General features: G+C 49.1%; 2 protein-coding genes across 3 annotated transcripts; both read left to right on the top strand.

Moving 5' to 3' along the window:
* The first annotated feature begins 13,550 nt into the window (after positions 1-13,550).
* On the top strand, positions 13,551-51,730 carry MYT1 (myelin transcription factor 1). The gene is made up of 21 exons (XM_047852648.1): positions 13,551-13,605; positions 14,595-14,625; positions 20,814-20,876; positions 21,564-21,811; positions 23,126-24,052; positions 25,777-25,911; positions 26,466-26,556; positions 27,591-27,704; positions 30,345-30,559; positions 32,004-32,128; positions 32,656-32,925; positions 35,819-35,973; positions 37,003-37,065; positions 37,177-37,245; positions 41,914-41,976; positions 42,340-42,423; positions 46,496-46,717; positions 47,771-47,862; positions 48,499-48,602; positions 50,674-50,817; positions 51,175-51,730. The coding sequence occupies exons 1-21, from the start codon at positions 13,551-13,553 to the stop codon at positions 51,313-51,315; spliced, it is 3,411 nt and encodes a 1,136-aa protein (XP_047708604.1). The 3' UTR covers positions 51,316-51,730.
* An 11,774-nt stretch (positions 51,731-63,504) lies between these two features.
* Positions 63,505-86,326, top strand: PCMTD2 (protein-L-isoaspartate (D-aspartate) O-methyltransferase domain containing 2). 2 transcript variants are annotated; one of them, XR_007150890.1, is made up of 7 exons: positions 63,505-63,631; positions 68,296-68,626; positions 72,780-72,882; positions 74,140-74,311; positions 80,181-80,304; positions 81,447-81,536; positions 83,467-83,599. XR_007150890.1 is itself a non-coding variant. In XM_047852649.1 (6 exons), the coding sequence occupies exons 2-6, from the start codon at positions 68,320-68,322 to the stop codon at positions 83,844-83,846; spliced, it is 1,086 nt and encodes a 361-aa protein (XP_047708605.1). In that variant the 5' UTR covers positions 63,505-63,631; positions 68,296-68,319; the 3' UTR covers positions 83,847-86,326. The 2 variants fall into 2 exon arrangements, 1 of the variants encoding a protein (XP_047708605.1); XM_047852649.1 differs by lacking the exon at positions 81,447-81,536 and having other exon boundaries at positions 83,467-86,326.
* Positions 86,327-133,239: the final 46,913 nt, after the last annotated feature.

The raw sequence follows: 133,239 nt of genomic DNA, 5'->3' as shown, positions 1-133,239 counted from the left end.
TGATCAATAGTTGTGTACAAAACTTTGTGTGGATGTATGTTTTCATTTCTCCTGGATCTGTTTCTTGGAGTGGAATTGTTAGGTCATATGGTAACTCCGGTTAATATTTTGAAGATTTGTCAGACTGTTTTCCAAAGTAATTGTGCCATTTTGTGTTTCCATTGGCAATGTATGAGGATTTCAGTTTCTCCATATTATCTCCAGTACTTGTTATGGTCTTTTTTTTTTTAATTATAGCCATTTTAGTGGGTGTGAAGTGGTATCTCATTGTGGGTTTGATTAGCATTTCTCTAATGAGTAGCTACTGAGGATCTTTTCATGTGCATATTGGCCATTTATATGTTGTTTTTGGAAAAATGTCTATTCAGATAATTTGCCCATTTTTAAAGTGTGTTATTTGTCTTATTATGAAAATTTAAGAGCTCTTTATGTATTCTGAATGAAGTTTCTTATCAGATATATGATTATAGACTCTATGGGTTGTCTTCTCACCTTATTGATGGTATTGTTTGACATCCAAAAGTTTAAACTTTAATGAAGTATGACTTACCCATCTTTTCTTTTATTGCATGCTTTTGTGTTGCATCTGAGAAGCCACTGCCGAACCCAAAGTCAGGAAGATTTACTATAATGTTAGGCAAGAGTTTTAGCTTTTACATTTAGATCTAGATCTGTGACTCATTGTGTGTTAATTTTTGTGTATGGTGTGAGAGGGGTTCAATTTCATTGTTTTGGTTATTCTATGTTCCTTGAATTGCCATATGAATTTTCAATCAGTTTGTCAGTATTTGCCACCAAAACAAAACAGCTGGAGAGGTGAAAAATGGTCAGATTCTGGCAAGATTCAGTAAATAGCAGTGGCAGGATTTGGGACCCAGGATGATCCCCAGTGATTGTGCTCAAGGAGCTGATTACTGAGACTGGGGAAGGAAAAGCTTGAGTCCTGTGAGAAGGTGTTATGAGCAGGGATGGAGTTGGAAGAGGAGTCCATGGCATGGCAGATGGGCAAGTGAGGGGAGCAGCAAGAACATTTACGGTGATGGAATAGAAGCTTGGGATACAGGGCAAAGTGGGGAGGACTCATGGGTCAAGGAGGGAGGGATGTGCAGGACAATGGGGATGTGGCATAGACATTAGTGGTGACCCTCCACTTGCTGTAGGTGGAGGACAATTGGAGTGGAGAGTGGGGAATAAAGTCAGCAAATTTGAGTTCCTTAAGAAACGTGGTTGTGAAGGGGGTGGGGATGCAGAGGTAGTGGGGCTGGGGTATGGAGTCCAGACAGATTATGTTCTTTAAACATGGATGCCTCAAGCTTCTGAAAGGTTGAAAAGGCCCAGGAAGGGTCCAGGTTAGAGGGAGTGATCAAATATTCAAGAGGAATATGGGACATGGTTGATACTCTAGGGACCCTTTAATCAGTAGTGGGAAGGAGAGGATATCAAGCCCAGATGGAGAGATTGGCTCAGCTGGGATGCAAGGCCTCCCTTCCTATGTTGGGGATGGAGAGGGGACAGAGAAGGGCTGTCATGAGGGGCTGACATGTCCCACTAAACAGTGAGAATCTCTGATGAGTTTGTGTTCGTGGGGGTGGGGGGACATGGGAGAGGCCAGATGTGGGTTGTCTCCATGTGAAGACACTTCCCTCTTTACAAGCTGGGTGAGGAACAGGTAGGAACAGCTTCTGGCTCCAAAGGCTGCCTGTGGTTTACCAGACACAAAACCTAATGTGAAGACTCTGAACACATCTAGGCTTTTTGCAATTACCACTTGACCCTTTGCTCAGGCTTCTTGTCATCTGTTCTTATTTTGGGGTGGGTGAGGGTGCTCATAGTTTGGCTTCCTACATCACTTGCCTGAGGAAGGTGTCAGGCTGTCAGTGGTTTGGCAGGGCTAGAGGGAGAGTAGTCCAGGAAGCCTCTAGGAGGACATATCCTCCCTCCAGGAGTCTGTGGGGTTGGAAGTGGGCACAGAACACCAGCGTCTGGAAGGAGAAGTGGATGCCATCTGTGGGTTCCTAGATGGGCCACCTGGGGGTGTCCCCAGCTGTGGGAAGGAGAATGTGCTCTGGCTCTAAGGTTTCCTGCTGCCTTTTCAGGGGCCTGGCTGGGCTGGCTGCAGGTCTGCAGTGTTCTCAGTTGGGGTGGGTGGGTGTCATTAGTAGAGGGATAGACCTGGCTGTTGCCTGGGTCATGGCTCTAGCCTAGTAGAAGCAGAGGACAACTGATGGGTCAAGAGATTTTCTTCCCTGAGGACCCAGATGTATCTGCTAACAGGCCATGTTACTTTCCGGGGCTTATCTGTCTGCCAGAGTCCCATAAAAGTGAGTTTGGGGACTCTGTAGAGATAGATGTTGGGGCAATACAGAGCGGGCAGGGAGCACAGTGCCAGGTCCTAAAGATGGGTCCTGGCCAGTGACACTGTCCTTGCCACCTGCTCCTAATCGGCTTGTTTGACATCTGTGTCTATGAGTAAGGTTTCAGAAGACCTCATTAGAGACCCAAGAACCCAAAGAAAGCACCCGTCTTGAGGAGAATGTCTTCCTCACTTGCAGTTCCTGGTAATAAAGGAGGTGATATTCTCATGCATTCACTACGTGCCAGATGCCGAGGGGCCACTTTCTGCACGTGCTCTAAATCCCCTAATGCTTCTTCCCTCTGCTTCATGTGCAGGTGAAGAAGGTGGCTTGCAGGTCAGGTGTGGAGCAGGTCCCCGTCCATCCCCGCTGCCTTCTGAGTGTCCACTGGCAGCATGACTTCTAGAAGGGGCATCCTGATGGGACCCCTGTGTCTCTGTGCAGGGCCTTCCTCTGGCTTGGAGACTCTGCAGTTGTCTCGTGTGGGGGGTTCCATGTGCTGCTTCTGTGCAAGCTGGGGAGCTGGTTGTTCAGTGTGTCCAGACAGGAGGGGTGTTGTCTGTGGTAGGGCCCAACTACACACAGCCCCCAGCAGGGGGCAAAGGGGACAAAGAGGGCCTGTGGCCGTTGCCCAGCAAAGGAGAAGCACTGCCATACTTTACGGGGCTTCTAATAGTGACAATAGTTTGCTGCCAAAAATTCCCCAGGAAAAGGAAGGAATTGCGTCAAGGTAAAGGTGGGTTCTGGTAAATGAAGTTCTGACCTTGGGGTGTGTACGTCTTGCTTTACTTGGCTCTGTGTCCTGTGGGTGTGGGCTAAATGCATCACTAGGATGCTGTTTGGCTCTCTTGCCCAGAGGAGGCAGGAGTGGGTGTTTAGAGGTGGTGATGCTGGAGCAGATGTTCTGAAGACCCCTAGTACTTTGCCTGAGCTGATGCATGGCTGCAGAGAATTCCATGGGTCTCTACTTCCAGACCCCCAGGGGCAGGTGAGAGTATCACAGAGAAAACTAGAGGCCCCTTCACAGAGACTTGCAGTTCATCTTGGCTGGGCTTCCCTGGGAAGCAGGAGAGACCTAGGGCAGAAAGAGCTTGGCCCTGCTCAGCTTCTCAGGTACCCTGCTGGGATATGAGGAGCAGAGAACAATCCTGCTTCTGCCAAGATCTTAGGATCTTATGTCCTTTCCTCCAGCTGTCAGTGAGACGTGCCCCAGTTACCTCATATTTTTACATATGTTATCGTGACAAGAAATTCCACTTGAGCCTTGCAGATCAGCCCCGTGTGCAGGGTTCTGCAGTGTCTTCTCTCCTGGGAGGTATGTGTATAAAGTGAACCCCACCTACTTTGTGACCTGGGGTCTTCCAGCTTCCACTGCCACCAGAGATGCAACTAAAGTGTGACAGGTGATTCTTGATTGCCTCCTAAATTTCCTCTCTCCCACCCCCTGGGGATGCTTCCTCCTCCACCCTCACCTGTTTGTTTCGGCATCCTCTTTGTGAGTTCAGGGCAATCCCCCACACTCCCAGCATAGGTTTGGGAATGTGAATACCCCACGGGTGGCCTGGCCCCACTTCAGAGTGTGCTCATGACTGCTGGGCACCCTCCTGGCCCCAGGAAGAGCCTTACTGCTCACACTTCCCTGGTCAAGGCCAGTCCTCGCAGGGTCCCCTGCAGGTGACCCAAAGCTTAGTGAGGGGCAGGCACACAGTAGGTGCACACAGTAGGGGTCAAATCCTGGTGGTTTTACTCATTCCTTTGAAGACCTTGCATTAGGCTGTATCCTTGACAACCAATCTGCTTCCCTCTGTGTCTGTGCTCCTTGAGGTCACAGGAGGCCCTTTAATGGGATGGAGACATTTTCAGACAAGAGGATGCTCTGGCTGGAGCCACAGGGCTGTCTGGGGCAGGAGTGGTGGAATTTTAGAAAAACAGCATTTGGAGTGCGCTCGTGAGGGGAGAAAAGATAACGGGCATGACAGCACTGTGCTGACCTACCTTCAGCAGAATCCAAACTTACTTCTAGAGAGAAGCAGAGAGCAGAATGCAGAAATACTCATTTCCTGTTTTTATTGTTGGTTACTTAATGACCTTCCTTTGAAAAGCTGCAGTTGTAGAAAGCTAGTTGTCATGGAAACAGGGAGTGCCATGCAGGGAATAGGCATTTCTTTGTCATGTCCAGCTGATGCCTTCAGCCTCTGCTTAAACACATGAATTTATGTGAGAAATTAAATGTCGACTGGAGACATTGCCCTGGAGAGAGGCAGAAAGGAGAGGAAAGATGGCGAGGACCAGGGCAGAGGGAAGGCAAAGGAGGCAAAGTGTTGGACTTGCACCAGCCCCCTGGTTGGAGTGGCTGCTCATGGAAACCACACCCACTGGAGGCAGGTTCCAGGAAGATGGTGCAGGAATGTAGGGTGCTAGGAGCCTCTGAGCATCCCAATCATAGACCAGTTTTCTTCAGAGAGCTCCTGTCCCTTGTCCCTGGAACAGCCACGGGGCCGTGACATTGTGTGTCTTTCTGATGGATTCCAGAAAAGAAGGTTTACATTAATGCTTTGGAAAAGAGTAGTCCAGGTTTTCCCTTTTCTTCCCTTGAGCTGGCACAGCTGCCTTCATTAGGTTTTCTTTTTCTGACCCTCAGAAAATGAGTTCCGGGGTGAGCTGCTGAGTCAGAGGTGGACACAAGGAGACAAAGCCAGCAACTGCAAGACCTCGAGGCTCCTCCTGGGCAGACGCAGCAAGGTGAGGCACCTGGAGGGCAACCCCTGCCCTGCCACACCTCCCCCCCCCCCCCCCCCCAGGTCTGGGCAGGGGTCCTTCTCATTTCCAGGCATGGGCATGGAAGTGACTTTCAGTCTGGTCACATCAGTCTAGAGAGAGGGTAAGTGGGGGCTAGGACCATCAGTGATCTGGTCACTGTAAAATTAAAGGAAGAAAAACGACTCTGAACAGAGTAAAACTAAAATATGACAACAGACTGTCACCTCTGGCCAGGTCCCTGCTCTGGATCTGGTCATACCTGGGCTGCGTCCATAGCTGTTGCCCAGGTAGGCTGAGAATCCTTGGTAGACTTTCTCCTTGGTATGTTGATCATGTTTATTTCCATCTTCCCAAGTGGAGGTAGATGGTACATGCCCTTCTCATACCTGCCACCACTAGAATTCAGTGATGGAGGTGACTCAGGGTCCCTGCCTCCCCAGGGATGCTCCCAACCCAGGGTATCCCATATGCCTACAGCCACACCAAGCCTCCAATTCCAGAACTTCCCACGACATACTCTGGATGAAGCTGGATTTGCAAGATCTGGTGACCCTCAGAGATGGAAGTAAAAGTGACAACAGGCTTGTGGGCATTCCTTCCCAGACCTCAGATTCTGGTCTCTCCTTTTGCTGACATGGATATGGTCCCCAACAAAGATCCAAGCCATGATGCAGGCCATGGCCACCCAGATGTGATGGCCCAGGGAGTAGTCTGGAAGGGCTACAAAGTTTTAGGTGGCTACTTCACTTGAGGGTGCTTGTAGTTTGCTCTTAAAACCCAACACTTTTCCTTTGAATGTGGTGACTAGAATATATATTCTAATGGGTCTCTTGTAGCACCCTGTTAAGTACTTCCATTCCCACTATTACTCCTGTAGGGTTATCACTGCTATGCTGAGCCATGTTGGAGCCTGAGGCAAAAGGAAAAGTCAGTAAATGTTGATCCTATCTTTCTTTACATTTTTAGTATTTTGTACATCATGTATTTTGATGTTTTGATGTTTTAAAGTATCGCATTAAACTGTTATTTATCTTGTTTTTTTTTCCACCTTAAATTTGCCTTCTTCATTTGCCCCTTTCCAGCGCTGAGCATTCAAACAGAGATATTGTGACTGACAAAGTTATTTGATGTGAGGCCAGGGGCTCTGGATAACATGTATCTACAATTGTGGGATCTGTGTAAGGGACAGATAGGAAGGTTGCTGTCCCCCTGTGGCTCCAGCTGACAAGTGCAGAGGGTGTTAAGACCTGCTGTGAGCAGCCTGGTGGCCCCTGCTCAGGCTTTCCTGGCAACACTGGCTGTTTCACTGTCTGTTTCTTTAACTGCCCCATTAGAGAGTCTTACTTCTAGTTTGGGCCTGAGTTACTGTTCTGAGCAGAGAAGCTAAGATGCCGGACAAGGAGGGAGGATGTTCCTTTGATGGAGCGGATTTCCAGAAGGACTGTAGGGTGGTATGTGCTGACTGAGGAGGCTGGGGAGGCCAAAGCATGGGAGCAGTGGAGGCCATGGGAGAGCAGAGTGCCACACAGCAACTGGGGACTGGCTTTACATGGTGGGGGTGGGGTGGTGGAGCCTCAGTTCCTGGAGGGTGGTGGGAGCAGAGGAGTCCCGTGTGAGTGGGTGGGTACTCATGGCTTGGTTTGCTGTGTGCCTCTGGCTTCAGCACCAGGCAGGTGGACAGCTCAGAGATGGGCTGTGAAGGGGCTGTTAGAAAAGATTAGGTGGTTGTGGGTTTGGGGAAGGTGCTGGGCGTTGAGCTCTTTATTTTTATTTTTTAACTTAAGGAGAAAAGGAATAGGTGTTGATGGTAGGTACTTAAACTTCCTCCTGACCTTCAAGAATGAAACATTTGGGCCCCAATCACATAATATTGAATGGAGGACTCCAGGTATGAATCCAGGAGAAGGTTAATTGCATGGACGCTTAGCAGCCCTTCCTCCTGACAAGGGAGGGAGGTGCCACTGGGCATGGCCTTTCTGGCCTGCTTCACTGGATGTTACTAGATTCCTACACTTGGGTAGGTAGATATTCCATTTATGTTGAAGCTTTTTCTTTTTTTTAATGTTTACTTATTTACATTTGAGAGAGAGAAAGAGCAAGAGAGCACAAGCAGGGGTGGGCCAAAGAGAGGGAGACAGAGAATCCAAAGCAGGCTCCGAGCTCTGAGCTGTCAGCACAGACTCCAACACAGGGCTCGAACCCACAAACTGCGAGATCACGACCTGAGCAGAAATTGGACGCTTAACCGGCTGAGCCACCTAGAGGCCCCTATGTTGGAGTTTTAAACAGATGGACCCAGACATGGCTGCTTTATCAGAGTGTCTACTATATAACTATAATTTTCTAAAAATTTATTTATTTAGTTATTTTTAATTTCCAGTACAGTTAACATACGGTGTTATATTTAAGGTGTACAATGCAGTGATTCAACAATTCTATGTGGTACTCAGTGCTCAGCACGATAAGTGTACTTTTAATCTTCTTCACCTATTTCACCCATTCTCCCCCCTCCCCCCAATACACCTCCCCTTTGGTAACTACCAGTTTGTTCTCCATAGTTAAGAGTCTATTTTTTGTTTCTTTGTCTGCATATAATTAAAAAAATTTTTAAATGCTTATTTATTTTTGAGAGACAGAGAAAGACAGAGTACAAGTGGGGGAGGGGCAGAGAGAGAGGAGGACTCAGAATCCGAAGCAGGGTTCAAGCTCTGAGCTGTCAGCACAGATCCCGACAAGGGGCTTGAACTCATGAACCATGAGATCATGACCTGAGTTGAAGTAGGATGCTTAACCAAGTGAACCACTCAGGCACCCCTGTTTGCATACAATTTTTAATTTGGGGTTGGAGTGAGCCACAATTCCCTGCCCAGAGATGTTAGGAGAACCCCTCCCAAGACATGTGCTAGATAATGCTCCATGGGTTATCCTTTCTACAAACCAAGGCAAAGTCTGCTCTATTCAGCTGCCAGTAGGTCGAACAATGGGTGGGCGTCAGGAGAATTTCAGACATGCATTTGGACACCCCCAAAGAGGCGACAGAACTATAATTTCAAGGAACCAAGGGTGCTGTGGTAGCCATGGTGGGGAGCAGGGGTGTGGGCATGTGATTTAGCCTCACATATCAGAGAATGGAAAGCAGAATGTGTGCAGAGGGTTCCTGAGGTAGTAGAACCTGTACACCTTTGAAGAAGAAAGCTGCTCTTCGGGCTGACTCTTGATCTGTCATACAGGTATGTGCTCGAAAGAACAGGAAGCCAGGAAGATTGTGCAGGTAGACAGCAGCACATGGGACTGACACTGGGGGTTCTGGAGGATTCTATTGGAAAGCTTGATGGGGAGAAGGAGCAAGGAAGACACTTTAATGCTGCTCCCAAATCCTTCAGTGAAGCTTCATCTCAGTGTTAGGTACATGGATCTGCTGGAAGGGCTTCATAGTGGTGATGTGTGAGTTGGGTTGGCATTGCCCTTGGCTGTGCACAATTGAGAGAATAAAACAGCCCATATTGCCCCCCCCTTCCCTCCCCTGGAGAAAGGGGACACTGGCAGATGCTGTTGGAGCCAATATGGTAGGTGACAGCCAGTTCCCTGCCACGCCCCTCTTATGTCCCTCTGCCCTCTGCATCCCATGTCACCCCTTCCTTCCAGGCAGGTTTGCCTGTGGTCTCCTGGGAGTCAGTGAGTGCTCCCCTCTCTTTGTCTAGGTCTTCCAGCAGGGAAAACACCAAAATCCTCCCACAGAGACACTATAATCCATATAATCTTGTGGATTTAAAAAATTGTCCCAAGTCCAGTCTAATTTTCCAGCTTTGCTAGCTGTTGGAACACATTCTAAATAAAATGAACACTAACCTGTCTCTCCCTCCAGTCCAGGGGTGGGATGAATGTCCCCAGTGGTCTCAGGGGGTCTGGACCCCACCCAGCTTCAGGGTCTGGTCCCTATTCAGCCCCTTCCAACTGCTCCTGGCCACATTTTGCAGTTCCGGGATCTCAGACATGTTTCCAACTATTGTCATTCATCTTTTCACCTGTCTGTCTGTCCTTACATAATATGTGCTGAACAGTGAATGAAGCCATGGTACCTGGCTCTGTATAGGAGAGGCAATGGCCTTGAAAGCATGAATGAATGAGCTTATTTCAGACTGAAGTGAGGGCCATGAGGGAAATGACAAGGCACAGAATGGAGAGTGAGGGGGAAAGGGTGGGAAAATGGAGGTGCAGGCCTGACTGTTGAGAGGCCACCCAGGGATGCTTCCTGTTTCCCAAGACTGGAGTACCTCCCACCCTGAAGCTATCATCCCTAAGACCCTCAGGTCTTCACTGATTCATTGAGCCTCCTCACTCCCATCCAGGCTCCCAAGTCTAAGCAGTTCCCTCCCTCTTGAGCTCTACCCTGCCACCTGGGTGCTGAGGCTGGCTCTCCTCCTACAGGGGCTGGGGGGGGGGGGGCGGTGCGGCAGGAAAGCTTCAGCATGAATTCTGTTCTTTGGCCCTTAGCCATCCATGCAGAAGGGCAGGGATACGGCATAGGGTGGAGAGGAAGGAAGCTGGAGTTGTGAATGCCTGGGAAGAGCCAAGAAGAACTGAGAGAGAGAGAAAGAGAAGAAGAGAGGGAGAGGAAGGATGTAAGAGAGAGAAGAGGGAGGGGCACCCCTTCAAGACCACCACGGATGCTCCTGAATGTGGGGGTGAGGGTGGGGCAGACCTGATCTCTGAGGGTAAAGGAGAAGATCGGTACGAAGTCTGTTAAGCATCATTGCACACCTCATGAACAATCTATGACTGGATATTCTCGGACATTGAGAGTCTGCTCTCTCTGCTTTGTGACTGGCTGTGTGTCTGGGTTCTGAGTGCATTTCTGACAACCACAGCCTAAGAATCCAGACAAACCCATAGGTTTCAAGGCTGCATAATTACTGCATTTGCTTTTTTGGTTCCCAAGTTTATAAATGTCCAACTTAAGGAACTCAGTTTTGGCAAGGGTGCTATGCAGATAGGTCTTAAAAGGGGCTGGTCTTTGTAGCATGGTGTTGTGAGAACCGTTGGTATTTAAAAAGAGCATACCTGATTAATCTTGACTTTACAAAAAAATACATTACAGAACAAAATAGTAACACCTTCTTGAATGAGACCCATTATATGGTACTAACAAAGCAAGTTAAAAGGAAGGGTGAAGAGACAATTCTCTTTGGTTAATGGATGTGGCAAAACAGGATGTATCTGCATTTGTAAATTATTCTCCTCCCATAGTTTTCCTATTGAAGAGGGAACTACTGAAATATTTATTAGAGTGGAGTGATGGTTTAAGGGGCACAGGGAAGCTGTTAGACATGCTCCTGGTGGCAGAATGAAGTTGGCTTATGGAAACAGCGCAGACAATGTTCTTGAGAGAGATCACTGCCCCACAGTGAGAGTGGGGGTTGAGGTTGGCTTGGCTGTGACAAGGGGACCTTCTCACCCTCCAGGTGAGAGGCCATTCAGTTATTTCTGGGCTGTACAAAAATAGGGACTTGATTGGCTTGTGCTTGGAACAAATGGTTTTTAAAAATAAATCAGTGAACCACTGGGAAGTGTCTCATTGTCTTTGCACCAGTGAGTGGCCTGTCTTTGTGTGACGAGGGACAGAGGGCCCTGGGGGGCTGCCAGTAAGCCAAGCAGCACAAGCCTCGGCGGTGCTGGGCTGTATGGGCATCAGTTCTCTGTCTACAACACAGGGCGTGAGGCCAGAGGAGAACCCACCTCTGAAGTCTTTCAGTTCTCCAGGAAGGAAAACAACGTAAATCGTAAATCAAGTGGAGCTGGTTTTATCACAGCTTTGCCCAGATGCTTCCGAGGCAGCCACCACTGCTAGTTTCAAACGGCTCAGAAATCAAAGTCTCCCTGCTTCGTTGTTGATGTCCCACGTCATCGGGTCTCACAGATTCATCCTCATATTAAAGAGCTAACCCATTTTTCTTCCTGTGGTTGAGTTTTTTTCCCCCCCTTTAAAATCAAAGCTACATGCACCGAAGAGAACTTCTCACTTATTGACCGTTTGATGCAGATAAATTGCAAATGGAAAGGTGCTCAGCAAAATGAATGCCACAGCTGTTAGCTTCATCAATGGGAGCTCGCAGTTTGCAAGCAGCGCCCATTACGCATCCCTGCAACTCTCTCTATTCTCTGCTCTTTGAATAATTTATCTGCAGGAAATCCAAATTGCCAAGGCACGCTTTAACCTAGCAGAATGATTGCCAATTTCCTTGGGAAAACTGACAAAAAAAAAAAAAAAAAAAAAAAAAAAAAGCTGTAGATTGCATTTCAGCTGAAAGCAGGCGCCCGGCAATCAGACGCATTAGCTCCATTGTGCGGCCTACATCGGAAGGCATTGCGCTCGGGCTCAGTGCAGATGACATTTGAAGGCTCATAAATGTAATGAAGTCCCTTTGACACCTGCTCCTCTCTTCACTTTAAATATGAGTCATTGGTCCACGGGGAACCTCTGCTTTAAAAATAGAGATTATAGTAATTGTCTTCCAAGCTTTTGGAAGGCTGTAATAAACGCAGAGCTCATGGCACCGTGGCTCTGCAGCCTGGGGTCGACAGGTTGCATAAATTACCCCAGGTTTTGATTTTTCTTCCTTAACAAATCACATAAATCACTGCATGTTAGTGCCACTGGGGGCAGGGGGGAGGTTCACTTTGCGAATTTTGTCGTACCTCTTGGGGGGATTCCTTCTCTTTCTTGGAGGGTGGTACCTCAGCACTTGTCTCTTGCAGGTCTTGAGGCCCTACAGCCCCACTTTTGTAGCCCTTCCTTGCTTTCTCCTGCTTCTCTTCCCTCTGTCTGGCTTTCCCTTTGACGACCTCGGCTACGGCCTGGGACAGGTGGTGAGCCCTGTGGGCCCTGGCTCTCCTGGAGCCTCCTGGGGCCCCTGGGGTGCCTGGGGTTCATCCTGCCAGGCAGAGGTCCCTCCCCACCGGGCCTCTCTCCCTTGGAGACAAGGAATATTTCAGGGGTCCACCCATCTCCTGCCTCTTCATTACATATCTGCCCAGATTTATCTGGGTGACCTATGTACAGGATGACCTGTAGCCCCTGGGGGCATCCCCCACCTCAAGCCTCTCTGTGACCTTTGTCCCCAGGCTTCACCCTCCTTCAGGCTCTCCCTCGACTCCCTCATGGGACTACACAGGCAGTGTTCCCCTTGGAAGTTAGCAGGGGGCAGGGAATGTGGGGTATACTGATGGGCTCGGGTGGGGTGGCCAGAGGATATGAGGGGTTCTCCACTGTGTGGGGTGCCCCATCCCCCTTGGGAAGCTCTACTCACCCTCTCCTGGGAGAAGGGACATCCCTGGGAGGGTGGACTGTGGGTCCTGTCCAGATGGCCCCTTGGCCTGCATTCCTGTTTTTAACCGGCTTTCACCTGAGACTGCTTCCCACCTCTAAAGCTGGGCTATATGGTACAGTGGCCACGGGCACTTAGCATGTGGCCGGTGACACTGAGATGTGCTGTGAATCCAGGAGACATGCCGGGTTTCTCAGAGTTAGCACAAAACAGAATCCAATTCATAATTTTTTATACTGATTACTGTTGAAATGATGTTTTGGATAGGTTAGGCTAAGTAAAGTTTACTATTAAAATCTGCTTCATGTTTCCTTTTCATTTATAACATGACTATTAGAACATTTACAGTGGTGTCATAACTTGCATTTCGTTTCCCCAGGGTGGTGGTGCCTTGGCGGCCCCTGTACCTCTCAGAGCACACGCTCATGGAGTGTAGGAGCACACACTCATCGAGCATAGGAGCGCACACTCATTGAGCGTCCCGTCTCACATTAGGGAAGGTCTGCTCAGGCCGCCCGTCCTTGGGCTCTCCCTGGGACGGCACAGTAAAAATTGAAGTCATTTATTTCTGGACACTTTGTGGAGGCCTGTTCTAGTCCCAGCCACCTGTTTCTAAGAGGATGATCCCAGTGTGGTAAGGCACTCACTCCTGTGGAAGCCGGGCTCTGGGGCCCAGTGGGTGACCTGCCATGGTGCCTTAGCACCTGCCACCCCCAGTGAGTGCTGGGTGGAACCCTCAGCCTTGCCAGGAGGCCATATTCTATGAGACCCTAACATTTATGAAGAGCTGGTGGGTGGGGTAGGGCTCCTGCCCGAGGTTCCTGCTCTGGTGTGTGTGGGGCAGTGGGAGGGCTGGGAGCAGGAGGCAAGTGACGCCCCCCCCCCCCCCCAACCTTGACTGGTGGTCTCTGTCCTGAAGCACCTCCCCTGTACCTGTTGCTCCTGGTCTCAGGCCTCCCCCTCCTCGGAGCTCACTCCTTGTCTTTCTGTGTCACAGATTCACCTTCACCAGTAAAACTGGAGCCAGAAAACGGCTGGAGGTCCAGTGTGGCCCTCGAGGGGTGGTTCTGTGCTGGGTTTCGGTTAACATCACAGTTGTTTTTGCTTGCAGATGAGCTTAGAACATGAGGATAAGCGGGCTCGTACGCGATCCAAGGCCCTCCGAGGTGAGTGCCGTCCCCTCCCAGCTGGGTCTGGCTGTGAGTCCCAGGCCCTAAAGCAGTAAATGTCACTTTCCTCAGGAAAACAGAACCCTACAGTGATGACCAGGCCCTGGGATGCTCCTCCCCTTACGCTGGGCAGTTGGGGTCCATGGTGTCTGGTGGCTTCAGGCCTCTTCAGCCTCAAGGTGCCTAGGAGGGCTGCTGTGGGGTCCAGACAAAGCTGCCTGGGGTGGAGGTGAGGAGGCAGGCAGTCCCACAGAGTGGGGAAAGCAGAGCTCGCCCAGCAGACCTTTCTGTTTGGAACTGAGATGCTGCCAGGCTCCTGTCACCAGCCTCCTTGCCTCCCAGGACGTCAGTCTTGGTGCTGGATGGCCATGGGCAGTTGTCAGATTTAACTGGCAGTGGGGTGGGGAGACAGGGAGCCAAGGCCCTGCTGAACCCTTGGCCAGCCTCACCTCCCTGACTCCATGAGCACACACGGGCCAGGGCTGCGTGTCCCCGTGCGTGGGTGGCCTTCACGGAGGGGCTAGAACACTGAGCTTCTCAGGTGAGCTGCCCAGTTGGACCCTGGTGCATGTTGCCCCCGGTGGCCTACATCACTGAGGGACCAGCCGCTCGGCCCATCTGTTCTCTCTGTCCAGCTTTATCTGCTGGGTCAAGTTTCCTGCTGGAAGCTGACTTCTAGCTGCAATTAGAGAAAGGGAAACCATCCTGGCCCCGAAGGCCCAGAGAGCCTGTATTAGGTGGGGCGTCTGACCCAGTCTGCAAAACTACCAGCCTCTCGTGGGGAGAGTCTGGCACAGCATCAGGTTAGAGGTGGCAGCTCGCTCCACTGGACCCTGCAGGACATACCAGGAGGTCAGGAAAGGACGGGGTTTCATTCTCACTGGGATTGCCTCCGCTTTTTATTCCATTTGTGCCATGAGGGCGATGTGCCTTTTCAATTCGGACTCCCACATGTGTTTCCCTGTTTCTCTCTTTCTCTCACCCAGTGCCCCCAGAGCCCACAGGTGCCGACCTCAGGTAAGAAAGGCTTTCTGCTAGCTCCCAGCATTGCGCATGCCTGTGACCCCGAACACCCAAAATGTCCCACACTGGGCACTTTGGACTGACCAAGCACACCCCTGAACCCCTTTCCTCCTCGCCATGAGTCCAGCTATCTTCACCTTTCTCGGCCCTCCCTCCACCTCTGTCCTGGCCCTACCGTGCAGCCAGCCTCGACACAGGGGCACAGATACGCTCACATCTGGTCACCACCAGGCCCTGGTAGTCCCCACGGTCCCCAGCCAGCAACAAGGTGCTGTGTTAGTGGGCTTTCACAAATGCTTCTGTGTCTGGTGGTTTGGCCAGAGTTGAGGAAGCTGGCTGTCCAGGTCCCAAGTTTTCCGCTGACTCTAGATGCAGACAGTGTTTTTGTGTGTTGGTGATCTTGTAATGGCTTAGCCCTGTGACTTTCCAGATTCTAGGTCACGTCTCACAAGGCATGAGCACCCTGAGGAGGAAGGGAGGACAGCCTACTGCGGAGATTTGCTGGGTCAGGGCAGAGGGGCCAGGCTCTCCTCCCCAGAGGTCGACTTGCCCTCACCTGCTTGCTTCTGTCCTGGGCTCGGCTCCTGGGGCTGTGGGGGGTGGGGGTGGGGGAGGCCAGAGAGAAAGCCACCCCAGTGCTTGTGTGTAAGGACTGCTCCCCCAGCACCACCCACACATCCTTTGGACTCGCGACTCTGTGGGCCTGGGTTCTTCTGGTGCCAGCCCTCAGTGCTGTTTTGCTCAGACAGCGCTGATGATGTCCTGCAGCCAAGAAAATCAGCCCCTAGTTCTCTCCACCTTTTCTGAGGAGGGGTAGTGCCAATGTGTTCTGGCTCAAACACGAGAGAAGAAAGGGAAGTGATGTTGTTGAGGGTCCCAGTGTGTCAGGTGGGCACCAGGGGCCCCATTTGATTTTCACAAAGTTCCTGTGAGACGAAGCCAGACTTGGACTGCAGCTGAGGTCGCCTGCCAGAGGCTCATCCTTGGAGGAAGGAAGGGCTCCAAGCCCACCCTCTTTCCAATAGCAGCTCTGGTGCTGAGCACACCACAGAGCCCCCAGTGCCCCCCGCACCCTGAGACAGTGGGCAAGGACTGTATCGGCTTGGTGCTCTGTCCATGCCCAAGGGCCACGGTGACAACCATACCCCAGGGGGGGTTTCTGTGATCTTCCAGACTCCCAGCTGGGGACAAACAGAACAGTCTAGTTTCCGAGGGTCAGTGATGTTCCTTCCCTGCTCTCTCTGCCACCAGCCTGGAACAGTTCTTCCTACGTAACTGCATCAATCCAGGGCATCAGCGCTTCTCAGTTCTTAGGGGGAAAGAGTCTCACTAAACTGAACAAGCCTGGGGCCAGGACTGTCATCGTCGTCTTCTTCTATTTCTTCTTCTAAATTTATTTTTATTAAAAAATTTTTTTTCAATGCTTATTTATTTTTGAGAGACAGAGAGACAGAGCATGAGCAGGGGAGGGGAGGAGACAGAGGGAGACACAGAATCTGAAGCAAGCTCCAGGCTCTGAGCTGTCAGCACAGATCCCGACTGGGGGGCTCGAATGAACTCACCAACTGTGAGATCGTGATCTGAGCCGAAGTCAGACACTTAACCGACTGAGCCACCTAGGTGCCCCGTCTTCTCCTCCTCTTCCTCCTCCTCCTCCTTCTTCTTCTTAATGTTTATTTATTTTTGAGAGAGAGACAGACAGAGCATGAGAGGCGGAGGGGCAGAGAGAGAAGGAGACACAGAATCCGAAGCAGGCTCCAGGCTCTGAGCTGTCAGCACAGAGCCCAACGTGGGGCTCAAACTCATGGACTGTGAGATCATGACCTGAGCCAAAGTCAGACGCTCAACTTACTGAGCCACTCAGGCACCCCAGGACTGTCTTATTCTTCACCAGACCTGTTGACGAGTGGCTTTTGCCAGCCAGGGAAAGGCGAGGACCCCAGAGTGTCCCAGCATCCCTCTAACTGTTGAGGCTATAAGTTGGTAACAGAAAGGAAGGGGCACAAAGGGAGGCCACATACTCAGAGCCCAGGTGTGTGGCGATCTCTGCTATACCTGCACAGCATAGTGTTGCTCTTAGGACATGGTTCCCAGGGCTATTATTGTCCTGTTTGTGAAGTGGGGAAACCGAGGCTCAGAGGGCTAAAGTTTGTCCAACCACAAGAGCTGAATCACACACTCCACTGCTCAAAGCCCTAGCCTCAGTCACAGGGTGGGAGGGTTAGGGTGGAAAGGCAGCCAGACCAGGCCGATGGAAGCTGCACAGAACACGCTTTCCCTGAGCACAGGATTAGCTCGCTGGAGGGGAGGTGCCCTCTCTGATGGGTGGACCAGTGGATGGATGTTCAAAGGGGCAGGGGCACAGGGTGAGAGCTGGTTTCCAGGAGGAGGTACCACTTCCCCTGGGCCGTGTGACGTTCAGTGGGGACATCTTCAGGACAGTGAAGGGGAGGAGGCTGGGCATAGCACCTGAGGAAGCTCTGGGGTTTGGTAATAGCGGTTAATTTTGGCAACAGATGAAGTTATGGCGGCAGTTGGAAAGGCAGATCCAAAGGGCTAGGTATTCTCTCATAATTCTGCAATAGCAGAACCAAAAATGACTCTGAAAATAGATTTGTTTTGAAATATTCTCAGAGAGGACCCAGCTAGTGCATGGGAGAGGGTTGCGTGAGCACCTTCATTTTTTATGTGGTCTCAACCTATTTACTTGGTGATAGTGAGACCCTTATATTTTTTAGTGGGGAAACTAGGGACAAACGCATTGATGTCTGCTAGCAGCAAGGTCTTCGGCAATTCTTCCGGTTTTGGGGAATGGCTGTTTGGAGTGAAATGGAGGGGTCTATGCCAAAAAACTGCCCATGTCCTGCCGGGAAGGTGCCAGTCACTCCTGTGTTCACAACCGTGCACTGGCCGTGAGCTACACGTGGGGTTGTGATCTGTGGTGCCCTCGCGGCTCTCACCCCTTTATTTGCATGTCAGCCGCTCTAGGCACCTTTGCGCCACAAGAATGGGCAAATGCTGCAAGCCAGGACTTCTTCCCCCTCTGGCACGGCAGCGGCTGTGCTGCACAAGCAGAAGAGACCCCCGTCCTGGTGAGGTGTACACGAAAGACGCCAGCACAGGGAGAGAACTCGCTGGGACCTGGAAGAGAAACGTTGTGATGTTAGACGAAGTCATGCAGCATCACTGGAAGGGGTGCTGCGTTAGGGTGAAGCTCCACTTGGGGGCTCGCCACACGGATGAGGGAATGATGCCTCCCAGAACTTGCTGCCATCCCCTGCTCCGGTCTGTCTCTTCCCCAGCTCACGCAGAGCTCCCAGGAAGCTGCTTGTTCTCGGGGCAGTGGCGTGGCGGCTGTTGTGATGAGAGCAGAGCAGAAGGTTGGCCAGGAGTGGGTGAGGCTCTCATCGCCTTCTCCTGCCTCTGGAGCCCACTTTGCTGCTCCGTGCCCTGAAGTTAATACCGAGCGCCCAAGAGAGAGCAAATGGATCTGGTGTTTTTCCCCTTCACGTTAGTAAAGAACCAATAGACACTTCATTTGTGTCTTGGTCAGGGCCCATCTGCCGTCACACAACCTCAGAGTGACTCTGCTAGAGGCGACGGCTAGTGTGAAGTTGGGGCACCCAACTCCTTTGCAGACGGAAGCGGTTGGACCCCTTCTGGAGCCGCCTCCAGGTTCCAGGAGAGTTGCCCATCTGTCACCACTGCACCCTGGTTCCTGCCCAGCCCACTTGACCTCAGCTGAGGGCCTCCTGTGAGCCAGTGGTCAGCTCCTGCCTATGGGACAGATGGGAGTGGGGGCGGAGTTCTCCACCTGTCTCCAGGGGGCTGGAGGGAGGCCAATCCCTTGGAGGAACGGGAGCTGAGTGTGGGGCTCCAGCTGGGATCTGGCTCCTCCTGGCCTCGGCCTCGGCCTCGACTTCCCTTGACACCTGTTGTCTATGTTCAGACACCTCAGAGAGGTGGCCCGGACCCTGCTCAGTGCTGACTGTGAGTAGGCAGTCTGTGAGCCTTCCTGGCCATCTCTCCGTCTCTGCCACACTCAGGGAGCCTGGGGGGTTCAGGGACAGGGTTTGGCTGGGTCTTCCTCATCCCACATGCTGGGAAGAAGCTCCAGATGCCTGGAGCTGGTGCTGCTTCCACACTCTGGCCCTGAGCACCCTCTGGGCCTCAGCGACGCCACGCTGGGGAAGCTTGTAGGGGAAGCTGTGTGAACTGGGAGGCATAGGCTGCTGGCATCGCAGCCCCTGGGCTTTGGTCAGGTCTCACGTTGCCCTTGTTGGACGTTCCCTTGGCTGCTGCGTGGAGGGCAGGAGCGTGGGGGTTCCAGCCTCTCCTCCCAGAGTGGCCCTCACCTGCTCCACACATGTGGGCTCCCAGCCTATCCTGCTCCATTTAGGCTGGAGGCCAGGACTCTTCTGAACTGGCGGGTGGAGGTGTGGCTTGGAGCTGGTGACGTGTTTGGGGGCAGTGCCAGTGGCCTGCAGGCCTCCATGGCAGCTGTCACATAATTGCCTGATTAACTCAGTGATTAATCGGCTAATTGGGACCTCAGCTTCAAATCCCCAATAACAAGGACCTTTTGTGAAAAGTCTCAAAGCTAGCTCTTGAGAGAGTGAAAGCAAGCATGGGGCATAGATTTTAGAATAGACAGGCTGGGGGCAGCGCTAAGTCCTGTCTGTCTGGAAAGGAAACCCACAACGAAATGTGGCACGTCTTCCCTCCCTGTCTCCCATTCTCTCCCCACTTCCTCCCTTTCCTCCTTTCCCCTTCTTCCCTTTCTCCTTTCCTTTCTAACTTTTAAACGCATGAAAACCAGCACTGAGATCAGCCATGGTGGCCATGGGCTGCAGGGAGGGCCTCAGGGACACTGTTGCTTCCCCTTGCTACCCCGAGGGCTGTTGGTGAGCTCAGGGTGGGTGGGGCTCTGTCTCCACAGACTGTTCTGTTTCTCCCCGACCGGTTGATAAGTGTGGCCTGCGTGGCTACTCGGGCCCACAGTGCTCTGCAGTCAGGTCCGTGATCAATCAAATTAGAAACTATCAGGTGTGTCTAGACAGAAGTCTAGGGCCATGCCCCTTCTGGGGCCCACCCCATCCTTCCCTCGCAGGATCTGGGAAAGCCTGATCTGCGGTGGGGAGCTCTGACCCCGTGATGCCAATCCTAGATCTAAAACCTAAAAACAAGGTCTTCCTGTCTTGGGCACCTGGGGACGGCCCCTCCCAGGAGGAGCTCAGGTGCCCCTCCTCTGGGTGATCTCCCATGATGTCTCTGTTTCTCCGGGCATCAATTTGCCATTCCGGACAATGAGGTGATGGCAGCTTCTTGCAGTCTGTGGCTTGTGGATGTGCTCAGCAGCCCACAGGACCGTGGCCTCGCATGGAGCTGACTCTAGAAGAGGGTTGGGTGGCGTACCCTGTGCCCACGATCAGAAGTTTCCAGAGCTTTCTGTGGTTTGGTTCAGTGGGGAGACAGATGACAGTGGAGAGTGGGGAACTCCTGGGGGCCGCACCTTTAACCGCATTTCCTGGCCCCCGGGGGGGAAGCACGAGGCCCAGCAGCACCCCCACCCACATCTGATGGCAGTCTCTGGGTCATCAGCCTTCCTGGACTCACCTTCCTGCACCAGGCTGCAGGTTCTGGAGGAGGGTCGCAGCTGGGGGCCCGTAGCTTGGGCCAGGCCTGGATATTTACATAGAGCCGTTCCTGCCTGGAGGTACTTGCTTACTTTGCCAGGCCAAGGGCATGCCTGGCAGGGGCTGCAGGCCTCACAGCACCAGCGATGGCCATGGAGAAGCCCAGTGTTTCTGCTCTGCCCTTGGGCCAGCCTCAGGTGCTGGTTCTGGGGGCGCCACAGAGGGTCCTGTGTCCCAGCTGCTTGGAAGCCTGCAGTTCGCCTGCAGTGGGAAAGACTTATCCACAGAAAAAAGAAGCCATCTAGGAGGCGCCGATGTTGGAAGTCTTGGTCTCGTACATACAGATCTTTAATTAAACACACTCATAAAATTGTAATGAACCATTCGTTTATTTAAATGGGGTGAGTTATTTCATTAATTTTTAGCAAACTGCAAGCAGCCATTCTGAGACGCACTGTTTGGAGACAATCTTCTGCTCCTCAGGGTGAGGGCCTGGGGTGGGCGGGTCCTTCCACTGAGTGACCAGTCCTGCTTGTCTCCCCCCAGCTGCCCCACCCCAGGGTGCACCGGCTCAGGACACATCCGGGGCAAGTACTCCAGGCACCGCAGGTAAGGTAAGGGGGTTCCTGGGAGAGATGTTGGGCTGCTGGGGAGCTGGAACCCCACTCCTGGCCCTTTGTAGATCTAGAACCTTCCATTTCCACCTGCGGCTGCTGAGGCCGGTGTGGTCATGGCACGTCATACCGCAGTCTCTCTGTTGGGGGCTGTAAGGCTGGATGAGTCCATGGGGGAGAGCTCAGAGCAGACCTCGTACACACTGATGACCCAAATGACCTGGTTGTCGCTGTTGTCATCCTGGGGTGTCAGCTTGACTTCAGTGGGTGAGGGTGTGCAGGGTCTGGAGGTGGAGAAGGAAGGGCGCCGGGGACCCTGCTGACCTGCTTGGTGGGAGGAAGCGGGCTGTGTCCGACAGAGGGTGTGAAGCAGAGCTGCCTGGGGCCAGTCCCCTCCCCCTCCCAACAGGGGGTGCCGTTGGGATGGGACTGCTGAGGTTAGGTCTCATGAGAGAAGCAGGAAATAATCTAAGTTTTTAATGTGGACAATTAATGTAAAATTTTAAACACATCAGCCTGCCAGTCTTGAATGTGGGGCTTCTGGCTTGGGTTGGTGATGAGACGCAAAGACAAACTTTCACAACAGGGAAAGGGGCTGCGGAGGGTGAGGGGAGGAGCCAGAGGGAGGACCCCCCAGGGGGTGTTGACAAGGTGGCCCCTGGCCTGGTCTCCTTCCTCCCAGTTTGCAGAGCTGCCCTCTGGCCAAGAAGAGGAAGTTGGAGGGTGCCCAGCCAGAGCACCTGGTGTCCAAGCGGAAGTCCCACCCCCTGAAGCTGGCTCTGGACGAGGGCTACAGTGTGGACACCGACGGCAGTGAGGATGCTGAGGTGAAGGACGCCTCTGTTTCGGATGAATCGGAAGGAACTCTGGAGGAGGACGAGGCTGAAATGTCAGGACAGGAGGAGATTCATCGTCCTGAACCAGCTGAAGGTGCTTTGTGGCTCTTTCTCCCCTGAAATAAAGGGCGCTTAGTGTGGCCCTGGAGAATCACAGCCTGTGAGTGGGGAGGGGGCCCACTCTGAGTCAGTGAAAGGGCTGCCGAGGAAGCCATTCCTGAGAACAAGCGAGGTCTTGTCCTGACATTTGTTGGGGCTTCCTGGAGAGGGGCTGGTACAGGGTGCTTGGGGGGTCTGTGGGCGCATCTCTGTGCGAACACTGTGTGCATGACTGTGGATGTGTGCCTATGTGCATATGAGAGATGGATGGACAGATGGACATGGGCTGTGCGTCTGTGCTTGGGGGAGGGTCTCATGTACAGCAGAGGGGGATAGACCCCACTCCACTTGGCGCTGGGAAAGAATAGCCTGGGGGTGGGAGTGAGGGGTCTGCTTGGCATCAGATGAGACTCGGTGGGGGTGCCCAGGGAAGCCTGGAGTGGCAGGGGGAAATGAAGGGATTCCTTGTTTCACTTTCTTCCCTGTGGGGCTCAGCAGCACCAGCCTCGTTGGGGCACCCAGACTTTGGCAAATGCTGGTGTAAAAGTGTCCATGTCCCCCGAGAACGCCGGCAGACTACAGAACCCTGGGGGTGGGACTGAGACCTGAGGTCCAAACCCCCCAGCACCCCCCACCCCAAAGCTGCCTGTGTCTTCTGAATCTGCAGGGTCTGAGATGGGGCTTTATTTTGTTTTGGAGCCAATTCAGGGAGAGTCCTTACACCCACCTCCCTCCCGAGTCTTCGGTTGTGTCTCAAGCGGTGTGTGGCCCCAAGGGCTCTAGGTAGAAAGGACTAGCTTGCTTGCTCTCTTACCGAGGAGTGAGTTTGGGGTCTGGGCACCGGCCCTGGCTGGGCTCCTCTGGGAATGGTCAGATGGCAGGGCTATCTCCTGCACCCTGGACACTCCTGCCGACTGTCCTCCAGGACCTGTGTGTGGTAAACACCTGCTACGTCATAGCCATGGCAGTTAAGAGGTTCAACTTTGAGTCTTTTGAAAACACAAATTCATTTAGTACTTGTTAATTATGGGGCAATTAAAAAAACCCGATGGTGCTTTAAGCTCCATCTTATGAGATGCAGGTTTACTTGATTTGAGAAAGTAAACATCGAGGGGAGGACCATTAGTAAAACATATTGGAGTATTCCTCAGCTTCAAAGACAGCAGTGACTACTCCATCTAGGACTGAAAATAAGTTCACCGTGTCTCCAGGTCCAGGCAGAGGGGCTGGCAGAAATGACCACAGCCCCAGGCTGTGCTGGGACAGCCTGCCTCTTGTGCTCTTCACACTTGTTCCCGATTTTGTGCAGGAAGGAGCCCTGTCAAGCCCCACTTCGGATCCAACCCCATCAGCAGCCCCACGGGCCCCACCAAGGGCAGCTACAGCAGTTATCAGGAGATCATCGCCACTTCTCTCCTAAATTTGGGCCAGATTGCTGTAGAGACGCTAGTTGGGGAGGATTTGGGTCAGGTGGCCAAGCCGGGCCCCGGTGTTGTGCACCTGGTGCAGGAGGAGACCGAAGAAGGGGCCACCAGTGATGAGGGGGAGAAGGACGTGTTCATCCGGCCAGAGGATACAGAGGAAGTCATGGAAGTCACCAGGGAACGCTCCCAGGAGCTGGGTCCCCAGTCTGGGGAGGGCATGGTCAGTGAGGAGTCAAGCAAGATGAAAGTCAACCTGGGTAATGAGGAGGAGGAGGAGGAGGAAGAGGAGGAGGAGGAGGAGGAAGAGGAGGAGGAAGAAGAGGAGGAGGAAGAAGAGGAGGAGGAGGAAGAGGAGGAAGAGGAAGAGGAGGAGGAGGAAGAGGAGGAAGAAGAAGAGGAGGAGGAGGAAGAAGAGGAGGAGGAAGAGGAGGAAGAAGTAGCCGCTCCCGATGTGATCTGTCAGGAGGATGCCCCCCATGCCCCCACCCAGAAGGCCCCGGAACCCCGGCACCCAGCATCTCCCAGCCCCAAGCCCGAGTACTCTGTCATCGTGGAGGTGCGCTCTGATGATGGCAAGGACGAAGACTCGCGCTCCCAGAAGTCTGCAGTCACTGATGAGTCAGAGATGTATGACATGATGACACGTGGGAACCTGGGCCTCCTGGAGCAGGCCATTGCCCTGAAGGCTGAGCAGGTGCAAGCCGTCTGCGAGCCAGGCTGCCCACCCACCGAGCAGGGCCAGCCGGGCCCTGGTGAACCGGGCAAGGTGGTGAGGCCTCTGGATGCCGCACGGAAGAACTACTGCAGCAAAGGTAGGGCTGGAGGCCCGGGCCTGCACACCCACCCTTAATGCCTGCGTCCAGGGTTGTCCCCAGCAGGCCTGGATGCGGGCTGAGTGAGAGGCATGCTCACACTTCTCACAGAGGGCGATCCAGAGACAGACACAGGGCTCCAGGTGGGAGGAGGAGCGTGGGAGGGACAGTGAGCTGGCCCCAGCACCTCAGGCACAGCCCGGGGGGCCCAGCTGGGTCATGGAGAGACACAGGCAGACCCTGGGGGGACACACCTGGGTCATGAAGAGACTCGAGTGAGCCCTGGGGAGCCCCAGCTGGAAGACAGGGGGGGACACAGGGCCCAGAATTTCTGGGAATCCTCACGTGAGACAGGCCTGGGGCAGATACTGAGGGACACAGGTCTCAAGGGGACACCCTTCAGAGTGGCACAGGTGTGGGGGACAGCTGCTTGGGAGCCCAGATTCAGGCCAGCACAAGTCTTGAGGGAACACAGACACAAGGAGACCTAGGTAAATGTGATACACATTTAGGGACAGGGTGTTGAGGCCTGTGTAGGGTATCAGCCTGAGGGTGGTGGGCTTGGGGACCACAGATCAGGGCGGATATTGGTGGGACACTACTGGGGAGTGGCATGGCTAGGGGACACAGGCAGAGTGACAGCCCGGGTGCAGGTGTTTGGGTGATGCAGGCCTGTGGGACATTGGGGGGACCCAGATGCAGGGTGCCTTGCCTTCAGGGGTAGAGTTGAGGGCGCGGGCCCAGGGGACAGAGCCTCAGGGTGAGGCAAACAGCGGTGCTGGAAGCACCTGGCAGTGGGCGAGATGCGACTGATGTCGAGGCACCGCCACAGCGCGAGCCCGGCTAGAGCCCGTGTGGCAGCGGTAGCAGCTCAGGAGGCAGGCTCCGGGGATCATTTGTGATGACCCTGCCTGCTAGGTTGGTGAAGGTCCAGCTTCCTGCCTGTTTGAATGTGAAGAGGAAGAGCCAGGGGTCCTGCACTTTAGAACCCGCTCGGGTTTCTGCCTCAGCCGGGGTGGGCATTCTGAGTGTGGTTGTGTGAGTTCTGTGTTCTCCCCAGGGGAACCGCTCCACCTAGGAACTTCTCTGGGACACTGGCTGTGCTCTGGGGATCATCTGTGTCCTGGCAGGTGTTCCCTTCTGGCCCCCACACTCAACAGTGACCTCTCTGGGCTTGCAAAGCCTAGGTGAGGTCAGCAACTGAGCTTTGAGTTTAAGTTTCTGCCCAGGCATTTATATTAGTCCTGTGACTTTGGGCAAGTTAACTTCTTTGTCCTTGTCACTTTGTCAAATCCAAAGGACATATCCTGGCAGGGACCTCGTCACATCTTTCACCTCTCTGTGCAGAGGCTGGACCTCAAGGCATGGGGGCTCTTGGAGGCATGGCCCCACCCTGAGTGGGACTCACACAAGTCAGGAGGAGCAGGGAAAGAGGGCACCAGCTGCTACCTGGGTTGTCCTCTTTAAAATGCTGCACAACTTACTACATGTTTGGGCAGTTTACAAACTTACAGTTTGGGCAGCTTCTGGGCTTTTCCATGAGGACAGTTGATGTGGACCAGTTTCTTCAGAACTAGCTAGCCATCCCCTGGTCCCTCTCAGGCTCTCGGGCAGTCTGGCCACTCTCCTCTCTGGACAGCCAGAATGAAGAGTCATGGCTGTTCTGTCCTCCTCCCCACTTGGCTTTCTGGCTACCCTCTAACCGATGCCTCTTGTGTGTTTAGATCCCTCCAGAGCTGAGAAGCGCGAGATCAAGTGTCCAACACCAGGCTGTGATGGCACTGGCCATGTGACAGGGTTGTACCCTCACCACCGCAGCCTATCTGGTTGCCCCCACAAGGACAGGATTCCCCCGGAGAGTGAGTAGCTATGCACAGCTCAAGCCATCTCTGGTGTTTGGATGATGTAGCCCCCCACCCCCACCCCCATCCCAGGGCCCTGTCCCTTTGGATTGGCACTGTCCAGGTGCCCAAACTTGAGTCCTACATGGCCGGGGATATGGAGTGTGCCCATTTACCTACCTTGAGATGGCAGCCAGGGTCAGGGCCCCCAGGAGGGCCTGCCACAAACACAGGTACTCGGGAGGGAGGAGGAGCCAGCAAGCCAGGGAAGAGCCAGCCATCTGTGCTCTGAGGGTCACGAGGAGAAAGCCTAAGCTTTTTCACTCCTAAGCTAGAGGCAGTAATTGTGAGCATTCATTTCAAAGGGTGACTCACAGAACAACCAGGGGGTTTGAAGGCGAGGGAAGCAGGGGCCACAGCGGGAGGGAGTGTGCCTCGACTGGGCTGAGGCTTGGGAGCCACTCTGGGTTGCTGCTCTAAGTTGCCGCCCTGCAGAGTTGGAGACTTCAGATGGGGCTCCTCCATGTTCCTTGGTGGAGCTCACCATCTCCCTCTCCCTGGTTCTCTTCCAGTCTTGGCTATGCACGAGAATGTGCTCAAGTGCCCCACTCCTGGTTGTACAGGTCAAGGCCACGTGAACAGTAACCGCAACACGCACAGAAGGTACTTGGGCTGCGCTGGGAGTGGCGAGGGCTGTGTGGTGGGGTGGGCGGGGCTGTGGGCCGAGCCCTGGCCTGGGATGGGTGCAAGGTTGGAGCAGGCCCCTTGGTGGGGAGTCAGCGTGGCACCCAGAGGCATGGTCGCTGTGGTGGGGTCCTGAGAGACCAGAGAGCGGCTGCAGGGATGGGTATGTGCTCTTCAGAGAGGCCTGCTGCCTGTCGGGAAAGCCGGGTGGAGGCTGTGAGACGTTTGGGAAGCTTCTGCACTCTAGCTTTTGCTCGTGGTGGGCCTTGGCTGGCCAGGACCGAGCTCTGGGCTACACTGTGGCTTCTGAGACCCAGGTAGAAGCGAGACTCCCATGATGCACTCAGGGTTTAGCCATCTGCTGTTTTCCACAGTGAGAGGTGACCACACCCCCCCACCCTTGCCTGGAGCGCCTTGGGCAGCAGGGCTGTGATGGGATGTGCTCTCACAAAGGAGGCGAGAGCTTTTGAGTCACTTCATTGAGAAGAGGCTAAATTCCTGAGCCCTTTTGTGACTAGTCACCTTTCCAGCAGCCGTGGTCAGCTCTGTCCTGACAGATGAAGTTGCTTCCCTGATGTCCCAGGTTGGGTGCTTCCCTAGGAAGGGCTGGGGCCTCTTGCTGTGGCCCTGGTACAGTCTGTAACCTCTAGGGTTAGCACCCAGGTTGTGTGGCCCATGGGGCCCTGGGCTTCCCTGAGTTGAGTCAGAGACGTGTTGGCATATCGGGGGAGAGCAGGGAGGTGAGAGGCAGACCCATTGCCCAGACCTGCCTAGAGGAGGTGCCTTTGCCCAGAGCCCTGAAGGCTGTTAGGATGTACTTTGTCTGTGTGCATCATTGCTTAGAATTTCCCAAAGCAGAAAGTGACTGTGCAGCTGCTACCTTGAGGGCTTGAGGACAGGCCTGGAGAGACAGGAGCCTTCTCTGGGCTCCTGCTGGTGTCTGTGGGCTTCTGGGCTTGGACAGGCAAGATCTGAAGGAGAATGCTCAGCTGCCCTCCTTGCCTTTTCTCTAGTTTGTCCGGATGCCCCATTGCTGCTGCTGAAAAATTAGCCAAATCTCATGAGAAGCAACAGCCGCAAGGGGGAGATCCTTCCAAGAATAGCTCCAATTCAGATCGGATCCTCAGGTGAGTGAATTGAGCCACACAACTGAAGGGGCTGCCTCCCAAAATGGTTAGAGGGGGCTTCCCACACGTGCATGTGTGTGTATGTGTGCGTGTGTGAGTGTTTATGCTTGCATGTGTGTGCATGTGCATGTGTGTGCTGATGCCCTCAGCTGCCCTCGGGGCCTCCCAGAGGACAGTTTCTGGGCACACACAGGACAGTGTCTGACATCTGCCCCCCTCACCGGTGCTTCGGCTGTGGCACAAACACCCACGAGGCTGCCCCTGCCTTGCTCTCCCCAAAGGCGTCTGATCTCACCGCTTGAGATTACTCAGGGATTTGTTTGTGGAGACGCTGGTCCTGTCTCCAGAGGGCAGAGCACACCAGCCGAGGGTCACTGCTGTCCAGAGCACCGGAACTGCTCCTTCTGGCTGTCTCACTCCAAGGAAGGACCATAAACCAAGGGAGAGAAGTGGGTGCATGTGGTACCCTTCAGAGCATTGGCCCCAGAGGTTCTGAGGCAGCAGTGGGCCTGTGTGTGTGTGCGTATGCATGTGTTCACGTGTGCACACGTGTGTGCGTGCATGTAGACATGTGTCAGCAATAAGGGGGCTCCTGAAAGAGCACTCAGAATGCATTTGCTTAGCATTCCTGCCATCCATGTGACCCTGTGAAGCGGGTACCACAAGTAAGGCCAGAGTCTCGGGAACTTGCCCAAGGTAACACCTACTGGCTGGGGGAGTTGGCACTAGCCCCCGGCCAGCTTGGCTTCAGGGTCTTGTTCTTCAACATAGTTCTCTACCCGTTGGCTGATTCCCTTACCCCACCCCTCACTGTCCTCTCTCAGTGGACACGCTGCTTCCTGTTTCTCTGAGGGACTAGGATTCATACATTCTTCCCCTTCCTCAGTTTTCCAGACCACAGTTCCATGTCTGCCTCCCAAAGGAGAATGTGGGAGATGAGGGCCACTGTACCCTGAAAAGGCCTAACACCTGGAAGTCACAGACATGGGCAATAGCATGAACCCTGGTCTGGAGAGGGACCCGCCTCCTTTCAGGGCCCGTCCAACCCTGGCGTGTGCCTGGCAAATTCTCAACCAGAGGAACTTGGCTGCCCGCCTTGACCTGCTCTGTGGGTCCCATGTGTGGAGTCTCTGGGCGGGGCCAGGGCCGGGGTCGGGGCCTCACTTTCCTGTGCTTCCGTCTATGCGTGTCTTTGGCCCTGCACATCCAGTTGGCTTCTGTCCACCTGTTGGCTCTTAGGATGGTTGGAAGCGGCTCTTACCTTCATCCTGTAACTGCTCTTTCCAGCTTCCTGCCATTTACTATCTCGATTCTTTTCCTGCCTCAATCTAAGTCACTGGTAACATGCCAAACCAGCAGGCAGGTGAGGCCCAGTGAGCCCAGGGTGGGGGGCAAGGAGGCTCCAGACATGGTGGCTGTGCCCCCAGGAAGTCTGACCTCCATTTGTTTGCCTGTAAAAGTGGGCAACAATGTTTTCTTGTGGGTTTCGAAAGTATCTCATGAGGCTTGAACAAGATAGTGATGTTTTGCTTCCCCGGGCCGTGGTGAGGAACCTCTCCAATGGTCGTGATGGTGACCAGGATGCAGAAGCCTTCTGTTCAGGTTCTGTTCATTCTGCGTGGCCATGTTTCTGGGTGTCACGCCCTGGGGTGTGGGGAGAGCCTTTGCAAATCTCTGCTAGTGTCACAGACACTGAGTCTTTGCTGTGGGATGGAGCCTTGGCCCAGGAAGCCATGGTACCAATGTTAAATTTAGGATTCTCTTTTCTCCTGGGAGGTGCCTGAGCACACTCCAGTAACTTCTTCAGATGCTACCAGGCCCTTCCACCCTCCTTGGGGAAGGAGAACGTGCCCATGCTTGGGGGTATCTGCTTTTCCAAGGTCCAGACTCAGAGCTGGTCTCTTCATGGTTGCAGGTCTTTCTGTCACCAGGCTCCTGTTTTGGGGCCACATGCAAGTTCTTGTAGTACTCAGCCCCTTGAAGACCTCACCATTGACCCCTTCTTAATTCTTGTGATCCACTCTTTTCAGACTGAAGTCATTTCTTGGTTCAGACTCTTGGTTCATCTTGGTTCAGATGATGAACTGAATGCCTGCAGTGGCCTTTTCGTTCCTGTCCTTAACTCTTTCAGCCCCACCAGGGCTCTTCTCAACTGCCTTCGAGCAAAGGGTAGTGAGGGCTAAAGCTGAGCTGGGCCCTCCCTGAGCCTGATTCTCAGAAACACACCCCGTCCCCTCTAGATGCCCTGACTCCCTCCTCACTGGGGAGCTCTGTTATTCCACCAGGAGAATTCTGTCTAGGTGTGGCTAGCCACCATCCTAGGGATGCCCCCGTAGGGTTGCCTGCCAAGGACTCATACCTCTTGTAGCAGAGCAGTTTGAAACCTGCTCTCCTAAGTTCTGGGGCAAAGTCTAGGGCCCTCCCTCTCTGGCTAATGCCGTCTGCAAGGGCACATGGCATTGTTTCTCCAAGGTTCCAGTTCTTCATATAGATCAGGTCCCAGGCACCGTTTAGTAGAGGGACGTGGCGGAGGGTCTCTATGCACAAAGGGTTCTGAAGGGTTCCTGCCCAGGCTGTGGGATGGGGCATGGGGTCCCTGAGCCCTGTCCTCATGGTTCTGCACCTCTATCCGCACCTCAGGCCCATGTGCTTTGTGAAGCAGCTTGAAGTCCCTCCGTATGGAAGCTACCGGCCCAGTGTGGCCCCTGCTACACCCAGGGCCAACCTGGCCAAGGAGCTGGAGAAGTTCTCCAAGGTCACCTTTGACTACGCAAGTTTTGACGCTCAGGTTTTTGGCAAACGCATGCTTGCCCCAAAGATTCAGACCAGCGAAACCTCACCTAAAGCCTTTAAATGTAAGTAGGGGAGATCTGCTCCTGGGAGACGCAGGGTTTGAGAGATGGGGGAGGAGGGATCCCCTTCGCCAGGAGCATGTAGGGAATCTCTCCCCTAGGAGGCCCTAGCTGTCCCAGTGTCCACTGAGGTGGCTTTCCCAGGGTCTATATTTCCCCCATGTTTCTGCCACCATGTTCCCCATCAAGCTTGATGTATCTCTTCACTATTTGTGAAAAAAACAAACAACTCCCCCTCCCCCAAATAAAAAACAAAAAACAAAAAACAAAACAACCCAAGTCCTTTATGGTGTGCATGTCCAAAGGCTTGAGAATAACTTCCTTGATACAGTCCACTCTGCAGGGGCTCAGACAACTCAGCCAGACTGTGCTGAGCCTGGGTGCCTGACAGAAGCTATTCGCTTTCCTGCATGTGGACCATCTTGCTGGATACAGTGTGTTGTGTTAGCCACAAGTGTTCTGGATACTTGTAACTAACAAAATGCATTCCTACAAACTTTTGAGAAAAATCCTGCCTTACTGTTTTGGTTTCTCAGTGTACTAATCTGTGGGTTGCAAGCCCCTTAGCCCTGGAAACACATATGAAATGGAAGTGTGCCCATGAGATTGGAACTGGCATCTCGGAGTGGGTATTTGGCCCTGAAATGCAGCAGTGAGGAGTTTCTGTCATGTTAATAATGAAAATCCTAACTGATGCAGCTGCCAGCTACAGTGTGGACACCTCTTCCCCTTGTTAGGGCCAGGGGTTTCCTGCCACCATGTACAGGCAGCAACAAACACTCACAAGGAGCTTTTCGTATATCTGGAAACTTACTGGTGATATTGTGATATCAGAAATGTCATGCTTGAGAGTCACTTTATGACTACCGTACAATTTCTGGAAGAGATAACATTTTATGTCCTCATTTGTCACGTTTATTTGAACAGTAATGTTACTTTATTGAAGTGGTATTATGGGGACACCAAAATCAGCCTTTTGAGATGTTGTGACAAAAATTTTTCTACTTGAGCGATAGTCCCATACACTCCTCCTCTTATAGAATTCTTTCCTGTCTCAGGAAGCATTCACCAATAGACGACTTGTATTTGTTTGAAATAAGAGGGATGCTGGAATGTCTTTGGAAGGTTTTGTTCTTTCTGCCCAAATTTTAGATGAGCCAGAAATAGCGTCCTCAGTACCCTATGGGAGGACGAGTAGGAGTGTGTTGTGGGCACATGTGACTGGGACAAAGACCCTGCCCCAAGCCCCTCCACGTAGCCGTACCCTGTGCTCCCCCAGCCATCCCGAAGACGCCCTCCCCCCAACCCCCCCGCCCCACCCGTGTCTGTGTGGCCACCATGCATTCAAGTTCTTTATCAGCCTGGTGTTGTTCCCTTTTTGCAGCCAGACCTTTCCCAAAGGCCTCCTCCCCCAGGCACAGCCCCAGCACTTCATCCTCTTCTGCAGGCTTCGACTACACGCATGATGCTGAGGCTGCACACATGGCCGCCACAGCCATCCTGAACCTCTCCACGCGCTGCTGGGAAATGCCTGAGAATCTCAGCACGAAGCCACAGGACTTGCCCGGCAAGGTTGGTGTGTGCCCTACAAGGAGCTCTGTCTGAGACAGCGGTGGGCCGGTGGGATTCACAGTCAGGACCGTGAGCCTACACACAAAAGGTGCTCAGGGACACCCGGTGTCCACCTGAGAAACTTGTCTTCCTCCCGGTCGTGGCTCCTGATGACCAGAGGGGGTTAGATGGGTTCCCTCTGGGAGCTCTGGGTGCCGTGCCTGAGGAGGACCAAAGGGCTCTGCACACACACGTTTCCTCGCGTTGCCCCCGCGCCTGGATGTCGAGCGCCTGCCCGTGTGTGATCATGCTCACCGTGTCTCAGGCGTCTGGGTTTGTGGTGTTAGCAAGACCTGAGAGGCAGTGGAGGCTCCTCCGTGTGAGGTGCAGGGAGGGGCAAGTCAAGATTCTTGCTTCCCAGAGGTTCTTCTGTTCTTGCGTGGCTCTGCTTCCTTCCAAGGGAAACCCTGTGCCGGGCATTCTGTAACGCTGACTTAAAGTGCCAGAAGGCACACGTGGGAAGCACAGACCCACCTTCACAATTGCAGGCTGCGGACATCGAGGTGGATGAAAACGGAACCCTGGACCTGAGCATGCGCAAACACCGCAAGCGGGACAGCGCCTTCCCCAGCAGCGGCAGCAGCGGCAGCAGCCCTGGCGTGAAGTCCCCTGATGCTTCCCAGCGCCACAGCAGCACCAGTGCCCCAAGCGGCTCCATGACCTCGCCCCCGTCCAGCCAGGCTTCCCGCCAGGACGAGTGGGATCGACCTCTGGACTATACCAAGCCCAGCCGCCAGCGAGAGGAGGAGCCTGAGGAGGTGGGTGTGGGACCCGAGGGCTGATGTAAAGCAGTGCCTGCTTCTCCAGGAGGAGCTTCCGAGCCCTGTCCACACCGCGCCTCGCCCGCCTCTAAGGAAGCTAGGACTCGGCCCGCCCTTCTGGGGAATTTTTCACCCGTGGGCTGTGGTGTATCTTGTCCCATCCAAGAGAGAAGTGGTCTTCTCACTTCCGTGGACACGGTGATCAGCACCGTTGTGGGCTCGGGGGAAGCATGGGGAGGAGAAGGGCCTGCTTCATATCTCATCGGAGACATTTGGGAGTGGCCCCAAATTCCTTGGTTCTGTGGCCTCCCCCCAACCTGCTGTCCCGATAGGGGCACCCTGAATTCCGGCAGCAGTCCTTCCTCACCGTCCACAGGACGCTCTGGCCACCTGGCTCCTTGGACAGAGGCAGGAGAAAGCTCCTGGCCCTGGGAGCCCCTGTGGTGGTCAGTGGCCCGAGTCCCAAGACCAGCACCACTGGTAAAGAGCAAGAAGCCAGGCGTCTGTGTTGGAGCCGCAGTCTGGGGACAGTGAAGCACCCTTTTCCAATCATTCTACCCTCCGAGCGTGGGGCCATTGGAAGGCTCTTCCTCAAAGAGGTGTGCATCCTGAGTAGCAAAGCCCAGCTGTGAGGACGGTGCAGACTTCAGGCAGCCTCTGCACGGTATGGGCAGGCCGGCAGGTCCCCTCCGTTCTCCCTCCCCATCTCTGCCGGCTCCCCACCAACCCTAGAAGGGCAGGGGGGCAGGTCCCTGCAGAGGAGGAGGTGGGGTGACTAGGATTCCTCTCCGGGAACCCACCACCCTTGCAGTTCAGTCTCCCCAGTGAGCCGGGCTCCCTCCACACACTTCACGTGTACCCCTACTTTGCAGAGTAGACTGGGCCCCACGCTGAGGTCACTTGGCTCAGTCATGTGGCTACAACTTGGTGTCAGGCCGCAGAAGAGGGGTACCTCTCAGACTGAGCCCTGAGTGGAGGGGGCTGAACTGTGTGGGTGGTCTTCTCTGTGGTGGTTGGGAGCCCAGTATGAGGCCAGATGGGGCCCTCCTATTCAGAGACCACCAGGAGAGCCTGCTCTTATCTTGTTCCAGTCTTGCCCCCAGGTCTAAGCTGCTCCCATCCCTTCCTGGTGACTACAGTCCCTCCCTTGACCCCTCCCTGCACCTGTCCGTGATCCCCAGCTCAGGCTACATCCTTGGCTGCCTTGCCCCTCCCCTCCTCCCTTCACACACCCTCTGAGCACCCCAGGATTCATGTCATCAGTCTCAGGGGTCCTGAGGTCCCCGCCCAGTCAAGTCGGTCCCCACACTCCACCCCACAGTCACTCTCTGTCCTACAGCCTCGGCTCACTCCCAGGCCCTTCCTCTCCTCCTGGGCACAGGAGGGTCATCCCCAGAAAGGCCTTCTGTATCAGGCCTTCCTAGTCCCTTTGTCATGGCCCTGGGCTCCCGACTCAGACTCTCCTTCCAGCTCTGCCCAAGGTTCCTTGATCTGTCCTCTGTGAGGCTGCATCTTTACTCCCAGTCTCACTTCCTACTCCAGGTAGAGGTGACCCACACTCCTGAAGCCATGGGAAGGAGCCCACTGCACTGGGCAGCAGCCAGGACAGTAGCCACGGGCCTCTGGGATGCTCTCCCTGCTCTGGGACAACCTCCTCCCTGGGGCTTCCGGGAAGTTGCCATTTTTTCCGAAGACCCACCTTAAGTCGAACTTGCTCAAGGGAATGAGCCACTTGGTCTGCACCTTGTCCAATAATAGTATTTGTGGCAGTAATAGCAACACCCGCCACATTGACAAGATTCACTATCAGTGACTCAGAGCCTTCGCTACGTTGGGCTCCACTCCCCAGAAATCCCGTGAGGGGCTGCTGTTCTCTCAAGTTTAAAAGTGTTGCCTCTAGGAGCGCCTGGGTGGCTCGGTCGGTTGGGCAACTGACTCTTGGTCTTGGCTCAGGTCGTGGCCTCGCGTTCTATGGGTTTGAGCCCCGTGTCGGGCTCTGTGCTGATGCCTGCTTGGGGTTCTGTCTCTCCTCTCTGCCCCTCACCTGCTTGTACTTTCTCTCTCTCTCTCTTTTTCTCTAAAAATAAATACGTAAACTTAAAAAAAAAAAATTAAAGTGTAGCATCTGGGCCCCAGGAGGTTGAACAACTTGCCTGGGACACACAAGTGCCAGCACTGGGATGTGGACCACGAACTGTCACACTGGTTAACTGCCTCTGATGTAGACCCACTTGCCGGGCGTTGAGCTTTCCCACTCTTGTGGACAGGGACTGTCCTTGTCCACCCGTGTGTCCGTAGTACCCTGCCCTCTGGTGGTTGCTGAACTACTGCAGACATAGAACTTGAGCTTATGAACCCCCTGTTGTGGTCAGGGTGTCGTGCTGGGTGGGGAGGCATAGGGCCATGGGGTCACAAGGTCACTGAGTATTTTTATCACATTTTTATGTTATTGTTCTCCTTGTGCCATCTCATCATTACAGCATTTCAACAAGCACTTGTTGAATGCCTACTGTCTACTGAGCACTGAAAGAGCTGCACTTTGCATAGGTTCTTGTGTCTAGAAGGTGACCCAGTGGCAGTTAGGTGGAGGTGACCCACAGGCCTGAGGCCACGGGAAGGTGTCAGAGCCCACCGCTCCGGGCAGTAGGCAGGGCTCCTCGTTCCTGGGGCGGCTCAGGAGCTCTTGCTGTGGGGGGGGGGACACTCTAGCCCCTCAGGGGTGCTGTCTCCTGTGTTCTTGGGGGCAAGTCTTCCTCCCCCATCCAGAAGGCAGGAGAAACCGGAAAATGTCTCTGTGAACACTTCTGAAGGCCCCTCTCCCTCAGCCCCCGGCTCGGGCACCCAGCCCCCCGCCAGCCGGTTAAAACGTCTCCCTGCTGGTTTTTTGCAGTCAGAGCCAGCAGCCCATTCTTTTGCTTCTTCTGAAGCAGATGACCAGGAAGTGTCGGAAGAGAGTTTTGAGGAGCGCAAGTACCCTGGGGAAGTCACCCTGGCCAACTTTAAGATGAAGTTTCTCTCCAAGGACATAAAGAAGGAGCTGCTCACGTAAGTCCCCACCTGGGCCAAGAGGGCTCCTTGAGGACCTGCCTGGTCCGGAAAAAAGCATGTCTTAGTCTGAGCCCTGAATGACCAGGTCTGCTCAGTCCTGGACCTGTCCCTGCCCTGGCCTAGCTCTGACCGCCCTCCTGGCCGGACCATCTTGCTGGGCAGAGGTTGGGCGTCCTGCACTGCAACGCTCTTGAGCCAGGCGATGGGTGACAGCTTTCCTGCCATCTCGGCACCGCGCTGGAATCTCACACAGCCCTCTGAAGTGATTCAGAGCCAGGAAGGGCCGCTGTTCTGGCCCACAGAGCGGGAGGGCTGAGGGAAGCCCACCCTCTCCCGAGCCCCAGCTCTCTGCCCTGGCTTACGGAGCCCAGGCCTGACTTGTACTCTGCTCTGAGGCACGGTGCCCTCGGCTCTGGCAGCCCAGCCAGCGGCCCCTTTGAGTTTGTCCCCGCAGGGTTCAAGCAGACATTGTTACAGAATGGGGCCGCTGCTGGTAGATATGAGTCATCCCCTGGTCGGATGCCACCCCACAGCCTTCCGGTCACCCCCACTGAGAACTGCTTCTCCTTAGAGGACTGTGGGGGGTGGGACCTGGCACCTGCACCACAGGTGGAACCTCACCCGTGCTCAGTTTGTTTCTGGGGTTCCTGTTCTCCTTGCGAGGAACCCAACCAGCTTCCTCCTACCCTGCTGCTGGCTCTCCCCAGGCTCTGCTCTCTGGCCTTGTCCTCAGGGAAGGAACTCCCTGCCTACGCGTTCACGGGTGCACACGTGTGCACGTGCAGAGCGCATGTGCTCCAGGGACACCCTAGCTTCAAGCTGAGCTTTCATTTGGTTCCTTTTTCCTCCTCGAGTTAAGTTGTGTGGGAGAAAGTTGCAGTCTGAGCGGTGAGGGCTGTGCTCTGAGGACTGAGGGGGTGAGTGGAGAGCAAGTGTTAGCGGCTCTGCTGAGTAGGCTCCGCCCGGGGGGCTGGCCTGGCAGGTGTGCCTTGCTCTCTGTTCTGACGCTCTGTTTCCTTTGTTCAGCTGCCCCACCCCTGGCTGTGACGGCAGCGGCCACATCACCGGGAACTATGCCTCTCACCGCAGGTTTGTCCCTGCTCGGGTCCAGCCTGGCCTGGGTGCTGCGTGGTGGGTCTTCCCCTCTCCTCCTCTGCTCCCCCTCTGGCTCACCCCGATGTCCCATCTCTTCTCTTTCAGCCTCTCTGGTTGCCCTCTTGCTGACAAGAGCCTCAGAAACCTCATGGCTGCCCATTCTGCTGACCTCAAGTATGTCTGCCCTCCTGGCCACCCATCTCTTGGGCGGCTCCCTTGCTCTGCTCTCTCCTTCCGTGAGACTCCAGCCAAAGTCGGCCTTCTCCAGGGCTCCAGCCCCAGGGGAGCCCCTCCCGGCGGGATGGGGCAGAGAGAGAGGCCATGGAGGGGCCGACTTGCTTGCCTGGGGCTCCTGCTGCTGCTGCTGCCGCTGCTGCCTGTGTCTCTTCGCTCTGAGTGCTGCTATCCGCCTGTCCCTTGCCGCAGGCTCCTGTGCCGCCCTCGGGTCTGCTAGCTGCTCTGAGGACCGAGGGCTGGAGGGCCTTGAGGGGAGCAGGACCCGCCTCTGGCTGCTGGTGGCCCAGCCCGTCTCTCCCTCTCCCGAGGACCCTGTACGGGGTTGTCTGGGCCTGCTTTTCTCACCGCCCTTGAGATTTGGGAGAAGCCCAGAGCTGGCCTTGGCTTCTAAGTCTTGCTGTGGCTCAGCGGGCTTTAGGCTGTGCAGCTCTTACTGAAGGAACTGGGTGCTGATGATGAAAGAGAAAACTCTTTGCCCTTCCTTCTCCCACTGCCCCTGCAGCTGCTTCTGTCTTGGCCCCTGGTGATCCTCCCACGCTCACCCTTTCTTTTTGCTGAGCTCCCCTCCTCTCTGCTTCTCCTCCCTGCCCCTAACACACGGGCACCATCTAGCCTGCCTGATAGCCCCGCTCAAATGCGATGCAAGCACCCAGAGGTTTCCCAGGTATCAGTGTCCTCTTGGGGCTGGAGTTGGGGACTGTCACTGCCTTTGATTTTTATGCATTTGGTTGAGCTGCGACATGGCAGCCGCTGTGAGCCTGAGCCCTGCAATGCTGACCCTGGGCTCTCAGGCTGAGCAAAGGCTCAGGAAGGAGGCCCTACTCTTCTCCTCGAGGGTCACTCCCTCTTCCAGGGTATTCATCCTCTCCATATGGAGGGGCCCTGAATCTAGGCTCATCCTGTTCTGGGACCAGACAGGAGCCAGGGCCCTAGAGACTGTAAGATGAGGGGCTGTTATTGCCAAAGGCGTCCAAGGGGCTTGAGCTGATTTAGAAACAGGGCAGAAAGCTGTAGATGTCTGGAAGGTCCCCATCCTGCCAGTCTCCTCTTTGTCACTCTGGGGAAGCCTATTTGGTCCCGGCGGCCATGGCGTGTCATTGCTCATTGTTACCCATGGGGCTTTCTGCTCTGAGCAGGGTTCACCACCAGAACTGTCCTTCTAAGTGTTGACAGCTTTAATGTAAACATTTTCTGAGGCTCAGCTCATCATGGCTGATTTGCATAGTTACTCATCCATCCACCAGGTCCAGCCCCAGAAGTCTATCAGTCCTGCAGGCTCAGGACCCTCTTCCCCCAGCTCCCCTCCTCCTTTCCTCCCTGTCTTCTCTTACCGTCTTTCCCACGTTCCCTTTTTCCTGTTTCCTTTTCCAATTCGACTTGCTTTGTAACTATGATTCGTTTTCGTGGTTTTCCAGTTTGAGGGTCTGAATGATTTTAGAGCTCTAGGTGTGAACACATGTGTGCGCGGTGGACCTTTCTCCCTGCGGAGCAGGTGCTCGGGGCTGCTGGAAGGACAACGTGGGCCTGGTCTGGGCCTGGAAACGTGGCCGTCTGGGAGGGTTAGCACTCTTCTGAGACTAAGAGCCTGTGGGGAACTTTAACCTGAACTTGTTTAGAAATAGCAACAGGAAGTCTTCCCCATGTGAAAACAAGTCCTGCATCAGTCTCAGCAAGCGTCAGCAAGGTCTGGGAAGGTGGCCGAGGTACCCGACTCCTCCCAAGCTCTTCTCTGGCCCCAGAGGTCTCTGTGTGGGAGTCCACTCTTTGCCCTCTCAGGCCACAGCGTGGGCTTTGGGTGGACGTGGCGGGGCTCCACTGTGTTCCCGGTGTGCTGGTGCTTCTGCTCCCTCCTCCCTTCTCTTGTCCCGTGGGCATCTCGGAGAGGCTGCTCCTGACCAGCCTTGTGGCAGTGGTGCGTGATGGTGACCTGACCCCAGAGGGGCACAGACGTCTACATCACTGCCTTGCAAGCAAGGCCTCCCTGTCAGTAACTGGGTGCAGCGACAGTCTCGGGTGATGTGTTTTCCGTGTTTTAATCCAGTCTCAGGGGCATTTACTCTTCTTTCTCATGTGCCCAGTGTGGTCGGGGGCGGGGCCCACTCTGTGTGCGGAGAGTTGGGGTGCAGCCACATACCCTGTAAGGTGTGTGACCGGGTGGGGGACAGCCCCCCCCCCGCCACTGTGGGTCAGGGAGGGGGCTCAGAGGCGAGACCTGGTGTGCGTCGCCAAGCTGTAGTGAGTCCCAGAGACGCAGGACTCTTCCTCTTACCCAGACGATGCACCCAGAAGCAGATGTTTGGGAGGGTTCCTGCCACTGACCCTGTGGGTCCTCAGGGGCGCAAGAGTGGCTGACACTGCCAGCGCCCAGCATGGGTATCTGCTTCTCCAGGCACATGAACCTCATCCTCTGCTGGATACAGCTGTGGGGAAAAGCCATTGAGTCAGGCCTCAGCAAGGAGAGCCGGTGCCCCACCTGTCTGCAGACAGCGTGCCTCAGTGGGACCCCCGGGGACGCCAGGCCCACGTGTGCTGGGGCCTGGCAGGGTCCACCCCCACGTGCATGCTCTCCCCTGCCAGCCTCACTCACAGGTGCCACTGGGGGTCGCACCACAGTATGGACCTGTACTTCTGGGCATCGAGGCCCCGGGCTGCTGCGGGGCCGTGCTGCCCTGGCCGCCACCCGTAGCACTGAGCCTGAGTTCTGCCACGTTTCTCTGAAGCCGAGAAGAAGCAGAGCCCAGTCAGCCACCTGAGCTGCTACAGACTCAGGAGAAGCACCACCCTCACTCTCTGCACTTGGCCTTCCAGAGGGCAGGAGAAGGGCTCTAGCTTCGGCAGGCCAGGAGAGTGCTCAGCAGGGCACCCTGAGCTGAGGAGGGGGCAGCAGGGCATCAGTGGGGCCTCGGCCTCAGCAGAGAGTCATGTGAGGCATACCCTGACATGCCTGAAGGACTTGGTGCCCACAGCCAGGGGCCGACCCCGGCAGCTTGCACCCTGGGACCTCGGATGATGCAGAGACACAAAGCATCCCAGCAGGAGTGGTGCACCCGTTCGGGGTTTGTTTGAGAGGATGAAGCCCACCTAGATGGAGGTGGTGTGTGATTTCTACGAAAATGCAAAAACCTCCTGGCCCTAGATGTGTGTGTGTTGGTATGTGACCACACATGCCTGGAGCAGGAGCCATCATAACCTCAAGGGGTTTGAGTTACCCCTAAATCCGACAAAATGGTGATTTGACCGGTTGGCCTGCCAGCAGGCCAGGGAGGCAGCTCATGTGTGGCTCATAGGGCAGGGACGAGGAGGGTGCCTTGAGAAAGTCCAAGGGACTGGAGAAGGAGCAGGTCAGATGGGCATTGAACTCCTCCGTGTTGCCATGCCAGCTTTGAGCGTCCTCTGATGCGGAACAGGCAGTGTTGGCCTGCTGAGGTCTGGGAGGCAGCCCAAAGCTGTGCGGGAGTCCTTTGGCTGTGCTGGCTTCCTCTGTCTCACTCCAAATGTCAGATGCTGCATTTGCCAGTGGAAGAGGGTGCCGACAAAGCCTTGGGCACAGCACAGGGGCCTGAGTGCCTCAGAGAACTCTGCTGATTGAGAGGCAGAGACCTATGTCCTGTTCCAGCTGATGCAAGTCTCCAGAACCCTTTTGGGGCCACTTGTATATTGAGAAAGAGCCTCGGCACCCATGTTTTTTTCTGTGTGCGAGGCTGAAACCAGAAACGGTAGACAAGTATTCTGTGAATAATAGGCTTTCCAGATGCAAGCCCTCAGATCCTGCCAAGTCCCACGGGGTCAGAGCTGCACCCTCACACAGACCCAGGTGCAGAGCGGAAGACCTGCTCCTGCTCTAGAGGGTTCTGGTGGACTCCCCTGCAGAGTCAGGCATGCCTCCCCACTCTGACATTCTGCCTCCACGGACATTCAGGGAAAAACAATTTGAGAAAACCCATACTTGTACATTAAAGTGGAATTTTTACTTTCTATGTGGTATGTTTGTCAAACATTTTGGATGCATACAGTTGGGCTTTTGTGTCTTGTGGCCCCCCCCCCCCCCACCTCCTTACCCTTGGCCAGTGCCTGCCACCCCTGAAAAGCCTCTGGTTATGCAAATTCTGCACTCACTGAGAATCACACCTCTAGGTGAACAGCGCTGTGGATGGTGGGTCATGGGCGCTCAGTAAATATCTATTCCTTTGCTCAGATGGTGGTAATCCTCCCCGAGAACAACCCTTCTTCCTCCTAGCCATGTCAAGGAAGATGAACCCGTCTTAAGTGTTAGGTTTGCCTTCCTGAACACTGTTCAAAGGCCCATGTGTGTCCTGGAACCTTTTAGCCCAGCCTAGAACCCTGCAGAAAGCCGAAACGGGAGCCTATCATTCCTGCAGTGGAGATGTGCTCTCATCTTGGCCTTCTTGGAACCCTTGGGGAAATGGGGTGGCAAAGTTCTGAAGGCCGGACGTCTCGGCAGCAGGCTAGCCAGGATGCACACACTGTTTGTGAGACCAGTGCTAGGGAGGCGGGTGGGCCTGCATCGGGGCTGAGCACGGAGGGGGTCCTTTTGTGGCCAAGTGTCTTCACTGGCTCTGGTTCCAGCTCCGCTGTCCTCCACAGGTGCCCCACACCCGGCTGTGACGGCTCTGGCCACATAACGGGGAACTACGCATCACACCGGAGGTGAGGCTGCCGTGGCCTGGGGTGCCGGGCTGGATGGGGTGGGGTGGGTCTCCTCCTCAGATGCAGTTGCGGTGCCCCAGATAAGACGTTAATGTTGCGGCAACCACAGCCTGTTTCCTCGCTGTCATCTGAATTGCCGTGCCCAAAGCCTGATCGTGTTGCTATTAGCAGCCAGAACGAGAGGGCTCATGGTGCCACTTCCTGTCGTAGCCCTACTGTCCAGTAGAGTGCTCGATGACAGAAGTTTCCTTGGGATCCTCTGGGGCTGCTGATCACAGAGCCGGAGGGGTGGGGAGGGGCAGATGGGTGTGAGAAGCTGCTGTGCTGGAATGACCACGGCTTATGTTCCTCTTTCAAAACTAGCTTGTCAGGCTGCCCTCGTGCCAAGAAAAGTGGAGCCAGGGTGACGCCCACAAAGGATGACAAGGAAGATCCTGAGCTGATGAAGTAAGTTGGGATCTTGCTGATGCCCTTGGTTGCTTGGCAGAATTGGGATTTTCCTATGTGTTATGATCCTGAAAAGCTGCTTCTAGACTCCTTTTTCAATTAATACAGCTGGTCAATGACAATGCCCATTTTTACAGAAGTCCTCCTACTGTGCATGTGGACACCTATGAGGCTGTGAGCCACGTGTGTTGTATTGAGGGCACACACAGTGCCCTCCTGTGTGGGCTTCTCAGTTCTGGGGGTGTTTGATGGGGCCAGGAGAGGCAGAGGGCCCTGCTGCCCATGCACCGTGGTGGGGGGGGTGGGCACCCGAGTGTAGGCTCAGGGCATGGGGCAGCCCCACAGGGCGCTCGTGGGTATTGCAACCTGCACAAATGTGGTCCGATGGGAAAGGTCAGGTGCGGGGGGAGGAGAGGAGGGTGAGGAAGATGACCAGTCTTCAAATCGTGTGTGTCTGCACACTCACATGCCTTTGCAGGGAGCTGGTGTGGAAAGAGGGAGCCCAGGAGGGTCGCCCCGAACTGGGACCTCGACACTGCTGTGGGGGAGGAAAGGGCACATCCTGGGCCTTACGTGACTGAAGTCCCTGAAACCCTCTCCAGACTGTCCCACTGGGGGTACCTAACGTGTCATCAGGGGGATTGTGTGTGAACTCTGAACCTGTGAGTGCCCCACTTGGTAGGGGCCTGTATCGTTGCAAGCTTATCTTTCCAGAAAGAAACTTGCCCCCAAACCCCCCACTTGCAGGTGTGGCTAACAGACTGACCCACCATTCGATTTGCCCATGACTTTCAGAGCCAAAACTGGACGAAGCAGGCAGTGGGTCCCCTTGCCAGTTGAGGAGTAGAAGGGAATGGTTCTGGCTGTGTTGTGGCACAGGGCCTTGGAGCCGGCTTGGTCAGGGCATAGCCAGGCAGGTCCACAGAAAGCGGGTCTGTCCTGATTGCGTGTTACCTTTGGGCCAAGAACAACTGGATGCTCGCCCCTACAGAGGGAAGCAACCTGGACAGGTTGCTCCTCCTTGGAGCTTCAGCTCGTAGCTCACCCCGGCTGCGCCCAAACATCTGCTTGGCCACAGGAGGAGAGGTCTGATTGACCAGCGTCACATCCTTCAAAGGGGCCGGCTCCACCAGCTGTTCGGTGGCAAAAGGCTGTGGCTGGTTTATTTAATTTATTTTTTACAATGAAACTATAATGAATGCTAAATCAAAACCACAAAATTTGTGGATATTGGTGTCCTGAATGCAGCCTACTAAATGCCAGGCTGGATAAAGAGTATTTATCTTTCTGAGAAGCCAGGAATTTGCCTGCGATCATATAAATGCAAGCTGCTATGGATTTAGCAAGGATCCTGCTGCAAGGATATGATAAGTGAATTGTGCTGCATTTGCAAATGATTAAAATCAAGATCAGCATTTTTCAAATTAACTGGGAAAAATGGTTTTCCTCCTCCTAATGTGCTGTCAACTTTGCTTTTTAAAAAACAAGATTTTTTCAGCCAAGTGGAGAATATGACTTAGAAGCAGGTCAGCATTTACAGGATGGCTGAAGTTCCTAATGGCTTCATGGCAAGGCAGTGGGGGGGAGGGGCGCCTATTCAGCACCTCCATTTTATAGGGCCTCCTCCCCAGCCATAAACTTTAACTGTATTTATAATTGACTATCATCTTTAAACAAATGCAGACTGCAGCAGAAACTTTAACCGGGGCATCAGGTCCTGCTGCGTGACGGGATTTCCTGAGCGCGTGCTAGATGGGATTATGGAGGCTGCTGGAGGAAGAGTTCCCTTTATGACATCTTGTGTCTGCACCATTTGAGATTAAGTCATGTCAGCACATTCTGCTAAATCCCTTTGCCAAAACTAAATAACTGGCCGTAAAAGTCTGTGGGTGTTCCAGTGTAGGGTTAGGAGCTCAACGCCTATCGCCTGTGGAGAGCCCTCCCCGCCCCTGCCGTGCCCCCTCCCCCACCCCACCCCCCCGCGCTATCCCCAGCCACACTGACATCTGACAAAAAGATGTGCCTCTGACCCTGGGACCCTGGTGGCACAGAGCTCCTGTGCCCTACCACTGGCCTACCTGGCAAGTACAGAAGCTGCCTGACTTGGCACTCCACACACACCTTAATGTGAGGTCACCCGACAGCTCCGAAGATTTGGACACTGGTTGTGGAGGGACAGAGAAGTGGTGTTACCACCCACATGTCCGAAGTACTCACTACGAATAAATTCCAGGGGGTCATTCGTGATGAGGAGGGTTAGAGTTTTGCAAACAAAGTTGGAAAAAGGAATTTAGATTCAACTGTGTGTTGTAACTGTGAAGGGCTGCCTCTCCTTTGGCCTTTGATCTTGTGATGGCAGGTGCTCACAGGCACTTTTCAGAGCACCTGGCCCCGGTGTCCCTGGGACCCCACAGCAGAGAGGTGTCCAGGTGCGAGGGGCAGACATAGAATGGAACGTCCCCGGGGTCCTTCCAAGGCCCTTGTCAGTGTCTCCACTCTGGACTGATGGCTGAGATGAACTTGGACCGGATCGGTGGCCATTCATTCCACATGTCTGAGGCCCACGTGGCTGGGATGCGGAAGAGAGGGATGGGCACCAGGAGAGGAGACAAGTGGGGCTGGATCCAGGCAAGGGAGGCTGGGAAAATGTCTGCAGTGGCCACCTTGGAAGTGACGCCCGAGTATGGGGACAGCTTCTGGGCAACGAGGCCCCGTCCCCTCACCTGCTGGAGCAGGAGCCCCGAAACGACCCTTGCCCTCCTGAAGGCTTTGTGCCTCTGACTTCCCCACCCCAAGGAACCCCACCTCTGTAAACTGGGGCCACGTGTCCCCTTTCAGGGCCCTGTGTGTTTGCCAGGTCTGTGCCTTATAAAAAGTGGGTAACAAATGGGAAATTACATGAGTCTCATTTGTTGCAGGGGAGAAAAGAGAACTTATAGGTGGAGGATGTTGTCCCCAGTCAGTTGTTGGTTCCTAGGTGGTCCTGAGCTCAGATACCATGATTCTGAAATGTCGGTGCTCAGAAGGCATTGCAGGGAGCTCCTGGTCCAGGTCCCACCTGGATCCCATGAGAGTGGATGCCCAGAGCCCCCTGCTCCAGCCAGTTTTCTGTAGTGCACTCATTCCAATGGCAGCATGAGGGGGATTTGCTCCAAACCTTTTCTCAAGTTACTTCAACCATTCCTGGGGCATTTGCTATTTCCCAAGAGGATTCTCTCCCTGTTCTGCAACAGCTTGGCAGGAGTCATTATGGAATGTCTGAACTGAGTCTTTCTTGAATGAGCACTGTGGCCTGTGTTCTTCCTTCCAGAACACACATTTCGGATGTGGGGACATCCATGGACATCATGGCATGACAGTCTCATTCTGGGATGCTGTGGGGTGATGGAGCCCCTGCTGTCCCCGCGCTGCCTGGTTCAGGGCACTCTCGGGGCTTCTGTGACCGCCCAGGCCCCCAGGCTCTGTGCTTGGTGCAATCTCCCAGGGAGTGGCCTCTGGATGGTTTCATCTGACACCTTCACTTCACTACACATGGCTGGGGTGATATAGAAGTGATGTGGCAGCAAGAGGTCTAGGTGTGGACCCAGAGGCCCCTGAGAGACATCCCAGGGCACAGGGGCATCATGGCTCCTTCCAGAGAAGGTAGCTGCTTCCAGAGAAGGTAGCTTCTCCTTCCAGAGAAGGTAGTTGCTTCCAGAGAAGGTAGGTTCTCCTTTCAGAGAAGGTAGCTGCTTCCAGAGAAGGTAGGGTTTCCTTTCAGAGAAGGTAGCTTCCCTTTCCAGAAAAGGTAGCTGCTTCCAGAGAAGGTGGGTTCTCCTTTCAGAGAAGGTAGCTGCTGACCTTCCAACTATGCAGGAGGCGTGAGGGTGAGGCTGGAGAGGGAACGTGATCCCTGTTGCCTTCACATCTGGTTGGGAAGGCCCAGGTTCTGACTTGTGGCTTCAGGAATCACTCCAAACGTGGTAGTTCATCCAGGAGCCCCCAGCAGTCTCAGTGTCTGGCATGGGAGAGTCTCTGGGATTCACCTCCCCCATCTAGTGCTCAGTGCTCACCTCTGACCTCTTTGTGCCAGGTGCCCTGTGCCAGGCTGTGTGGGGCTCGGTCACATCAGTGGCAAATATGCTTCACACAGAAGTGCATCTGGCTGCCCGCTGGCCGCTCGGAGGCAGAAAGAGGGTTCTCTTAATGGCTCACCGTTCTCCTGGAAGTCACTGAAGAACGAAGGGCCCACCTGCCCCACTCCAGGCTGTGATGGCTCCGGTCATGCCAACGGTAGCTTCCTCACCCACCGGAGGTAACTGCCCTGCACGGCTTGCATTTCATAGGGACCCTGGCCTTGGGCATGTGGGCAAGGTTCTTCAGGAAGGACCAGACTCAGGAAGGGCTCAGTTGTGGCCTATAGTTTCTCCAGGGAAAAGCAAGGCCCGGATTGGTAGCCGACTGGAGGAAGCCATAGAAAATCTGTTAGTATCAGATCATGGTGTTTGTGACATGTGGCACCCCATGTGGCTGCTCCATGTGGAGCACGTGGAGTCCCTCCAGCAAGAGTGAGTGGAGCCCTGAGTCTCGTGTGTGCATTCTCGACACAGGCTGCCGGCTTCTCATGAAAAGCTGGCCCCTCCTGCTGGGGTCTCTTCTTTGAACTTTGGGCCCACGTCTGCCTGCTGTGGAAGGGACATGGCGACAAGACCCCTCCTTGCCTGGGCTCTCATTTGCCCCCAACACCTGTCCCAGGCCTGAGGACGGCTTGCCTCCCCCATTCTATTCCTCTGTGTGCCAGGCAGCTGAGGTATTGGCCAAGGTGCAGGGGTCACTACACTGTTCATCAGAAACCTTCTCTTTCTTTTGTTCCGTCCCTGTCTCTCCACCTAAAGATTAATGAACTCATTCGTTCCACAAGCTTTGACTTAGAGTCCACCAAATACCAGGCTCAGGAGAGCAGAGAACAAGAGTTGATTTGGGCCAAGTGAGGGACAGACTATAACCAAACAGATGAGTAAGATATTGCAGTGTGGCCAAGAGGATAGATGCTGTGGGGGAGGATAGTGGCAGGGAGGAGGGAGGGAGGCCTCTCTGAGAAGGGGGTGAGGAGCTTGGCCCAGGCAATCTGGGGATAAGCCTTTAGGGCCTAAGCTGGGAAAGGCCTGGGCTACTGAATAAGGGGTGTGGAAGCTTGGCGGCCGGAGCCCGGGAGCAGGTGACAAGAGGAGACGAATGAGAAAGTTCCAACCAGGGTCCTACCAGGCTGCCAGCCAATGAGGACTTGGCTTTCATTGTGATGTGTCATCACAGACTGGCCCTTGGTATGTGACCTTGGACTGGTTTTTGGTGTGACCTTTTCTTCCAGCTTATCTGGCTGTCCCAGAGCAACCTTTGCCGGAAAGAAGGGAAAAGTCTCAGGGGATGAGGTTCTCAGCACGAAGTTCAAGACGAGTGATGGTAAGGTGTCCCTCCTGCAGTTCCTCCGAGCGATGTCTGTGACATGGGTGAGTGAGCAGGTACTGGCGGGAGGGGGTAGGGAGACAAGGCCCCTCCTAGAGTGAGTCATGGTGGAGACAGACTGCTTACTTGAGTTGACGGGTCTCCCAACCTAGCTCTGGACCCCTGGTCGCCTCAAGTCTGGGATCCTGGCCCTCAAGTGGCCATGCTTGCTCTAACCTGGGTATTGACAAGTGGTGGCATCAGAGAACCCTGATGGCGGCATCAGAAGCCACGCTCTCAGGGTTTGTGGATTCGTGAACTCAGTTAGTGTCAATGAAGAGGGAAGCTGAGGAAATTCAGCACCACCTGGAAAACTTCCGTCTTTATCTTGGCAATTAACACTTGCCAAGGATTCATACTCTCCTATCCGTGCCCCAGGGTCAGGGGGAAAAAATGTAGACACACCGCTGCTAGTCTCCAAGATCGACTTTTCCAGCACAAAAGTGGGATACGAGCTGCCCACCGAGCCAGGCAGGTTGCCTCTGCTTGGACGGGCTCCCTAGTCCCCCCTAGAAAACAGACCTCCACTGCACTCCCACCTGCTGGCCTGGGCGCAAAGCTGAGGGCCACAACCAAGGTTTCTCTCTGGGGCAGTTCTGGAGAACGATGAAGAGATCAAGCAGCTGAACCAGGAGATTCGCGACCTGAACGAGTCCAACTCGGAGATGGAGGCTGCCATGGTACAGCTGCAGTCCCAGGTGGGTGGTGCTGCCCACCTGCACGTACGGCCTCTCCCTCCCCACCGGAGAGGTCCTGGTCCTCAGCCTGCGCTTCAGTGAGGCAGAAAAACTGACCCCCTTATCAAACTTGCTGCCAAGCTGAGCTGATGGGCCACACCCGCCCGCACTGGCTGTTCTTCCAGCGGTAAGGGGTCTTCAGGTGGCCCTGTCGGGGGTCCCGTCAGGGTTACTGGTGCCACCAGAGTTGGCTGCTAGCCCTGTAGGAGTAGCACCACAGTACTACACAGTAGGAATGGCACCACCAGGTGGGTTCTGGGGGTCTGGCTGGAGCCTGCCTCTACCACAGTACTGCCATACGCCAGCCGAGTGACCTGGAAAACCCGTTGACAATCTGCATCTTGACGTCCTTGCTGGTGGAGTGAAGAGAAAAATAGGAGTCAACTCTGTGAGGTTGTTGTGAGGTAAAGACATCTGTATGAGGAGGAGCCTGACCCAGAAAGAGCCACTGTTGCCATGTGATAGAGTTACACATTTCTTTAAGTGTGTTTGTCATCTCTCTGATTTCCCCAAAATGAACATTTGTCATCAGGAAAAAACGCAGCGAAAGCCTTGTTCCAAAAAGAAGACAGTGCCCTGTCCTTAGCTGTTGAGTAGGGGGCTGGAGCAGAACCTGGAGCACAGAAGGAGTGGCCCCACATAGCTGTGTCCCCTATGGCTTGAGGGGCAGAGGGACAAGGAGGTACTGGGCCCTGCAGGATCTGAGGGCAGGAAGGACAGATGGGAAGGTGGTGAGGCTCCTTCCCAGAGGCTGCAGTGTGACACATTGGAGCTCTACACGTCTTGTTCCTCTGTTCCTTCCTCCACTGGAAAACAGGCTTTCACGCTGACCTCCTGTGTAAACAGAGCATCAGCCCATGGAGATTAGGAAGGATTTTCATTCTGCAGCACTTTCCCCAGGTTCCCAGGCAGTAGAAGCAGAGGAGTGTTGGGGCGTCTCTGGGTGCCGAGACATATCACTGTGTGACTGCCACCCTCTGTCCCTCACTGCTCCCTCCCTTCTCAGAGTGTACCCTTGGGGCAGCACCTCTGATTTCTCCCTTTTTGCTGATTTCCACCTTTTTATTTATCGGCATCCATTTGGAAGGACCAAGAGGCCCCTTTCCTCTAGAGGGAGTTTTGAGTCATGTGCTCTGCCGAAGGCTCAGGCAGAGAGAAGGCAGGCCCCTAACTCCTACTCCCAAGTGTTTTAAGCCAAAGATTTGTCACCAGGTGACGAAGCATGGTGTTTCCCAGCCACGTGGTTGGAGGAAAGCACTCTACCTGATCCATAGCTTTCTAAAAGGCAGCTTACCTGTCTCTATCTGGGGACAGCTTAATGTGTCACACATGTCATGTGAACTTGCCTCTGCCCTCCTTAAGATGCGGTCAGGTTGGGGGCTGCCCTCCCAAGCAAGTCTTCTCCAGATCAGGCCCCAGGGAAGGTTTCCCACCTTCCCCATGCTGGCTGTGAATGTCTGCATAGGGTTATGCAGACCCTGAGACTCACCTGATCGCTTGAGCTGCTCCGGGTAGGCCGGACAGCCCATGACCCGTAGCCCTGCTGTCACTGTCACTCTCAGGGTGTGCTGGAGGAGTCATTGACTGGCTCCACTCAGCTAGGAATGGCTGTCTTCCACAGCTTTATTAAGGCACTTTGTTGGCCTTTCTGGTGGGGAGAAAACCCAAAGGCAGCCAGACACCCCACAAAGTGCGTGCAGTATTCCCATTACAGACAAGGAAAAAGAAACGTGGCGAGGTTAACTGCACGGCTAGTGGTGGGCTGGGATTTGAGCCCAGGGTGCTCAGAGTCTGTGTTCCTCTCTGCCCCCGTATGACAGATGTGGCATAGAAACCCATGGTCCCACACCACTCCTGGCTGAGTCACTGTGTCCCCTCCTCCATCCAGGGACCAGAGTCCCTACGTCTTTGCCTTCTCCCAGAAAGACAGCAGATGTGGCACAGTTAGCATGCTGGGTGTGTCCCAGGAGGACATGTTATGGTTCATGGGGCCCCCATGACAGGAGGCATTTCCCACCTTGGTCTGGTGCAGATCTCCTCCATGGAGAAGAGCCTGAAGAATATCGAAGAGGAGAACAAGCTCATTGAGGAGCAGAATGAAGCCCTGTTTCTGGAGCTGTCGGGCCTGAGCCAGGCCCTCATCCAAAGTCTCGCCAACATCCGCCTTCCGCACATGGTAAGCAGTATGTGGCCCTGTAGGCACACCAGTGAGCTTGTGGCTGACTGTCCCCCCACCCCCCGCCAGGACTCTGGGGAGGGCAAGGAGGGCGGGGCACACCTCTACCTCTGGGGTCCTGCCAGAAGGGCAGGTGCTCTGCCCGACAGGCTGCTGGCCACAGTGGTTCCAGCTGTCCCGAAGAGCTTATGAATCCACAGCAGGATGCTCATGGTTGTTTCAGCCCAAGGGTGCCAGTGGTGGCCCTAGTAGGTGTGAGGAGATGGGTTTGATGTCCTGCCACAGACTTCTGTGGCTTCTGAAAATCACGGGACACACCGTATGGATGGAGCTTGCTAACCTGGTTCTGTTCTCCAGGAGCCAATATGTGAGCAGAATTTCGATGCCTACGTGAGCACCCTCACTGACATGTACTCCAACCAGGAGTGCTACCAGAACCCCGAGAACAAGGACCTCCTGGAGAGCATCAAACGGGCTGTGAGGGGCATCCAGGTCTAGACCCCATCACTCCAGAGCCACCCCGCCAATGGGGACATCCGGGGCAGCCCAACTTGGCTCCCGCGCTTACCTCCCTTGCCCTGCCCCCGCAGTGGGGAGTCCCAACTCACAGTGACTTCCAGTTGGCAGCCCAGGGAGGCCTCAGTTGGGCTTATCCACAGGGGTGCCTGGAAATCAGTGTCTTTCTCGTTGCACTTGCCAGGCTGGAGGCCTTGACCTCCCCACACGAATGCAGGGCAGGGCATGAAGTATTACAAAGTGATTTATTTTTGTTTTTTGAAAGAAATCTGAAGAGCAGCTCAAAGTCTCCAGTGAAAGCTCATGGACAAGGTTCTCAGGGAAGTTTTGGAGTTTGCAACCACAGTATTCCTTTGTCTGTCGAGGCTGGGAGGGTAGCCGTGGGCACGGGGCGGGTGGTGCGTGTGACAGTGTCAGCCTGGAGCATGTGCCCCTGGGCACACGTCTGCTCAGTGAGGTCAATGTGGCAAGTGTGTTTTCTGTTTTCATTTAACTCAGTTTTGTCTTAAGGATGGAATAAAGCACTGTTCCAGAGGGTTAGAAACAGACCTGCAGCCCATGGCCAACTTGAGGACTCTAACCTGGGAACCCCTGGAAGTTCCACATTAAAGCACCTCACTTCCAGGGGCAGCTGGCACCCCAAGCCCGCACAGACACGTGCAGGCTTGGGGTCACGCTCCCCCTCGGGGCTGCCGCCTTCAGACCCAGGTCTGGGTCAGGGCCAGGGTCTCTGGCTGTCTGTGCGTCCACTCATGCCTGTGACCCGTCACTGCCGCTTTACCTGGGTCGTGGCCGAGCTTGACTGGGGTGGAGGTGGCATCAGCAAGGTCAGGGGATAAATCCCTAATTAGGAGACCACCAAGGTTTCACTTCTTTTTAGATCCATTCAAGACGCGAAAAAAAATTTTAATATAATGTGTTAAACACAATGTTCCTAACGTGTAAATAGAGTCCAAATCGGTTGTGACTGCAATTCCAAGTTAGTATTTAAAAGTAGAGAAATTGCACTTCCTGGAAGAAAAAAAAAGTAGTTAGTTTAATTATTCTGTACATTATTTAATTTTGTCAAGATGTAAGTATTTATATTCACAACCTCTTGTGTTAACATTTGCTATTTATTTAACATTTTTATTTATTAATTTTGTACTGTTTCAACTAGACCCCACACCAGGACACCATGAGAGGGAAACAGATGAAATCAAAGCAAAATTGACTATTTGACAAGAGATAGGCCACAAAAAAATCTTGCTATAACTTCTATATATAGAAGTCTTCTTATAATTTTGATGCAACCAAGTTATTTTTTATATATTTTGTTATTTATTCTTTTAATAATGGAATTTTTTAAAGAGTATTTTGTAACTGAGGAATTTTGATAATTTGGGGATGTTTTCCCCCTGGTCCAATGGAAAGAAAGAGTTTTTGGTTTTCTTCATCCCTTTGGTTCCTTTTGTTTCAGGCACGGACAACAGCAAGTGGAATTCTGTATTTATTATTTATTTAAGTGTAGCGCAGATGTGTGTGCTCTGGCGTGTTTCTTGTGTTGCGTCTGTGTGCTGGTTCTTGATGGCTGAGTCATGCTGCTGTGAAGGAGTGCTGGCCACAGGCAGCACCGAGCAGTCCCCGCTCACAGGCTCCCTGCTCCTCCGACAGCTCCGAAACTGTGACCCCCTTCCTCAGGAAATGCGTGGAACCCACAGCACAGCACTTCTCGGTGTGTTTGCAGGGTGATTTCCTAATAAAAGTCCACTCTGACTGTGTGGGAGCGGTCTGTACTGTGCCGGCGGTCTGTGTCCCTGAGAGCCCTAATGAGTCACCTTCCTGGGGAGTGGCTGGGTGGGTGGGTGGGTGGCCTCTTCCACCTGTGGTCTCTTCTTGGGACCCTCATGTGGAACCAACATCCTTCCCCTAAGGGGCGGTTCTAGGAGGTCTAAGTCACTGTGCTCTGCCTCTTCCCACATGACTGGGTATGTGCAGAGCAGAACTTTCTCCTGGGCTTGGACAGAAGTCTTCCTGTTGGGGTTGTCAGACAGGGTGGGGTGGCAGGGGTGGTGGGGTTGAGGGGTGGAATAGGGGTTGCCACAGACCACCTCTCCTGGCCACAAGGAGGAAGCCAGCTGCAGTAGGAGAGAGTCTGGACATTCTGGAGGGAGATAGAGTCGAGAAATGGAAAGAGAAAGGTGGAGGTGGAAGGGAGGGGATGAGAGAACTCTCTAATCTTTTCAGAGCTCCTGGTCCAGCCATACCTGAAGGTTGCCCATCCTCGCCTTTCCCAGTTATGCAGGGAACGAACTCTTCTCCTTCTCTTTCCTCCTTCTCCTTCCTCCCCTCATTCCTCCTCCTCTTTCTCCTTCTCTTCTCTTTTCCTTCTTCTCCCTCCTCCTCCGCTTCCTCCTTCTTGCTTAAGCTCTTGCACTTGGCTTTTTGGCCTTGCGGTGGCGCCTCACCATTTTCACACTTTGATGTCAGGTGGAGCTCTAGCTCTCACAGGGTGAGACTTAGGTTTGGAGTTTCAGCCTGAACTGTCCACACCTTTTGACCTCCTTGGGAATCTGGCCTTGAAGGCCAACCTGGAGCTCCCACCTGACATGATGAAGGAAAATTCTTAGAAATTCTGAGCCTCATTTCCAACCACTGTCTGAATCAGACAGGGTCCAGGACACCTGGGGGCATTTGGTGTGTTTGGAGGGCAGCTGCGCTTGGGCCTTCGCTGTACTCCCAACCCCCCTCCCACCCCACTCCACACTGTCCTTGTCTTTCTCTTTTTCCTTTCAGTGTCTACAGCGTGCAGACCTCTGAGGCCTGGCCTCTTTTCTTTGGGCAACGTCTATGGCTCCCTCCTCCCGTCCTCCAATGGTCCCTCTTCTCATCTGCCTTTGGCCACGGGGCCTCTCCCCTAGCCTATTCTTGGTTTCTGCCCCACCCTGCATCTGCTGTGTGCTGTCCTCCTGTGTGCTCCACAGAGGCTGCCCCAGTCTGCATCCTGGCCTCTCTCCTTCCCCGAATCAACATCCCTACCGCTCATGTCTGCCATGTGCAGACTACTCCCACACTGCTTTCCAAGTCTGCTTTTCCCAGTTCTAGAACCTTCTGGGTCTCCACTTGGATGTTCCACAGGCCACAGGACATGTACCCAAGTGACCACAACAGCCCATCTGCTGCTCCTAGCCTGACCCTCCCTGGGCCCAGCAAGATGCCAATCCTCATTAGCTGCCTGTCCTGATTCATCCAGCTGAAGAGATCGTGGTCACATGGAAGCTACCAAGAGGGGCCACAGTGTCTGTGGTGCCACATGGATGTGGATGTTACCATGGAGCACCAGTCGGGTCGTGTGTGCCCCCCAGACGGGGCCACCCAGGGGTGCTGCCCTAATGAGGCCAACGTATGACTTGATGAAGAACAGGCGAGTATTAGGGCTACATAGCTGTGCAGGGATGCATGTATGGTGGCATCAGCCATGCCCTGCCTACCACAGGGGACGGGGTGGACTCAGTGACTACTGAACTCCAAGGGAGGTCCTCCCACTGAGGTATCTATTTGGGCTGGTTCTGGCTCTGAGGGTTGCTCACACCCCCAGCAGCTTCTTGAGCCAGTATAGGTCTTAGGGGCACACCTGGAGCCCCAAAGAATCAGAGGAGCTGGTGCAGTCTCAGCCCTGTGGGGCCATCCCCAAGCCTCCCGCTTCCAGGATGAGGGGCCAAGGGGGAGGGGCAGGGGAGCCCACAGAGCAACCCTGCTTCTCACATAGGATCCTGGAAGTGGATGTGGAGGACACAGGTGCAGCTCCCTCCCCAGCACCATGCCAATGGACCCCCTCGTTGGATCCACCCATCTCTGCTCACTGGGTACCTTCTGCCAAGTTGGACACATTTCTGCCCGTGTCTTTCACACACTGTCAAAAATGTTTTCCTCGTGTTTAATTCTGTCATGGCTCTCTCTGTGGCTGTTGTCAAAACAGCAGAGGAGAAACCTGGTGCTGTTTGTGACTAAAGATGGTAAGGAGTCCACCCAAGGCTCACCTGCTGCATTGTGAACAAGCAGAAGAGCTTGTAAGTCCTCCAACACGCCTCCCAGGGCCACTGCTTGCATCCCCACACAGAGCTCAATAATCCAAGACACCATCAGGCACCAAACATAGAAGGGCTCAGTCACAGCTGAGTCACCCCACATAAAACCCTACCTGGATCAGCCCTGAGCAGGTACAGGAGAGAAGTAATGACAAACCCACCTCTTGTCAACGACTGTGGTGCAGGCACTAGGATTGTCCCTGTCATATACACCAGAAGGCTGAGGCCCACGAAGCTGCTCAGGGTCATACAGAGGACTGGCTATGTTGCCAGGATTTACACCAGCCCTCTGGTCCCTGGGGTCTGTCCTCTTCAAGAAGAGGAAGGGGTGCCAGCTCAGCTGAACCCCATGTAGCAGTTAGACCCAGTGGGCACAGAGGAGCCACAGGAGAAGGAGCTACTATGATCCCCAGGCCAGTGGACAGAGAAGGAGCCACCAGGAAGAATCTGTCCAGGCACAGCATGGATAGATAGGTCCCCCAGTCTCGGGAGAGTCGTATTGGCAGATACCATTGCCTCCCAGGATGCTCTGACCATTCCCTAAGATAGCTGGGACTGGACAGAGACTCTGAAGCCTCCTTGAGGTGGAGGGGGTTCTCCAGCACTCCTATGGCTCCTCCTGCCTATGGGGCTGAGCAAGGTATACCCTGTCCCCGAAGGGACCTCTCCTTGCCCCCATCAGCCTGGGCTGGCCTGCCTGGATGATTCACTGTCACTGTGCCAGCCAGTGCTTTCCCACAGGGCAGTTAGGCTTACCCAAGATCTGTTTCCTACACTCCTAAAGGCAGTTTCTTCCCATGTATACATTTTTAGTCCATAGCAGAAAGAACTAAGGTGTGGTCCTTGTACTGGGACCACAATCTCCAGAATATTCCTGATCATTCCCTAGCCATCACCACGCTTGTACCCTCCCTGGAGGACCTCTTACCCTCATGTTGTTCCCAGAGGGAATGACAGCTAGCTGCCTGACCCTATCCCATGTGCTGGCCCTCTGTGTGATTTCTGCTGAGCTCAGGTCTGAGGGGGGCCCTGGAAGCAGGTCTGGGATCACGGGGAGAGACCCCCAAGCACATTTCCTTCTTGTAGAGCTGAATCTGTGGGGGTCTTTTTGGAGTTTGGAACCCCTTGACATTGAGAAATTATGTGTGCATGTGCAGTGACGGGATTGGCAGGGGATCTTTCTCCTGATCCACAGCCCTCCCACACTCTTGAGCAGTGGGAAGACTTCTCAGCTCACAGTCCCAAAGTGTCCTATGAATATGATACTCCAGTGGCCATAGGTTAGGGACCACATCTCGCATTGAGTAGCCCCTGACAAGTTGACTCTCTGTGCTACAGTTTCCTAGTAAGTACAGAAGGAGGGGCATATGAAGACTTGAGACATGTGCATTCACCACAGTGGGGACCTGGTCATTCTGAAACAGCTGAAGCATTTGAATGCCCCCACTCCCCACCAGCTCAGGGTCCCTGGAAAGCTGTGTCAGAGGCATCAGTGGCAGGGGCTCAGGATGATGGTGGTCTGCTTCAGGCCTCAAGGCTCACTCCATGCCCACAGAATTCTGATCCAGACACCATCCATTTGCCACCCTACCATGCTCAAAGTGTCCTGGGGAAGCTTTCAACGGTCCTAGGGCACCCCTGGGTGGCTACTGGTATGGGGGGAGGGGCTGCTGTCACCACCCTGCATTTTGAAGCCCTGGGTCAGGACTGGTGATCTCCAAACATTGCTCAAGCATGTAAACTGTTTAGATGGAATGTCACACAGAGTCCCTGTGCTATTCTGGCCAAGGTTGAGGGTCAGAACTGGTGTGGCCTGAGGGAGATGTCCAGTTCCCTGGGGTAGGTTCAACCAGATGTCCCATCAGAGGGTCTCTAGCTACCTCCCTCACCAGCCAAGTACAGAGCCTAGGAGACCAAGTGGGGAGAAAGGGCCAAATACAGGATGTGTGCTCTGTTGGGTGGGGGGTGGGCAGGAAGCATGTCTGCAAAAGGCAACTGCGTGGACGACAGAGGTGCTGGGCAAGTCCCCTTTGTGGGGGCTCCCGGTTTCTGACATAGTAGCACTGGCAGCAGCTTTGAGTCAGAGGCCATCTCACACCTGGGAACCTTGAGCATGCCACTTCTGTGCTTTGGTTTTCTTCTCTGTAAAGGGGTCCACAGCACATGCTACTGAAGGAGGGGAGGAGGAAGGTGGAAAGGGTTAGCCCAGGCCACAGGTCATGCACTATCTCCTGACACTCTGAGGACACCCTTGAACCCACCTCCCCTTCCCTGCATCTCCCCATTTATACCAGTCATCACTCCCAGCTCCAAGATCTGCCTCTGTTAGGTGCTAGCCACCCCCCAGGGGCCTCCAAGTCTAGGTACCTCTCACCTGGTGCCCGAGGATTGAATACATCTGCTGCTGTCACCGCTGTTAGCAACTGGTCTGGCCTGCCAACAGCTGCATTCAGAAGTTCTGAAGTTTGGTCTTTCCAGACCGGCCTTCCTTCTCCAAGGCTGCTGCCCACCCATGCTTTCCCCTGATGCCTTTCCTCTAGTAAGTCACAGGAGCCAGGGAGGAGAGTCGGAGGGGCTGGCAAAGGGGGAGGAGACCCTTGAACCCTAGGACTCATAGCTTAGGAAATGTGGCTGTCCGCTCCTCAGGAAGCTTCCACCCCAGGTGCCCTGGAGGCAGGGCTCTGGACCCTGGGCTGACACTGCTTCTTCATGTTATTTATCATCTATCATCTATCATCTATGTATGTATGCATGTATGTATCTATCTATCTATCATCTATCTATCTATCTATCTAGAACTGGGGTGGGGAGGGGATTTATTTTATGGAATCTGCTCACTCAATTGCAGTGGCTAAGTCTGAAATCTGCAGGACAGGTGGCAGACTGGAGACCAGGAAGAGTTGATGCTGTAGTTTGGTGTCCAAAGGCCATCTGGAGGCAGAATTCCTTCTTCCCTGGGGAATCCCAGTCTTTGCTCTTAGGGCCTCAAGTGCTTGGATAAGACCCACCCCACATTATGGAGGGTAGTTTGCTTTACTCAATGTTTGTTGATTTAAATGTTTTTTTAAAATTTTTTAATGTTTATATTTATTAGAGAGAGAGAGAGAGAGCGCGCGCGCAGAGCGCATGAGCACAAGCGGGGGAGGGGCAGAGAGAGAGAGAGGGAGAGACAGAATCTCAAGCAGGCTCTGCACTGTCCTCGTAGAGACCGACACCTGAGCTGAAATCAAGAGTTGGACGTTAAACCAACCGAGCCACCTGGGCGCCCCTGATTTAAATGTTAATCACATCTAAAACATCCTGTCAGGCATCTAGACTCTTTACCCAAACATCTGGGCACCACATCCTAGCCAAGCAGATACATAAACTTCAGCATCGTTCTTCATCAGACCTCTTCCCTGTGCCCACACATTACTAATTTTTTATTAAGGTGGTTTGTTTTAAGATGACAAATTATTTTTAGACCCCCTTCTCAATCATTTTACATCTGTGAATACATTGGAGTTCACCAGCACTTTCAGATAACCTCAAAGTGCACTCACCTGCACAGCACAAGTAGCAGAGAAGCCGTAAGGTGTGTCGGAAACTGGTAAATTCCACTTGCTGGCCACAAATGGCTCACTGTGAGGAAAATGGTTTTTGCCCTTTTTGGAGGAGAGTGTGGATGCTTTCAACACAACAGCTGTGCAGGGGCGACGCCTTGTGGCATCTTGTGACCTGCCATCATCCTCGTCTGTACTTTGTTTATAACGTGTCTTTGTTATCTGGGAGTTAAATTTTTTTTTTTCTCTTCATCATTGGTTTTGAGCAATTTGATTATACTGTGCCTTGCTAGTTTCCTTCATGCTCCTGTGCTTGGGGTTCATTGAGGTGTATAGTCAACAGATTTGGAAAGTTTTCAGCCTTTACTTTCTAAGCTATTTTTTCCTGTCCCATCGTGTCTTTCCTTCTTTCTGGGACACTAATTACATGTATTTCAGGACACACGAAGTCACCCCACAATTGCCATTGGTGCTGTTCGTCTATTCTCTTTTCACTTTTTATCTGGGAGAGTTCTTATTGCTGTGTCTTCAATCCTTTCTTTAGCAACATCCAGTCTGCCACTAATACCATCCACTGTATTTCTCAACTCAGACATTGTAAGTTTTATTCCTAGAGGTTATATTTGGGTCTTTTTAGGTAAGCTCTGTGCACTTAACTCCTCATTATGCCTCGTCTTTATATTCCTGACAATTCTAGGAGTGCCTGGGTGGTTCAGTCGGTTAAGTTTCTGGCTTCTGTTCAGGTTGTGATCTCGTGGTTCATGAGTTCGAGCCCCGCGTTGGGCTCTGTGCTGACAGCTCGGACGGAGCCTGGAGGCTGCTTTGGATTCTGTGTCTCCCTCCCTCTGCCCCTATTCCACTCAAAATTAAATCAACATTAAGAAATTAAATTTACATTCCTCACAATTCCAGAGTGGATACCAGACATCGTGAATTTTATCTTGTTGAGTGTTGGACATTTTGTTTCTCGTGAATATTCTTGAGCTTTGCTCCTGGACACAGTGGCCAGGACACATTTTGACCTTTCAGATCTTTCTCTGATATGTTAGGAGGGGTCTGATCAGCGACGGGTCTGCGGGGAGCTCTGACTCACTCCTGAGGCAAGATCCTCCTGTGTACTCTTCTCACTGTTCCAGAGACCAAGAGGTTTTCCAGTGTGGCTGCTGGTAACCGACGTTACTTTCTGCCCCGCTCAACCGTGGGCAGTGTCACCTCTAACCCTTTTGGACAGTTCCTTCCCTGGCCTTGGGTTGTTTCTGCACACACGTGTGCTGATTAGTTCTCTAACTGAACACTTGATGGGGACCTGCTGCAGGTCCCCAAGTCCTCTATGTATCTTTCTCCCCACCTGTAGTCTGCCCTGGGACCTCTAGTTACCTTGGTCTCCCTGCATTCTCAGTTTCGTCTCCTCAGCTCCTCCCGGCTCCGCTTGGGATCCCCTCCTCCCGGCCACTGCAGGCTGAAGGCTCTCACAGCGGTGAGATGGGGCAATTGTAAGGGCTCAGCCCTTTGGTTTCTCGTCTCTCAGGAGTCACTGAGGTTTGTTGCACAACGTCCAGGTTCTGAGAACTGTTGCTACACATATTTGTCCATTTCTTGGTTGTTTCAGGCACGAGGGCAAGTCCAGTCCATCTTGGTCATAGTTTCAGAGTTTCTTGGCACATTTCAGTTAGGGATGATGAAAAAATTCTGGAGATGGATAGTGGTGATGGTTGCACAACCCTTAAAATGCACTTAATGCCGCTGAACTGTGCACTTAAAAGTGGCTCGAATGATAAATGTTATGCTCTCTCTATATCACCACAATAAAAACATTTTTAAAGCTACCTCAGCCAAAGGAAGTATTCGTACTGTACTTTGAAGATAACAACACAACCCACTGCCTGTGGCTCCAGCCACAAGTACGCAGGTTCACCCCTGCCTCAGGCCTCTACGTGACCTGCCCTGTGCCAGGGGACTCCTCCTGTAGGTATGCTAAGCACGAGTGGCCCACAAATCACCCATCCCAAGTGCATACCCTTCAGTAAGCCTTCCCAACACCTGTCAGGGACACCCCACAGCTCCCCATGGTAACATCCTGCACACTGGAAGAAGAAAGACAAGCTCAGCCAACTGTAGGTTGGTCCGGTGGCCTTTGCAAGGCGCTGACACCTCCATTTTACAGATGGGGAAACTGTGAGTGGATTGGATGCTGTCAGGAAGCAGAGGCATCTCAGAGATACATGTTAGGAGGGCAGGGCAGGGGGAGGCTCATCTGTAAGTGATGAAAGAGCAGGGGTCACTGGTATTGGTTGGGACAGAATATATTTGAGATTCTGTGGGTGACACAGGGGCCTTGTTTCGGTCTGTGCTTGGGCACAGTTACGACGTTTTGTCTCACTGTATCATAATGGAGCTCCTCTGCAAGGTTGTCTGGGTCCAACGGGAAAACACATGGCCTTGCTGTGAGCGCCAGGTGAGCTTCCAGTGTCAGGGACTGCTCTCGTCATTCTCAGAGATCATACTAGTATCTACTTCACGGAAATAATCCACATAAAGTGCTTAGCGTGACACCCTGTGAAGATTAATCCTGATGGTATATGGATGGTGGAGTTGACATGGAACGGGCAGGGAATGACCCTGGAGAGCCAAGCAGGTGGGTCTTATGGCTAGGTAGGAAAACAGAGGGCTCACGTGATCAGACTGTGCTTTAGGAAGACCACTTGGAAGAGAACAGGGAGGGGTGGTGAGAAAGCAGGCAGGAGGCCAGTTAAGACATCATCCAGGTGACATACAGGAGACAAGACAGGGTGGAGTATATGGAAGGCGTGACCCCTGACAGTGGGGAGAGGGTCGAGAGCGGCGGGACCTCTGTAATTTGAAGCCAGGGTCAAGGTGGTGAGGCTGGTGGCAAGCCCTCTCCTCCATGGCAGTGATGCTTGTAGTCGTTACATAAACGGGGTGGCTTGCAAGGCTAGGTTCAGAGGAAGGGTCTGCTGCTCAAAGCTCATTCGGAAAGGCACACGTGAGGTCGGGCTGAAGTGAGAGGAAGAGTGGGAGGAGTGTCGCAAAGCTTACTGGGTAGCTCTGCAGGTGGCTCACAAGGGACACGTGGCATCAAGGTGGCAGAAGAGGACAGGCCCCAGGGTGGCTGGGGCTGGTGAGGGGAGGCAGCGTTAAAGAAAGTACTGCCAGTGGATCTGAACGCAGAGCCACGAGGTCCCTTTCGAGATGCAGAACGATCTTGACTCGTGTCCGGCGAAGGTATCTCCGGCTATTCTCACGTGGAGGGCTTATCAGGCAGCCTGTGCAGGGTCCGTGTCCCTGGTCAACAACATCTAAAGCATGATGCCGTTGAGCACAACTTCCCTGCTCCGAGATCACGTCCACCTTCAACCCTCAGTGGCTTGGCCGCCTACGTGGTGTCCCACGGGCCCCAAAGCTTAGGTTCACGAGGACAACCTTGACTCACCTTGAGACAAACAAAGGAGACGCACCCTTACTCTGTGCTTTCTGTGTGGGACGCACATGTGGGTGCACACACACCCTGACTCCTCCAGGTCTGCAGGGTCTGCAACCACACTCTCCTGTCATCCAGCACATGGCCCGCCCAGCACGCTTTCCTAGGGGCAGCTTCCTCCTCCTTCCTCCAGTGCAGTGGGAAGTTCATATTGGCATAATGTTCCCTTTTATATCACTCCTTTTCATATTACTCAAAAACAGTTCTCTTTGCCTCGAAGGACCCAAAGAAATTTGACCAGTCTGCCCCCTTGCCCAAACTCCCATCATCCTCTAGGAATGAAAACCTTATGACAGTAACTTTCATTTCTTGAGAATCTACTGTGCTGGGTCTTTGTGTCATTTGGGATGTCTTCAGTTGTCTGTTATGGAGACTGCTATGTAAACCAGCTCCACAATATGAGAATGTACGGGTTCACGGTTCACTTTGTGGGACAGAACTTACACGGGGTCTGTTCCCACTCTGCGTTTCTCTGCGGAGGCCCAGAAAAGAGGTGAAGGGTTTGCCCAGGTGCAGGTGTGGGAGTTGGCAGCCTACTCGAGAGGAGTAGGGGTGGGTGGGCCGGGGGGCCTGCTGTGGCCTCCTCTCAGGTGTGGGCACTGCAGGTGGCTTCTGTCCACGTCTGCTTTCCCGGATCTGCAGCCATCGGCCCCTCTGTTGGCTCAGCTGGATCCTTCTTGTCCTGCAGACCTTTGCTCCGATGTCCCTTCCGTGTCGCCCAAGCGAGAGTAGTCACCGCCTCGAGTTACTGTCCATCACACAGCGTTTTCATTTCTTCTTCACCGGTTAGCCCTTCCTTGCTGGGTCCCTGCCTGGTGGAGCGCGGACCTGCACTGTCCTTTGTCCTCACCTGCAGCTGTCCTTTGACCAACCCCTCCCCAATATCTTCAGGCCCTGCGTCTCTCTCCTGCCTCGCACGCGCCTCGAGGTCAGTCTGCGGTCGGTCGGAAAGTCGTCCGGCGGCGGGGACCGTGCCTGGGCCCACCAGCCTCGCCGTCGCCCCTTTAAGCGCCAGGCGGGGGGCGCACGCGCAGTCGGGCCGTTGCGCGCACAGGCGCAGTGGGGCGGCTGATGTTTACGGCGGCAGAGGTCGGGGCAGCGCAGCCGGGCCGCGGACGGGCGAGGGGCGCCCGAGGAGCTGCTGGTCGCGGCCCAGGCGGCCTGATCTCGCGGGCCGGCCGACCCCGGAGGTAGAGCCGCCGCCACCGCCGCCGCCCTTGGCCCGGCCTGCGGCCTGCGGCGAGCGGCGGCGTCTCCCCCCGGCCCCTCCCTCCTCTCTGTCCCCCCTCCTGGCTCCCGGCCCCGAGCGCCTGGACCCCTCCTCCGGGTGGCGTCCCTCTCCGCTCCGGCGTTCTCCTATCCTCTCCCCGCCTCCCCGGCCGTCTTCCCTTCCTGTCTCCCCTCTCCCCGCTCCTCCGGCGACTCCCCCCTCCCCCCTCCGCGGGGCGTCTCCTCCTCCCCCCAACCAGCGTTCCCCTCCCCGGGGTTCCCCCTCCCACCTCTCTTCCTCCATCCCCCAACCCGACCCGGCACCTCCCCTCCAAGGAGCCCGGGTCCCTTCATTCCCCTGCTCCGCTGCCCGGGCGGGTGGGCAGGTGGGGAGGGGGGGGGGTTGTCTCGGGGTGAGCCTTGCGGTTCGCCCTCCAGCGTTCCAGGGCTTCCCGGAGGTCTCCCAGTGCCCGTTGCTTGCACGCTTGGATTTGCTTGACTCTACAGACGTGCAATCTAATCTGTCCCTAGTTTACTAAGTAGGAAGCGCTTGTAGTTCTAAGGCAAGTCAAGGTTTATCAGGGTTTAAAACAGATTCTACCTTGGAGCTTTTCAGCAGGTGATAGTCTAGGGGCGTCTGGCTGGCTCAGTCAGTTGAGCATGGGTGTAGAGATTACTTAAAATTAAATCTTTAAAAAGGAAAAAAAGGAGGTGATAGTCTGTGACATGGTTGGTTGGCCTTTCCAAGCCTCGGGGATACTAGAATTGGCACAGAGCCCCGGGACTTCAAGGCATCTGAAGAAGGTCTGTAGCTGGGGAAGGAGAACTTGCTTGGGGTGCCCGAGTTTTGTTTTCTTCCATGGATGTGCCTCTCAGGTGGATGTTTGCTCGAGTGTTGTCCTCAAAAAAGCTATCTACATGTCTGTCTTTCCCCTTTGTTCGTCACAAACCTGTGATGGTTTTCTTCTTTCTTTTTTGGCAGAGGGGTGGCTGAAGTAAACAACTCTGTTTTGGGTGTTGAGTAGACTGTCCTTCAAGAATCAGTGAAGTCAGGTTCCTATAAACAACTCCCAACTTGTGGCTCTGCTCGGGCGAAGTAGAGCCTTACGGGTGGAATGAGAGGGGACCTCTGAGGTGATGGGGTCAGTGCCTTGACCTCTTGGACCCACCTCAGCTGTACCTGGCCTGGGATGTCTCTGGGGGTGAGAGGCTCTCCACGTTCTGAGAACAGTGCAGTACTTGGAATCTAGTTGTTAGAAAGCTTTTCTGTGTGTTTAGTAGAAATGATCTCCATCTGATGTGTTCTGCCCCAGTTTTTATCGGTCCATGAATATTGTATATATGGCAGCCTTTCAAGTATTTGAAGAAAATCCCTCTGTATGTATTCCTTTCGAGAGTTTTAGTTTTCAAGATGAGAAATCTGTGTTTCTTTCATTATTCTGCCAACAGGAGGTGTGGTTTTAGGTCTGCTTTCTGCTGGTCTCAGCCTATTAATAACCAACGCCGTTGGACTGGCCCTTGTGGTTATTATGATTGTAAGACACCTTTCAGTAATAACCACCAGGAAACTTTGAAAATTAACAAAGGTTTATTACTTACAGAGCCTGGAAATTTTATAGCATACCTGGGGCCACACAGTGAAGTGGGAGGCTGTGAAGAGAGAGATTGAGGGAGCACAGGCCTGGGTTCTGCTTTTATTGGAGTCGAGGGTGAGGGCCTAGGGGTTTCTGAGGCTTGATCTTTATTGGGGAGTTTACAAGCAAACTTAAAGCTTGGGAAGAGAAAAGATAAGTGGCCCAAAAGGTCTCTTATCAAAATCAACTAAGAGCTGGTCTCAAATAGAGGATACTCTGGGGGGAGGTGTCCTGGTTCTACCTCATTGAGTGGCAGGAGGCAAAATGTTTATTCCTCACCAATCTAAACTTAGGCACTGGCATTACAGACAAGAAAAACCTCACGGCTTACACTGCAGGGTCCTTTTCCTTCGCTCATTTTGCGTATGACATTACCGTGTCCATATTTCCCTTAAGAAGGGATATTCAGGTTGGAACACGACTCTCCATGTGTAGTCTGACGAACCCAGTGTGGACTGGAATCCTGAGCCCCCATTGTCACAGCTGTGCAGCTGTGTTGACCCAGCTATAGCCTCCTTGGTTGTTAATCACGAGACCTTCCCATGCCTGCTGCTGCTTGAACCATCTTCCTCACTGTCCACAGGCAGTTGATTTTGGAAGGAGCACTATGAGAGTAAGGTTGTCCTGTTGGCCATTTACCCCAGAGTAGTGAATTACGTTGAGAATTGCCAGTCACGTGGGTGGTCAGTAATAAGCAGTGATTGCATCCAGTGTGAGGGAGGCAGGTTAGCGATATCGAACCCTATATAGATGGTCCCATGCATCCCACCGGTGACAAACAGGTAGGGTTGCCCCCTAGTTTTTAGTCTGTCATCTGGGGCAAAGATCACCAACGTGTTTTGTGTTAAAGAATGTTTCTCCCTTGAGAATTTTTAAAAGCTGCTTTTGGTGTGGGGTAACGAACGTAGGCCTTTGGCTAGACAGCCCTGAGTTTGAATTCTGGCCGCCTTCTCACACACTGGTGTGTGATCATGAGCAAAGTAGCTGCTCAATTTGCCTCGTCATGTCGTGAAACTAAAAGGAGCTCCAGTGGCTGGCAGGTGGTACCTGTAAAAAGTTGTAGCTCTTTTTAGTAAAAGGCTAGCTTTTGCATACTTTCAAAGTGAGGAGAAGTTGAAAATAAATGATAGGTTACTTAGTGGAAAATAAAATATACCCAATATATAGTTTTTGCTTTCTGGAGATAGAATGATGATACTGAGGTAGAATGATAGAACATTGTATGCAGGGTTAGAGCCTCCGTGGAGTATATGTGGTTTCCAGGCCTTTTCCTAAATAGACCTTTAAGCAGCAAATGCAACTCCACTTTTAAGCAGTGACCTAAATTTTCAGATGACTGCCCCAGACTAGAGGTGTAGATTGTCGCCTCAGCACTAAGTGGCTTATCCAAGATTAAGCATGACCTCATTAGCACTCTCCCTGCAGCTAACTTTGCTGGCCGTGGACCCTAACCCTAACAGTGGCTCTGAAACGAGTTGAAATGGGGTGAAAGTCTAGTAATTGGACCACCCCAGTGCTTTGGAAACTATGATCTTCAGCTCTAAAATCTTGATGAAGATGAACGATCCCAACCATAAATGGAAGAGCGTTTGTGCTAAGCCCCATGTTTTACATATTTTGTGTGTTTGTCGTGAGAAGCGGACGATTCATCGTGTGGTCACTTGTTTTATTCCTGGAAAACCTCTCCCGGTGCAGTCGCCAGCGGCGTGCGTGTGTATGGAGTCTCTACTGCTGATGGTTCTCGTTCTGCTGTTAGAAATGCAGACGACTGGGGGGGGGGGGGGGAGGTGAGGATAAACCTTGTGATCGTAAATTATGATATAGGAAGTTGTCCTGATTCGGAGAATGTGTCAGTCTTCACGAAGCCTGGTGGTTTCTGTTTTTCCCAACAGTTTTATGTCAGATGTTTTGTAAAACGTTACCATTTTATGTGACGTAAAGTCGTTCTTTTCAAAATAGTTATGTGGAGTAAGTATAAAATTGGAGAAGATATTTTTTGTGGTTTAGGAAAAGTAAGACCTCCTCAGCTGGGAGAAGGTTATCCCTGAATTAGATGGAGGAACATTGTATGTTAGCAGTTGGCTCACGGGGGTCACGCTTTTGTCTTCTTGAAGGCAGCTGGGAAGAAGGTAAGCAGTGGACCTTCTGTTGGCCAGAGGTGGAGAGGTTGCCGAGCATACACTGCCAGAGGGGGTGGAGGACGTCTAGTAGCAGCTGTAGCCTGGAAACAGATTCTGTACTTGTTACGATAAAACGTCACCATTCATCCAGTTGGGTGAGAGAGTGTTGTTAGTGGTGTTTTTGCCTGAAATTTGTACATCCAGATATCCAAAAGAACAGACTGAATGGATCGCTTGCCTTGATGTTTATGTGTATGTGGGGGTGTAGAGTTGTCAGATAAAAATAGGACACCAGTTAAATTTTAATTTCAAATAAGAATGAGTAACTGTAGTATTTGTTGTTCACCTTAATTTTATTCTTTTTTGCTTTTAAAGAATGATTTACCAAAAGTGATCTACAACACTTGAAATATTCAAAGAGAAGCTGATATTAGCATGATTTTTTTTTTTAGACATATCTGTGTTCTTTTTGTGTTTATATTCAGTGACTTTGTCTTGTGTCCCTGTTAGAGCAGATCTATATGCAAGATAATTTCAGTCCTAAATAGCTGATTTTGTAGATTGACAATTTGTACTGAAGTATCGAATTCATACTTAAATGATGTTTTTCAGTTGTCAAATATGTTTTAGGTACCTCAGGGTCATTTGGATTCATTCAGTATTATGAACTATAAACTTACTTCTGGATGGATACAATGGAATTTCATACATAACTTTTGGTTTGTTTTTAACCTTCTGAATTTGGCATCCTTGGGGTGGGGTGGTGGGTGGGTACCGACAAAATACATTCCACGTGTATTATTTTAGAATTCGACATTGGCTGTTATTAGAAACTCTGTTGGGCTTTTACCTGTTCCGTAAACAGCTCTTTGGAAACTTTTTCCATTGCAGTATTGCCTGAGTGTGGTCTTGACGATGGGAGGTGCTGTGAGTGCTGGTGAGGACAACGATGAACTGATAGACAATTTGAAAGAAGCACAGTACATCCGGACTGAGCTGGTGGAGCAGGCTTTCCGAGCTGTCGACCGCGCAGACTATTATCTGGAAGAATTTAAAGAAAATGCGTATAAAGACCTGGCGTGGAAGCATGGAAACATCCACCTCTCAGCCCCGTGCATCTACTCAGAAGTCATGGAAGCTCTGGACCTGCAGCCAGGCCTCTCCTTCTTGAACCTGGGCAGCGGCACTGGCTACCTCAGCTCCATGGTGGGGCTCATTCTAGGTAAACCTGGAGAGAGTGTGGGGCCTTGTCTCACGGCACTTGGCCTTCGGAGCACTCCCCCCCTGCTCCCCGGGATTGTTTATGCACAGCCATTGGCTGGGCTGGTGGAGGGAGGCCTCTGAGTTTTCTGCGGGGACCCCTCCTGTTCCTGCCCCCTCCCACCTGAAGTTCCGCAGTCCGTTCAGCGCACCCTCCTTCAGGACAGCACAGGACCTAGAGAATTACAGTGGGACCTTACAGTGATTTCCTGATTAATACAGTCACACAGCCTGCCTTGTCTCTCTGTCTGTAAACTGAGACTAATTAAGTTTAAAGTTCCCTGGAAGTTAAAATTGTTCCAAGCAGTCTTGCTTTGCTTTGTTTTAATGCTAAAAGAGTTAATACCTGTAGGTTTTTCTTTGTAAATAAATTCCAGGGATGGGAAGGACAAGTTATCTTATTTGAAGACATTTTGCCCCTTTCTCCAAACAAGTTGTGAGACAGCACACGGGAATTGGCATGTTTGTTGTTGAAACAGCAGGGCTGGCTGGTCATTGAGGGCTCAGGTGTCTGTTTTTACTCTGAGTGAGGTGGAGTGAGCAACGGGAGCTAACCTGTGCTTTAAAAGACTGCTGTAAAGAGGGGCTGGGGCTGCTCGGTGGTCCGTGTGAGGGGGTGGCATCTGGACCACAGGCCGCAGGTGCCAGGCGTCGTGACGAGACCCGCTAAGGAATATCAGGAACGTGCCTGTGTGCACACGCCTCTTGGTCAAACTAGTGTGAGATTCTTAGTTGGAGATTTCAGGCGAGAGCCATCGCTGTGCAGGCCACAACATTGTTTCTTTGTGGTTGTTACAGACAATCTTAGCAGTAACAGTTGGTATTCATGGGTATGGAATGACATTTTTGTTTTTTGTTTTTTTTTTTTAAATGTTTATTTATTTTTGAGAGCGGGACTGGGGGGAACCGAGGATCCAAGCAGACTCTGCTGTCATCATGGAGCCCGACGTGGGGCTTGAACTCACAAACTGTGAGATAATGACCTGAGCCGGACTCAGACGCATAACCAACTGAGCCACCCAGGCACCCCAAGATTTATAAGTTTATATTAGGCTTGGGAATTTGGTGATATTTTGAGACTGATCATTTGACTTCAGGCTATAGATTGGTATCTTCAGATTTTTAAATGCGGTTTTTTGTTTTTGTTTTTTTCCTTTTTTAATATTTGTTTATTTATTTTATTTTTTTATTTAAAAAAAAATTTTTTTTTTTTAACGTTTATTTATTTTTGGGACAGAGAGAGACAGAGCATGAACGGGGGAGGGTCAGAGAGAGAGGGAGACACAGAATCTGAAACAAGCTCCAGGCTCTGAGCAGTCAGCACAGAGCCCGACGCGGGGCTCGAACTCACAGACCGCGAGATCGTGACCTGAGCCGAAGTCGGACGCTTAACCGACTGAGCCACCCAGGCGCCCCAATATTTGTTTATTTTTGAGAGAGCATGTGAGTGGGGCGGGCGATGGTGAAGCGCTCTGCGCTGACAGCATGAAGTCGTGAACTTTGAGATCGTGACCTGAGCAAGTCTGACCCTTAACTGACCGAGCCACCTAGGCGCCCCTTGTTTTGTTCTTTAAAGCTAAATGATTTTTGCACGCACTTTGTCTTGGATTTAAACTGCTTTGCACAGGACCCCAGGTTGTGTGTCGTTCTGGTATTAGTGAAGGGCAGTTCCCTTCAGTGGAGCAGAAACTGAGGGAGCTGAGGGTGATATGATATTTGGCGGAGAGGGGGATGGGGTATCATGTTGACTGGGTCAGAAACGCTATTGAAAATAAGAGCCTCAGGAAAAGAGGGCATATGGCAAGCCTGAGGTGACCTGTTGCGCTGGACGTTCCCTAGAAGTCATAAAGAAACGGCTTGTGTTCTCTGAGTCCCCTGTTTGCTGGGAATGTAACTAGATGTTGCAGTGGGGAGAGAGAGACCTGGAGGGGGGGAGGTTTTTGGGGGGCTGTAGAGGACACTGTGTGCTGCTTGGATGTATCTGAAGGAGGTGACTGGAGAGTTTCCTTTGCTGCACAGACATCTTGGATCTGCAGGGAGGAGGCTGCGTGCACTGGACCGATTCCTCTGTCCCGACAGCACGTGTCCTGGGCCTCTCTCCAGCTCATCCGGCCTTTAGCGTTGCTTCCAGCACATCGCTGGAGAGCTGAAGGCCATGCTGGCCACCCACTACTTGCAGGTGTGAGGTCTGGAGTCTTTCATCTGACGTTTTTGGCCTCAGCTGCCCTTCCACCTGGCCCTGAACTCTTTGCCCTTTCTGCCGCATTCCTGTCCCACTGACCCGAAAGTGCAGTGTGATGAGGGAGGGCAGTGCCCTCATCAGGGGCCTTGTGGTCTGGGTGTAGTGCCACGCCCTTGATGTCTCGTCCTGACTGTTGCTCTGTGTCCCCTCCTCCCCTCTTAATCGTCTTGTTATTGGGGTGGGTCAGGAGCTATGGATTAACACTGTGTTTGGTGTTAAGCTTCTTGGGAACTATGTCCCCTATGTGTTGTTAGAATGAACTACTTAATAGGTGTTGACAGAGGGGCGGATGAAACTATGACGACTGGGAAGGTAGAGAAAGGTTTTCTTGGATTCCGGTACAATGCTGCCAGCCTGAGAGCAGTGGGGGTGGAAGTCAGCGACTGGGCAGAGGGTCTTGAAGTTAGATAATTTGGATTTGATGCTGTAAAGAGTGAAAATGCGACTTCTCAAGGTGTGTTTTAATGAGAGAATGTTTTGGCCGCAGCTGTGTGTATGACAGGTGTTGAGAGAAGAGAGTCGCAGGTAAGTTGTCCAGGTGGAGGAGAGGGAAGCCTTGGCTTGGGATGGCTGTAGTGCCGTCAGGGGCCAGGGAAGCCCAGGTGGCAAAATGTAACGGTACGGGTGTGCGGATGGTTGCTGATTTTCCCGTATTTCTGTTGGATTGTGGTGTTAGGTGCTGCGCTGTGACTTCAGTATATCTGTCTAGTGAATAAGGTATTACATGCCCCGTTGGTTTTCACACGGAGGCTTCTAATAATGGCAGTGTGACTTACCTCTGGTACACAAACAGGTGTGAGGTGTGGGGCTTGGTGAACCTGTACGTAAGTATTCACATTCCTGCAAGCACAAAGTTCCGAATAGAATCGGCACCCTGGTGGCTGTCATGCTGCCCCTCCCCCTCCAGAAAGGAGAGCACTCTTTGGCCCTCCGTGATCACAAATGAGCGTTGCCTGTTGCTGACCTTCCTATAAACGGATTCCCACAACAGAGACTCCCCTAGCTGTCTGTGTCCGTAGATTTCATCTGGAGGCAGTTCTATACGGAGGCAAAAACTTTATCGTTAAGTGGGCGTCCACCTTTTCTTACAGCTTTATTTCCAATTACTGACAATTTTCCTTTGGTATAAAAAAAATGTTTCATTGTGACTTGGTTATAGTTTTATTTTTAAAAAAATTTTTTTTTTCTTTTTTAACGTTTATTTATTTTTGAGACAGAGAGAGACAGAGCATGAAGGGGGGAGGGGCAGAGAGAGGAGGAGACACAGAATCGGAAGCAGGCTCCAGGCTCTGAGCCATCAGCCCAGAGCCTGACACGGGGCTCGAACTCACGGACCGCAAGATCGTGACCTGAGCTGAAGTCGGACGCTTAACCGACTGCGCCACCCAGGCCCCCCAGTTATAGTTTTATTTTAATGATGATCAAAACCTATTTGTGAGGATTATTAAAATTTTCATGTCTGAGTAGGGTGACCTCTATGGCAAATAGGCATGTGTCCAGTTTCATTTGGAAATACATTTTTCTTCTTCAATTCATTAGTGAGATCTTGAATTCCTGGTTGCAGATCTTGTTTTTTGTTTTTGTTTTTGTTTTTTTTGCATCTTCAAATGATTGAGAGCAGGGAGGCCCAGGCTTTGGAAAGGTGTGGAGTTAGTAATGTCAAAGAAACGAGTGGCGAGCATAGTCTACCCTGCATATTTAAAGATTAGCTTTTTGATTTAGGTCCAATAATGTGGCAAGACCTCAAAACCTTGCAAATTTCTTCATGTAATTATACGTGCTGAATCTGGTGCATTGCAATTGAAAAAATAGAAATAAAGAGTAAGAATTTTTGCCCTAGTTCTAAAAGTTTTCTTATTCTGAAACCTTTTAGGTCCTTTTGGTGTGAACCACGGGGTTGAACTCCATTCAGATGTAATAGAATATGCAAAGCAGAAGCTGGACTTCTTCATTCGAACCAGTGACAGCTTTGACAAGTAAGATCAGATACTAACTAGCCTTGGGTTGGTGTGTGAATGACAATTTAAACTTTTGATTAGTTGAGAGAAACGAGTTTATTAGTGTTCGGATACCAGCAAACATGATTCAACTTTGGCAGGAGAATCAGGGGTATATGTATAGCTGTTCTAATTATTTTTTGTTTAAAAATTTTTTTTTTCTTTTAACGTTTATTCAGTTTTGAGAGGCAGAGTGTGAGCAGGGGAGGGGCAGAGAGAGAGAGGGAGACACAGAATCTGAAGCAGGCTCCAGGCTCTGAGTTGTCAGCACAGAACCCGACGTGGGGTTTGACTCAAACCGTGAGATCATGACCTGAGCCGAAGTCCGGCTCTTAACTGACTGAGCCACTCAGGCACCCCCTGTTCTAATTGTTTTGTAAATATTTTGTAGTTTTTTTTTTTTTTTTAAATTTTTTTTTCAACGTTTATTTATTTTTGGGACAGAGAGAGACAGAGCATGAACGGGGGAGGGGCAGAGAGAGAGGGAGACACAGAATCGGAAACAGGCTCCAGGCTCTGAGCCATCAGCCCAGAGCCTGACGCGGGGCTCGAACTCACGGACCGCGAGATCGTGACCTGGCTGAAGTCGGACACTTAACCGACTGCGCCACCCAGGCGCCCCTATTTTGTAGTTTTGAGGGCTCTAGGGTTGTTTTTTTTTTTTAACTATGATACCAGGGCAAGACTGATTTTTCACCACCATAATAAGAGAAAGGAAGTAGAATATTCATTTTGCTCAATTTTCGTGTTTCTGACACAGACAACATGTTTTCATCTAATAGTTTCTAGAACAGAATTGTTGCATTTGTCTTTAAGTAGTATATATAATTACTTCTTGCCTTTTTTAAATAAGGCATTAAAGTTCTTATTTTAGAGTTTACCATGTTTAGAAACACCAAATGTATTTTTCTTTCATTTTACTCGTTTTTAGTAGATCCTAAATAAGGTAGTCATTAAAAACGGAACAAAGACTGTGATGAATGGAGGTTGGATGATTTAAGCTTGGATCGTGCTTATGGCATTCACTTCCATAATGTTTTGTTTGGAATTTCTTGGATTCTGTTAATTAAGAGTATAATTCTTTTTGGAAGTCTGTCTTCTCGCTTCTGGCTCTGTGAATCGCATTACCTCACTATAGGGTTGTTCAATGAAAAACTAATCCGTGGTTAACATAGATTTACTCTGTAGACTTGTAATGTGATCAGTTCAGTTACGGAAAACATTTTTTGCTTCTAGATTTGACTTCTGTGAACCTTCCTTTGTTATTGGCAATTGCCTGGAGATTTCTCCAGATTGTTCTCAGTACGATCGTGTGTACTGTGGGGCTGGTGTGCAGAAAGAGCATGAAGAATACATGAAGAGTCTTCTCAAAGTAGGGGGCATCCTTGTCATGCCGCTGGAGGAGAAGGTCAGATCCCTTTCATAACTGACGTGTTTAACTATGGGCCAAGTTCTGTTCCGGGAAGTTTACATACATTTTTCCTTGTATCCCTCAACAATTCCGTCCATTTCACAGATGAGGACCCAGGCAGGGACAGGGCATAAAGACAGCCTAGCTGGGGCCAGGGCAGACCCAGGAAGGCACCCTGGAGCCTGCACTGTAAGCCCTGCGCTCACATCCCTCTGTCTCCTCCTGTTTTCCTTCCTCTCTCCCACCTGCCTTCCCTCCTCCACAGTTATTCTAGTATGCTTATTCTGTTGTTAGGCTCACACATAAAAATTACGTCCGTAATTCTGATTGTTAGTCTGATTGTTTGGTTCTGTGACAGTGAGCATTCTACAGGAGTCTCTTCCTTAGTATGAACCTTGTCTAAGTCTGCTATTTGGTCATGTTTCTGTGTGCTGTGGATATTGTGCTGCACTGAGGCAAACAAATTGTAAGAAATGAGCAAGATTAATCAAACTTGAGTTGGTCCTAAGGAAGAATGTCTCCATCACAAAGAAGCAGGAAAAATGGAAATGATAAAAATGGGCGATCGTGCATTTTTGTGTGATTTTCTGCAATTTTAAAATGTTAGCATTTATTTTGTTTAAAAAGTAATCATTCATTGTAGAAAATCCGGAAGATATGATAATTAAGAAAAACTGCTTACAATCCCACCCCAAGTGCTGTTCGTGTAGGATTCAGTAATTCCTGAAATTACGATCAAGTAATTCTTAGTGTTTTCAGATGGTCAGCTGGTGTTCAGATTTTCCTGATTATCTCAGAATTTATTTGAATAGTTTATTTGAATAGGGTTTCATTTGATTATATCTTTTTTTTAAATTTTGTCAGTTTTATTAAGGTACAATTCACATAGAATAAAACTGAACAATTTTAACTGTATAATCCATTGAGTTTTGACAAGTGACGACAGAGGTAGCATACAACGCAAACAACATACAGAACATTTTCTATTGCCCCCCCAAGTTCCCTCTTGCCCTCCTTTTTTTTGAGATGTAATTCACGTATTAGTTTCACGTGTGCAGCGTCATAATTCAACAAGACAATTGTGTTTTCATACTGTGCATTTGTAAGACATATTTGAATGTGCTCCAGATCCGTTTATCAGCTTTGGGCCACGTACAGAGCGTTGTGTTCTCCCGCAGAGCAGTTCAAACAGCAGAGTTCCCAGACCTGTGGTATCAGTAACTTTTCTGGAGGCAAAAGTCAACTTACAGTGCTGATGGAATTTGTGAGAAACATTTGGTTTGTGTCTTGCATTTGGTTGGTATCTTGCTCTCTCCTTTTTAAAGATTTTAGTTTCAAGTAATCTCTGCACCCGACGTGGGGCTTGAACTCACAACCCTGAGATCAAGAGTCGCATGCTTCACCGGCTGAGCCAGCCAGGCACCCCTGGTTGATATATGTCTAAAGTGTTTCTTATCTATAACTTTTTTTTTTTTTTTAACTTTATCCTTGCATTTGTCTTATAGAGTTTCCTACAGCCTGGATTTGGAGATTACATATCTCTGTGGTGGTATCTTACATATTTCTTCTGTTCTCTGTTTTCGCTGTGAATTGCTAATTGGATCCAAAGACTTGCTTAGTTTGCAGTTTGACTCAACTTTTGGTGGGGAGGGAGGGTGCGAGAATACTTACCAGGTATTACAGTGTATGTCCATATACACTCACATCATACCCGATGCCAGCAGTGCAAATGTGGTCCTGATCCACTGTTTCATTAAGGGCTACAGGATGGTAAATTCTGTTTCCATCATTTCTCATCATTTAGTACCTCGAATACTTTTTTCTTTCCTTTTTTTTTTTAAATTTTTTTAATGTTTGTTTATTTTTGAGATAGAGCATGAACGGGGGAGGGGCAGAGAGAGGGAGACACAGAATCTGAACAGGCTCCAGGCTCCGAGCTCTCAGCACAGAGCCCAACGCGGGACTCAAACTCACGAGCTGTGAGATCATGACCCGAGCCGAAGTCGGACACTCGACTGACTGAGCCACCCAGGCGCCCCGCTTTTTTCTTTGTAATTTTCATTCTAATATAGTTAACGTAACAGGGTTACGTTAGTTTCAGGTGTATGATACAGTGATTCAGTGGTTCCATACGTCACCCAGTGCTCCCTGAGATAAGTAAGTGTACTCTTCATCCCTTTCACCGGTTTCCCCCGTCCCCCACCCACTTCCCCTCTGGAGACCATGAGTTTGTTCTCGAAGAGCCTGTTTTGTATCCTCCCCACCCCCTTCCTTGTTCATTTGTTTCGTTTCTTAAATTCCAGATATGAGCGAAATCATGGTATTTGTCTTTCTCTGACTTGGCCAGATTTCATGCTTCTTCATGGTTGGGTAATGTCATTTGCAAATACTATCTTCTCCCATTCAGTAGGTTGTCTTTTAGTTTTGTTGGTTGTTTCCTTGGGTGTGCAGAAGCTTTTTGTTTCGATGTAGTGCCAACAGTTTATTTTTGCTTTTGTTTCCCTTGTCTCAGGAGATGTATCTAGAAAGAAGTTGCTGTGGCCGACGTCAGAGACGTTACCATCTGTGCTCTCTTCTAGGATTTTTATGGTTTCAGGTCTCCTGTTTAACTGCTTAATCCATTTTGTGTCTTTGTGTCACCTTCAGTTACTTTCATCAGTGTTTTATAGTTTTCAGAGTACAAGCCTTTCACTACCTTGGTTAAGTTTATTCCTAGATATTTCATTATTTTTGGTGCAATTATAAATGGGATCATTTTCTTAATTTCTCTTTCTGCTTCATTGTTATTAGTTTTTAGAAATGCAGCGAATTTCTGTACATTGATTTTATATCCTGCAACTTGCAACTTCATAGTACCTGGAATACTTAAGGAGAAACACCCTCATCATTTATTTGGTTACCCTAGGCACACTGTAGGAGGAGAGGCTGGATACATTCTGATTCTTAACTTTTGTTTACTAGTTTCCTCAATAATCTGGTGACTAATAAGATTTTATTTGATTTTTAGTGTCGGTGTAAATGGATATAAACGTACTTAATATCTTAATCATGACGCCATTCTTTTTTTTTTTTTATTAAACATTTTTTTTTTCTTCAACGTTTTATTTATTATTTTTGGGACAGAGAGAGACAGAGCATGAACGGGGGAGGGGCAGAGAGAGAGGGAGACACAGAATCGGAAACAGGCTCCAGGCTCTGAGCCATCAGCCCAGAGAGCCTGACGCGGGGCTTGAACTCATGGACCGTGAGATCGTGACCTGAGCCGAACTCGGACGCTTAACCGACCGAGCCACCCAGGCGCCCCAATCATGACGCCATTCTTAATGAAGCTTAACATGTGCTGTCTTGGCCCGTGGGGACCTCTCCAGCTTGGCTCTTGGGCTTGGATACAATTTCAGTAGTCTGTGATAGTTTTGTTACTTTCTGGTAAGAAAAGATGTTCCACACCCACTCTGTACACATATGTATATTTTTTACAACAAAGTTGGAGCTAGCCATTTCTGAGGATCTCTGTTAATTTGAAGTTCAGTGGGAATTGGTGTTTAGAGAACACAGGTGGTGCCTTTGTGGGAATCTTTGATGCTGGGTGAGTTTTCCAGTGGAACTCTGGAGCTAGGAAGTTCACACACACACACACACACGCAATCTTACGTTTTTTGTTGGTTTGGTTTTTTTGGACATAAAATACACCATGGATTTATAGTGGTACTTCCATCTTGAAGTCAGGCCGAGAGGGTTTTTCTGACTTCTTCGGTCTGCCATGCTTGAAAGTCCCAGGCCTCGCCGACGCAGCTCCTTGTTTATCCACAGCATCGGCACCAAGGATTTGATTTCTGAAACTGGGTCAAGATGTGGGCGGGGGCTTGGGGGGTGGGGAGCTTCTTTGGCCCTTATATTACACTAGGGATGTAGAAATTAACATGTTTTAAAGTCACTGGAAATAATGCTTTCCTGTGAGGTTATACCATCAGCCTGACTCACAGCTCATTTGTTTTCAATGTTTAGGGATTGCCGTTTTAGGTTTTGTAACTTGGTAAAACATTTATAAGATTCCAAAGTTTAAGTAATGAAAACTCACAGAATTTCTTCCCCTCTGTGCTCCCTCTACTTCACCTGTAGGTAACCATTTTGTTTGTTTTTAGTTTATGTGTTTATGCAAAAACTATATAAGCAAACACAATTTTTCATACGTGAAGATATGCACACTTTTTTTTCCATCCCATGCACCTATCCAGACATATGAAATGGGAATTGATAGTTTGTAAGTTTTATACCTCATTTATTGTTCATTTTAGGTATTTGGTGTTCAGTATAAGTAGAAATTCTTTTTTGTCCTTATTTTATTTAAAAACGTTTCTTGGTGGTGTATGAGAATGTGATTTTTTGATGGCCAGTTCGGTTCTTTCTAGCTTCTTGCTGTTTCCAAGCAGTGCCGCTGTGACGAGGCTGTGCATATCCATGTTTGTGGATGTTCTTAGTCTTTGTCCATACCCATGACCTCTTCCGGGTGCTTGATTGGAGACTCTGTGTTTTGACTTTGGCCAGCTGCCTTTCCGGCAGCTTCGCTGTCAGCAGCAGAGGAGAGGAGCCATCCGTGCCCTTGCTAACAGTCCCACCTGCTGTTGCTGTCATTGCTAGTAGATTGTTGTATGTGGCAGGGCTGGATGTCCCCGTGTTTGCTCTTCTTTCTCAGAATATTGTTTTAAGTACATCTTTACTTAAATTATTTTAGCAATCTTTGTTGCATCACAGAAATACTTCAGACCTTTTATTGGAATTGTGTTACGTGTTGAATAATTTGAGGATTATGGACATGTTTTCAGTATCTGTCTCCTCGTCTGGAATGTAGAATATGGATTTACAGTTTTCCTGAAGGGTTCACACATTATTGACGGATTATATTTAAATGTTTGGTGTTTAGCATAACTGGAATTTCTCCTTGAAAAAAAGTTTTTGAAGAAGAAGTTTATGCTGGGGTACAGGAATGTGAGCGACCTGTTTACCCAGCACATGGCCACTTAATGCTTTCAGTTCCCAGATTCATGACATAGAATCTTAGTTTTCAGAAGCTTTGCTGGCTTAGATATTTTTAGACAAGAGAGCATATAATCTCAGCATGCCAAAGCTGGGCAAAAATAGTACTGTCACCTGTTTGGGTCGTTAGACACTGGTTACACAGAACACACAGGAGGGCCACGTGGTCTAATTAGGCTCTTCCTGTGCTTCTAATACTGCGATTCACTGCAAATCTGTGTGTTTTGGTGATGTCACATAGAAATTCACATAAACACCGTAGTGAGGAGAAGCTCCAACATACCCAAGATGGCATCGTCACCTTCAAGGAAGTCATGGCAAAACTGTAACAGTAGCTGTTGTTTTGTGTGTGGTCATGTTGCAAGAAAGTCTTTTTATTGTTTCTGTTCTGGAAACAACAGCCTGGTATCCAGTCTAAACTGAAGCATTATAGGTGGTCATGAGTGTCTGTAATGACTTTGACTTTAGGATGTTCCCCACCCCCCCTCCGCCCTACTTTTGCCCCCAACACAGGGACTCTTGCAGACAGTCCTGGGAAGTCATCTCATCTGATTGTCTCTTCTTGTTATCCTTTGACTTCTTTTCTCTAACGTATGTATTTCTTGTAAACAGAAATTCGGTCTAGAAGCTTTGAACATATTCAGGCGAAACATATTTGCAAAGATTTTAATAAGTACTGTGTACTTCCTGCCACATCACATTAGGGGCCCCTGATGTCAGGTTCTTTCATTGTTAGTGTATCTGTGTTTTTTTAGTTTACGTGTAGGAATGGTTAAATATAAACTAACAGTAGCCAAATCTTTTGAATATTCTCATTTTCTCTTTGGGATAGTTGACTAAGATAACACGAACTGGTCCTTCTGCTTGGGAAACCAAAAAGATTCTGGCTGTTTCTTTTGCTCCTCTGATCCAGCCCTGTCATTCAGAGACAGGAAAGTCAAGACTTGTCCAGTTACGTAAGTACAAAGATCTTCACTTACCTTTCAGATCTTTTAAAAAATCTCGTTAGAATTTGAAGAGAAAGAAAAATTTTAAGGAGCCTTTTAATATTAAAGAGGATTCTGAAGCCTTACAGTTTTACAAATGGTTTTTTACATATTGTAAAAATCATGATCTGTTTTTAGCCTATTTTAGGTTATTTTGGCCTTCTTTTAAATCCACAGGAGTTATTTCTGGTTATGCCATTGGAAGCAGAAGACTCCCACAAAAGGGAGTTAATTCCGCTACGTGGAAAGTTCTTCCAGAGAGGGTGTGTTCCCAGTACCGTCGAGCCAGAGGGCTCTTGCTGAGTCATGGGACCTTGTCCTCCTTGGGGCCACCTCATGGGCACACGTCTCAGCCGGTTGGCTGGTGTGTGGTGGGAGGCTTGCTGGGGAGCATTGACTTGGCTAGGCCTGTGCCTGCAACTCCTTCAGGATGTAGACCCAGAAGGAGCAAACATCAGGGCTGGCATTCATCCAAATACTGTTTTCTAGTTTAAACAAATTTACATAGCAGTGAGAATTGCAAATGACTTTATTTAAAATAAAACTATTCAGCATGGTTTCTGCATTCTGATCATTTAGAAGATTCGGAAAATGTACAAAAAGGAAAAATAGTAACCATGATCTTACCACCCAAAGGTAATACATGTGTTGGCAAATTCCTTGCAGGACTTTATTTTTTATTTTTTATTTGTGAGGAATCGTTTATCGAATAGTAATGCTCCGCCTTTGTCTCTGCTAAGTGGAGGTCACATGCCATAGATGTGGTCCTTGAAATGTAACAAACAACAGAATATAGACAGTGCCTGAGAGGGGCCAGGCAGAGGATGGGACCTTTCTTTGTGCTTGGTCTTTCTGGGTGAAAATGAATTCTCTGAAGAGAGAAGAAAGGGAGAAAAAGCATGAGCAGAGGCTGATGTGGACTTTCCACATGCCCGCTCCCCGGTGTGGTCTGAGTGAGGCTGTACAGGAGACGCCAGCCCAGTACATAGGTTAGACCTGAGTTTATCATGTAGGCTGTGGAGAGCCACCAGATAGTACAACTAAAAGATGTGGGGCATCTGCCTTCTTGATTACCCTTGTGGCCGGCTGCAGGGTGATTTTGTCACATGCAGGCTCTCTGAAAATCCCACCAGGATAAGCTAACATTGCTCGCAGTTGGCCGGAGCACTCCCTTCCAGAATGCTACCTGAGTAGCACCAGAGGTGAGGGCATAGTTGGAGTATCTATGGGACCTGGGGTGGGGGGGGGGGGGGGGGGGCGGGGGTAGGGGCGGGGTGTTGAAGACAAGTCTCTTGGTGTGAGGGCTTGATCCGATCTGGGTAAGAGTTGTGGTGACACGGGGGCGCCTGGGTGGCTCAGTCGGTTAAGTGTTCGACTTTGGTGCAAGTCATGATCTCACGGTTCGTGAGTTCGAGCCCCGCATCGGGCTCTGTGCTGACAGCTCAGAGCCTGGAGCCTGCTTGGGATTCTGTGTCTCTCTCTGCCCTTCCCCTGCTCATATTCTGTCTGTCTCTCTCTCTCACAAAATAAGTAAACACTAAAAAAATTCAAAAAAAGTTGTGACAACATGGAGGGCACCCTGAGATGCCAGCTTTGAGGCTAGCGCTTCAGAGCAAATGCTGGATGACGGAGAATCATGTGATGTTTAGGGTTCCTGAAGCGAACAATCCAGTTGTTTGTAACTGCTTCCTGCTGGGCTGGAGTTTTCTGGACTCCTAAAGTTGTGTCGATGGAGACAGTGGCCTCTAGAGTGGAAGGGACTCAGGGGCAGGCACACAGGGCCTTTCTGAGGAAGGGTGTGGAGGCTGAGGTGTCCGGCATCTGTTGGAGATGTGGGTCTGTGGGAGGCTTGGGACCCCAGTCAGGACTGGAGCAGAGCCCTAGGAGCCGTTGCCCAGTCTTTGTTACTCGAAGCCACAGAATGGATGCCGAAACAGAGATCGATAGGCACACAGAGAGGGGGAAGTGGTGGGAATCAGCACGTGACGGAACACCACTGGCCTGGGTGGAGGAGGGAGCTCACAGGAGAGGCTTGGGCCTAGTTAGTTCCCTGCAAGTGGGCGCCTCGGCGGGGAGCCAGGGAAGCCAGAGTGTGAGTCCTGGAGGTCTGGTGACCTGTGAAGGAGTCCGTTCAGCAGACTGAGTGGCAACAGCCCGTGTAGAGGGAAGGGAAGGGAAGGAAAGGAAAGGCAGGACGCGCTGAACGGAAAGTCGTGATTTCGGTGTTGCGGAGTGGGGCAAGTGCTGGAGCCTGTCCCGGACGAGAGAGGGGACAGTTGAGCAGGAGAGGAAGCCTGGTGTGGACAAAGGGGAGAAGGTGCTGAGAGCCTCCAGCAAGAGCGCTTTCCAGGGGTCCTGTGGAACAGTGAGCCTCGCACGGGATTGTGTGCAGGCCTCTCTGATTTGGGTGATAAATGTTACAGACAATCTAAGAGCCCCCCTAGATTGTAGGTGGCCATCTCTTTTGGCAGAAGCTAGGTACTGGAGGGAAGAAAGTGACGCTGCCTTTCAGTGTAATGTACTTAAACACACAGCCCCCCATTCCTCTCCCTTTGAGAAAAAAGCTCTTCTGTTGCCATGTGCGTACTGCCTGCGTTAAATTGAGCCTGCGTTAGTCACCAGGTTCTGTGTTTCCTCAGTATGCTTTGGAGTTTTTGTGCTTATAAAAACGTTTGGATTTGCTGTTCTCTGCTTAAATCAAAAAAGAGGAACTAATACTCAGTTTGTAAAGTACTGTGAAAATACTAAGATAGACAAAAGAATTCTGGAGCGTTTCCACTGGATGAGCTAGAACCCACGAATGAATACGTAAATAGAATAATGAACCTGGCTGTCCAAGAAGCAAAACACCGTAGCCCAGGGTTTTCCCTTGCTTCTGACTGAATAGCCAAACAATCTCGATCTTGCTTATGTAAGTTCAGGGTCGATGTATTTGAAAGTATCTTTCGAGAAGGACCACATGCATGCGCACTAGAGCACTAACTAATTGACTTTGCCAGGAACGCTCTCTCGTGCCTGTTCTGTGAATACGCCAGTGAATGACAGTGACGTGAAGACTTCCCAGGGTTAGGGCTCTGTGCTGTCCAGGTCACTCTCAGACAAGGTTGACACGTCTCCTCCTTTGCTCCGCAGCGCCGCTGGCCGTGCGAAGCCTCCAGGACCTGGCTCGCATCGCCATCCGGGGCACCATTAAAAAGGTCATTCGTCAGGAAACGGTGAGCAGCAGCGGAAACGGACTAAAGAGCACTCCGGGGGTGAAACGAAGGAGAGTGCGCCGCCGTCGAATGGAAACGATCGTCTTTTTGGACAAAGAGGTTTTTGCCAGTCGGATTTCCAGCCCCTCTGACGACAACAGCTGCGAGGACTTGGAAGAGGAGTCGCGGGAGGAGGACAGAGCCCCCCCGCCCGAAGCCAAGCCAGCCCCCCCGGTGAACTTCCTACGGGAGAAGGTCCTGAGCCTCCCTCTGCCGGACCCCCTGAAATACTACTTGCTCTATTACAGGGAGAAGTAAGTCTGTGGGAACAGGGCACCGAGGCAGAGCTGATGCTGTGCCTGCTGTCCCCGAGGGGTCGCCCGGGCACGTGCCGTGGGGAAGGAAAGGGCTCTCCTCTCGACCTTCCTGTCTTTAGTTCGTTCTTGGTTTTCCTGTAGAATCTCCATTCAGTGGTATCATTTCAGTAAACATAATCTGATAAACATAAAGTGCATAGGAGAAGGTTTTCTCAGAAGGGAGAGCATCTCTTGAGAAGGGTGTTTGCTTTTTGTTCTGATGAAACTGACGTCTGCCTGCAGAGACCGCTTTGGTGACCGTCTCCCACTCAAGATAACCTACGAAGACTGAAGTTGAAAGGAACCTGTGTTGCTTAGAAAAAGTGAAAGTGCCAGTTTGCAAGTGTGTAAAATCTTTTCTGGGTGTGACACACCTGTGTCCAAGTTAGCACTTTATGGTGTCAGCCTCGTAATTACTGGCGCTGAGCTCCCCTAACCCTTTTAGTTCTCTGGATGGGGGGAGCGTTATCGAAAAGCTGTCCCTTATTTTAAATAAATGTAATTAGATTGTATGTGGGTTGTCCATTGTAATTTTAAAAGAGAGAAATTTGTGATGGGGGAGGAGGAATAAAAGTATCAAACTGCCAGATGTCTTTCTGGGATTCCAAAATAATTCAAGGAATATCTTCCTGACGCCTTTTCTTACCTTTAGAAGAACCAGTGTCAGATAATCCCTTAAAGAAAATACTCAAGAGTGAAGCGAGCGTTGTGCGCAGTGAGCTGCCTTACTTTTACTCCAACGGTGGGGATGACTGTTGCCGCAACCTTGAGTGTGTTAATGGGTGTCTAGGGCATGGATGTGCTGGGTCCTCAAAACAGGTGGGAAGTATTAAGACTGCAGGAAATACATTGGAGACAATGTCACAACAACCTGTGCTGTTTTTTCTTTTTTCCTTCATTTGGCTACTTTTCTGTAATCACATTAAAGTAATGATTAATAGATTTTATCTTTTATAATTCCGGAGAAGAAGATGTGTTAGTTTTCTAATTTTTCTTAATAACAAATGTATGTATTTTAGTAGCTCCATTGCATTAGAATAACAACAGTCTAACCCCCAGGGACTTGTGGATTCTACCTTCTCTAAGCCCTTTGTGTTGACATGTTTCTGTGTTTACCAAGTTCCAAAACATTGGTTCTTTTCAAACTTGCTTTTTGTGCCCAAAGAAGAAAACAGTGGTATCAAATGTTAACCGTAGACCCAAACTCAGAGTGCTGCTGTGGGATCAATCATCCAGATTTTATGACTGATTTTATCCGGTGTTGCTGAGCTTGAGTGTGTCTTTGTGGTTTCACCAGCTGAACCGAGTTCTGCTTATTTATTTATTTATTTATTTATTCTTAAACTTCTCTTGTTTTTTAAGTAATTTAATCATTTTCTACAGGATACTATGTGCATGCAGAGCTGGGAAAATATGTCTGTTGCCCTAGATCTGGAAATGTAATTTTATATAAAGACAGTTACTTCACAGTTGTTCTCAACCTGGCTTCTAACGGAAGGCTGGGCGTCACTGTCTCAGAAGTGCCCAGTTTACGTTTACGTGAGGACTTGAGATCACTTAGTGGTGCGCACGTCTGTGCCGACGTCACGCTGACCGGAGTGTACTGATCTCTGCGATCCACGGACATTCGGAGCATAAGGTCAAATACATATTTGTGAAATCTGTCACACTGGGTGGCTTGACTAAGTTCTTTTCCTATAATTGTACATGGGTTTTATTTATTTTTTAAATCACATTTGCCTTCACGCTAGACTGTAAAGCCTCTTCACCGTGCATAAGACATGTTTTTCCCTACATAGGTTAGACCTTTGCTAACATTTGTGTTCGTATTTACATGTTGTCTGTTTGCGATCCTTAAACCAGAATTTGGTTACAAAAATATATATAGATGTAATATATGTGAAATAGTTTGGTGTTTATCTTATACACGTAGAGAAGAATTGTAAATGGGGTTTCCCGGGCCGAAGTGCCCCTCCCCAGAGTCCAGGATGATGCACTGCTGTCTGTTCCCCGACAGATGGATTATGTATAGTCTGTGTGGCCTGTAACCTCTGTATTGTAAACCACTTTCTAGACAGCTGTGGACTTTTATGTTCTGAGGAGTATGTATTTCTGTGTGTGATTTGTGTCTTGAAAGTAGTAAAGCCACAGACACGTACACAGCAAATGTCAAATTTATAAATATCAAGGATGCAGTGTAAAAATCAACTGTGTATGTAAGAATGCTTTTGCCAGTCTGGACCTTTCAGGGAATTAATGCCAGAAGTTTGAAACCAAGATTTTAATGAGTAGATACACATTGGGTAAATACAAACGCTATCAATAAACCTCGTTCAGGCACTTCAGCCTTCTTGGCATGGCTTGTGTTTCCTGTGTGGGATTGAAATTCTTGACTACATGTTTTCCAAAAATCTTTAAAAATAAACCTTTTCTTTATTAGAATCATGTGTTTTCTTTCACTGTTGTGTTATGGCTTCATTCTGTACCATGGTAGTACACTTGGGGAAGACGTGATTTTTTTTTTTTTTTTTTTAAATGCTTCAGAGCCACAAAGGTGAAATGGAGGTCTTTCTATTAATAAAGGCAATTTTTAACAGCTGCTCTGTTTTTTTTTTTTGTTTTTTTTTCAACGTTTATTTATTTTTGGGACAGAGAGAGACAGAGCATGAATGGGGGAGGGGCAGAGAGAGAGGGAGACACAGAATCGGAAACAGGCTCCAGGCTCTGAGCCATCAGCCCAGAGCCTGACGCGGGGCTCGAACTCACGGACTGCGAGATCGTGACCTGGCTGAAGTCGGACGCCCAACCGACTGCGCCACCCAGGCGCCCCGGGGAAGACGTGATTTTAAATGAGGCACACTTAGGGGCGCCTGCGTGGCTCAGTCGGTTGGGTGTCCGACTTCGGCTCAGTTCATGATCTCATGGTCTGTCAGTTCGAGCCCTGCATCGGGCTGTATGCTGACGGCTCAGAGCCTGGAGCCTGCTTCGCATTCTGTCTCCCTCTGTCTCTGCCCCTCTCCAGCTCGCTCTCTCTCTCTCTCTCTCTCTCAAAAATAAAATAAAAAAAAAAAAAAACACCTAGTTTGGATGGCGAAAACAGAAAAGTGACAGCTACGACTCCATGAGAGAGTATGTGTCTGAAGCATGTTTGTGGTTAGTTTCTTGGCACAGTTTTCCTATTTTGTGAAAATGTTAAAAGATAATTGGGTTAATGGTCACATATCTTCCATGGCAGCAAGGGGTGAGGGTTAGGGTGATGGTGAGAATTTCGGGTTTAGAGTTAAGGTTTGGGGTTGGGGTGCCAGGGCCATGTGCTAGAGTTGGGGCCTAGTGTCAGGATCTAGGGTCAGGGTGAGGGCCAGAGATCAGAAGTAAGGGCCCAGTGTTCAGGGACAAGGTTAGGGGTTAGTATTCAGGATCAGACTGGCTGCTGACCGTTGTAGTCCATCTGGACTGCTAAAACGGAACCGTATTTTGGTATTTTTGGTGGCTTATAACCAGTAGAAATCGATGCCTTACAGTTGTTGAGGCTGGAAGTCTGAGATGAGGGTACCAGCATGGTCAGGTGAGGGCCCTGTTTGTAGTGGCACACTTCTCCTCTTTTGACATGTAGGGGATGGGTTAGGGTCTCTTATAGGGGGAGTAGTCCCATTCATGAGGACCCCACCCTCATCACCTAATCACCTCCCAAGGGCATCCTGTTCTAACATCATCACATCAGGCATTAGGATTCCAACAGATGAATTTGGGGGGAAACAAACATTCAGATCATAGCACTGATGTAAGAGATAGATGGAATTTTTTTTTTTTATAATTGACCTTTACTTAAAACAAACAAACAAACAAACAAAAAACCTCTTTTCCCAGTCAAGGTGCCGGAATGATGGGCTCTATCTCAGTTGGAATTTCCAAATCGTGGCACTGAATTTCAGAGATTAACTGGATGTGCCACGAGGGGCTAAACTGTGAGTCGGGTGTTCCCTGTGCCACAGCCCAGCGGACAGCAGGGGGCACCCTAACCTGGCTCTCTGACCTGAAGGAGATCATAACGTATCCTGGCCTCAGAGTCAGACCCACATCTCGATGGGGATGATGGGCTGCAGGATGCTCCTGCAGCTTCGGGACAATTTGGGGCAGTGAGGACAAGGCTAGGAGATGGTTTCTGTTGGCATCTCCAATGAACTTTAAGAAAAAAATGTTTAATTTCTGTTTATTTTTGAGAGATTCACAGAGTGTGAGAAGGGGAGGGACAGAGAGAGTGGGAAACACAGAATATGAAGCAGGCTCCAGGCTCTGAGCTGTCAGCACAGAGGCTGATGGGGGACTCGAACTCACAAACCGCTAGGTAATGACCTGAGCCGAAGTCAGACGCTCAACGAACTGAGCCACCCAGGTGCCCCAGTTAAAAAATTTTTTTTTAACGTTTATTTATTTTTGAAAGAGACAGGGATAGAGTGTGAGCCGGGGAGAGGCAGAGAGAGAGGGAGCCACAGGATCTAAAGCAGGCTCCAGGCTCTGAGCTGTCAGCACAGAGCCCGACGCAGGGCTTGAACCCACAAGCTGTGAGATCGTGACCTGAGCTGAAGTCGGAGGCTTAACCGACTGAGCCACCCAGGGGCCCCTATGTTGATAGTTTTTATCTATCATGGGGAAGAATTTTATAGAGTCCACTGTTTATGTGCTTTCAGTACACATTTCATTCATTTCCAAAGCTGCTTAGGTTAGCACTCTCTGCCCCGGCACCTACAGTGAGTTTCTTCATACATTTCTAGTACAGTTAGATTATGTATCACATTCTGTATTATATCTTGTGACAATCCCACATCCTAAATAATTCAGTTGGAATAATCATGATGTAGTCTTTGGGCTGGAAACATCTATGAGTTTTGCCAAATGCGTAGTGGCACATACCTATCACTAAAATATACGAAATACCTTGAACTCTTAACTGCATGATCTGTTTATCATCTCTGTAGTTTTGCCGTTTCCAGAATGTCCTATAAACGGGGCCATACAGTACGTAGCCTCTTCAGACTGGACTCTTTTACTTCGCAAAATGTGTGTACGATTCATCCATGTCTTTGTAAGGGGTGATGGATCATTCGTTTCTACTGCTGAGTAGTAGTGCATTGCATGTATAGGTGACTAAAAATAATTTTTCTTTACTTTTCTAGGTTCTTGGCTGAGACTACTTCTTGTGATAAAAGATTAACAGGAGAAAAACAGAAGTGTAATTGCGTGTATACATCCTGTATACGTGGGACATACTCAGGAAAACTGATTAACTTCCCAAAATGGCTGAAGTAATCACTTGGAATGTTTCAGTAGTCGGAAGGCCGATTAAGGGAGGCTATCAGACCAAGCAAGAGTATATGAGGGGTAAGGTTGTTAATCAGGTTTAAGTCCAGAGACTTTGTTACAAATGGAGGGTTCCTTTGTAAATGTAAATTTTTCTCACTAAAGGACAACTTTTATTCGGTTTTCAGAGATTCTCCTCTGTCTTTTGTCTGTTAAAATCAATTAGCCCCAAATAATACTTGTGCCCAAGAGACTTATCTTGGGCATGGTGGCATATTCTGCTTCCTTCACATGGATGCACCTGTTTGCTTATGGATTCATGTTTTGAAGGACATCCTGATTTCTTGAAGACTTTTGCCATTACGAATAGAGCTGCTGTGCATAGCTGCATGTGAGTTTTTGTTTGGAAATAGTTTTTCAAAGCAGTTGTGTGAGTACCTGAAGTGTGATGATGGTTGATTCTTAAGGCAAGACTTGTTTAACTTTGGGGAAAAATGCCAAACTATTTTCTGTTAAACTTAAAAATGAAATTGCCAATTATTTTACCAGCAAAAATGGGTTTATTTGGGAATAGTTGAGAATTTCAATCCAAGACAAGCAAGCTTAGGCAAAACCATAAGCAAGCACATGGAACAAAGCAGAGGAGCATTAGTCTTCTATAGAGGAAACGGAGGAAGTTGGGAGGCACTGTCCTAAACAGAAAGTTCACTGGAGTAAACTGGGGGCTTGATGTGTAGTGGCTTCTCATTGGCTGACCTGTGACAGTCTGTCATTGGCTGAGCTGTTGTCTGGGGAGGAGGAAACCTTTCTTCCTCCTGCTAGGATAGTAAAAGGGTCCTGTTGGGTCTGCAATTGATGTAGAGTGGTAGGTGTGAGAGTCTCTCCTGCCAAGCCTTCCTAGACTTCATTTTAGTGAGGTTTCCTGTTACTAGTTTTCACTTCCAAAGTGGCTGCACATGCATTCCCCAAATGAAGGAGGGTTCTTCTCATTCTGCACTCTCTAACAATTGGCATTGTCAAAATTTTTTTGGAGTTTAGCAGTTTTTTTTTTTTTTCAACGTTTATTTATTTTTGGGACAGAGAGAGACAGAGCATGAACGGGGGGGAGGGGCAGAGAGAGAGGGAGACACAGAATCGGAAACAGGCTCCAGGCTCTGAGCCATCAGCCCAGAGCCTGACGCGGGGCTCGAACTCACGGACCGCGAGATCGTGACCTGGCTGAAGTCGGACGCCCAACCGACTGCGCCACCCAGGCGCCCCGGAGTTTAGCAGTTTTAATAGGTGTGTAGCAATTTGGAATTTCCTAATGATACATGGATGTAGAGCCTACTTTTGTATGCTTATTTACTATCCATCTATTTTCTTTGGCCAGGTGTCTCTTCAGATCCTTACCCATTTTCATTTAGGTTGTGTGTTTTCTGATTGTTGACTTCTGAGAGTTTTCTGAAAGTTCTTAATGTATTTTGAATACAAATCTGTTATCAGATGTATGTTTTGCAACTATTTCTTGCAGTTTGTAGGCTTGCCTTTTGGGTCTCTGAACAAGGTCTTTCATGGAGTAAAAGTTTTAATTTTATAAAGTTCACATTACCAGTTTTTTTCTTTTGTGGATTGGTTTTGGTGTCTTAAAACCCCAAGGTCATGTAGGTTTTGTTTTATGTTTTCTTTTTGATATTTTGATAGCTTTGCACTTCTAAAAAAATATTTATTTCTGAGAGAGCGCAAGCGGGGGAGGGGCAGAGAGAGAGAGGGACAGAAGATCTGAAGCGGGGTCTGTGCTGACAGGCTACAGCAGCGAGCCACATGTGGGTCTGGAAGTCACGAACTGCCAGATCATGACCTGAGCCAAAGTTGGACACTCAAATGACTGAGCGACCTGCCTTGACAGTTTTGCACTTTAAATGGATCTGCAATTTTGAGTGAAATCTGGTGTAAGTTGCGAAGTTTGTGTTTATATTTCATTTCACCTTGTCTTGTTTCGTTTCATCATCATTTCATTTCATTTCATTTCATTTCACCTCGTTTCGTTTCATTGCGTTTTGTTTCCAATTAGTTGTTCTTTAAGTATTCCTGGAGAAGTTGGGGGATATTGGGCTCCGTTTCAGTTTGCGTTTCCAAAAGTTAACGGATTCACCTAGACTAGAGGTAGCCCAGTGAATCCTGCACTGCCTTCACTGCCTGCAGGGGGCGCCAGAACTCAGCTCCCTGACCTGAGTGGCGCATGCGCCGCCAGCCGGCCACCTTTCCACATGCACAGACTGGTGTTCCTCCTCCTCAGGACTCGCTGCGGGGTGGGTGGGCGGGTTTCGGGAGGGGAGAATGTGGGGACTTGTCCATGCTGACAGAAGCTGGGTTTCCTGAGGACCTGCTCTAGGGGATACGGGGTGTGGAAATGTCACGGTGCAATTCTGGGTTTGTTGCTGAATAATTCTGTACTGGACATGAGCCCCTATGTCATTTATTCTTCAGACCTAAGCAGTGGGCCCTCTTCAAGCTAGAGCCATGGCTAGGATCAGGGATCAATCGAGCAGGGTGGCAGTGGCCAAAATGCCGGCCAGTGCAGTGATCTGCCCAGAGGGTTGAGTGGAGTTCAGTTGTTAGGGTGTGCATCAGGCTTAGGGGTTGCATTTAGGAGCCAGATGATGGGATGGACCAGGGTTAGGTTTGGGCTCAGGATCCCCTCCTGCACCTCCATCCCAGCCTTGGAGATATAGCAAAATTCTGGGTTCCTCTCTGAAATATTCTGTGCTGGTCATGGTCCCTAAATCTGTTCTTTCCTCAGACCTAGGAGGTGGAACCCCTTTAGGGCCAAGCCATGGCTAGGGTTAGGGTGAGGTCCTGGGAGGTGGCAGGGGCAGAACCGACACCAGTTCAGTGGTCTCCACGGAGGGCTAAGTTGAGGGCGTGAGTTAGGGTGTTGGACAGGCTTAGGGTTTGTGATCTGGGAATGGCTGATGGTATGTATATTCCAGGTTCAGGTTTTGGCACAGAATCCCCTAGTGCAGCTCCATTCTGACCCTGGAATTGTCATGGTGAACGCCTGGATTCCTCTTGGATAATAGGCTCCAAATTCATTCTTTTCTGTGACCTAGGAGGTGGGCCCCTTTAAGTCCAGAGCCATGATTAGTGTTAGGGTTAGGTCCCAGGACCTCAGAGTCTGACCACCAGGGGCTCAACCAACAGCACTGCAGTGATCTCCCTGGAGGGCTGAGTTGAGGGCGCCTGTTAGGGTTTGGGTCAGGATTAGGACTGGGTTCAGGAACCAGATGACTGAGTGGGCCTGGGTTAGGTTTTGGCTCCACATCCCCATCTAAGCTCCATCCTGGCCTTGAAAATGTTACTGTGAAATTCTGCATTCTTCACTGCAATATTTTGTTCCAGTCATTGGCCCCAAATCTGCTCTTTCCTCAGACCTAAAAGGTGGGCCCCCTTAGGGCAAGAGCCTTGGTTATGGGTAGGGTTAGGTCCTGAGAGGTGGCAGGGGCAGAACTGACACCAGTTTAGTGATCTCCTTGGGGGTTGAGTTGAGGGTCCCTGTTAGGGTATGGGACAGGCTTAGGGTTTGGGATCAGAGATCAGTTATTTGTGTGTTCAGGATAAGGTTTTGGCATAGGATCCCCTTCTGCAGCTCCATTCTGACTCTGGAAATTTCATAGCAAACTCCTGGATTCCTTGCTGAATGATGCTGTGCCAGTCAAGGGCCCCAAATCAGTTCTTTTCTCAGACCTAGGAGGTGGAACCTCCTTGGGGCCAGGCCATGACTAATGTTAGGGTTAGGTCCCAAGAGGAAGTAGGGGCCCAACCACCACTCATTCAGTGATCTCCTCAGACAGCTGAGTTGAGGGCACGTGTTAGGGTGTGGGTCAGTCTTTGGCTTTGGGCTCAGGGGGAAACCTATTGTTTGGGACAAGGTTAGGTTTTGGCTCAGTATCCCCATCTGCAGCTCCATCCCAGCCATGAAAATGGCATGTCAAACTTCTGTGTTCTTCGGTGAATAATTCTGTTCAGGTCATGGTCCCCACATCCATTCTTATCTCAGACCTAGGAGGTGGAATCCCCCCTTAGCCCAGGCAATGGCTAGGGTTAGGGTTATGTCTTGGCAGGTGCCAGTTCAATGATCCAGGGGGCTGAGTTGAGGGCATGTGTTAGGGTGTGGGTCAGGCCTAGGCTTGAATCTCAGGGGACAGCTTTTGGTTTGCGCCAGGGTCAGTTTTCGTTCAGGATCCCCATCTACAGCTCCATATTGGCCATGGGAATACCATAGTGAAATTCTGTGTTGGTAGCTTAATACCTCTGCTCTGGACATGGTCCCCTCTATCGTTTATTCCTCAGACCTAAGAGGTGGGCCGCCTTAAAGCCAAAGCTGCGACTAGGGTTAGGGTTAGGTTGAGGGAGGTGGCAGTGGTTGAACCACCAGCAGTGCAGTGATCTGCCCAGTGGGCTGAGTGTTAGGGTGCATGTCAGGCTTAGAATTTGGGCTCAGGGGCCTCCTGATGATGTGGGCCAGGGTTAGGTTTTGGCTCAGTATCCCCATGTGCAACTTCATCCTGGCTGTAGAAATGTCATGACAATATTCTGTGTTCCTTGCTTAATAATTCTGTGCCAGTCATGTGCCCCAAATTCATTCTTCCCTCACATCTATTAGGTGGGACCCTTTGGGGTCAGAGCCTCAGTGTAGCTTATTCCCTGAAGGGGCTGGGACAGGTGACTTTCCCATCCAGGGGACCTCACTCACCCCTATTGAGAAACTTTCCTGGCACTGGTTTCTCCCAAGCTTATCCTTCATAGAGGAAGTAAGAGCTGAGAATGCCCTCTCGATTCATGTGTGTGCAGGCCTAGAGCCTCCCAGGAGCTAGGAGCCAAGCTTTGGGGCATCTCTCTGCAACCTCCCATCTTTGGAGGACTTCTTGTTTTTGAAGTTGACTGCATCAGGCTCCCTCTCCTTGTTTAGTCACTGTGGGCCAGCTTGTTTTGCTGTTTAACGCCTTTGGTTCATTTCATTAACTTATTAGTGGTGGGATATCCAGGGTTCCTAAGCCAGAGGCCAGGTGCTTTCATGGGCATGGTCTTCCCCTCCCCCACTGGTAGGCAGTTTCCTGGGAACCCCATGGAAGGTGCTCTCCCCTGACTGAGGGTCCTGGGGTCTCCTTGAAGGCCCCTGATTGCTGTCACCTCCAGCTCCTCCCTAAACATCACCACCTGTCAGTTTGGTCTCTGAGAATGTTCCTTCATGGTCACTTCTCTATTGCCGGCATAGCCTGGAGCCCAGAAACAATGATGCAAGCCCCCCCCCCCCCCCCATCCTGTTTAAAGAATAGAGAGATTGAGTTCAGGACAAATCATTTACATAGATAGTGATGTAGTAGGTATTCCCTTGTTAATCTGCCTTCTCAAAGAGAGAGAGATTTTGTTTGTAAACTTCAGACCCAGAAAATTTACTGTTCTGCCAGCATTAGATAATTATCTGTCCTCCCTGAAGCAGAATGCTGTTTCTCTGGAGCCCCGCCTAGCCATGTGCCTGTGCTGGACGCCATGTGCACAGTGAAGTGACAGGCCCCCAGAGAAGACTGCCAGGAGACTTGTGCAGACGCACAGGACCAGAGGCAGGGCAGTATGGCACTGTGTCCAGAAGAGGACGATGGGGCCCTGACCAGAGAAGCCTCCAGGCCTCCCTCCCCTCTGCTGTGGTACAGGGGGCAGGGCTCACAGGCTCACTGGGCAGGGCTTTTGCAGTGCATGGGACAAGGGCATGCTGCATGAGAGAGGAAAGCTAGTTCTGAAAGCCTCAGTCTCCTCCCTGTGCCTTCACAGTGGGAGACCGAACATTCACTCAGCATTGTGCCCACTGGGAAGAAACATCACCAAGGAGACCCCCTTCCACTTCTGCACAGGGCACACACTGTCTTTTATTTCTCTGTTTCTGAAGCGTGTCCAGGCCCCTGGAGAATCTCTCAGGACTGCACTGTAGGATCACCTTGCTAAGCTCAGAGTCCTCAGGCAGTGGCACCTGCCCTTCCAAGCATGCTGTGCTGCCTGTGATGCTTAAGCCCTGCATGCTGCCCACATCCAGGAAGTTTGAGAATTTTTCTAAGACCAGGTTGCAGAGGGGAGCAGAACCACCATGCCATTTGGCCTGGGCCCTGGAGAACCCCTCCCCCCCCTCCCCCCACCTCATCATCTGCATGTTCTGTGTGATGTTGGTGTAGGGGGCACCCTGGCTCAGGGGACACACCCCAGGACAGTAGAGAGCAGGGTCTGGCTTAGGCTGGGGCCTGACTGTGAGACCAAGCAGTGTAGAACCTTGCCCAAGGGAATACATGAGCCCATGAATCTTCTCCTCATGGGGACAGGAGATATTTCTTTGTGCACCCTGTCTGCACTCAGTGAGTAGTGAGTCCAAGATCAAGATGCCCACAGATCAGTTGTCTGTGAGAGCATGTTTCCTGGCTCCCAGACAGCACCTCTTTGCCGTGTCCTCACTTGGTGGAGGGGTGAGTGAGCTTTGTGAGGTCTCTTTTGTAAAGGCCCCACTCCCATCCATAGAGGCTCCATCATCCTGATCTAAGCACCTCCCACAGGCCCTTCTCCTAACACCATCATCTTAGGTGTTGGGATTCTAATATGAGTTTGAGGGGCACACGAACATTCAGACCACAGAGGTATGGCATCTCCAGCCTCATTGCCAGCTGTCTCACGAAGGGTCTCCACCTTCCATAGACACTGCCTTTGGAAGTCCCAGATGAACCTATCCTCTGTTCCCTGCAGTCATGTCTTCAAAGCCACAACCTTCCTTGTAGCCTCTCTGTTGGGGATCAAGAATATATATATGCACTGGCATATATTTCAGGTACAATGTAGGCCAGGTGATCATCTGAACACTGAGGGCTGTGCAGGTATGCTGCGACAAGGCATACTTGTCCCCATGCCTGTCTGATGGAGCCAGTGTGTGCCATTTGCCCTGGGCCCTTCCAGGTGTGGGACTCTTGCTCAGACTTAAGTTCTGGTCCCCACAAGCCGGAAAGGCTAATGTGACAGCGTGAGACTGGGCATGTTAATGTTTGCACCCCTGGATTTAGGTAATATGTTCCTCTGTCTCATCCCCTCTGCTTCTCACTGTGCCATTCAAACTTATTTAAAGAACTTTGTGATTCCAGCATACTGATTTGGTCGATGAGCCTTTGTGGCCCATGACCAAGGGGTAGCTTGTCCGGCAATGCACCTGGTGGAGACAAAGAGGTGTCTTCACCACCTCCTTCAGCTACAGCTCCCCCCTGTGCTCCAGAGGTGGAAGGAGACTTCCTGCCTGCCTTTGAGGGACTGTGCAATTATGGAGGCAACTGGCCCTAGCAAACAAACCCCGTGTTCTTCTGTGAGTCGGACACACAAGGTCTGGGCTGGCCAGAAACAACTGTTCCTCAGGGCCGTCAACCTAAGGAAATTAAATGTCACCTGGAGTGTAGGGCTGTAGCCTCTGTAAGATCAAACATTTTGGGTAACAAGAGTTTGGCACAGCCAGTTGGTCACATATGTGCAGGTGACCATGTGACATGTGTGTGGATAACCTAGACATCCAGGAGGCCCTAAGTAGCCACATGATGTCCAGACAGTCACAGTGATGGCACGACTTTGCACGCAGGTGCAGCCCTCAGGCACCACCTCCTGACTGCTTGCTCTCTTCTGTGCTATATTCTAACAAGTGAAGCTGCAGGATGGCTGGAACATAGACCATGGAAGGTAGGAGGTGGTTGCTCTTGCAGGAGAAGCATGCTGGCAGCAGTGACATGAGCAAGAATGGGGAAACCGTGAGCAGCAGATCCAAGAAATAAAAAAGCCAGTAGATGGGTAAGGGGGTGTCAGGGCTGCTTCCTTGGGAACCTCATTGCTTTACTGTTTAATGAGCCATGGCCTGGCCTTGCAGACATGTGTGCCAAAGCCCCAGTGGGACCTGGGATCGCCCAGGCATCTCTACCGTGTGCTCGTCAGCCATAACTCAAGCTTGTGTCCTTCTCACCTTCTGAGGATCAAGGGTATCGGTGGTCCTTGCGAAGTACATCCTATGTCTTCACAAGTTTGCAAACATCACAGTTTGCAAAGGGATGACACTGGGGACCTGGATTCCCGATGCAGTACTTTCTGATTTCAGGATGCTTATTCATTGGCAACCTGGTGAATTCTGTAAATAGGGCCCATGTTTGTTAATTCAGCTGCATCAAAGATAATAAGATCAAATAAGGTCCTTTCATAATAAATTAGTTGACATAAAATCCAATTAGATATTTCTGAAAATCTTGAGTTGACAGAGAAGGCTGCCCCCACCAGTGAGTTTTCCAGAAAATGAGCCCTGACTCATGGAGCAGCAACTCAAAGATTCATCTTGTAGTTGAGACCCTCCTGTAAGCTCCCCTCCCATGGCTTGTGTCAGGTCTCCTGCTGCTGCCAAGTGGGGATCAGCCCCAGGGTTGGCCTCCTTTCCATGACATTGTACTTGGCCTCAGCACAAGCAGATGGACTGCTGGCATGGAGGCTGGAACCGGGAACTAACAGAATCTGATCCCAGGTGTAATTTCTAAGGGGATCCAGTATGCAGAGCAGAGCCACCAGGTACATGGGCTGGCTTAGAGAGATGTCCATAGTTTTGGAACAACCCCTGGACGCCCCCTTCCCACCTCCTCCTGCCACCAGCAGATACTGAGAGATTCTATTACCAGGTGAGTGAAGGGCATCAGCCCAGGGACACGGAGGGCAGCAAGTTGTCCCCAGCTCTGACTGCTCCCCACTGTGGGCCCATCCACGACAGCGTCAAGACATCTTTGGCCTCAACTACTGTTTCAGGAAAACACTTGAAAACGCTAATCTCAGCATTTATTTCCAAGGTTCCAAGCTACATCTGAGGAATGAAAGATCAACAACAATGCAAAGACAGCCTCTCAGCCCAGCCCTGCTCACCAGCCCTGAGTTCCAGGGGTCCAAGGGTCCAGAGGGAAGGACTCATAGGGTTGGGGAAGACAGTCTTCTCAGCATTTACTCTAAAGGGGTGTCAATTTCTTGGCTTATCCCCCTGCAGCCTGCAGATATCCAACAGAATATGTGGGTTTTCTGGAAACTTGAGGGCTGTAGTGGGCGGTGGGGCATTCTAGGCCCATGTTTTTGAGGAAAGATGCTGCATGGTTAAGACCCCAGGCCTGGGCGCTCTAGGGATGGGCCGACTGTAGATGTGTTCAGAGGTCATGGCAATGCTCAGGGCTCTGTGGTCAGTGGTGGGCCTGGGGTCAGTGGGCCCCTGCAATGTCCTTCTGGCACAGAGTGGGGCTTTTTTGTCTTTGCAATCCCAATGACTGATTGGCACCTGTACCTAGGTAGGCACTTAGGAGATGTTAAAAATAGAATATTAGAACTAGTCCAGCCCAGTATGCTGCTCCAGCTTACCCACACTGCTCTGGTGTCTCCCTTGATGCCTGCTTGGCACGATGTATCTGGAGGACAAGTGCCTGGGCAGAAGCTGTGCCCATCGGTGGTCAACAAGAATTCCTTGAATGCCTGATGTGTTAAGGAACTTCTCTGATCCCAACGTGAAGGGTGAGGAGACAGTTGCTGGGGTTGGGGGGGGGGATCAGAGTGAATAGGGAAAGGGATCAGATTCAATGGCTGGAATCCCCCAAGACTCTGATACTTGGAAGGGCCCACAGATGGTGTTCATGGGTAAGGCATGCACCCTCCCTCCCAGCCCATTTTATCCCTCTCTGGCCCACCTCTCAGAAGTCTTCATGGGAGGGCCCCCTTGTAGGTAACCTCTGATGTGTCTGATGACCAAAGTGTCACCCGGATCACATACTTGAGCAAGGGGTGTCCTATGAGGATTCTGACCCTAAACCATGAAATGCATGTGCAAACTTGTAACACCCCTCTCCAGGACAGCATCCTCAGTCAGGACTGAGAGAAGGAGCCCTGGCATGGAAGCAGTTGCTTGGTCCTCGTGCCCTCAGAACCAGGCCTTTCCCATGTGCGAGGGAGGCACTTGGTGTGCTGTTGTCCATCACTTCCTCACTGTCTGGTCCTTGCCTCTCCCCACAGGGGTCGTTGCAGGAAAAGCTTCTTAGGGTTCATCCCGTTCAATTTCCCTCTTCCTTCCCTCATTGAGGAAAGTTCTGAAGCACATTCTCTTGTTCCTTTGTAAAACCATTGTTTCAGAGTTGGAAACATCACCAGGTGACAGCTGAGCCCACCGTTGTCTTAACTAATAATTAATCAGGGGAGCTCAGGAGGAAATCAGAACCACTGCAGGTCCCACCAGTGTCCTCACTGGGAATGAATCCCATCAGGGCACCAGGGGTCATTGACGTCAGGGCAGCCATGCCCTCCGTACTGGTGCTCCTCCTTCCTCTGAGCTGTTGTAGGTTTTTCGTTAGTTGTTGTGTGGTGTGTAAGATAGGGGTCTAGTGTTATGTTTGGGCTGTCCAGTTTTCCCAGCACCATTCATTGAAGAGACTGTCTTTTCACCATTGTGTATTATTGGCTCCTTTGTTGTGAATTAATTGCCCACATATGTGTGGATTTGCTTCTGGTCTCTCCATTCTGCTCCATTGGTCTTTCTGTCTCTTAGCCCATAGCATACTGTTGGTTACTGTAGCTTTGTAATATAGTTTAAAATCAGGGAATGTGATGCCTCCCAGTTTGTTCTTCTTTATACACATACTTTGGCTATTCATGGTCCTCTGCGGTTTCATACACCTTTTAGGATTTTTCTAGTTCTGTGCAAAATGGTACTAGAATGTTGATCAGGAGGGATTACATTGCATCTGTACATCACTTTGGGTAAAATGACAATTGTATAGTATTCACGTTTATAATCCAGGAACACATAATATCTTTCCATTTCTTCATCAATGTCTTATAATTTCCATGGTATAGGTTTTTCATGTCTATGGTAAAGTTTTTTCTAATTGTTTTCTTAACTTCTTTTGATGGTTCATTATGCGTTTGTCCAATGTAATGATTTTTGTATCTTGATTTTGTATCCTACAGTTTCACTGAATTTGTTTATTTGTTTTACCTTTTTTTTTGTTTTGTTTTGTTTTGTTTTGTTTGGTGGAGTGATGTGGAAGATTGGAACTCAAAATGGCATGTTTCTACCATATCCTTGGCCATCCACAACATCCATAGCATAGTGGCCCTAATATAATTCTACCACAGTGTCCTTTAGTAATATGCTGCATCTTGTGAACTGTGTCCAGGTAGGGTTTGGCCTCCATCATGAAGTTTGATGTGTTCTACACTTTTCTGGTATGTTACTAATATAGTTGTTTTGAGAAGTAATGCAGTTTCCATGAATTTCCAACATATAGAAAGTCTGCAATAGCAGTAGAAATACTCTTTATCGCTACACTCAGCTTCACCAGCTGTCATTTTACACAGTTGCCACTTCTTATGACGTACTTCTTTGTTTTTTATTCAAAACAGGACACCTTCCCCAGGAACTGTCATAGAACTCCCAAACAGGGAAATCATTATGGTTTCCTCATTATAATTGAATCCAGAGGCCACTTCAAGTGTCATCACCTGCCCGAACTCTGTGACAATGACTCCTGTTGTGACCCACTTTTCTGCCCTTGAGACTTTCACTCACTTCACAACCATGATTGATTTAAAGATCATAGAGGGCTCCAATCTGGGCAGCCTTTTCTGTGTGGCTTCTGTAATTTAGTATGTTTTCAATCTTTGTTCATGTTGTGACATGTTTTAGTACTTTAGTCATGATTTTAATTGTGGTTCAATTTTTAAAACATAATAGTGACCATTTAAAAGATTTTTAAAAAGTTTTTTAAATGTTTATGTATTTTTGAGAGAAGAGAGAGAGAGAGAGAGAGCAAGAGAGAGAGAGAGAGAGCATGAGTAATGGAAGGGTGGAGAGAGAGAGACAGAATCTGAAGCAGGCTCCAGGCTTTGACCTGTCAGCACAAACCACAACGCAGGGCTTGAACCCACAAACAGTGAGATCATGACCTGAGTCGAAGTTGGACACTTAACTGACTGAGCTACGCAGGCATCCCTAAAACATTTTAAGTCTACAGTTGTATGCCACTAAATATATTCCCATTGTGCACAAATCTCCACCTTCCACCTTGAGAATGTTTGAATCTCAACCAAGTGAAAGTCTATGTATTTTAAACATTAACTACCCATTCCCCTTTCCCCTCTGCCTGGCAACCATATTTTACTTTTTGTAGGTGAATTTGATTATTTTGGATACCCCAAACAAGTAGAATCTTATAAGATTCTTTTCTGTGATTGGATTATTACCCTTGCACAGTGAATTCACGGTTCATCCATATTTTGATCTGAATCAGTACTTTAGTCCTTTGCATGGCTGGGTAATATTCCATTGTGTATACATCACCCATTTACCCTTCAACGGTTAGCTTAGCCTTTTGACTATTGTGCATGATGGTGCTACAAATTTGGGGGAAGAAATACAGAGTGAGTCCCTGCTTTCAAATATTTGGGGTATATACCTGGATGTATACTGATTAATTCTATTTTTAAGATGTTGAGGAACTCCCATTCAGTTTTCCTCAGTAGCTGCACAAATTTATTTCATTTTTTTATATGTTGGAAGAACATTTCAGTTTATGGATCTACCCCATGTTGTTGTATATTCATTTACCCTTTGTGGCATGTTTGGATATTTGTACCATTTTCCAATTATGGATAGTATTGGTATGAATATTTATGTTGGCTTTGGTTATGATTACGGTTATAGTTCATGATGTGTGAATCATGGTGTGTGGTTTATAGATTATGGTTTCAGTATTTTATTGTTTAGTGGTGTACGGTTTTGAGTTAATGGCATATGGCTTTTCGGTCACACGCCCTTATGATTTGGGTGTTTTTGTGTGAGGAGGTGGGAAGAAGAATGTTATGGGGTTTGAGATGAAATGTTTCTTGTGAGTGAGTGGATGAGGGGGTAAGCTGGTGGATGTTTGTGGGGGGAGGGTTTAGGAGGTTCAGTGGGTGGTGTGTGGGGGAGCCAGTGGGTTCAGAATTTGGAAGTGATGGTTTAAGGGTGAGTGAGTGAGGGTTTGAGAAGGTAATTGTTCAGGTGGTAAGGGGGTGACAATATCGGGTGTAGGTTTAGAAAGTTTTGGGGATGAGTGCTTATTAGTTGAGAGATTAGAGAGATCATGTGCTAATGGCTTAGGGCATGAGGGTTTAGGAAATGAGGATGGGAGTAGGGTGGGCCTTGAGTCATTGGAGATAATGGTTAATGTGTTTAGGCTGGGGTGGTGGAAGATGCACGGAGAACCCGGTTGTCCAGAGAACTCATTAGGGAGAGCACTAGACTGATTAACTGGAATTTGTGATAAAAGGTAAAAGACCTTGAGAGAGCTAGGGTTTAGGACCAGGGTACATTCTGAATTCAGATACGTGGTTTGCAAATATTTTCTCTAAGTTTGTGGCTTGTCTTGGTTTTTTGAACAAGGTTTATCAGGGTAGAAGTTTTATTTTACAAAGTCCATGTTACCAATTTTTCTCTTCTTGGTTGGTCTTTGTGTTTTATTTTTTTAAATGTTTGTTAATTTTGAGAGGGTGAGGGTGAGGGTGGGGGTGGGGGTGAGTCTGAGGGTTAGGGTTAGGGTTATGGTTATGGTTATGGTTAGGTTAAATCTTAGGTAAGGGTTAATGTTAGAGTTACAGGGTTAGAGTTAGAGGGATAGAGGGTTAGAGAGTTAGGGTTAGGGTTCTGTTGAGGGTTATGCTTAGGGTTAGGGTTAGGTCCCAGGAGGCTCCAGGCTCTGAACCGACAGCAGTGCAGTGGTCTCCCTGGAGGGCTGAGTGGAGGGCACAAGGGAGGGTGCCGGTCAGGATTACTCTTTGCTTTCCAAGGCCACACAAGTCTATGGGCCACTGGTCAGGTAGGCCACAGGAATCCTCTCCGGCAGCTTCAGCCGGGCCTGGGAAATGTCATAGTGATGTTGCAGGTTCTACACCCAGTGATCTTGCACCGCTCTGGACCCCAGGCTCGTGGTGTTGTCTTTGGTATTGGGTTCCCATGGGAGAGGGCCTTAGCTAGGGTTAGGGTTCGGTCCAGGGACGTTGCCAGGGCCAAAGGGACTCCACTCTCATGATCTCCCTCGAGGGCTGAAGTGAGGGCCCATTCAACGGTGAGGGTCAAGTGTAGGTTAGGATTTGAGATAGGGTTATGCTTCAGTTGAGAGATATGGTTAGGTTTAGGGTTAGATCCCAGGAGGCTCAGGCTCTGAACCCACAGCAGTGCAGTTGTCTCCCCGAAAGTCTGAGTTAAGGCACAAGGGAGGATTCTGGTCAGGATTAGTCTTTGGCTTCCAAGGCCACACAACTCTATGGGCCACTGTCGGGTAGGCCTCGGGAATCCTCTCGGGCAGCTGCAGCCGGGCCTTGGAAACAACATGGTGCTATTCCAGGTTCTATGCCGAGTGATCCTGAACCACTTCTGGACCCCATGTGCGTGGTATTTTCAGAGTTTGGTATTGGGTCCCCATGAGGCGAGAGCATTATGCAGGGTTATGGTTTGGTCCACGGATGTTGCCAGTGCCGAAGTGACTCCAGTCTCGTGATCTCTCTCGAGGGCTGACTTGAGGGCCCATGGTATGGTGTGGGTCATGTGTAGGGTTAGGGTTCTATATAGGGTTAGGGGTTGGTTGAGAGTTATGGTTAGGGTTACAGATAGGGTTAGGTGTCAGGAGGCTCCAGGTGCTGAACCCACAGCTGTGCAGTGGTCTCCCCGAAGGGTTGAGTTGAGGGCACAAGGGAGGGTGCCAGTCAGGATTAGTCTTTGGCTTCCAAGGCCACACAACTCTCTGGGCCCCTGTCGTGTAGGCTCAAGAATCCTCTCAGGCAGCTGGAGCAGGGCTTTGGCAACGACATGGGAGGTTCCAGGCTTCATGCCGAGTGAGCCTGCATGGCTTCTGCACCCCGGTGCGTGGTTTTGTCAGACTTTGGTATTGGGTCCCCATCGGGAGAGAGCCTTAGCTAGCGTTAGGGTTCGGTCCAGGGACATCGCCAGGCTGAAGCGACTCCAGTCTCGTGATCTCCCTCGAGGGCTGTAGTGAGGGCACATGGTATGGTGTGGGTCAAGTGTAGGCTTAGGTTTCGAGATAGGGTTAGTGTTCGATTGAGGATTATGGTTACAGTTAGGGATAGGTCCCAGGAGGCTCTAGAAGCTCAACCGACAGAAGTGCAGTTGTCTCTCCGTAGGGCTGAGTGGAATGCACAAGGGCGGGTGCCCGTCAGTATTAGTCTTTGGGTTCCAAGGCCAGACAAATGTTGGGCCACTCGTCGGGTAATCCTCAGGAATCCTCTTGGGCAGCTGCAGCCGGGCCTTGGAAATGACATGATGATGTTCACGTTCCATGCCGAGTAATCCTGCACCGCATTGTGGTCTTTGTTTGTGGTGTTCTCAGAGATGGGAATTGGGTCCCCTTCCAGAGAGATTCTTAACTATGGTTAATGTTCAGTCCAGGAACTTCACTAGTGTTGAAGTGACACCATTCTTGTGTGTCATGAGCATTGGGTTAGGGCTTGGGTTTGGTGTTAGGGGTTAGGGGTTAGGGGTTAGGGTTACGGTTAGGATTGGTGTTAGGGGTTAGCATTAGGGGTTAGAGTTAGGTTTATGCATTAGGGTTGGATTTAGGGTTATGGTTATGTTTTAGGGTTTGGAGTTAGAGTTAGGTTTAGGCATTCGTTTTGGTCTTGGGTTAGGCTTAGGTTTAGGGTGTGCAAGGGTGTTCACCCATTTGCACCACCACCCTAGGCGAGGGAGGGCATTTGCCCATGCACCCTGACCTCCTTGGCTCAGGAGGGTGTTCAGGTATGTGCACAAACCCGCCCCCCTGGCTTTGGAGGTGGGTCAAGCATGTGCCCTGCCCCTCTGAGGCGCTGGAGGGGGTCACCTGTGCATAGTGTCACCACTCAGCAAGGGAGTATTGATGTCACTATTAAATCTGATGTTAATGGATGTTTTCACTTTCACAGCTGAAGAAGCATGCATCTCTTAAGGTAAGGGGTAGGGTTTGCATTAAAGTTAGGGGTTAAGATAAGGGTTAGGTCATGCTTGCTACCCCCCCACCCCTTAGTTTGAGAATTTTTCACGCATTACCCCACTATCCTCAGCATGGGAGAGTGTTCACCCTTTCGCCCCACCCCCTCATAGTGGTAAAATATTGAAACGTGTGCTCTGCTCCACTTCTGCTGGGTAGGACTTTTTCGCATGCATAGATCCCCCCTTCGGGACAGATTGTTCACAGATGTGCACCACCACCCCTTGGTGTGGGAGTGTGTTCACTCTAGGGCACACCCCACCTCTGCACGGGAGATGGTTCATGCATGTGTCTTGCCCACCTCAGAATGGGAGGGTTTTTACCATGTGCACAGCCTCCCCTTGGTGTGGGAGGAGGTCACCCATGCGGAGCACCACCCTTCAATGAGGGAATAGTGATGCCACTATTAAATGTGACATTTCATGAATGATTCTTTTCACTTTCACAGCTAAAGTAGCAGAGAACTCTTAAGGTAAGGGTTAGGGTTAGCATTACCATTAACGGTTAGGGTAAGGGTTAGGTCATGCTTCCACACCCCCTCATCACCAGAGTGCATTCATGCAATAGCACTGCCCCTCAATGCGGGATTATATTCATGCATGTACCCTGCCCCCTTCAGCGTGGGAGGGTGTTCACACATGCACCCCATCCCCTTCCGCTTGGAAGTGCGTTCAGGCATTTGCACATTTGCACAACGCCCCCCCCCCCAAAGTGAGGGAGGGTGTTGAAACATGTGCCCTGTCTCCCTCCGCATGGGAGGTGGTTCACACATGCTCCTCACCCCCTCGGGGAGGGAGGCTGTCGCCCATGAACAGTGCCACCCCTCGGAGAGGGAATAGTGTTGCCACTATTAAATGTGACATTTCATCAATGATTCTTTTCACTTTCACAGCTGAAGAAGCATGCATCACTTAAGGTAAGGGTTAGGGTTAGCATTACATTTAGGGTTTAGGGTAAGGGTTAGGTCATGCTTGCTCCCCCTCTCTGCACAAGAGGTGTTTCACTCATGCTCCCTCCCCGGCTCAGCAGGTGAGGGTGTTCACGGATGCGCACAGCCCTCCCTTGGGGTGGAAGGGTGTTCTCACGCACAACCCTCCTTGGCGATGGAGGGCGGTTGCGCATGCACCCTGCCCCACTAGCATGAGAGTTTGTTCTCTTGTGTGTAAGGCCCCCCCCCCCCCCCCCCCCCCCCCGGCAGTAGGGCATTCACCCATGTGCACCCACCACCCCCCCTTTGGCATGGGAAGGTGTTGACCTCTGTGCCTTGACACGTCAGCATGGGAGAATATTCACGCATCTGCCCGTCCCTCCTCTGTGCAGTAGGGTGTTTATGCGTGCGCACAGCCCCCAGTTGGTGAAAGACGGTATTCACGCATGCGCACAACAACGCCTCCATGAGGGAGGGCGTTCACGCATGCGCTATGCATCCCTCGGCAAGGGAGATGGTTCAAGCCTGTGTCCCATCCCACTTTGGCACGGGAGGGTGTTGACCTATGCAACTCGCCCCCTCAGTGCTGGAGGGTATTCATAGATGTGCACAGTCCCCCCTCGTGGCGAAAGTGTGTTTAAACTTGCGAACAACCGTAGCTAGGGGAGGGATGGCATTCGCTCATGGGCCCCGCCCAATACCACAGCGGGGGTGGAGGGCGGGGGGGCTGTTCACACATGTGCACAGCTCTCCCTAAAGACGGAAGGGTGTTCACGCATGCACAAAACTACCGCTCCGGGAGGTAGGGCATTACCACATGCACACAACTCCCCTCAGCGAGGGAGGGCATTCATACATGCTCCCTGCCCCCTATTGCAGGAGGCTGTACAGGCATGCGCACAGCACCCCCTACTAGCGGGGGTTCACACATGCGCATAGCCCCCCCTCAATGAGCGAAGGTATTTGCACATGAGCCCCCCTCCCCTGGGCAAGGAAGGGTGTTCAGGCATGCGCAGAACCACCACCTCAGTAAGGGAGGTCGTTCATGCATGTGCCCTGCCCCACTTAGCACAGGAGGTGGTTCAGGCTTCTGCCTGGTCCCCTGTCAGCATGTGAGTCAGTCACCCATGCACAGCGCCACCCCTCAGGGAGGAAGTAGTGATGTCACTATTAAATGTGATGTTTCATGAATGGTTCTTTTCACTTTCACAGCTGAAGAAACATGCATCTCTTAAGGTTACGTTTAGGGTTAACAGTACCATCAGTGGTAGGGTAAGGGTTTGATCAAGCTTCCCCCCTCCCCAGGCAAGGATTTCCAAGCATTAGCGTGTCCTCCTTTGGCACAGGAGTGTGTTCACCGTGCGCCTGACCCCACTTTGGCACAGGAGGGTGTTGACCTATGCGCCCCGCCCCCATATCGTGGGAGGCTATTCACGCACGGGCACTGCCACCCCTAGGGACAGAAGGGTGTTCACACATGTACACAAACCCTCTCATTGTGGGATGGTGTTTGTGCGGGTGCACAGCCCTCTCCATAAGGGAGATGGTTCTCATATGCACCACGCCCCTTGTCAGGCAGGGTGTTCATGCATGCGAACAAGCCCCTCTCTGGGAGGGGGGGGTGCTTTCGTGCATACGCCCTGCAACTTTACGGCAAAGGAGGGTGTTGATGTATGCTCCCCGCTCCCCTTGCCAGGATGGTGTTCACGCATGTGCAAAGCCCCCCCCCCCCCCTCCTCGGAAGGGTGTTCAGGCATGCCCACAGCCCCCACTCTGTGAGGTATACCATTTGTACAGGCGCACAACCCTCTCTCAGCAAGGGAGAACGTTGATGCTTGGCCCCACTCACCTTGGCGGGAAGGGTGTTCACACATGCACAGAACCCTCCTTGGCGATGGAGGGCGTCCCAACATGCGCCTCACCCCACTTGACGCCAGAGGTGGTTCAGGATTCTGCTTTGCCTCTGGTTGGTGTGTGAGATGGTCACCCATGCACAGTGCCACCCTTCAGGGAGAGAGTAGTGATATCACTATTTGTGTGTGAGTGTGTGTGTGTGTGTGTGTGTGTGTGTGTGTGTGATGTCACTATTAAATGTGATGTTTCACGAATGGTTGTTTTCACTTTTGCAGCTGAAGAAACACGCATCTCTTAAGGTAAGGGTTAGGGATGGCACTGCCATAAGGGGTAGGGTAAGGCTTAGGTCATACTTCCTCCCCCCCTGGGTACGGAAGGTTTTCAAGCATTAGCGTCCCCCCCCACCCTTTGTACAGGACGGGGTTCACACATGTGCCCTCCCACATCAAGGGGGTCACAGTTGCGCCATTGTCTCTGCGATGGAGGGGTGTCACTCGTGCTCTCCCCCACCTTGGCGCGGGAAGGGATCACGCATGTGCCCCTTCTGCAGCCCTTCATTGGCGATGTAGCATTGATGTTCCTTTTAGGTCAGACGTATTTTGCGCTGCTTCGGCTGCTCAGTGGATTAAGAGTCCCACTTCGGTTCAGGTCATGGTCTCACGGTTTGTGGGTTTGAACCCTGGCTTCGCCTCTGTGTTGATGGCTCTGAACATGGAGCCTGTTTCAAATACTGTGTCTCACTCTCTCTCTGCCTCTTCCCCACGTGTGTTCTGTAGCCCTCTCTCTCAAAAAAAAATGAAGCTGAAAACATGTAAAAGCAGCTCCATCGGTCTACTTGTCTTCTTGTCCTATTCCCACCTCTTCACAGGAAGGTCCATTTCACAGATTGGAAGAGACAGTAAAACCCTCGTGTGACCATTCATATGAGTCACTATTTAGGGAACAAGTGATTATGCTACCTTTGCATACCAGGCCAGGTCAGGATACCACGGCCATTTCACAAATGTCCCTGGGCAGGCAGGGCCTCTAAAACTAGAAGTGCCAGAGGTGATTTTGTTGGTAAACAGGTGGGGTTTGTGTTCGCTGGGTTCCTTTTACTTCTTTTCATCTTTCCTTGATTGCCTGTCTGTGTTGGGTCAACAATTGGTTTGATATTGGCTTTACAGTTAGGTTATTTTTATCTTATGCTTAACTGATCATGGTTATCCGCTCTGATAGAGTTTAGGCAAGGACAAATATTTCTTGTTGCACATACTAGCATTATTGCTTCTATTGTGAAATTCACCTGGTCTTAACTTAGGAGTTGTTTGTGTATTTTTGGTACTCCATTCTTAAGATCATATACCAGTGCCTGAGCCCTACTATGAATGCTCATGGCCGCATCACTAACAGCTGCCTACAGTACGCGAATCATATTTTTCGACCTTCTAGGACAGCCTCGATACCCCTACCTCTGCATTGCAGAGGTCTGATGCTTACAGCCCTTCTGTGCCCCTTCATCAGCCATGTAGATATGTCATGCCTGTGCCCCTTCCTGGGCCATGTAGGGGCTGCCTCCTGTGCCCCTTCATGAGCTATGTAGGGGTGAGCCACCTGCAAACCTTCATGGGCCCTGTAGGGGTGTGCCACCAGCACCCCTTCATGGCCACTATAGTGTTTGTACTGTCTGTGGTTTCAGGGACCCACCTGGAGTCTCCAGACATATCCCCATGGATAACGGGGAGCTTCTGTAGTTGTGTTCCTCTGCATTACATCTCCCCACAAGACCCTCATCTCCAGATAAATATTATGGGATCAGGAACCACTTTTCTTGGTACTTTCTTCTTAGTGGAAGCATCTTGCCTTTGTTTAGCACGGCCACTTTGCCCTCTCTGCCATCTCCTGGAGGTTCCCTTACCCTTGCAGTGCCCTTCACTCACTGCTTTTGGGTGTGTTGTTTGCCTCCTGTCGCAGTCCTGCACCAATGGTAATTTGTACCATGAGTGGCCACAGGAAACCACCTGGAACTGGGACTCTGGGACTCAGTCTTCTCTCTGGTGGACATACAAGTAGCTTCCTTGATGGCAGAAGTGGATACTGGTCATTGGTGCTAAGAGGTGATTTCACATTTGTTCACATTACCACTAGTGCTGGTGCGGAGTGATGGAGGACACCACTCTGGAGAATCGTGGGTGGAGTTGTCACTGTGGCCATGGGGGGCAGTTATAGAGCCTGTCCGGGGTCAGTTTTGGGTGTCTGGGGTATACGCAGGAAATGGGATAGGTTGAAAGCAAGGGCAAAACACCAGAAAACGTATGGCCTCATGAGGTGAGTATCTTGTTTGCTGCCAAGAGAAGCAGCTCCCCACTGTCTGTGGAAAATAGTCATACCCCACCCCTAGGACCCCTAGAGAAAAGGTTTCAATGGCTTCACCTAAGAAAATACTGTCATGACCGAGACCAGTGATCTTCAAGCTCTACGTCTACCATCCGTGTTTACTTCCTGGAAAATAGCGGGATTCCAGTGTACTCCAAACGGAAGTATGAGATCAGGTCCACGCAGGATCATGTGCCCATGCAGGGGAGTTGCAGGGTATTACCACTTCGCACTGGTAAGAGACAGGGGGAGGAGTATGGGAGTGAGTTCAAAGAATATTACACCAAAGAGGGTGACATATGATAGGCCAGACATGGATACACGGTTCTTCCTGCAGGAAATGTAATTTAATGTGTTGCCTGGAGAACTGGGAATGGTCATAATAATGACTCAATGGCTGCCTGCAGTCAACTAGATTGAAATGCTAGAGCTTCCCTGACTTTCTCAGGGAAGGAAGACTCCAAAGTCTGAGGGAGACGGGAATGGGAGCCTGTTGTGCGCACACCTGCTCTTTTATGACAAACTTGGTAGCTTATGAGAACAAAATCATGTTCTCTCAGAGTTCTGGAGGCCAGGAACCTGAAATTCGCTTCACTGAGACTAAGGTGTCAGCAGGGCTGTACTCCCTCTGGAGACCCCAGGGCTTCAGGGGACAGTGTATTCCTTCCCTCTGGTAGCTCCCGGTGGCTACCAACCTCCTTTGGCTTGGACCACATCACCCCAGTCTGTCTCCATGGAGACAGTGCCTCCTCTTTTGTCAACTCTCCCTTTGCCTCTCTAAGGATGCTTGTGATTCCATCTAGGACTCACTCAGACAACCCAGGACTCAAGATCCTTAACTAGATCCCATTGATGGGAGTTAGATTCCAGGTATTAGGACTTGCTTTCTTTGAGGGCCATTGCCCAGCCTAGTACAACGTGTCCTTCCGTAGGGAGACAGCTAAACCATGCTCTCCCCATGTGGTGGGGTGCTCACAGATGAGCAGTGCCAGGGCATGCACTGCTGACAGACACTGCAGCAGGACCGGATCTCTGGAGAATTATGCCCAGAGGGGAAAAGCGAATCCTAAAACGGTCACATGCTTTTTGATTCCATTTGTATAATATTGTTGAGGTGACAAAATCATAGAAATGGAGAGCAGATGAGGGATTGCCAGGCATCACAGAGGTGATGGGTGCAGGAAGGAGGTGGGAATGTCTGCTGTAAGAGAACAACATGGGAGTCCCTATGGAGGGCTTGATGCTCTGTTTCTCATGTGCATCAGTATTGAAATGCTGGCCATGATCCAGTTCTACTGGCAGAGAGACCTAGGGCATCTTTATCATGTTTCCCAGTCACACACATTCCCAGAAACCTCACAGACGCCCATCTTGGTACATCTATCCCCACAGCTCTGGCTGGTGTCCCGTTGCCACAGTTGAGTCATGTTCCGAAGGGAGGAAGCCATCTCCGGCTAACATGCCTCCCACACCACTTCCCTCTATGCTGCACACCAGGGGTTTCCTCGGACCCGGCCATCCTGTGCACCTGCAGCTGTTTCTCCCAGCCCATGGGAAGCAATCATTTCCCATCCAGCACCACCTGTTTTGTCTTCCTACGGCTAGCATTGCACGTGCCAGCGCCTGCAGACCTTGCCTTGTTTCTCTGTCAGCTGAGTCTGAATGGGCTTCCTCTTCCACTCGTCCCTAGTTCTCATCGCATTAATGAACGACACTCACATCGCTGAAGCTCACAGTGAAGTCTCAACCCCCAGTATGTGGACTACGTGGCACCATTTTACAGGCACACTTGATTACTCCCTTTCTTTAAAAATCACTTCCTGGGGCGCCTGGGTGGCACAGTCGGTTAAGCGTCTGACTTCAGCCAGGTCACGATCTCGCGGTCTATGAGTTCGAGCCCCGCGTCAGGCTCTGGGCTGATGGCTCGGAGCCTGGAGCCTGTTTCCGATTCTGTGTCTCCCTCTCTCTCTGCCCCTCCCCCGTTCATGCTCTGTCTCTCTCTGTCCCAAAAATAAATAAACGTTGAAAAAAAAAAAAAAATTTTAAAAATCACTTCCTTCCTCCTCCCACCGCCCGGGCCACTGCTCACCAGTGTCTGTGTTGGTTGGTGCTCATCTTCTTCCTGCCCCCCCATCTGCTTTGCCCTTACTCTGGCGTGATCTCAGCCAGCCTCCAGCTTCTATCTACCAGCAGCTGGGGTGTCCAAGTCTTTATGTCCTGCCCCCAGCTGTTCATGTCTCCAGACGCCTGACTCCAACAGTGCACCACACAGGTGCTGCCCTCCCCAGACTCTGCTACCTCACTGAAGGCATCTCCTCTTCCCCTCCCGTTGTTTACTGGGCTGCGGCCACACTGACCCCTCCCTTCACCCTGAGCTTGTCAGGCACATATTCCTGCTTCAGGTCTTTGCACTCACTTTTTCTCTCTCTTTCCGGAATGTTCTCCCACGTGCCAACATGACGTACTCTCTCATCTCTGTCATATCTTTGCTCTGACATCACCTGCTCTGTGGAGTCTCTGCTAGCTCTCTATCTAAAACTGGAAACTGCTCCTTCTCTGACCTGAACACCCAATATCCCTTCCCCACATTCTTTTTCTTCCTGGCCCTTGGCATCATCTGTTTTTCTTTCTTGCTTGCTGTCTGTCGTCTGCTTCAGTCCCTGCCAGAATGTCAGCTCCATGGGGTCCAAAGACCAAACTAGCTTTGTTTAGGGCTGTTTTCTTAGGGCCCTAGAACAGTGCCTAACTCCCTCAAAGGCTCAAACACCATTCGCTGAGCAAGTAAATGTTGGGATTTCGTATTAGTTTGCTGGGTCCGCCATCACAAAGTACCACAGACTGGGTGGCTTAAGCAACAGAAATTGATTTATTTATTTTCTCACACTTTAGATCAAGGTGTGGCCAGGGTGGGTCTCCTCTCTCCATGACTGGTGGACGACCTCCTTCCCACTGTCTTCACGTGGTCTTCCTTGTGTGTGTGTAGGTGCCAACTCTCTTCCTATAGGACACCAGTTATCAGATTAGGGTCCCTCCCCCCAAATGAGCTCATTCGACCTCCACTTTACCTTTCAAGATCTGGTATCCGAGTACAGTCCCATGGGTATTTAGGACTTCAGTGTATGGATTTGGGGGGCAAATCCATTCCATAACAGGTTTCTGTCTGTTGTACCTAGTCACTACTTACATGGGTTTTTTGTTTTTCTGTATGCCCTTGTCCCCATTATTTGCTCACCCAGTGCTAATCCCAGTTTGCCCTTAGCCCAAGTTATAACTCTGTTCATTTCTTTGTATAGGCTTGCATTTTCCCTCTACCTCTATACTCCACATTCCTGGCTGGCACTGGAATTACATCCTTAGCATGTACATCATAACCTCCAGGTGAGGTAAGTATGGTTACTCTCGTTTTGAAAATCTATAATCTGAAGCTCAAAGAAGAGTAGTTCATGTTTCTGAGATCACAGTACTAATAAGTGCTGTCATTTTGATAATTTGTTCTCATGGGCTCCAAAGCCCACTTTCTTTCATCTACCACACTGTCCCCAAGATGAACGGGGAAAAGCCATATTTCAGCCTGATGTATTATAAGCAATGGTACCTGTAAAGCTGGTGTCACATTTCAGGAAATGGGATTACGTTTAGAATCTGAGTAATTATACCCACAGGTTGAATTTGAATCTGACATCCTTTTATTTTTTACTGCTGCAATTTCTGTTATCCTTAATGATTATCTAAATGTATTCTTCCCTTGGTAAAATTTAGCCACTAAGAATACTAAGAGAGTTTGTTTCCTTTGTAAGAGGTCGGAATTATACAATGAATTCATAATGTCAAGGCAATAGCTGTTATTTTATCCTAAAATATAGAGGAAAAGGTCATTGCCCTTATTGTAAGAGTTTACCATGTGTTCTTGATAACATGCCTGAGCTCTATTGTGAAAAACTGTCGTAGACTTAGAAAGTCAGTTGTTTATAGTTAAGAGAGTATCGTTCTCTCTTTGGGTGCAGCTGATTGTTTAAAATAGAATTTAGGATTTTTCTGCATAGATTTTCTATTTCAGAATGAGCTTTGTTTTAAAAAGTGTGTTATATTTGCATTCATGCAAGTTGTGCAATCATTAAATTGACAGTAAAGCAGCTGTTAGTAGTTGTCATTTGGACATGTAGATGGAGATACTATAGGTCATGGTGTGACTCCTTACATGTGTTGAGCTCTGGCTTTATTTGGCATTTCCAAACCATTGCCCTGAGCTTATGGATGTTGATCAAGTAGCCATGTAATGGTTGTTTTAAATTGGCATCAGGGGTGTAGAGATGATTCTTACATTGTGTATGAGGAAGCTGTTGGTTTCCTGCTTCTATCTCTGTGTAGCTCCTAAAAAATAGAAGACTAGGGCATCTTATCGAAATTAATTTTGTTCAAAGTAAATGCACCTTGTGAATGAGCTAAAGGCTTAGATAACAGTCAATACTTTTGGAGTCTGATATTATTTTGCAAATTACAAATTCACATTTGGGCATCTGTGTGGCTCAGTTGGTTAAGCGTCTGACTTGGGCTCAGGTCATGATCTCACTGCTCATGACTTGGAGCTCCATGTTGGGCTCTGTGCTGGCAGCTGAGAGCCTGGAACCTGAAGCCTGATTCAGATTCTGTATCTCCCTCTCTCTGCCCCTCCCGGGCTCATGCTCTGTCTCTCTCTCAAATATAAACTAAAACATAGAAAGTAGGTCTAGAATAAATCTGTAGACAGTAGCATCCTTATAATGACTGCTGATTAAAACAAGGAAATAGCTTGAAACTCCAAGAATAAATTACTGTTGTTTCCCTAGGAACCCATCATATATCAGGTTGACCATTAAGCTGAATAAAAGCATTAATCTTTTAGTAACTTGGAAGAGATAAGCATACTATCTTAGCTAGTAAGGTTTGGTAGATACCATTGTGGTAGACCTATTTTCTTTAATGATCAAAAAATTAATTTGAGGTCTCTTTTATTTGGGTATTTAGGATTAAGATAAGTAACCTGAGGCAAATGAATTAAGACCATTTTAGAACTGAATTGGACTTAAAAAGCCAGAGACTGGAGTCATGACAAAGATGGTTTTAACATTCCATTTCGTCAAAAAAAAAAAAAATTACAGCTCCTGGATGACAATCATCATGTTGGAGGAGAGTTTCTGGGGTTCCCTCCACAAATGGTACATGATTTTGAGTCAAGGATACAGCCTCACTGACTGTACTTTTACTGAAATGATGGCTCAGATACCAACAATGTTGTCTGTTGGAATTGTCTTTTGCAAACCTGATATCCTTTCAGTTTTCGGTATGATTAACTTACTAAAAAGAAAACAAATGTTTCCCTCTTTCTGAACCATAATCCCATTTGTATTTAGAGTTATTAAAAACAGTATTTGTAAAAATGGTTCATAAAATGGAAGTCAACATAAGTTTGCTTGTGAAGTTATCAAATGGAAAACTGTTCCCAAAGCAGTTATTTTACGTTTTATAGGAAAACTAATCTTTTATGTCCTTACTGCATTTATGTTATATCCTCTTCACTTTTGTTTCATGGTGTGTGTGTGTGTGTGTGTGTGTGTGACTAAGTGAAATGTGCAATATTTGGTCATTTAAAAAGTTTCACTAGTTTAGGCAAGGTCAGCCAGAAAGAAATGCAATACATTATGTCCAAAGTAATCATGCAGATTTTCCATCATGAGAAATATTTGGTTTATCTCAAATGAATTTTCTTTCCTCTTTTCTTTTCTTTTTAACAAGCCAAGTCATAGGAGAATATTTTCTTTCTGCTAACATTGAGGCAGGGCAAGAGCAGATTTGTGTCAGAGCACATTGTCCGTATTTATGAGAAACTAGGAAAATTAAGAAAGCCACTTAGTTACAAAGCTTAGTGGGGACTCATGACTGACTCAGAGTTTTCAAAAAATATTCTGTTGGGAAGTCTTTTATTTACTGGGTTAGTTTTTTAAAAATTATTTTTACTTAATTTATTTTTTAAATTTACATCCAAGTTAGTTAGCATAATGTGCAACAATGATCTCAGGAGTAGATTCCTTAATGCCCCTTACCCATTTAGCACATCACCGCTCCCACAATCCCTCCAGTAACCCTCTGTTTGTTCTCCACATGTAAGAGTTTCTTATGTTTTTCCCCCTCCCTGTTTTTATGTTATTTTTGCTTCCCTTCCCTTATGTTCATCTGTTTTGTATCTTAAAGTCCTCAGAAGAGTGAAGTCCTATGATATTTGTCTTTCTCTGACTAATTTCACTTAGCATAATACCCTCTAGTTCCATCTACGTAATTTCAAATGGCAAAATTTTATTCTTTTTGATTGCTGAGTAATACTCCATTGTGTATGTATATATACATACATATATATACACATATATACATACATATATATGTACATATATATACATATATATGTACATATATACACACATATATACATATACTTATATATACTATGTATATATGTATGTACATATACATATATATATACACACCATGTATATATGCATGTATATATATGTATATATGTATGTATATGTATGTATGTATATATACCACATCTTCTTTGTCCATTCACCCATCGATGGACATTTGGGCTTTTTCCATACTTTAGCTATTGTTGATAGTGCTACTATAAACTTTGGGGTTCACGTGTCCCTTCAAAATAGCATATCTGTATCCTGTGGATAAATACCTAGTAGTGTTGTAGGGTAGGCCTCTTTTTCATTTTTTGAGGAACCTACCTACTGTTTTCCAGAGTGGCTGCACCAGTTTGCATTCCCACCAGCAGCGCAAGAGTTCCTCTTTCTCCGCCTCCTCGCCAACATCTGTTGTTGCCTGAGTTGTTAATGTTAGTCATTCTCCCAGTGGTGAGGGGGTATCTCATTATGGTTTTGATTTGTATTTCCCTGATGATGAGTGATGTTGAGCATTTTTCATTTGCCTGTTGACCATCTGGATGTCTTCCTTGGAGAAGGGTTTGCTTATGTCTTTGTCCATTTCTTCACTGGATTACTTGTTTTTGGGTGTTGAGTTGGATAAGTTCTTTATATTTTGGATAGTAATCCTTTATCTGATATGTTGTTTGCAAATATATTCTCCCATTCTGTTGGTTGTCTTTTAGTTTTGCTGATTGTTTCCTTCACTGTGCAGAAGCTTTTTATTTTGATGAGGACCTAATCATTTTTGCTTTTGTTTCCCTTGCTTCTGGAGATGTGTTGAGTAAGAAGTTGTGGAGGCCAACATTAAAGAGGTTTTTGCCTGCTTTCTCCTCAAGGATTTTGATGGCTTCCTATCTTACATTTATGTATTTCATCCATTTTAGTTTATTTTTGTGTGAGAAAGTGTTACAGGCTCATTCTTCTGCATATCACTGTCCAGTTTTCCCAGCACACTTGCTGAGGAGACTGTTTTATTCCATTGGATATTCTTTCCTGCTTTGTCAAAGATTAGTTGGCCATATGTCTGTGGGTCCATTTCTGTTTTTGTATTCTCTTCCATTGATCTGAGTGTGTGTTCTTGTGCCAGTACCATACTGTCTTGGTGATTACAGCTTTGTAATACAGTTTGAAATCCTGGATTGTGATGCCTCCTGCTTTGGTTTTCTTTTTCAAGGTTGCTTTGGCTATTTGGGGTCTTTTCTGATTCCATACAAATTGTAGGATTGTTTGTTGTAGCTCTGTGAAGAATGCTGGTGTTATTTGGTAGGTATTGCACTCAATATGTAGATTGCTTTGGGTACTGTTGACATTTTAACAATATTTGTTCTTCCCATCCAGGAGCATGGAATATTTTTCTTTTTTTTTTTGTCATCTTCAAATTTCTTTCATAAGTTTTCTATAGTTTTCAGTATATAGATTTTTCACCTCTTTGGTTAGATTTATTCCTAGGTATTTTATGGTTTTTGGTGAATTTGTGAATGGGATCGATTCTGTGATTTCTCTTTCTGTTGCTTCATTGTTGGTGTATAAGAATACAACTGATTTCTGTGCATTGATTTTATATCCTGCCACTTTGATGAATTCATGGATCATTTCTAGCAGTTTTTTGGTGGAATCTTTTGGGTTTCCACATAGAGTTTCATGCCCTCTACGAAGAGAGAAAGTTTGACCTTCTCCTGGCTGATTTGGATGACTTTTATTTCTTTGTGTTGTCTGATTGCTGAGGCTAAGACTTCCAATATTATGTTGAATAACAGTGGCGAGAGTGGACATCCTTGTCTTGTTCCTGACCTTAGGAGGAAATCTCTCAGTTTTTCCCCATTGAGGATGATATTACCATCAGGTCTTTCATATATGGCTTTTTTGATCTTGAGGTATGATCCTTCTATCCCCACTTTCTTGAGGGTATTTATCAAGAAAGGACGATGTATTTTGTCAAATGCTTTCTCTGCATCTATTGAGAGGATCATGTGGTGCTTGTCCTTTCTGTTATTGATGTGATGAATCACATTGTTTTTTTGTGTGGATATTGAACCAGACTTGCATTCCAGGTATAAATCCCACTTGGTCTTGGTGAATAAAGTTTAAATGTATTGTTGGATCTGGTTGGCTAATATCCTGTGGAAGATTTTTGCGTCCATGTTCATCATGAAAATTGGTCTATACTTCTCCTTTTTAGTGGGATCTTTGTCTGGTTTTGGAATCAAGGTAATGCTGGCTTCATAGGAAGAGTTTGGAAGCTTCCCTTCCATTTCTATTTTGGGAACAGCTTCAAGAGAATAGATGTTAACTCTTCCTTAAATGTTTGGTAGAATTCCTGTAGAAAGCCATCTGGCCCTGGGCTCTTATTTTGGGGGAGATTTTTGATTACTAATTCAATTTCTTTACTGGTTATGGGTCTGTACAAATTTTCTATTTCTTCCTCTTTCAGTTTTGGTAGTTTATATATTTCTAGCAATTTGTTCATTTCTCCCTGATTGCCCATTTTATTGGCATATATTTGCTGATAATATTCTCTTATTATTGTTTGTATTTCTGCTGTGTTGGTTGTGATCTCTCCCCTTTCATTCTTGATTTTATTTATTTGGGTCCTTTCCTTTTTCTTTTGATCCAACTGGCTAGTGGTTTATCAGTTGTATTAATTATTTCAAAGAACCAGCTTCTGGTTTCATCGATCTGTTGTACTGTTTTTTGTTTTATGTTTTGTTTTTTGTTTTTTGCTTATGTTGTTTGTTTGTTTGTTTTTGTTTTCAGTTTTGTTAGCATTGTTTTTTGCTTTAATCTTTACCATTTCTTGTCTTCTGCTGGTTTTGGTTTTTATTTGTTGTTCTTTTTCCAGCTCTTTAAGGTATAAGTTTAGGTTGTGTATCTGAAACCTTTCTTCCCTCTTTAAGAAGGCCTGCATTGCTATAAACTTCCTCCTATGACTACCTTTGCTGCATCCCAGAGGTTTGAGGCTGTGGTGTTATTTTCATTGGCTTCCATGTACTTTTTAATTTCCTCTTTAACTTCTTGGTTCGCCCATTCATTCTTTTATTTTATTTTTTAATTTTTACAATTTATATCCAAATTAGTTAGCATATAGTGCAACAATGATTTCAGGAGTAGACTCCTTAGTGCCCATTACCCATTTAGCCCATCCTCCTCCCACAACCCCTCCAGTAATCCTCTGTTTGTTCTCCTTATTTATTTATTTATTTATTTATTTATTTATTTTTTAATATATGAAATTTATTGTCAAATTGGTTTCCATACAACACCCAGTGCTCATCCCAAAAGATACCCTCTTCAATGCCCATCACCTACCCTTCCCTCCCTCCCCCCCCACATCAACCCTCAGTTTTTTCTCAGTTTTTAAGAGTCTCTTATGCTTTGGCTCTCTCCCACTCTAGCCTCATTTTTTTTCCTTCCCCTCCCCCATGGGTTTCTGTTAAGTTTCTCAAGATCCACATAAGAGTGAAAACATATGGTATCTGTCTGTCTCTGTATGGCTTATTTCACTTAGCATCACACTCTCAGGTTTCATCCACGTTGCTACAAAGGGCCATATTTCATTCTTTCTCATTGCCACGTAGTACTCCATTGTGTATATAAACCACAATTTCTTTATCCATTCATCAGTTGATGGACATTTATGCTTTTTCCACAATTTGGCTATTGTTGAGAGTACTGCTATAAACATTGGGGTACAAATGACCCTATGCATCAGTACTCCTATATGCCTTGGGTAAATTCCTAGCAGTGCTACTGCTGAGTCATAGGGTAGGTCTATTTTTAATTTTTTGAGAAACCTCCACACTGTTTTCCAGAGGGGCTGCACCAGTTTGCATTCTCACCAACAGTGCAAGAGGGTTCCCGTTTCTCCATATCTATAGTCTCCAGCATCTATAGTCTCCTGATTTGTTCATTTTGGCCACTCTGACTGGCATGAGGTGACATCTGGGTGTGGTTTTGATTTCTATTTCCCTGATGAGGAGCGACGTTGAGCATCTTTTCATGTGCCTGTTGGCCATCTGGATGTCTTCTTTAGAGAAGTGTCTATTCATGTTATCTGCCCATTTCTTCACTGGATTATTTGTTTTTTGGGTGTGGAGTTTGGTGGGCTCTTTATAGATTTTGGATACTAGCCCTTTGTCCGATATGTCATTTGCAAATATCTTTTCCCATTCCGTTGGTTGCCTTTTAGTCGTGTTGATTGTTTTCTTTGCTGTGCAGAAGCTTATATCTTCATGAGGTCCCAATAGTTCATTTTTGCTTTTAATTCCCTTGTCTTTGGGGATGTGTCAAGTAAGAAATTGCTACGACTGAGGTCAGAGAGGTCTTTTCCTTCTTTCTCCTCTAGGGTTTTGATGGTTTCCTGTCTCACATTCAGGTCCTTTATCCATTTTGAGTTTATTTTTGTGAATGGTATGAGAAAGTGGTCTGGTTTCATTCTTCTGCATGTTGCTGTCCAGTTCTCCCAGCACCGTTTGTTAAAGAGACTGTCTTTTTTCCATTAGATATTCTTTCCTGCTTTATCAAAGATGAGTTGGCCATACTTTTGTGGGTCTAGTTCTGGGGTTTCTATTCTATTCCATTGGTCTATGTGTCTGTTTTTGTGCCAATACCATGCTGTCTTGATGATTACAGCTTTGTAGTAGAGGCTAAAGTCTGGGATTGTGATGCCTCCTGCTTTGGTCTTCTTCTTCAAAATTCCTTTGGCTATTCGGGGCCTTTTGTGGTTCCATATGAATTTGAGGATTGCTTGTTCTAGCTTCAAGAAGAATGCTGGTGCAATTTTGATTGGGATTGCATTGAATGTGTAGATAGCTTTGGGTAGTATTGACATTTTAACAATATTTATTCTTCCAACCCATGAGCATGGAATGTTTTTCCATTTCTTTATATCTTCTTCAATTTCCTTCATAAGCTTTCTATAGTTTTCAGCATACAGATCTTTTACATCTTTGGTTAGATTTATTCCTAGGTATTTTATGCTTCTTGGTGCAATTGTGAATGGGATCAGTTTCTTTATTTGTCTTTCTGTTGCTTCATTGTTAGTGTATAAGAATGCAACTGATTTCTGTACATTGATTTTGTATCCCACAACTTTTCTGAATTCATGTATCAGTTCTAGCAGACCTTTGGTGGAGTCTATCGAGTTCTCCATGTATATTATCATGTCATCTGCAAAAAGCGAAAGCTTGACTTCATCTTTGCCAATTTTGATGCCTTTGATTTCCTTTTGTTGTCTGATTGCTGATGTTAGCACTTCCAACACTATATTAAACAACAGCAGTGAGAGTGGACATCCCTGTCGTGTTTCTGATCTCAGGGGGAAAGCTCCCAGTTTTTCCCCATTGAGGATGATGTTAGCTGTGGGCTTTTCATAAATGGCTTTTATGATGTTTAAGTATGTTCCTTTTATCCCGACTTTCTCGAGGGTTTTTATTAAAAAAGGATGCTGAATTTTGTCAAATGCTTTTTCTGCATCGATTGACAGGATCATATGGTTCTTTTCTTTTATTAGTGTGATGTATCACGTTGATTGATTTGCGAATGTTGAACCAGCCCTGCATCTCAGGAATGAATCCCACTTGATCATGGTGAATCATTCTTTTTATAAGCTGTTGAATTCAATTTGCTAGTATCTTATTGAGAATTTTTGCATCCATATTCATCAGGGATGTTGGCCTATAGTTCTCTTTTTTTTTACTGGGTCTCTGTCTGGTTTAGGAATCCAAATAATACTGCCTTCATAGAATGAGTCTGGAGGTTTTCCTTCCCTTTCTATTTTTTGGAATAGCTTGAGAAGGATAGGTATTATCTCTGCTTTAAACATCTGGTAGAATTCCCCAGGGAAGCCATCTGGTCCTGGACTCTTATTTGTTGGGAGATTTTTGAAAACTGATTCAATTTCTTCGCTGGTTATGGGTCTGTTCAAGCTTTGTATTTCTTCCTGTTTGAGTTTTGGAAGTGTGTGGGTGCTTAGGAATTTGTCCATTTCTTCCAGGTTGTCCAGTTTGTTGGCATATAATTTTTCATAGTATTCCCTGATAATTGCTTGTATTTCTGAGGGATTGGTTGTAATAATTCCATTTTCATTCATGATTTCATCTGTTTGGGTCATCTCCCTTTTCTTTTTGAGAAGCCTGGCTAGAGGTTTGTCAATTTTGTTTATTTTTTCAAAAAACCAACTCTTGGTTTCATTGATCTGCTCTACAGTTTGTTTTAGATTCTATATTGTTTATTTCTGCTCTGATATTTATTATTTCTCTTCTTCTGCTGGGTTTAGGGTATCTTTGCTGCTCTACTTCTATTTCCTTTAGGTGTGCTGTTAGATTTTGTATTTGGTATTTTTCTTGTTTCTGGAGATAGGCCTGGGTTGCAATGTATTTTCCTCTCAGGACTGCCTTCGCTGCATTCCAAAGCGTTTGGATTGTTGTATTTTCATTTTTGTTTGTTTCCATATATTTTAAAATTTCTTCTCTAATTGCCTGGTTGACCCATTCATTGTTTAGTAGGGTGTTCTTTAACCTCCATGCTTTTGGAGGTTTTCCAGACTTTTTCCTGTGATTGATTTCAAGCTTCATCGCATTGTAGTCCGAAAGTATGCATGGTATGATCTCAATTTTTGCATACTTATGAAGGGCTGTTTTGTGACCCAGTATGTGATCTATCTTGGAGAATGTTCCATGTGCACTCGAGAAGAAAGTATATTCTGTTGCTTTGGAATGCAGAGTTCTAAATATATCTGTCAAGTCCATCTGATCCAATGTCTCATTCAGGGCCCTTGTTTCTTTATTGACCATGTGTCTAGATGATCTATCCATTTTTGTAAGTGGGGTATTAAAGTCCCCTGCAATTACCACATTCTTGTCAATAAGGTTGCTTATGTTTGTGAGTAATTGTTTTATATATTTGGGTGCTCCCATATTCGGCGCATAGATATTTATAATTGTTAGTTCTTCTTGATGGATAGACCCTGTAATTATTATAAAATGCCCTTCTTTATCTCTTGTTACAACCTTTAATTTAAAGTCTAGTTTGTCTGATATAAGTATGGCTACTCCAGCTCTCTTTTGACTTCCAATAGCATGATAAATAGTTCTCCATCCCCTCACTTTCAATCTGAAAGTGTACTCAGGTCTAAAATGAGTCTCTTGTAGACAGCAAATAGATGGGTCTTGTTTTTTTATCCATTCTGGTACCCTATGTCTGTTGGTTGGTGCATTTAGTCCATTTACGTTCAGTGTTATTATAGAAAGATATGGGTTTAGAATCATTGTGATGTCTGTAGGTTTCATGCTTGTAGCGATGTCTCTGGTACTTTGTCTCACAGGATCCCCTTAGGATCTCTTGTAGGGCTGGTTTAGTGGTGATGAATTCCTTCAGTTTTTGTTTGTTTGGGAAGACCTTTATCTCTCCTTCTATTCTAAATTGTTCTCCATATTTATGAGTCTCTTCTGTTTTGTCCCCCTCCCTATTTTTATATTATTTTTGTTTCTCTTCCCTTATGTTTATCTGTTTTGTCTCTTAAACTCCTCAAATGAGTGAAGTCATATGGTTTTTGCCTTGCACTAACTGACTAATTTCACTTAGTGTAATACCCTCCAGTTCCAACCACGTGGTTGCAAATGGCAAGATTTCATTCTTTTTGATTGCCAAGTAATACTCCATTGTGTATGTGTGTTTATGTACATACATAAATACACACACACACACACACACACACACACACACACACCACATCTTCTGTATCCATTCATCCATCGATGGTCATTTGGGCCCTTTCCATACCTTGGCTATTGTTGACAGTGCTGCTATAAACATGGGGGTGAATGTGTCCCTTTGAAACAGCACACCTGTATGAATGCCTAGTAGTGCAATTGCTGGGTCGTAGGGTAGTTCTCTTTGTAGTTTTCTGAGGAATCTCCACACTGTTTTCCAGAGTGGCTACACCAGCTTGCTTTCCACCATTCATTCTTTAGTAGGATGTTCTTTAGTCTCCAAGTATTTGTTATCTTTCCAATTTTTTTCTTGTGGTTGATTTCAAGTTTCTTAGCGTTGTGGTCTGAAAATATGCAGAGTATGGTCTTGAACATTTTGTACTTGGTGAAGGCTGATCTGTGTTCCAGTATGTGATCTATTCTGCAGAATGTTCCATGTGCCCTGGAGAAGAATGTATATTCTGCTGCTTTAGGATGAAATGTTCTGAATATATCTGTTAAGTCCATCTGGTCCAGTTTCTCACTCAAAGCCATTGTTTGTTTGTTGATTTTCTGTTTAGATGATCCTTACATTGCTATAAGTGGGGTGTTGGAGTCCCATACTATTATGGTATTATTATCAATGCATTTTTTTATATTCATGATTAGTTCGTTTATATATTTGGGTGCTTTCATATTTGGAGCATAAATGTTTACAATTGTTAAGGCTTCTTGGTGGATAGACCCCCTCAAATATGGTACAACACCCTTCATCTCTTGTTACAGTCTTTATTTTAAAGTCTAGATTGTCTGATATGAGTAAGGCTACTCTGGCTTTCTTTGGCGACCATTAGCATGATAGATGGTTCTCCATCCCCTTACTTTCAATCTGAATGTGTCTTTAGGTCTAATGTGGGTATCTTGTAAATAGCATATAGATGGATCTTGTTTTTTTCCCATTCTGTTACCTGTGTCTTTTGATTGGAGCATTTAGTCCATTGACTAGAGTAGAGTGAGTACTCAAAGATGTGAGCTTATTGCTATTATGTATCTTGTAGAGTTGGAGTTGTGGTGGTGTTTTCTTGTGCTTTCCAGTCTTTGGTGCTCTTGGTCTTTTTTTTTTTTCTTTTTTTCATTTTTTCACCCCTCAGAGAGTCTTCCTGAAATTTCTTGAGGGCTTGTTCAGTGGTCACGAACTCCTTTAAGTTTTGTTTGTCTAGGAAACTTTTAATCTCTCCTTTTATTTTGAATGACAGCCTTGCTGGATAAGGAATTCTTGGCTGCATGGTTTCTGATTTGGCACATTGAATATATCTTGCCATTCCTTTCTGGCCTGCCAAGTTTCTGTGGATAGGTCCGCTGCAAACCTGGTCTGTCTTTCCTTGTAGGTTAAGGACTTTTTTTCCCTTGCTGCTTTCATGATTCTTTCCTTGCCTGAGTATTTTGTGAATTTGACCATGATATGCCTTTTTATGGTCGGTTTTTGTTGAATCTTATGGGAGTCCTCTGTGCTTCCTGGACTTTGATGTCTGTGCCTTTTCCCAGGTAAGGAAAATTATCTGCTATGATTTGCTGACGTAACCCTTCTACCCCTTTTTCTCTCTCTTCATCTTCTGGGAGCCCTATGATTCCGATGTTGTTCCTTTTTAATGAATCACTGATTTCTCTAATTCTTAAATCGTGCTTTTTTGCCTTAGTGTCTGTCTTTTTTTCTGCTTCAGTATTCTTCATAAGTTTGTCCTCTCTATCACTGATTTCCTGCTCTGCCTTATCCATCCTTGCTGCCATGGCATCCATTCGAGAATGCATCTCAGTTATACCATTTTTTATTTCATCCTGACTAGCTTTTACTTCTTTTATCTCCACAGAGAGGGATTCTAATCTATTTTCAGCCCCAGCTAGTATTCTTATTATCGGGATTCTAAATTCTGGGTCAGACCTCTTGCTTGTTCCAGTGTTGATTACGTCACTGGCTGTCGTTTGTTCCTGCTGTTTCTTTTGGGGTGAATTCCTGTTTTGTCATTTTGAAGGAAGAAAAGGAATTAATGAGGTAATAAATTAAAATTTAAAAATTAAAAACAACATACGCACACACACACACACACACACACACACACACCAAATAAATGATGTTAGATCCTAGGTGTGGTTTGGTCTGGCTATTGAAAGGAGCTTGATAGATTAGATTAAAAATGGGGAGGGGGGAAGGAAAACACTTGAAAATTTGAGAAAATGAATACAGTGAAATAGAATGAAATGAGGGATGTAAAACTGATTTGAAAAAAACTACAAAAAATAAAATATATAGCAGAAAACATACAGAAAAAATATTTTTAATAAAAATTGATAATAAAAATAAATTTTTCTTTTTCTGTGTTCAAGAAAAAGAAAAGAAATTTAAAAAAAGAAAATTGAATAGTTGGACCAGAGAACAGACTGAAATACGATTGAAATTACATTGCTTTTCCCTAGAAGTCAAACTATGAAGCACTTTGTAGTCCATAAACTAAGCAGGCGGAGAGATTTGTGGTGTTCCTGCACAGTGAGTTTGGCCCAGTCAGGCGTGGCTTAGTGTAACAGCTCTGTTCTCCACTAGATGGTGCTGCTTAGATTACTCTGGTGGAATGCTGTAGTGCTTGTTGGTGTGTATGCACATGCACCAGAATGGTGAAAATGGCGTCACTCAGCTACCCAGTCTCTAGTGTCAGAACCCTGTTCTCTCCCTAGCCAGCAATCCCACACCCATCCTTTGTCTCTGGTTTCTGTCTACTCCCCACCTTAACACTGGCCATGACCAAGCCTTCAAGTTTCCAGGCACCACCTCCCTCTTGAGTTTTGCCTCAGATGTTGCTGTGTTTCCCGACCCCTCACTTCTGAGAGACTGTGGCTTTGACCTGCTCAGATCCTCTGGGGAAGGGTTTCACTGATCAATGCCTGGGTTCCAGCCTCACCCAGGACCATGCTATTGCCAATGCCAAGAACTGTGGCTGGGTGCCAGCCTGCTCCAGAAAAAGTTTACTCAATCCTGTAGCAGTGGCATTTCAGGGATTATGGCAAATCACAGCACACACCTGGCACCAGACTTCACCCTCAATGACCTTGTTCCAGCACCAGCAAATGTAGTTGTTCACTGGGGTCTGCTGGTACCAGTTGGCTATACATCCTCTACCAAATGTCCTTCCAGCAGTGGAACCCCTTCTCTTTGGGTGGCCAGAGGACCTCCTGGACCCCACTCTGCTCCTGGGGATTTGCCCTTCCCACCAGAACACTGCCAGGTATTGAGCTGTGGAGATTCAGACTCTGCACTCCCCCTGTTTATAGAGTCTTAATGGAATTTAAGCCTCTCCTTTCTCCCTTTATATTTCAGCCCCTGCGACTGTTTCCACCTTTCCACTTTCTCTCTGGCTGCTTTGAAGGGGCTGCTTTTCCCGTACTCTCCCCCCATTTCTGTCCTCTCTCCACAAGAAAAACAGCTCCCAGCCCTCTGTGGCTTCTCTCTCCTCCGTTCACCTATATGCGCTTGTGTACCTGCTGAGTTCTATTGCTTAGGTTATACAGATCATTGTGTTAATCTTCAAAGAAGTTTTCTAGGTGTGCAGGATGGTTCAGTGTTGATCTGGCTGTATTTCATGGATGCGAGACACAAAAAATACTTCCATGCTGTTCCGCCATCTTGGCACCTCCCCTACTGGGTTAGGTTTATAGAGCAAAATATATATATTTTTTGGTCATAAGAATGAGTTTTAGATACCACAGAGCCCGTATCTCCACTAAAAACTTTTAGCCCATCATGTTCTTACTGACCAGAATTTTCTCTCTGGCAAGCCCAATTAAATTATGCCATTGCCCTGCTTGACAAGCAGGATTAGCTTCCCTTTATCTTGTAGGTTGGAGGATAAAATCCTTAATAGGGTTTTTATACTGTTCAACAAACCTTCCAACTCTTCACTCTCGCCTCCTCTGTACCCATCTTTTCCAGCTGCTTGGTCTCATTGAAATTCCTAACTGCTAATGTTAAACAGGTAGTGGTGATGCCCTGCTTTCCTACTGCGTTTCTCTGGTCCACTCACCTACATGACTGCTCCATAGCCTTCATTCCCTCATCCAATCTCTAATACATCAATCTTTTTAAAAATTTTTAAATGTTTATTGATTATTTCTGAAAGAGAGAGAGCAAGCAGAAGAGGGGCAGAAGAGGGTCAAAAGAGAGGAAGACACAGGATTTGAAGCAGACTCCAGGCTCTGGGCTGTCAGCTCAGAGCCCGACACAGGGCTCGAAACTCTGGACCATGAGATCATGACCTGAGCCAAAGTCGGTTGCTTAACCAACTGAGCCACCCAGGTGTCCCTCTAATACATCAGTCTTGATCATTCATCTCAGCTGATTCCTTTGTTCTCTATTCCACTGAAAAAGTAGAATTAGGTAGTAGGTATAGCTTGCTGCTCCTAGAGAGGAATTGTCCATGCTCCTGGCTGAGGCCAGCCCCTCCAGCCTTACACTAGATCTCATTAGATTCACGACCTTCAATTCTTTCCCCCTTCCTTAGGATGTTGGCAACTTTCACCTCCTTGGCATGGTCAATTTTCCCCTCTTGACTGCATCATCCCCCAAAGCATATAAACATGTTATTGCTTTTCCCCTAGGAAAAATATTCCTCTCCTGATCCCATTGGTCATTTTTAGATGTCATTCCATGTTTCTGTTCCCCTTTCTCTGCCAAAACCAGAGATACATTCATTTTTTCCAGTTTCTCTCATCCATGACCTCTAGAAGCTAGTCAAATTAGGCTTCTTTTTTTCAACATCACCAAAAACCTCCATATTTCTAAGTCCCTTGGGCAATACTAGACTTCTTTCTTTATTCTTAGTCTTCATGTTACTTGACCTATCAATAATATTTAGATCAATGCAAATGTTCACTGTTAGGGACTGAATGTTTATGTCCTACCCTAAATTTATATGTTAAGACTCTACTCCCCAATATGATGGTATTAGGAGGTGGGACGTTTGCGAAGTAATTAGGATTAGATGCGGCCATGAGGATGATGTCGTTAGGGATGGGATTAGTGCCCTTGTAATGAGTCATGAGAGAGCCTGCCTCCTTTTTCTGCTTCTGCCACATGAGGATACCCCAGAAGAGAGCTCTCACCAGAACCTGACCAAGATGCTCCTTGATCTTGGACTTCTAAATTCCAGAACTTTGAGAAATAAGTTTGTATTGTTTATAAGCCACCCATGTGTGGTATTCTGTTATATTAATCAGAACTAAGACACTCCCCTTGAATCAGCTTCATCACTTAGCTTGCAATATACCACGTTGATCAAGTCTCTTCTTCCTCACTGTTTTCTTTGCTGTTTCCTGTTGTCTCCCCAAACCCTAAATATTGGAGGCTCCCCGTCTCAATCCTTACATCTCTTCTTTTCGCTGTTATCACTCTCCTAACCACCTTTCCCCTGATGATCCTCAAATTTAAATCACCAGCCCAGACCTCCCCGTGAACTCCCATCTCCTATTTCTCCACTTGATGCCCTTGTTTGTATGTCTAACAAACATCTCAAACACATTATATTGGAAACAAAAATCATGATCCTCTTACAACCTTCTCATTCCACAGGCCTCTTCCCATAGTAAATATAAATTCTGGGGCACCTGGGTGGCTTAGTCAGTTAGGCGTCTGACTTCAGCTCAGGTCATGATCTCGTAGTCCGTGAATTCAAGCCCCACGTCGGTCACTGTGCTGACAGCTCAGAGCCTGGAACCTGCTTTGGAGTCTGTGTCTCCATCTCTCTGCATCTCCCCCACTCACACTCTGTCTCTCTTTCTCTCTCTCTCTCTCTCAAAATAAATAAGGATTACAAAATTAAAAAAATATATATAACTTCTACTTTTCCAGGTGTTGGGTTTTAATATCTTGGAGTTTTTTTTTGACTCAACTCTCCACTTTGTTTTATACCCTACCCTCATATCCAGTCTGTCAGCAGGTACTGTTTGCCATACCTTTAAAATATATCTAAATCAGACTCCTTTTCATCCTCTGTGAAATTACCACCCTGGACCAAGCTACCATCATTCTTCATCTAGAGCATTGCAGCTGCCTTCTCATTGTTTCCTGCTTTATCCCTCTTTGACTCATAATTTTATTATTATTATTTTTTTAACAGAGAAGCCAAAAGGTCCTTTAAAAACTGAAGTATTACTATGTGACTCTCCCACTCACAATTCTGCATTGTCTTCCAGCTCTCTCAGAGTAAAACCCAAAGTCATTACCCTGTGGCTTATGAGATCTTATATTATCTGCCCCCACCCTTGCTAGTCTTTGACCTTAGATGCTTGACCCAATTTTTTCTTGCTTTATATATAATTGACAACTTACATTATGTGTGTTCAAGATGTACAATGTGATGATTTGGTACACATATATATTGTGAAATATATATTACCACAGTAAGGTTGGTCAACACATTCAACACCTCACATTGTTACCTGTTTGTGTATGTGGGGTTGGGGGTGGTAAAAATACTTACTCTATTAGCAACTCTAAAATACAGAGTACAGTATTGTTAACCATTGTCTCCGTGCTGCACAATCCCCAGAACTTACTCATCTTACACTTGAAGGTTTGTGCACTTTGACCAACATCTTTCCATCCCTAGCCCTTGGCAATCACCAATTTGCTCTTGGTCTCTATGAGTGAATATGACTTTTTTAGATTCGTAAATAAGTGGTATTATACAAGACTTGTCTTTCTCTGTCTGACTTATTTCACTTAGTATAATGCTCTCAAGGTCCATCCATGTTGTCACATATAGGAGGATTTCCTTTGTTATGGCTGAAGAATATTTCATTATATATATGATATTCATATTACATATCATATATCCATATTATATATGATATATATCATATATGATATGTCATATTATATGATATATATAAAACACACACACACATATAGATGTATGTATACACACACACACACACACACACACACATCACACCTTCTTTATCCATTCATGTCTTGGCTATTTTGAGTAATGCTGCAGTGAACATGTAGGGGTGGATATCTCCTTGAGGTACTGATTTTGTTTCCCAAGAGATTAAGCAGATTTGGTTGTACATCCAGAGTGGGTTTGCTGGATCATATGGTAGTTCTATTTTTTTAAGTTTGTTTGTTTGTTTGTTTATGCCATCTCTACACCCAGTGTGGGACTCAAACTCATGACCCTGAGGTCAAGAGTTGGATGCTCCACTGACCAAGTCAGCCAAGTGCCCTGGTAGTTCTTTTTTCAATATTTGGAGGATCCTCCATCTGTTTGCCATAATGGGCATACTAATTTATATTCTTGCTAGCAGTGCACAAGGGTTCCCTTTTCTGTACATTCTCACCAACACTTGTTATCGCTTGTCTTTTATTATAATAAGAATCCTAACAGGTGTGAGACAATATCTCATTATGATTTTGATTTGCACTTTCCTGATGTTAGGTGTGATGTGGAGCACCTTTCATGTACCTGTAGGCCCTTGTGTGTCTTTGGGAACATCTTTGGGAAAACGTCTGTTTAAGTTCTTTGCCCATTTTTAATTTGGATTATTTGTGGTTCTGCTACTGAGTGATAGGCGTTCTTTATATATTTTGGATATTAACTCCTAATTGGACATATGATTTGCAAATATTTCCTCTCATTCTGTAGGTTTACATTTGATTTTATTGACAATTTCCTTTGCTGTGAGATGCTTCTTAGTTTCATGTAGTGCCACTTATTTATTTAATTTTTATTGCTTGTGCTTTTGATGTCACACCCAAAAAATGTTGTCAAGACCAATATTAAGGGGCTTTTCCTGTTGGTTTTCTTCTAGGAGTTTTACAGTTTCATGTACAACATTAAGTACTTTGAGTTAATTTTTGTGACTAGTATCAACGTGAGTTCTATTTCATCCTTCTGCATGTAGCTAGTCAGTATTTCCAGCACCATTTTGTAAGGGTTAAATTATAGTGTAGGGCTAATGTGTAGCTTGAGAGATAACAGCTTTGTGTTGACACTGTAGCTTGAAAAATAACAGCTTTGTTCTGACACTGAAGGTTAAGAGATAACAGCCTTGCTTTACTCTTGTAAATTACACTTCATACTCTTGTAAATCAGGCTTCACCAATTAAGGAAACAAAAGTTCAAAGAAAAGAGCATCAGAGGCAGGATCAAGGAGATCCACTGGTTGCAACTTAATGGCAGAAAGTCTAAAATAATCACCTCATCTGGGAACTGTTTCTAACTCATCTGGGAACTGTTTCTCTGTTCTGTTCCCAAGTGACGACAAAACGATGTGATCGGCTATAAAAACTCTGTATCCCGGCTGTTCGAGGCCGCACTCTGATCAAGAGTGTTGGTCCCAATCAGTCGGCCTTGCCTCTCATTGCAATAAACTTTGTTGTGACTGTCACTGGTGCCCATAGCATTCAGTTTCAGGAGTCGTGTGGATGCAACAATTTATGGGAGAGACTGTCCTTTACCCATTGTATATTCTTGCCTTCTTTGTTATAAATTAATTGACCACATATGCATGGGTTTATTTTGGGGCTCTTTATTCTGTTGGCCTATGTGTCTTTTTTTATGCCAGTACCATAATGTTTTGATTGCTCTAACTTTGTGACACAATTTCAATCAGGAAGCATGATGCCTCTAGCTTTATATACTTCCTC

The sequence above is a fragment of the Prionailurus viverrinus genome, chromosome A3 (assembly GCF_022837055.1).
Source record: "Prionailurus viverrinus isolate Anna chromosome A3, UM_Priviv_1.0, whole genome shotgun sequence".
Taxonomy (NCBI): Eukaryota; Metazoa; Chordata; class Mammalia; order Carnivora; family Felidae; genus Prionailurus; species Prionailurus viverrinus.
The sequence above is the reverse complement of the archived record's forward strand: the minus strand, read 5'-3'. Positions and strand labels throughout refer to the sequence as shown.

Bases quoted from the DNA above. Each gene is read 5' to 3' on its own strand.
- PCMTD2 (XM_047852649.1), top strand. From the start codon at position 68,320: ATGGGAGGTGCTGTGAGTGCTGGTGAGGACAACGATGAACTGATAGAC. The intron at 74,312-80,180 runs GTCAGATCCCTT...TCTTTGGGATAG, and splicing joins TCATGCCGCTGGAGGAGAAG to TTGACTAAGATAACACGAAC. The intron at 80,305-83,466 runs GTAAGTACAAAG...TTTGCTCCGCAG, and splicing joins GTCAAGACTTGTCCAGTTAC to CGCCGCTGGCCGTGCGAAGC.
- MYT1 (XM_047852648.1), top strand. From the start codon at position 13,551: ATGAGCTTAGAACATGAGGATAAGCGGGCTCGTACGCGATCCAAGGCC. The intron at 41,977-42,339 runs GTGAGGCTGCCG...TTTCAAAACTAG, and splicing joins AACTACGCATCACACCGGAG to CTTGTCAGGCTGCCCTCGTG. The intron at 42,424-46,495 runs GTAAGTTGGGAT...TCTTTGTGCCAG, and splicing joins GAAGATCCTGAGCTGATGAA to GTGCCCTGTGCCAGGCTGTG.